Source organism: Camelus bactrianus, chromosome X (assembly GCF_048773025.1).
Source record: "Camelus bactrianus isolate YW-2024 breed Bactrian camel chromosome X, ASM4877302v1, whole genome shotgun sequence".
Lineage (NCBI taxonomy): Eukaryota > Metazoa > Chordata > Mammalia > Artiodactyla > Camelidae > Camelus > Camelus bactrianus.
The window spans coordinates 60,221,659-60,365,837 of record NC_133575.1 but is presented as its reverse complement, the minus strand read 5'-3'; the positions used below and the strand labels follow the sequence as shown (position 1 = coordinate 60,365,837).

Genomic DNA, 144,179 nt, shown 5'->3' with positions numbered 1-144,179 from the left:
AAACCTTGAAAACTTTATTCTAAGTAGAAGCTAAGCACAAAAGGCTACATATTACATGATTCCATTTATATAAAATATCCAGAAAAGGCAAATTCATAATACAGAAAGACGATTAGTGGTTGCCAAGAGTTGAGGGGAGATGACAATGGGGTGTGACAAAAAGGTCTTCTTTTGTGTTAATGACAATGTTCTGGAACTTCATAGTGGTAACGGTTGCATAACATTATAAATGAACTAAATTACACTAAAATTTTCACTGTAAAATGTTTAACTTTATGTTATGTGAGCATCACCTCAATTTTTAAAATGTAAGTTAAAAGAAAGTTGGCCAATACTTCAAGAAAATTGTGTTGTTTTAGCAGAAAAAATTCTAGATTTGCATTAGTATACTATTTTATGCTAAAATTTTTTTGGAAAATATTTTAAATAAAGCTATCAAATGTTAGCCAACTTTGACAAATAAAATTCCCTTTCCATTAATCTTCCACAATATTCTGTATCCATAAGCCATCTTTCCAGTACATCATATAAAGTAGCAAAAATGAACATTTTCATTAAGCATATATATCTGTATATATAAATGTATAATACATGCAGTATATATAGTGTAATAAATATTTATTTTTGTCCCTGTATTCACGATAGAGTTATATACATCCTAATATAACTAATAACTAATATAATGCTATATTATATAATATTGTGTAAGTTTGAGATGTACAACATATTGGTTTGATACATTTATGTACTGCAATATAATTGACTACCACATACTTAGCTGACACCTTTATTATGTCTCATAATTATCATCTCTTTTTTGTGTTGAGAACAGTTAAGATTTAGTCTCTTAGTAACTTTGTAGTTTATAATGCAGTATTGTTGACTATAATTACTGGGTGCATTAAATCTCCAGAACTCATTTATCTACTCATAATTTTGTACTCTTCTCCCCAATTCCTGCCTCCCAGTCCCTGGTAAGCACCACTGTACTCTGTTTTTACAAATTGTTCTTTTTTTAAAATCCACATATAAGTGATATCATGCAGTATTTGTTTTTCTGTGTCTGACTTAGTCTTACTTAACATAATGCTCTCAAGGTCCATCCATGTTGTCACAAGTGGCAGGATTTCCTTCTTTCACATGGCTGAATATATACCACATATTCTCTATCCACTGACAGACACTTAGGTTGTTTCTATATGTTGGCTATTATGAATAATGCTGCAATTTATGTGGGTGTACAGATATAGCTTTTTTTTAAAATTGAAGTATAGTCAGTTAGTGTATCAATTTCTGGTGTACAGCACAATGTCCCAGTCATGCATATACATACATATATTCATTTTCATATTCTTTTTACTTTTTTCCTTCTTTTTTTGAGGGGGGAGTTAGGTTTGTTTGTTTGTTTATTTTTAGAGGAAGTAATGGGGATTGAACTCAGGACCTTGTGCATGCTAATCATGTGCTCTACTACTTGAGCTATACCCTCCCCATTTCATATTCTTTTTCATTAAAGGTTATTACAAGATATTGAATATAGTTCCCTGTGCTATACAGAAGAAATTTGTTTTTTATCTATTTTTATATATAATGGCTAACATTTGCAAATCTCAAACTCCCAAATTTACCCCCTTTCCCCCAGTAACCATAGGATTGTTTACTATGTCTGCAAATCTGTTTCTGTTTTGTAGATGAGTTTATTAGTGTCCTCTTTTTTTTTCCTTTTTAGATCCCACATATGAATGATATCATGTGGAAATGAATTATTAATTAATTTAAACTTGAAATAGACAAGCAAGCTTAATGAGATTTTCTGTTGTCTTTTACCCAACAGAGACAAGACCTTTATGAACCATCAATCCATTTACAGAAATCACCAAATTGTCAAACCATTAAGTCAACAGAAGCTGGAACCAGAAATCAAGCAAGTACTCAAAAAGAATTAAAATCCAGTCCTTACCCTGCTACCAAGTGACAAGAGTCCAGAGCACAGGAGCTAGAGTGCAACGCACCATTGTGAATGAAAGGGATGTGGATGATATAAGTAAAATTTGAAATATTTTGAATACCTTGGATTTTGCCCTGAGCATGCTGGATCTTTCTTTCTCCTAACAATGACCCCAAGTCTGATGAGCTGAAAAGTGGCTTACAAGATTCAGACTTAATTCTGTTTAATTTATATGAAAAAGCTTTTCTCTGAAAAGTCTTTTGTCTCTCTTGTACTGAACTCTACTGAACAAAAAGTCTTAGTGGCAGTGGAGGATGACTTGGAAAAAATTGGGAAGCCTGGAGCATTACTTTGATAAGTATTTACCTTTCTAAGGGTATGAATCTCAGACTACGGAAGGATCACTAGGTTATGAAAGTCAGAGACATTTAGTTGGCTTTTGGAAGACATGTACATACCAAAAAGTTATGTGAGAACTCAGGATCCCTATCACTCCACCTCAAGAAGCTAAAGTTTTCTTTTCCTGTCCTTTTTGGATGGATGTAGATGGCTGTTTCTCTCCTGTATATAAAAGGAGAAAATACACTGTTCTCAGTCTCCTGCTCTATGGAGTGTCCAGCTACACTGGACTTCATCATGTCACTCCAGGGGCAGGATATGGGGAAAGAGAAGGCTACTCACTTATTATTTACTGTAAGATAATTAATAAGAAACCTGACTCACAACATTGTAAAATGATTATAAATCAATAAAAAATGTTAAAAATTTTCAAAAAAAAAAAGAAACTTGATTCTGCATCAGATTACCTCTTGTGTGTATTCATGAGAAAATTAACAAAGTTAAATAGCAAAAACCCAACAGTTATATCCATACTGATACATGCAACATGTATGAAACTCAAAAAACTGTTGTGAATGAAAAAAGCCAAACAAAAATGAATCTATTCTGTATGATTTAATTTATATAATCCTTAAAATGTGAATCATTCTATACTGACCAAAAACAATATAAGGGTTGTCAGCTGGCCTTGAGACAAGTTAAGGCCGTGGGACCCAAGGCCATGGCCAGAGCCTTGAGATAAGTTAAGGCTGTGGGACCCAAGGCCACAACTACAGAGCATATTTGTAGTATGCAGTAAATAATTGCTCCACGCATGTGTCAATTATATAAGATTTAGAACAAAGAAAATAGAAGTACGCATGTGCTAGAGATACTCTGTAAGCCTAATGAACAAAGAAACTCAGACTGCACATGTGCTGACAGGAAAACAGATAAAAGCAGGACAGGTGCATCATAGGTGCACACCTTCCTGTGGCAATAAAGTGTTGTTAACCCCATGGTGTCTCTGGCTGAAGTCTGTCCAGCAGTATGGCAACTCCTCATGCATTTTTTTGTTTGGGCCGCTCACCTCCTAGAACCCCACATCAGCCTCCCTTGGCTGACAAGGGTCAAATTTCATTCTTCTATATTTGGATATGCAGCTTTCCAAGTAGCATTTGTGAAAAGACTGTCCTTTCCCTGCTAAGTGGTCTTGGAACCTTTGTCAAAAATGAATCAATCATACATATAAGAGTTTATTTCTGGGCTTTGTGTCCTATTCCATTGATCTATATGTGTGCCCTTAATATCAGTACCAAACTGTTTTACCTCCTGTAGCTTTGTAGTAAGTTTTGAAGTTTGGAATCAAAAGTCCTCCAAATTTATTCATCTCTTTCAAGATTGTTTTGGCTAATATGGGTTTCTAGAGACTCCATAGGAATTTTAGGATGGGTTTTTCTATTTCTACCAAAAAAAGTCATTGAAATTCTGATAAGGATTGCATTGAATCTGTAGATCATTTTGTGTGGCATTCGCATCTTAATATTGTTTCCCAATCCATGAACACAAAATGTCTTTGCGTTTATTTAAGTCTTGTTTAATTTCTTTCAGCAAAACATTTTGTAGTTTTCAGTGCACAAGCCTCTTGCCTACTTGGCTAGATTCATTGCTGAGAATTTAATTTTAAAGTTAATTTAATTGATTTATTTTTACAGGTCCCACCCAGGTAAGAATGCACCAAATATATACGTATTTCTTTTTTACCTTTTCTTACAGCAAATGACAAAGAGTCAGTTTACCGGCTTTACTTTTTTAAACCTAAGCTTAGCATTGTACTTTTAAACAATTGTTAAAATGTAGTACGTTTCCAGCATTTATGCACAACTAGAAAACATACTCAATTTATATTAAAACAGAAATGTATCACCACTGATGCATTAATATTTTAACTACTAAATACTAAAAAATTTGAAATTATTTTTTGTGGAAGATTAATTCTGGCAATGTTGACTTCACAGAAGACTGACACTACTTGGCTAATGTTTCAAACACAATGGAAAAGGTCTGTCTTGGTATTAGTTCACAAAAGAGTCATGGCCACCTTAGATTACATTTAATAAAAAAAAGCAGAGTGCATATACAGATTTACAACAATTTTAAAGGCAAAAAATATGAAACTATTATGCAGTACCAACAATAAACTCAAAAGTCTATGACAAATAGGGCTTCAATGAACTGTTTATAAATACTTTAGGTACAGTTATATTGAAAGTTGAGTTCATTTTAAATCTTCAACAAATGTTCCTATTAATCCTCAAATGTTTATAGTTTAACATTTCTGTTAAATGCACGCAATTATTCATTATCAAGTATAGCAGCTGCTCCTTGCCATTTCATTGTTAAGGACTTTAACTAGTCATCTTTTTCAACTTCTACTCTTTCTTCACCATTCATGACAATTCTTTTTGTGGTGACTTTTCTGCTATTAACTATTTTAGTAGAAGTTAATATAGTTTTGAAGTTGCCCATCCCACTACCACCAAATGACATGGAAGAGAATGAAGTGAGGCCCCCATGACCTAGTGAACTGGAGAACATACATCTTGTATAAAAAGAAGGAGACCTTTCATCCAAAAGGTCAAAATCTACTAAGGGCAGAGAAAAACCACCCTGTGCCCTGATGCCTGTTCCCATGGAGCCCCTTTGCCCCTTTGATTCCAAAAAAAGTCCTCAAATGGGTCTTCAAAGAGGCTGAATGGAAACAGGTCTCTTCCACCAAAAAATTCCCTGAATACAGCATTTGGGTTATGGAATGTGAAGCCAAATTCAAATGGATTGTCAAAATGATTTCCACCTCTACCATTTAATTTTCTTTGGCATATTTATCATAGGTGTCCCCCTCTTTAGCATCTGATAACATCTCATATGCTTCAGCTACTTGTTTTAATTTTCTCTACTCTTCTTTATTCTCAAGATTTCGATCTGGTTTACATACCAGTGCCAGTTTCTGATATGCCTTTTAAATATCCTTGGCTGAGGAATGTCTCTGCATGCCTAGAACTTCATACTAATCCACCATGTTTTAGCAAGCTGTTGGAAGGATTCCAAGGACATGGAAGAAGGTGGCAGGAAGAAGCAGTAGTGGGGTGGTGGCCTGGCTCTCCCATTGGCTCTGGCACAGCTGTGCTGGTGATGGCAGTGGAGGTGGCAGCTCCTCATGCTTTCCTTTCTCTCCATGGATTTAATTTTTTAGATGTTATTATAAATGGAATTGCATCCCTAACTTCATTTTGGATTGTTTGTTCCTGGTGTACAGAAATACAACTGTTTTGTTTTGTTTTGTTTTGTCCCCTGTAACTATGAACTCAGTTCTAGTAACTTTCTTGTAGATTCTTTTGGATTTTCTAAAAATTGGATCATATAATCTGTGAATAGAGGTAACTTTAACCCTTCATTTTCAATTTGATGCCCTTTTTTCCCTTTGTCTAATTGGTATGATTAGTACTTCCATTAAAACATGAATGGAAAATGATGAAAGTGGGTATCTTTGCCTAGTTAGTGATCTTAGGGGGTAAAGTTTGCAGTTTTTCACCATTGAGTATGATGTTAACTGTGGGTTTTTAATAAATGTCCTTTATCGTGTTGAGAAATTTTCCCTCTAGTCCTAGTTTTCAGAGTCTTTATCATGAAAGGATGTTGGGTTTTGTCAAATGCCTTTCCTGCATCAATTGAGATGACCATGAGAGGTTTTGTGCCCTTTGCTCTATTAATGTTGATGTTAATGCATTGATTTTCTTATGTTGACCTACTTTTGTATTCCACTTGGTCATGGTGAATAATTAATTTAATATGCTACTGGATTTGGTTGGTAATATTTCGTTAAGGACTTTTGCATCTACATTCATAAGGGATATTGATCTATAATTTTCTTTCTTGTGATGTCTTTATTTGGCTTTGTATCAGAGTGATGCTGGCCTCATACAATGAGTTGAGAAATGTTCCCTTCTATTTAATATTTTTGAAAGAGTTTTGTTTCCTTTTTTGTATATGTATATTTTTATTGAAATACAGTCACTTAACAATGTGTCAATTTCTGGTGTACAGCACGATGCTTCAGTCATACATGAACATACATATATTCATTTTCATATTCTTTTTTCACCATAGGTTACTACAAGATATTGAATATAGTTCCCTGTGCTATACAGTATGAACTTGTTGTTTATCTATTTTATATATATATATATTAGTTAGAATCTGCAAATCTCAAACTCCCAATTTATCCCTTGCCACCTCCTTCCCCACTCCCAGTAACCATAAGTTTGTTTTCTATGTCTGTTACTCTGTTTCTGTCTTGTAAATAAGTTCATTTTTTTTAAGATTCCACATATACATGATATCATATGGTATTTTTCTGGTTTGATAAATTTCTTTTGTATTAGCTTGGTTTCTTTTTGGTTTTTGTGACTCTATTGTATGCTTTTGATTTGTGGTTATCTTGTTTTTCAAGTATGTTAACCCCTTACTATATCTTTTTCCTTTAGACTGGTAGTCATGTAGGCTCAAACAAATCCTAAAAAGAATGAAGGAAAGAAAAAAAAAAGAAAAAGAATAAAAAAAGAAAAGGGGAAAAAACCTATATTTTCTTGCTTCCCTCTCTGACCTTTTATGACTTTGATGTCTTTTTTTTTTCTTTTTTTTACATCTTCATGTTTATTCTCTTGCAACTCATTGTAGTTATCGCACTTCCGCTTATGGTTTTCTTGTTTCTATAGATTTCTGCTTCTTTTCTATTTAGAGTAGACCTTTCAATATTTCTTTTACCACAGATTTAGTATCGCTAAACTCTTTTACTTTTTGCTTGTCTGTGAAATTCTTTCTCTCCTCTTCTACTCTAAAAGATAGTCTTGCCAGATAAAGTATCCTAGGTTGCAGCTTTTTCTCATTGAAAATATCTTGCCAGTCCCTTCTGGCCTGCAGTGTTTGTGTAGAGAAATCAGCTGAAAGCCTTATGGGGGTTCCCTTGTAACTAACTCTTTGTTTTTCTCTTGCTGCCTTTAGAATCATTTCTTTATCTTTAAATTTGGCCCTCTTAATTATAATATGTCTGGATGTAGGTCTGTTAGGGTTCTTTTTGTTTGGGACCCTCTGTGCTTCCTGTACTTAGATATCTGTTTCCTTCTTTAGGTTTGGCAAGTTTTCAGTCATGATTTCTTAATATACCTTTTCAATCCCCTTTTCTTTTTCTTCTCCTTCTGGGACCCCTATTATGTGTAGGTTGGCATGCTTTATATTATCCCATTGGTCCCTTACATTGCTTGCATTGGTTTTTACTTGCTTTTCTGTCTACTGTTTTGATTGGGTGACTTCTGTTATCCTGTCTTCTAAGTTATTTATTCATTCCTCTGCATTATCTGGTCTGCTTTTGATTGCCTTTAGCTTGGCTATTATCTTAGTCATTGAGTTTTCTGTTTTTCATTGGGTCCTCTTTATAGTTTCTATTTCCTTTTTGTTGTATTCTCTGTTTATATGCACAGTTTCTCTTATTTCCTTCAGTGCTTTTATCACCCTCTTTTTGAAGTCATGATCTAGTAGGTTGTTAGGGTATATCTCATTGTTCATTCTTTTAGGGGACTTCTCTAGTTCTTTTAATTGGGAGTGGTTCCTCTGCTTCTTCATTTTACTTATATTTTCTGGCTCTATGAATTTAGGAATATCAGTTATCTACTGTGGTCTTGAAGGCCTGGTTTATTTTTTGTTTGTTTGTTTTTATTTAAAGTGGGAGTTTTCCTGTGTAGACTGTGTGCATCTAATAGTTTTCTTGCAAGGGCTGTTCTTATTATGGGTGGCTGCCACATCTTTCTTCCATGTGTGTTGGATATTATCCCTTTGATGGGGGGTGTGGTTGGTGCTGTGGTTATCAGAGCCTGCTCTGGTTGTTGTTGTTGAGCAGGGCCTCCTTTTTTGTTCTGTGGTTGTCACAGCCTTGACAGGGGCCTGGTCTGCTCTCTTGTTGCTGGAATAGGGGCTTCTAGACCCATTTCTGAGCTGTGGTGTGTAGTAGGCAGGGTTGGAGTGCTTCAGCTAGAAAGAAGAGTTGGCAAGAGATGTCCACTGAGAAGTGCTCTCTGTGGCATTGTCTGTCACTTGTTATGTGGGCTTAGGAAGTACTCTTTGTTAATGCTAAATTTGTCCTACCTCAGCTACAGGAATGTGTTGTCCCCCACTCTGGTGTCCCCCAGGTTCTGGACCCCAGGAACCACCAGTGCAGATCTGCCAATGTCAGGTAGTAGAGCCCGCTGTAATGAGCGTTCAGTCATACACCTCAGTCTGTAGTGCACCATAGGGTCAGTGCAGACTTCAGCCCCACTTCCATGTGCTGTACAGTATGGTTCATCGGCCTGTTGTAAATACATGTACTGACCCCTGCCATGCAACAGAACTCTGCTCACTGCCTGTCTGTCCCAGAGGCATGGGTCCACAAAGGGTCCAGAGAGAGCAAATCCACCCTCTCTGCTTGGGGCTGTAAACAAATCTCAGTCCCGCCTGTGATGCTGCAGGGCCACTGGGTATGGATTCAGCTTTCAGCCCTGCCTCCATGCAGCAGTGACGGCTATGACTGAGCCCCATCTCTCTTCTCACAAGAACACACCAACAATGGAGCCAAGCGGAGACAGAGGATATGGCCCGGCTACATCGTGCCCCTCCCCCACATGCATACCAGTACTGGTGCTTTTTATGGGGGTCCCAGCTGTTCTGTTCTGCACACATCCCCAGCCAGAGCTCACACTGCCCTCCAGTCCCCTGAAGCTGCCTCTGTGCAGTGGGCCCCAGCACTCTCCCCGGGCTTGTCATCTCCAGCAGCCAGTCACAGCTTGTCCCTGGCAGCATGCATCTAGGGCTGGGGAATCACAGGGACCATCCATGCCAGTTTATCTTAGTTCTGTCAAGCAGCTGCCACTTTCTTCTCCAAGCCTCGGAAGCGCCACTCCTGTCCCCACTGACCTCCCAGAAGAGAGGGGGTGTCTTAGCATTAGGGTGCCTTTCTTCCTTTGCTGCTCCCTCCCTGCAGGACTGATCCTGCACCAATTTTTTTTCTTTTTTTCTCTCACTGGATTTTGTGACAATCCTCCTGTATTTCGAAGCAAGTGACAATCTGCCAGGGTTCAGCAGGTGTTTTGTGCAATTCAGTGGGTTTATAGATGTAATTCTTGTATTTGTGAAAGGGGGCAAGTTGTGAGTCTCTCTACTCTGCCGCCTTGGCACCTTCTCCTAGACTGTTTTCTTATTTACCTTTCACATATAAGTGATATCATACAGTATTTGTCCTTCTCTATCTCACTTAGCATAATACCCTCAAAGTCCATATGTGTTGTTGCAAATGGCAAAATGTCATTCTTCTTTAAGTCTGAGTATTCCATTGTGTGTGTGTGTGTGTATGTATGTGTATGTGTGTGTATATATATATATGTATATCACATCTTCTTTATCCATTCATCCATTGATGGACACTTAGGTTGCTTTCATATTATGGCAATTATAAATAATGTTGCTATAAATATTGGTGTGCATATATCTTTCTGAGTTAGTGTTTTTGTTTTTTTTTTTTTGAACACATACCAAGGAGTGGAGTTACTGGAAAATATAGTAGCTCTTTTTTCAGTTTTTTGAGAAACCTCTGTACTATTTTCCACAGTGGCTACATGAACTTACATTCCCACCAACAGTATATGAGGTTTTCTTTTCTCCACATCCTTGCCAACATTTGTTATTTGTGTTCTTTATGGTGATAGCCATTCACAGATGTGAGGTGACATCCCATTGTGGCTTTGATCTGCATTTCCCTGATGATTAGAAGCATTGAGCATCTATTCAGTTGTTCTGCCCATTATAAAATTAGGTTGGTTCTTTTACGTTGAGTTGTATGAGCTGTTTATACATTTTGAATATTAACCCCTTATAGGTCATATCATTTGCAAGTATATTCTCCCACTCAGTAGGTTGTCTTTTCATTTTGTCAGTGGTTTCCTTTGCTGTGCAAAAGCTTTTAATTAGGTCCCACTTGTTTACTTTTGCTTTTATTTCCTTTGTTTTAGGAGACATATCCCCCCGAAATATTGCTACTATTTACATCAAAGAGTGTCCTATGTTTCCTTCTAGGTATTTTATTGTTTCCAGTCTCACTTTGTATAGACTATCAGAGAATGTTCTACTCTCATTCTTTTACATGCAGCTGTCCAGTTATCCCAGCACCACTTATCGAAGAAACTATCTTTTCTCCATTGCATATTCTTGCCTCTTTTGTCATAGATTAATTGACTGTAAGTGCATGGGTTTATTTTGGGGCTCTCTATTCTGTCCCATTGATCTATGTGTCTGTTTTAGTGCCAGTACCACACAGTTTTGAATACTGTAGCTTTGTAGTATAGTCTGAAGTCAAACAGCATTTTGAATCCATTGCTCCATTCTTCTGTCAGAAGATTGTCTTGGCTATTTGGGGTCTTTTGTGTTTCCATACAAATTTTTAAATTATTTGTTCTAGTTCTGTGAAAAAATGCCATTGGTATTTTGACAGGGATTGCACTGAATCTGTAGACTGTCTTGGGTAGTATGGTCATTTAAACAATATTAATTTTTCCAATCCAAGAACACAGTATATCTTTCCATCTGATTGTGTTGTCTTCAATTTCTTTCATCAGTGTCTTATAGTTTTCTGAGTACAAGCCTTTTACCTCCTTAGGTAGGTTTACTCCTAGGATTTTTTTTCTTTTTAATGCAATGGCAAATGAAATTGCTTCTTTGATTTCTCATTCTGATAGTTGTTGGTGTATAGAAGTGCAACAGATTTTGTATATTAGTTTTGTATTGTGCAACTTTACTGAATTCACTGATGAGCTCTAGGAGTTTTCTAGTGGCATCTTTAGGATTTTCTATGTATAGTATCATGTCATCTGCAAACAGTGACAGTTCTACTTCTTCCTTTTCAATTCAGATTCCTTTTAGAAAATTATGAAATGAAAAAGCTCATTGGTAAAGGCAAACATATAATAAAGGTAGGAAATCATCCATGCATAAAGGTAATTAGAATGTTAAAAGACAAAAGTAGTAAAATCATCTATATCCACAATAAGCAGTTAAGGGATACACAAAACAATTAGATGTAAAATATGATATATCAAAAACAGTCATTGTGAGGGGAGGAGTGTACAAAGGCACGATTTCAAAAGTGTATTTGAAATTAAGAGATCAGCAACTTAAAACAATTTTTTATATATATCTCATGGTAACCATAAACTAAAAATCTATAATAGATACACACACAAAAAAGAGAAAAACGAATCCAAACAGAACACTAAAGTAGTCATCAATCACAAGAGAACAAGAGAAGAAGGAAGGAACAGAATAGACCTACAAAAACAACTCCAAAACAATGAACAAAATGGCAATAAGAACATACATATCAATAACTACCTTAAATGTAAATGGACTAAATTCTGCAATCAAAACACACAGAGTGGCTGAGCAGATACTGGAAAACTCCCCCAAATCCTATATATATGCTGCCTACAAGAGACTCACATCAAATCTAAAGACACACACAGACTGAAAGTGAGTGGATGGAAAAAGGTATTCCATGCAAATGGAACTCAAAAGAAAACTGTAGTAGTAATATTTATATCAGACAAAATAGGCTTTAAAATAAAGGGTGTTAAAAGGGACAAATAAAGAGACTACATAATGATCAAGGGATCAATCCAAGAATAAGATATAACAACTGTAAATATATTCACACCCAACATAGAAGTGCTGAAATATATAAGGCAAATATTAACAGAAATAAAAGGAGAAATTGATAGTAACACAATAATAGTAGGGGACTTTAACATCCCAATTACATCAATGGACAGATTATCCAGATAGAAAATCAATAAGAAAACACTGGCCTTAAGTGACACATTAAACCAGTAGACGCATTATTTGGACACATTAGTCCAACACCAGTTGGACTTAATTGATATATAGAAAGCATTCCATATGAAAGCAGCAGAATACACATTCTTTTCAAGTACATATGGAACATTCTCCAGGATAGATCACATGTTTGACCACAAAACATGCCTTGATAAATTTAAGAAAATTGAAATCATATCAAGCATCCTTTTCAATCACAGCACTATAAGACTAGAAATCAACTGCAAGTAAAAAAAAAAAAAGACAGAGAAAACAAAAACACTTTGAGGTTAAACAATATGCTACTAAACCAATGGATCATTGAAGAGATAAAAGATAAAAAAAAAAATACCAGAAACAAGTGAAAATGAAAACAATGATCCAAAACCTGTGGGATGTGGCAAAAGCAGTTCTATGAGGGAAGTTTATAGAGATACAAGCTTACCTCAGTAAACAAGAAAAACCTCAAATAAACAAGCTAACCTTACACCTAAAGTAACTAGAGAAAGAAGAACAAACAAAACCCAAAGTTAGTAGAAGGGAAGAAATCATAAATATCAGAGCAGAAATAAATAAAACAGAGACTAAAAAAAAAAAAATAGAAAAGATCAATGAAACTAAAAGTTGGTTCTTTGAACAGATAAACAAAATTGATAAACCTTTAGCCAGACTCATTCAGAAAAAAAGGGGAGAGGTCCCAAATCAATAAAATCAGAAATGAAAAAGGAGAAGTTACAACTGACAGTACAGAAGTATAAAGGATCATAAGAGACTACTACAAACAACTACATGTCAATAAAATGGACAATGTAGAAAAAATGTACAAATTCTTAGAAATGTACAATCTCCCAAGACTGAACCAGGAAGAAATACAAAATATGAACAGACCAATTATCAGTAATGAAATTGAATTAGTAATTAACAAACTTCCAACAAACAAAAGTCCAGGACCAGATGGCTCCACAGGTGAATTCTACCAAATATTTAAAGTGTTATCACTTATCCTTCTCACATATTCCAAAAAACTGCAGAGGAAGGAATGCTTCTGAACTCATTCTAGGAGGCCAGAATCACCCTGATACCAAGACCAGACAGTTATCACAAAAAGGGTAATTACAGGCCAATGTCACTGATGTACATAGATGCAAAAAGTCTCAACAAATTTTAGTAACCTGAATCCAACAATGTATTAAAAGATCATGCACTGTGATCAAGTGGGATTTATCTGAGGCATGAAAGGATTTTTCAATATTCACAGAGTGATACACATTAACATATTGAAGAAGAAAAACCCTATAATCACCTCAATAGATGCAGAAAAAGCTTTTGACAAAACCCAACATCCATTTATGATAAAAAAAAAGAAAAAAAAAAACTCTCCAGAAAGTGGGCACAGAAAAAACATACCTGAACATAATAAAGGCCATAAATGACAAAACCATAGCTGACATCATATTCAACAATAAAAAGCTGAAATCATTTCCTCTAAGATCAAGAATAAGACAAGGATGGCCACTCTCACCACTTTTATTCAGTGTAGTATTGGGAGTCCTAGCCACAGCAATCAAACAAGAAAAAGAAATAAAAGGAATCCGAGTTACCATACATTTTAAGTTTAAAATTCTTATTTAGTTACTATTTATAATTTCTACCCTTTTATTGATATTCTCAATTTGGTGAGATATTTTATCATACTTTAGTTTGTTAGATAATAGTTTCCTTTAGCTCCTTGAATACATTTAAAATAATAGTCTTTGTCTAGAAATACATCATCTGTGCTTCCTCGAGCATGTTCATACTGATTTCTTTTTCTCATGTTATTTTCTTACTTTAAAAAAATATTTTGTATATCTTCCTTGAAAACTGGACTTTTTGAATATTAATGGCAGCTATAGAAATAAGATTCTCTTCTCTCACCATGATTTATTATTGCTGCCTATTGTAGTAACAGTTGATCATTTGATGACTTTGTTTTGCTATAAGAAAAAATTCTCAAATTTATTTTTAATGGTAGCCTTTTAACATAATCATTCTTAATAATGTTGTCCTTTCTTTATTACCAAATCACATGCAAGTGAATCTTTATATTTTTAGATCACTGTCCTTACACCTTTTTTTGGTGCATTATTGTATTTTCCCCAGTTCCCCTCCACAGTCTTTTGAATCTATCTGTTATTTCATAGATATTAATATGCATGTCTTTTTACAGTACAATTCTGTGCTTGCATTTCAGTCTACTTATATTTTTCTCAACCTTCCATGGCATTTGAGTGGATTTGCTAATATTCAATTTCCTTTTTTAAAGAATTAATAAAGATTCTACAGAAACTGACTCAAGTATGAGACCAGGTCCACAGAGCTCAGTAGTGCAGGTGGATGTCAAAGATGAAGAGATTTGCTGGAATGTGATTTAATTATTCTTCAGGAACCACTCAAAGCTGAGATGCTTAGAGAAAGGAAAAGACCAAATACCACTCTGTATAGTAACATGATTGTGTTACTTCAGCTTCCACAATCTTTCAATGAGTTTACAAATCACATTACTTATGCATGTGGTAAGCTGTTACTTACAACAAGTCTGCTATAAATGTCCAAACTTTTCAACTGGAACTGGACTGGAAAAACTATTAGAATAACCAGGTTACTCAATTTCCTAATGAAGCTATAATCCGCATACCATATTAAATAAATAATGAGATGCTTTTAAAATTTACACCAATCATGTTCTTCTTCCCCACCAATGAAATCTATTAGCCCACAGTGTGTTGAATTTAAAACAATAATATAAAGAACTACTAATAATATACTAGCAAAACTGAATAATTGCATAAATGTGTGTGAATGAGAAAGCAAAAAGAGACAGAGTAGTTATATGCCTAAATGCATAATTTAAATATTCCTTTTGATTTTACAAATTACTCTTTCTAGAGTTCTCATTATCAAATAAATAGTTGACCCTTGAACAACGTGGGGACTAGGGGCACCTGAACCCTCACGCAGCCAAATACTGGCACATAACTTTCAACTCCCTAAAAACCTAACTGCTAATAGCCAACTGTTGACCAGAAGCCTTACCGATAACATAAACAGTCAATTAACACATATTTTGTATGTCATATATATTATTTATTCCATATGTTATATGTACATATATATGTGTATTTTTACAATAAACTAAGCTAGAGAAAAGAAAATGTTATTATGAAAATCATAAGAGAAAATACATTTATAGTACTGTACTATATTGATACCATAAGTTTACATCATCTGTTTATAAGATGAATGGTTTTTCTGTCAGTACCTACATTAATACTGTCTTATATGATATAAAATCCTGTAGATGTTATACATATTACTAACACTAGACATCAAAAATGAAAAGATAATGTGAAAAAAATTCATATACTAAATATTAGCAGGAAGGAGATCATACACCAAGATCAAGTTGGATTCATCCCAAGATTACAAGGATGGTTGAACATAGGCAAATCAATCAATGTGACACAGAACATTAACAAAAAGAAGACTAAAGCTACATGACCATCTCAATAAATAAAGAAAAAACATTTGATAAAATTCAACATGTATTTGTGATTAAAAAAAAAAAAAAAAAAACCTCTTACCAAAGAGGCTACAGAGGGAACATACCTCAACATAATAAAAGCTACTTATAACAAATCCACAGCCAACACCATACTCAACAGTGAAAAACTGAAAGCCTTCCTGCTAAAATCTGGGACCAGACAAGGATATCCACTCCCACCACTTCTATTCCACATAGTATTGGAAGTCCTAGCCATAGCAATCAGATAAGAAAAATAAACAAAGGTATCTAAATTGGAAGGGAAGAGGTAAAACTGTCATTATTTGCAGATGACATAATACTCTACACAGAGACTTCTAAAGTCTCCACACAAAAACTACTAGAACTGATAAATGAATTCAGCAAGGTAGCAGGATACAATATTAACATTCAGAAATCTGTTACATTTCTTTACACTAAAAAGAAAATACTAAAAAGGGAAAGTAAAAAAAAACTTTTAAAATCACATAAAAATAATAAAATACTTAGGAATAGACTTGACCAAGGAAATGAAAGACTTATACACTGAGAGCTATAAAACATTGATAAAACAAATTCAAAATGATTCAAAGAAATTTAAAAATAATCCCATGCTCTTGGATTCAAAGAATTAATATTGTTAAAATGGCCATACTATCCAAAGCAATCTACAGCATCTACTCTCTTAACAACTTTCAAATAGACCATACAAAATATCAAGTATAGTCATCATGTTGTACATTACATCTCCAGTACTTATTTGTCTTATAACTGGAGGTTTATACCTACTGACCATGTTAATCAAATTTCCCCAACCTAACCCCCAATTTAGTGACTTATTAAAACTAATTCTGTTCTCTTTATTGTTTGTCTCTGTACTTTTTTTTTTTTTTTTGGCCTCTGAAGTCTCTATTCTGTCAGCTAATTATTGGGTGGAGATTTTCTTAAACATTTTAAGACAAAAAAATCTTTGTTTTTGACAGTGGGCTCTGTATGTGTTTGGGCACATCTCCGACACTGAAGTTAGGCAGTGCGCAATTTTGTCTTTGTCTTCATTTCCTGATGCTATAGAGTCCAAGGTCAACAGGAAGTGAGATTTAGGGTCTACTGAGAGTTTGTTTTTTTTTTTCCTGAGCGTGCACACAGCCCTGATAAGGCACAAGGCTTTTTAGATTCCGAGGAATTTGACAGAGCTTTTCAAAGCCCTTTCAGATATATAATTCCCTGCCTTTCCTCTCAAGCTCTTTTGTTACTGTATTATATCCCCCAACTGTTATCAATCGCTTCAGGCAGTGGCAATCTGACATTATTGTGCTCATTTTCAACAATGCTTCCTGAGAAACATCTTTATCACTAGATCAGTTCTGAGTTAGCTGAAATAAAGATAATATTTTTGAAAATCAGTTTCCCAGATGGCCACCAGACAGGTAAGCACAAATAATTAATTACATTTATTTAGAAATGAAGTCTGTTCTGCTCCTTCCAATCCCAAGCATGTGGCCTGTTATTTTTCCACTGGTACCATTTAGCCAAGGATTAGGGACTGGGACTGAGGTAAAATAAAATGGCACAAAGTTTGCTGTTCTTACTGAGAATCAGCTACACTTTTGGAATAAGCATTGCCCAGCTTGATTCAAGACTTTGGTTAATTTCCAGAGTTCAGAAAAATGTTTCTGACAGTTTTTGTCCATTTGTTCATTGATTTTATGGAGGACAATATTTTGAGTCCTTTACTCTGTCATTATTGCTGAAATCACTCTTATAATGGTTCAAAAATACATCCACAAATTCCCTAATATTCTACCTTTTAAGTGATGAAGTCTAATTACCATCCTGTCAACGTTGGTTGTATTGAGTGACTCAATTTTAATTAATAGAAAAATGTGGAAGTGATGGTACATGACTCAGAAGGACTATTTCACAAAGGGCACTGGGGGCTACTTCCTTGTACTCTCTCTTGGATTATTCACTCTGGGAAAAGGCAACTGCTACATGCCAAGGCCCACATAGAAGGAGTGAAGTATTCCTACCAAAAGCAATGTGACTGAGCAATCTTATAAGTGAATCCTACAACCCAGTCAAACTTTCAGATGATTTCAGTCTCAGCAGACTCCCTGGCTCCAATATTCTGAGAACTATTGTGCCAGAACTATTAGCTAAGCTATGTCTGAATTCCTAACCCCTACAAACTCTGAGGTAAATGTTTGTTGTTGTAAGTCATCATATTTGGGGGCAACTTGTTACACAACAGTAGATAGCCCATAAACCTACTTGCAAAGAAAGCAAAAATATTAAAAATTTTAAGAGCAATTCTGAAAATATCCTAGATGATAATATTTTCCAATGCTAATCAAAAAAGATATTTGTAGAAGAACAGGTCATAGACTACTCGGATGAATTCCATATATAGACATCTGCTGTATCTCTGAAATAATCTCTATAGTAAAAGAGACATTTATAAGTAGAGTGTCAATTTCTGTAGTGAGTTTGGGGATATCTAAGCTGACCTAGGAAAATTATGTGACCACAAGGTGGCAGTGACACACAATGAGCTTTATTTGGGTGATTACTTTATTAATAGATTTGTATCAAGGATGGGGTATGTGGAAGTTCCTCATAGCCCAAGATCTTCTGGAGGTCCAACACTCAGAAGGACAGGAGGCAAACGAACTTCCAGGAAAGAAAGGAATAGGAGAGGGAACTTACTGTTTAGGTGATATCACTCAGCCACAAGATGGGGACTCTGGTTCAGAAGGCTCTGAAGGGCATCAGTTTTATAGCACCAGGGTTTACTTTATCTGTGGTCAACAGATTTACAAGAGCAGCTTTACAAAGTATGAAAATCAGGCAAGCCCTAAAAGGCTAAAAAATATGCTTATAAGGGCTACACTTAAAGCAATTGTGTAAAATGTGTATATTTGTAAAAATTATAAAAATTTGTAAAATGTGTAAATATTTAAGTTAAGCACTGGTGGGCTCTTATGCTAACTATTCTGGCCTGTTGTGAAGAAGGAAAAACTGTAGGGCCAATATACTGGGTCCATCTTTGGCTCATTTATATAACAGCTTCCCCTGCCACTTAATATGAAGAGAATATCTGTAGGTAGGTTTAATTTTTAGAAAATGTCATTCAAAACAAAATAGCCTCTTCCCATTTTATGCCATGGAGATTCTTCATTTGGTTCTCTACAGGATAAATCAGGATTACATTCTGAACTTCAAAAAATATTTTTTGAAAGATAGGTCATTTATAGAGAACCCGCTAAGATTCACATTAAATCTTGTATTTGTTTTCTATTCCTGCCTTAAAATTACCATGGAGTCAATAGCTTGAAACAACACAAATTTATTACACCGTGTTTTCTGTTGGTCAAGGATCTGAGTCAGCTTGGCTGCATCCTCTGTTTAGGGTCTCATAAGACCACAATCAAGTTGTTTGCTGGGCTGGATTTGCATTCAGAGGAATAACTGGAAAAGAATATACTTCCAAGTTCACTCAGGTTGTTGGCTAGAATTCATGTTCTTGTGGCTACATAACCAAAGTTCCAGGCTTTTTGCTGGCTGCCAGCAGGAGACTATCCTCAGGTCCTAAATGATACACACAGTTTCTGTTCCTATGTGTCTCTCCAACATAACTGCTTACATTGTCAAATTAGCAATGAGTTTCTTCCTCCAGTCTGATAAGACAGTCTTACATAACATGACATAATCATAGAAGTGGTTTTCTGCCACATAGCATAACCTAATCAAGGGAGTGATATTCCATTACCTTTGCCATTGTTTAGAATTTGCTATTGGTTAGAAGTCATAGGTACCTTGTGGACACAAGGGGAGGGGAATAAACAAAGGTGTGAACACTAGTAGATAAGAAATCATTGGGAGTTACCTTATGGTTTGTCTACCACAAATCTATTTTTAAAAGCAACAGGACCAAGAAGTGTTGTTACTTAGAAACGATATTTCAGAGGCTTATAGGAAGATATCCAACCACCATGAATTCAATATGTGTATAAAATAGCTTATCCTTACTTGCTTTCCAATGTATTTATTAATGCCTACAATTTGTTCTTCAATAATTGGTCCATTTAATATTGTTATAGTAAAAAACAAAACATTAACTTTAGTTCTACTGGTCTACAAAAGTCTTGATGACAGACATCTGTGAATACGTTTGAAAATATATTATTTTTGGATGAAATTATCATGAATATGGCCCAACTTAAGAACTGATAAGTGGTTATAATGGTTCTCAAATAAATTTGCCAGAGTAAGGTATAACTTCTCTACTGGTATAATTTTCTAATTATAATTATATATAAATCTCATTTATAATTATAAAAATAATCTTTTAAGGTTAATTTTTGAAGACATGAAATAGAAATGAGAATTGTAAATCTGATACTTGAAAGTTGGTCTTTCAAAATTAATTTGAGCATTCTAAGTTCTGAGATTTAAACTTGAGAGTGATGTTCTTTACTACTTCACTTTACACATTCACATAAAGTAGTTGTATTAGTCAGGGTTCTCCAGAGAAACAGAACCAATAGGATTCAGTGAAAATATTTAAGAGGAGATTTATTATAGGAATTGGCTCATGTGGTTATGGAAGATGAGAAGTCCCAGAATCTGCTGTCTGCAAGCTGGAGAACCAGGAAAGCTGGTCATATAATTCAGCCTGACTCTAAAATCCTGGTAATGGGAGAACCAATGATGCAATTCCCAGTCCAAGACTGAAAAGTCTAGGGGAGAAGAGAGGTGCTGGTATAAATTCCAGAGTCTGAAGGCCTGAGAACCAGGAGCTCAGATGTCTGAGAGCAGTAAAGGGAATTTACTCTTCCTCTGCCTTTTTGTTCTATTCTGGTACTCAGTAGTTTAGAAGATGCCCTCCCAATTGGTGAGAGCAGTATTTTTTACTCAGTCTACAGATTCAAATACTAATAATCTCTTCTGGATACACTCTCACAGACACATCCAGAAATAATTCTCCACCAGCTATCTGGGCATCATTTAGCAAAGTCAAGCTGACACATGTGACTTGTTAAATTAACATTTGTCAAGTAGAGCCCCAGGATGTCAGATGGTGAGTCACAGTTCAACAAAAGGCTGCAAGGGTTCCCAGGCTAAGGCTAAATTGGTCAATTCAAACCAAAAAGAGTGGGGCTTTGATAAGCCTCTTGGGGTCTTATATAACAGGTGCACAAGGGGAAGGCTCTGGAAGAGAGTGTTTACCATAGGGGCAGTTGGGTGAGTTATGTCAGGACCTTACATTTACTTGTGCTTCTCTGCTGGTTGTTACCTAGGGCATACATTCTCGGGAGGAGTTAGTGTCAGGTCCAGGCCCCTGCAGGCCACATGACCCAAAAAAATGGTTGCCAAGGCAGCAGTATTATGGAGTAGTTCAGTTAAACTCTCAACGACATATAAAATTAACCCTCACAGAAGTCAACTACACAATATTACTTCTCACTTACCCTCCATTTAAAAAGTATGCCCATAATGGGAATGCGGAGGAATATAAAAAATTCTGGTAAACCAAATAGGAAAATACATAATAGGATATCATATATAAAGTTTAAAATATACAAAATCTGCATGATGTCAATTATCATAGAGTTCAATTAAATATATTTTATATTATATGATACCGTGCATTGAATCATTCAAAAAAACTAAGATCTCACAATTCTTACATTAATTTGACAAGTGGAAAACTGGTGTGCAGGAGAGCCTTAAGCTGAAAAATGGGTTCTATAAAAAGTTTACTTGTAATGCATTTTTTCTCATTTATTTTATCACTCAATTATACAAAAATATTTATTGAAAAAATTTATTGAAAAGGCAGATACTATACTAACTGCTGGGATCATGTTTGGAACACTGTTAATTCTACAGATCAATCTGAGGAGAACTGGCATCCTTACTATGGAGAGTGGTCAAATTCATGAACATAGTATGTCTCTCAATTAATTTAGGTCAATGACTTCTACCAAAATTTTGAAGTTGGAAGGTTATTTAACTACAGATTTTAATTATTTCAGAAATATGCGCCTATTCAAATTATCTCTTTTTGGAGAAATTATAGTAGTTAGTGTTTTAATATATTTTAATGTCTTTAGGATTTGTAGAAATGCCACCTCTTTTATTTCTGATATTGATAATTCTGTTATGTCTCTTTTTTTTTTCTCAGAGATTTTGGCAGGTATCTTATTAAGTTTACTGATTTTTTAAAAAGATTGCTTTCGCTAATTTTCCTTACTGTTTTCCTCTTTCCAATTTCATTGATTCTAACTCATATTTATTATTCATTCCTGCTGCTTGCTTTCAGTTTAATTTTTTTCTACCATTCCAAGGGGAAGTTACAATTGATTTAAAACATTTCTTTAATCCCAATATAAGCATTTAATACTAAAAATGTTTAAGTTCTGTGTTAGAAATTTCCCAGGTTTGATATGTTGTATGTCTGTTATATTCAGTTCAAAATATTCTAATTTCCACTACTATTTTTAATACCAATTAGCTTTTGGAAAGGCTGTTGCTTAATTTCCAAATAGTAGTGGGAGTATTAGATGTTTCTGTTATTGATTTCTAGTTTAATTCCATTACTGCCACAAATAATACTTTCTATAATTATGATCATATAATATTTGATTAATTTCGTTTGGCTGAAAAATATGGTGAATATTGCCGAATGTTTTAAGTGAACTTGCAATCTACTGTTGTTGGGTGGAGTGTTCCATGAATGTCATTTAAGTCTTTTATTAATAGTGTTCAGACTTCTATATCCATGATATTTTCTCAATACATGTTTTAATAAATGAAAGAGGCAATGAATTAATAATAATAATAATAATAATAATAATAATAATAATAATAATAATAATAATAATAATAAATGAACAATGAGAAAGGAAAGTTAAACTCTCCTAGAGTAATTGTGGAACTTTCTATTTCTCTATTCATTTTTTATTTCATGTATGTTGAGAATCTATAGTTAGTTGCATCCAAATTTAGAAATAATCCAGATAATTTTCTCTCTTCTGTAGTCTTGCCATTTTATATAGTTTATCATTTTTATTTCTGTTACTTGTAACATATCTTTGTTACTCTATTTAAACTGGGTGTTCTTCAAGGATGGTTCAACATAAGCAAATCAATCAATGTGATATACCACATCAACAAAAGAAAGAACAAAAATCACATGATCATGTCAATAGATGCAGAAAAAGAATTGATAAAATTCAATACCCATTTATGACAAAAACTCTAACCAAAGTGGGTATGGGGGAACATATCTCAACATAATAAAAGCTATCTATGACAAACCCACAGCAAGCATAATACTCAATGGTGAAAAGTTAAAAGCCTTCCTGCTAAAATCTGGAACAAGACAAGGATGCCCACTCTCATACTTTTATTCAATATAGTATTGGAAGTCTAGCCAGAGCAATCAGGCAAGAAAAACAAATAAAAGGGATCCAAATTGGAAGAGAAGAGATAAAATTGTCACTATATGTGGATAACATGACACTATATACATAGAAAGCCCTAAAGGCTCCACACAAAAACTACCAGAGCTGACAAAAGAATTCAGCAAAGTTGCAGGATACAAGATTAACATACAGAAATCAATGGCATTACGTTACACTAACAATGAAATACCAGAAAAGGAAAGTAAAGAAACAATCCATTTTAAACCTGCAACAAAAATGAAAAGTATTTGGGAATAAATCTGACCAAGGAGTTGAAAGACTTTTATGTGGAGAACTACAAAACACTGATTAAGAAAATTAAAGATGATTTAAAGAAATGGAAAGATAGCCCATGCTCTTGGATCGGAAGAATTAATATTGTCAAAATGTCTACATTACCCAAAACAATATGCAGATTTAATGCGATCCCTATCAAATTACCCAGGACATTATTCACAGAACTAGAACAAGTGATCCTAAAATTTAAATGAAATCACAAAAGACTCAAATTTCCAAAGCAGTACTGAAGAAAAAGAACAAAGCTGCAGGAATAATCCTCCCAGACTTCAGACAATACCATAGAGGTACAGTAGTCAAAACAGCATGGTACTGGCACAAAAACAGACCTATGGATCAATGGAACAGAATAGGGAGCCCAGAAATAAGCCCACATACCAATTAATCCAATTGACCCACAGGCCAATTAATCTTCAACAAAGGAGGCAAGAATATACAATGGAGAAAAGACAGTCTCTTCAGCAAGTTGTGTTGGGAAAGCTGGACAGCAGCATGTAAAGCAATGAAGTTAGAATACTTCCTCACACCATACATAAAAATAAACTCAAAATGGCTTAAAGACTTAAACATAAGACAAGTCACAATAAACCTCCTAGAAGAAAACATAGGCAAAACATTATCTGACATCAATCTTAGCAATGTTCTCCTAGGGCAGTCTACCCAGGCAATAGAACTAAAAGCAAAAATAAACAAATGGGATCTAATTAAACTCGTAAGCTTTTGTATAGCAAATAAACAAACAAACAAACAAACAAAACAAAAAGACAACCTGTGGAATGGGAAAAAATATTTGCAAAAGATGAGACTGACAAGGGCTTAATTTCCAGAATATATAAACAGCTTATACAACTTCATAACAAAAAAGCAAACAATCCAATCTAAAAATGGGCAGAAGACCTAAACAAGCAACTCTCCAGTCAAAACATACAAATGGCCAATAGGCAAATGAAAAAATGCTCAATATCACTAATTATCAGAGAAATGCAAATCAAAACTACAATGAGGTATAACCTTACACCAGTCAGAATGGCCATCATTCGAAACTCCACAAATGACAAATGTCAGAAAGGGTGTTGAAAAAAGGGAACCCTCCTACACTGTTGGTGGGAATGTAGTTTGGTGCAGCCATTATGGAAAAGAGTATGGAGATTCCTCAAAAAACTAAACATTGACTTACCATATGATCCAGCAATCCCACTCCTGTGCATATATCTGGAGAAACCTCTAATTCAAAAAGATACATGCACCCCAATGTTCATAGCAGCACTATTTACAAATAACCAAGACATGGAATCAACCTAAAGGTCCATCGACAGATGATTGGATAAAGAAGTTGTGAGATATATATATCTCACACATACATATATATACACACAATGGAATACTACTCAGCCATATAAAAGAATAAAATAATGCCATTTGCAGCAGCATGGATGGACATAGAGAGTCTCATCTAAGTGAAGTAAGCCAGAAAGAGAAAGAAAAATATCATATGATATCACTTATATGCAGAATCTAAAAAAAAAATGACACAAATGAACTTATTTACAAAACAGAAACAGACTTACAGACATAGAAAACAAACTTATGGTTACCAGGAGGGAAAGCAGGTGGAGGGCATAAATTGGGAGTTGAGGATTTGCAGATAGTAATTACTATGTATAAAATAAACAAGTTCTTACTGTATAGCACAGGGAACTATATTCAATGTCTTGTAGTAACCTATAGTGAAAATGAAAAAGAACATGAAAATGAATATATGTATGACTGAAATGTTATGCTGTACACCAGAAACTGACACATTATAAACCATTATTCAACTTAAAAAGTAAAATAAAATAAATGAAAGAAAAAATAAATCTTCAATATTTGTGTTGGTATTTCCAAGTCTTTTGCCTCTCTCTATATCAACTTCAAGAATCAGTTTCTTGATATCCACAAAATAAATGTTGAAATTTTGATTGGGATTGCATTTAATCTATAGATCAAGTTAGGAAGCACAGACAACTTGACAATATCTATTCCTTTATTTAGTTTTGATTTCATTCATCAGAGGTTTCTGTTTTCCCTCATAAAGACCTTGCACATATTTTGTTAGATTTATACTTAAGTATTTCATTTCTTGGGTGAGGACTGCTAATATGAAAGGTATTGTGTTTTTCATTTCAAGTCACACTTGTTGATTGCTGACAAATAGGAAATCATTTAACTTTTGAATAGTAATTTTGTTTCATACGACTTTTGCTATAGTCACTTAGTTCCAGGATATTTTTTGATACTTTAGGATTTTCTGCATAGATGATTACATCATTTCTGAAAAATGACAGTTAAAATTTTTCCTAACTAATCTGTATAACTATTATTTTCTTTTCTTGTAATATTGATTGAGTTAGGATTTCCAGTATAATGTTTCAAAGGAGTGGTGAGATGAGATACCCTTGTTTGTTTCTGATCTTAGCAGAAAATTGGCTAGTTAAGAATGATATTATTGCCTGTAGGTTTTTGGAATATGCTCTTATCAAGTTAAAGATGTTACTCTCTATTTCTAGTTTATCGAGTATTTTTTAAATCATGAATAGGTTTTGGATTTTGTTAAATGATTTTATTGCATCTATTGATATGATCATGACTTTTCTTAGCCTGTTGATGTGATGAATTATAGAAATGGATTTTGAATATTGAAACCACATTGCATACATGGGATAAATTCCTAAGGTCATGGTTTAAAATTTTTCTATACATAATTTTGTTGAGGATATTTGCATCTGTATTCATGACAGATATAAGTTTGTAGTGCTCAGTTAATGTCTTTGATTTTGATATATGTTAATCATGGTCTCATTGTATGAGTTAGGAAGTATTCCTATTGCTTCTATCTTCTGGAAGACATTGTAGAGTATTAGTATAATTTCTCCCTTAAGTGGCTGGTAGAGTCCTCCAGTGAATCCATGTGGGCCCATGGTTTCCCTTATGGACAGTTATTTATCAACCTAATTTCTTTTATACATAAGGGTATATTCAAATTGTCTATTTGTTAAGGAATTTCACATCTATATTAAAAGTGATATTAGTCTGTAGTTTATTTAACTTCCTTTGCCTTTGATATAATGGCAACACTGGACAATAAGTGGAGGAGTGCTTTTATTTTCTATTTTCTGGAAAAGATCACATACAAATTGGTGATAATTCTGAAAATATTTGCTTTGATTCTGCAGTAAAACAAAGTGGGCCTGGAGATTTCTTGCAGTAGTTTTAAAGTCATAAATGGTAACTAAGTTGGTATTGGACTATTCATTTTGCTTCTTTTTGTGAGTTATAGTAATTTGTGTTTTTTGAGGTACTGGTCATTTCACTTAATGTGTCTAACACAAGCATGGCAAGTTATTCATAATTTACACTTATTATACCTTTAAAGTCTTCATGACTTATTGTTATAGCTTGTTTCACTTGCATTATTGACTATTTGTGGCTTCACTTTTTTGCTAATCTTGACAGAGGTCTGTTAATTTCATTTATCTTTTCAATGAACCAGTTTTATGATTTGTTTCCCATATTGTTTTGTGCATCTAGTTTCATCGATTTCTCATCTTATATTTTTTTAATCTCTTCTTTCTTGTTTTAGATTTAATTTGCTATTCTTTCCCCAATTTCATAAGGTGTTTGATCTGTTTACTGATAAGAGGTTTTCATGTTTTCTGATGTGAGTATTCAGTGATATAAATTTTTCTCAGCACTGACTGAACTCTATCTTACATATTTAATATTTTTGTCATTCATTTTTATTTCTCCTGAGGTATTTTCCTTCTTTTTTGTACTTTTTTTATTGAGTAATAGTTTTTACAATGTTGTGTCAAATTCTAGTGTAGAGCACAATTTTTCAGTCATACATGAACATGTATATATTCATTGTCACATTTTTTTCGCTATGAGCTATGACAAGATCTTGTATATTTTTCCCTGTGCTATACAGTATAATCTTGTTTATCTAGTCTGCATTTTAAAATGCCAGTCTGTCCCTTCCCACCCCCCGCCCTCTCGACAACCACAATTTTGTATTCTATGTCTATGACTCTGTTTCTGTTTTGTATTTATGTTTGTTGTTTTTTTTTTTTAAAGATTCCTCATATAAGTGATCTCATATGGTATTTTTCTTTCTCTTTCTGGCTTACTTCACTTAGAATAACATTCTCCAGGAGCATCCATGTTGCTGCAAATGGCGTTATGTTGTCGGTTTTTGTGGCTGAGAAGTATTCCATCGTATAAATATATCACCTCTTCTTTATCCAGTCATCTGTTGATGGGCATTTAGGCTCTTTCCATGTCTTGGCTATTGTAAATAGTGCTGCTATGAACACTGGGGTGCAGGTGTCATTTTGAAGTAGGGTTCCTTCTGGATATATGCCCAGGAGCAGGATTCCTTGGTCACATGTTAAGTCTATTCCTAGTCTTTTGAGGAATCTCCGTACTGTCCTCCACAGTGGCTTTCCTTGCTTTCCTCTCCCATTCTTAATAATTTAGATGTCTTCTTTTACAATTTTGTGTTTATTCTTTTTGTAATTCATGGCAGTTATCTCCTTTCCAGTTATGAGTTTCTCATTTTTGTAGCATCCTGCTTCTTTTCTATTTAGAGTAGATCTGTCAGTATTTCTTTTAGCATGGGTTTAGTGTTGCTAAACTCTTTTAGTTTTTGCTTGTCTGTGAAGTTCTTTATCTCTTCTTCTATCCTAAAGGATAGCCTTGCTGGATAGAGTATCCTAGGCTGAATCTTTTTTTTTCATTCAGGACTTTGAATATATCTTGCCACTGCCTTCTGGCCTGTAGAGTTTGTGTAGAGAAATCAGCTGAGAGCCTTATGGGGGTTCCCTTGTAACTCACTCTTTGTCTCTTGCTGCCTTTAGGATCATTTCTTTATCCTTGACTCTGGCCATTTTGATTATGATATGTCTTGGTGTGGGTCTGTTTGAGTTCTTCCTGTTTGGGGCCCTCTGAGCCTCCTATACTTGGACATCTGATTCCTTATTGGGAAGTTTTCAGTCATGATTTCTTCAAATACCTTTTCAACCCCCTGTGTTCTTTCTTCCCCTTCTGGAACCCCTATTATGCATAGATTGGCACACTTTATATTATCCCATAGGTCCCTTATATTGTTTTCATTGTTTTTTATTTGTTTTCCTCTCAGCTGTTCTGATTGGGTGCTTTCTGTTGTCCTGTCTTCTAGGTCACTTATTCGTTCCTGTGCATTATCTAGCCTGCTTTGGACAGCCTTTAGGTCAGCTCTCATCTCAGCAAATGAGTTTACTAATTCTACCTGGTTCTTCTTTATAGCTTCTATCTCATTTTTGACATAGTTTATATCTCTAAACATGATTTCTTTTAGTTCCTTCAATACTTTGATCACTCCTTTTTTGAAATCTTGATCTAGTAGGACATCAATGTCTATTTCCTTGATCGTGCTTTCAGGGGATTTCTCTTGATCTTTTAATTGGGAGTGGTTCCTCTGCTTCTTCATCTTGCTCACATCTCTCTGGCACTGTGGCTTAAGCAGTATCAGTTATCTAGTTCTCCAGGAGATGGTGTGCTCTTAATGATTTTATTGAGAGGTCTTTGTGTCTTCACCCTGTTTTGTGAACTCAGCTTGCTGTTTCCAGAGACCTTCTTTTGGTGCCCTCGTCTGTGCTGCTCCCAGTGGCTGTTGGCTAGCAGATCACGCCCCCTCCCAACACTGGGTCAGGTGATGAGCTCTTACCTGGTGGGCAGGCGGGTCACTCCCCCTCCCGATGCCGCAGTCAGATGCTGTGCTTCAGGGTAAGGCAGGTGGGCAGATCGTGCCCCCTCCCAGCACCATGGTCAGGTGCTGCATTCCTGCCAGGAAGTGGGTGGCCACATGCCCTCTCCTGGCGCCAGTCGCTCTGCTGCTCTGTGCAGCTGCCCACTCTGCCTCCGGTCGGTGCTCTGAAGGCAGGCTCGGGGAAGACCACAGAACGGCCCCACCCCTGCTCCATGCCAAATCTCAGCTCCTTGTTTGTCTTGGTGGCACAAGTTTTCTGAGGTGCCAGGGCAGAAAGATCCTATCTGCCTCAGGCTGTAAACAAGTCTCAGTCCTGCCTAGGAGGTTGTGGAGCCCCCGGGTGTGGATTCAGGTCTTGGCCCTGCCCCTGCCCGGGTGCTGCGCACAGGAGGAGATGGAGGATCACCAGTAATGGCAGCACAGGTCTGAGGAGACAAAGGCTATGGCACCCCTCCCCCCCAGGGCACACCAGCTGTGTTGCTTCATTTTTGCAATTTATGGGGTACCGAGGTTGTTCTGCTCCATATCCCCTCCCAGCCACAGCATGCAGCACCCTGCAGTCCCCTGGGGCTGCCTCAGTGCAGCTGCCCCAGTCCTCCACCTGGCTTAGGCAGACTAGGCTGGTCCCAGCTGCTGGCTTGCATCTCGGGCTGGGTGTCATGGGGACCCTTTGTGCCCATTTACTCAGTTCTGTCAGTCAAGGGGTGTTCAGGCCAGACCTGAGCCTCGGAAGCCCTCCCTCCGTCCCACTGGCCTCTCGATTGGATAGGGGAGACCCAGCAAACGAGTGCCAGTCCTCCTTTGCCGCTCCCTCCCCGCAGAACCAGTCCCGCACTGTTTTGCTTTTCCTTCTTTCTTTTTTTCTTTTCTCCTACCAGATTTTTGGCGTCTTTGTCTTTCAAAGAGGGCGATGTTCTGTCAGAGTTTGGCAGGTGCTCTGGTTGGCTGAATAGGTCCATAGATGTGAGTTTCGGTGTACTTGTGGGAGAGGGTGAGCTACAATTGTCCTTCTATTCCACCATCTTGCTTCTTTCCTGGTATTTTCTTTCATTAATGGGTTATTTTAAAATGTTTTTTAGTTTTCAAGTGTTGAGAAATTTTCTTGTTACCTTTCAGGTATGTGTTTCTAACTTTGATACTATTGTGGTCAGAAAACACTTTGTATGATTGAAAGTCTTTTAAACATATTGAGGTTTGCTTTATGGCCCAAAATATAGTATCTTTTCTACATGGCCTATGAGCATCTGGAAAGAACATTTATATTGGTATTGTTTGGGTGGCCTATTTTTCCATCAGTCAATTCTGGGTAGTTTATAATTTTGATCAGGTCTATATCCTTACTAATTTTCTGTCTATCCACTGTTGAGAGAAGTGTTGTGTTTACCAACACCGTTTATTTCTGTATCCACTATTACTTTATGTATTTTAAAGCTGTTGTTTGATGCATAAAATTTAGGATTGTTACATATTCTTAATTGACTATTTTATCATGTTTTTTCTCTCCCTGCCCCTTGTAATTTCCTTTGTTGTGAAATTTACTTTAGGGAAATTCCTGATTTCTTCAGATTCATATTTGCATGGTTCACTTTTTCCATCTCTTTACTTTGAAACCATATATATCAGCATATTTGAATTGATTTACTGATATATAGCATATATATCAGCACCGTATCAGTCATGTACTTTTATCCTTTGCCATTCTTATAATTGTATGATTATAATTTATTACATGTATTATATATTATATATTTATTAGCATTGTTTTGTCTTATAATTGGACATTCACATTTATTGTAACTTTTGACATGGTAGGGTTAAATTTGAGATTTATATTGCTTTTTGCTCTTTCATTTACTTCTCTTACCTTATTTTTTACTTGAATGTGTTTTAGAGTATCATATTTATTTATCTAGTGCTTTTCAGTATATCTATAGAGATTTTTAGTTGCTCTTGGTAACATGCATAACATATCAAAATCTACTGATATTTACCTATTTTAGTGCAGTGTAAAGAACTTTTGTCCCTTTTCCCTCTCTTGTTTATAATAGTCTTAAATATTTTCACTACATGCATTGAGAATCATGTTACACAATGTTAAAGTCTTCACTTTCTATTGTTCTTTTATCCTTCCTGGTGTTCCAATATCTCTTATCGTTTCACTTCTCTTTAGAGAATCCTCTTGAACTATCCTTACAGGATGGGTCTGGTAGTACCAAATTATCCTGTGTTTAATTTATTTGAAAATGTGTGTATTTCTTCCTCATTCCTAAAGGATAACTTTGCCCACCACAAAAATATAGGTTGACAGTTGTTTCCTTTATGACTTGAAAAACGTAAAGTCATCTTTTTCTGCCCTCTACAGTTTCTGAGGACAAGTCTACTATAATTTGTGGGGGTTTTCCCCCATAATACTCCTTTTTTCCTCCCTCTGGCTTCTTTCATGCTTATCTTTTGATTTTAATGGTTTGAATATTGTGTGCCCCAGAATGGATTTCTTTAGGTTTCTACTAATTTGAGGAATCTTAAGCCATTATTTTGTCAAAGACATTTCGGATTTACCCTCTTTCTTACCTCTTTCCAAGACCCCAATGACAGGAATGAATAGTGGATCTTTAGTTATTGTCCCAAAGATCCTTGAGCCTTTAAATTTTTTTTTTAAATTTGTTTGCTCTCTGTTGTTCAGTCTGAATGATTTCAATTGTTCTATCTTTAAGTTCACTGAGTCTTTCTTTTCTCTTGTCATCTCCATTGTGCTGTTAAAACCATCCACTTAGTTATTTCACTTATATTTTTCAGTTCTGGGAAATTAAACACTTTTTCCTTCATAATTTCTTTCCTTGCTGAGACTTTCTCATATTTTATTTCAAATGTGTTTTTGCTTGTTAAAACATTCCTATGGGGGCTGCTTTACAATCCTCATCAAGCAGTTCCAACATCTGTGTCATCTCTATGCTGGCAGCTATTTATTGTCTTTTCTCATTAAAGCTGTAATTTTCCTGGTCCATGATGTGAATTTTTACACTGGACATCTTGGGCATATGAAACTCTGGAATCCATTTGAATCTTCTTTTTTACAGACCTCCTCTGAGACAACTCTGGTGAGGCACAGAGATTCTGCCATCTAAGTACCAGGTAAGGGTGAATTTATAGGTTCTCCCTTTGAAATGCTTTAAACTCCAGGAGGGAGGGGAAGCTTATTACGGCTGGTCATGTGTAGGTGTGAGGAAACAACACATTATATTAATGCTCCTCACCACATCCTCCACAGATACCAGGATGAGTGGTTGGGAAAGCCCTCGTTAGGGCTGGATGGTGGCCAAAGTATCAGCTTACCACATGGCCTCATCTGACACAATCCATGTAGAGAAGGAAAGGCTCTTCATTACTGCTTGATGTGGATATGAATGCAAGGTACCCACAAGGCCTGTATTTATGCCATGATGGGGGTAAGTGTTGCCACTTCACAGTAAAGGCTTTGCTGTCCAACAGGCTTTCTCTGAAACCACCCTGACATTGGTTGAGGGGGGATGAGAGGCTTATTATACCTTGGCAACACTGAAGCCTATGATGCCACTCACTTAGCATTTCCTGATGGGGTTGTGGCTGGAGCAGTGATTTTAACCTTTAGGTTCTGACAGAGTAGGGCAATACTTCTCAAAGTTGCCTCAGTTGATGGGTTGCCACTGGCTAGAGAACCCTTTCCCTAGGGCTTTCTTCTGTTTTGATTTTTGGTCTGTGGTCATACGCCTTTCTATCTGCCAGATAGTCCAGCACTTAACCTGAGCTATATTAGGCAAAAGAAAAGAAAAGAAAAAACAAAAACAAAAACAAAAAAAACAGGCAACTTAAAGTCATGTTTTTCCTTGGGTCCCATTGTCTCTTACTAATCTCCATTTCTGTTCATTCTTCCTATATTTCTTTTATATATAATGTCCAGGGGTTTTGGCAAATATGAAAGTGCATCTATTCTACTAATCTTGAGCCAAAAGCCCTAGACCATATAAAATTAATATATTTATTTGTTTGACTTTGTCTATCCTTTTATTATGTCTCTTTTTAAAATTCCACTTTTCCTTCCTCCCTCTATTCCTTTTGACTTGAATATTTTATAGTATTCTATTTTAATTTATTTAATAACTTTTTAGATCTTCATATATTTGAGGCTACTCTAAGTATTACAATGTACATAGGTGATGTTTTCCCATATACTAAACATTAATATATTACTACTTCAAACAAGATCCACAAATCTTAGACCTATATAGGTTCCATTACCACCTGCTTTGTCATGAACTATGAACTGTCCTGTGATTTTGTCATATATGGAAGCTACAAGTAAGCCTGTCAGTTTTATGAATTCTGGCAGAAGACATGAAAATCACGCATCAATGGCAAAATATTTTATTACTCATGACATGGCAAGCAGTACGAGCATCTTCATATTGATTTCATGAGTTCATACCAGTTCTTCATGCCTCCCACCTTATTCCAAAGCAGGCAATAAGAAATGGTCTACGTGGATTCTGCACATGAAATGGTTTTGAACCAGAGGCGAGGAAGCCCAAGTTTTGGAACACTGAATATTTTGGCTAATCTGTATATTAACTTTTCCAATAAGCCCAAAGGATTAATCCAGTTACCAAGGGTGTATTAGTTATAGCAGAGGTTCTGTCTGTACCTGCAAGTTAGAACTCTAGGGCAATTCCTTAATCTAAAACAAACCTGGACAATGATTGCATCCAGGGACTAGATCGAGGAACCTTAATGAATTAAGCACTCCATGGAGTCAGCTTTCATTGAAGCTTTGCTTCAGATTGTGGAGCAGAAGATAAAGTTTCCTGGAGAGGGAAAGCTGCAACACTTTAAAGTAAAGGTGAGATTACCCTGGGGCCAAGTTTTCTGTATTCTTAAAAAAATATTAATTTCATCTGACAAACAAGGCTTGTTGATCCTTTTGCCCAAAATGGATAATTTAAATGTTTTAAGAGATTGCAAACTGGCATTCCAACCTCTGTCCCAGAAGGAAACATTATTTATATAGTGCAAAACAAAAAATTTTTAAAAACTGCCATGTGCATAAGTTACCTGCCAACACTTACTCTACATTGTAACCATACTTTTATATCTAAATATATTGAAATTTCCCTTCAGGCAATGTTACAATTTTGTTTCCAAGAGTCATGCACATTTAAAAGGACTTAGGAGAAAAACAATTTTCATGTATGCCCAGATATTTACCATTACTTGCTCAAACTTGAAACCTTTGAAGTACCAACTTTCTCTCTGGTATCACTGCCTGAAGAATATCCATTATCATTTCTTTTTAAAGCATTTCTGTGATAAAAACTCTCTAGATTTTATTTCATTTGAGAATAACATTATCTTGAATCCATTCTAAAGGGACATTTTTGTTTGTTATAAAATTCTGGGTTAATAATTCTTTACCTTTAGCAATTTAAAGATGTCTTATTTTCTGTATTCTGTAGTATCTGATGAGAAATACATATTCAAATTACTGTTACCCTATGTAATATATTGCCTTTTAGTAAGAGCTTTCAAAATTTTTTCTTCATCGCTGGCTTTCATCAGTTCGATTACATTGAATACTGGTATGCATTTGGATTTATTCTCTTCAAGGTCATAATGCTTCTTGAACCTGTACATTTGTCTTTCACTAAATATTAGATTTATTTCTTCAAATGTTTTTTATGCCAATCTCTTTCTCCTACCCGTTTGTGACTACAATGACACAAATGTTCAAACTTTTGATACTGTCACACAGATCCTTGAAGCCCTAATAATTTTTCTCAAACTGTTTTCCAAGTTTGATTTTGTTTCTAATTATTTTTCAGGTTCACTGGGCCCCTGTCACCTTAAGTCTGTTATTGAACTCATCACTTTTATTTATTTATTTATTTATTTTTTTGGCCAGAAGGGAGCAACACTTAATTTTTTTTTTAACATTTTTTATTGATTTATAATCATTTTACAATGTTGTGTCAAATTCCAGTGTTCAGCACAATTTTTCAGTCATTCATGGACATATACACACTCATTGTCATATTTTTTTCTCTGTGAGTTATCATAACATTTTGTGTATATTTCCCTGTGCTTTACAGTGTAATCTTGTTTATGTATTCTACAATTTTGAAATCCCAGTCTATCCCTTCCCACCCTCCACCCCCGCTGGCAACCACAAGTCTGCATTCTCTGTCTATGAGTCTATTTCTGTCCTGTATTTACGCTTTGTTTTTGCTTGTTTGTTTTTGTCTTTGTTTTTTAGATTCCACATATGAGTGATCTCATATGGTATTTTTCTTTCTCTTTCTGGTTTACTTCACTTAGAATGACATTCTCCAGGAGCATCCATGTTGCTGCAAATGGCATTATGTTGTCGATTTTTATGGCTGAGTAGTATTCCATTGTATAAATTATACCACTTCTTTATCCAGTCACCTGTTGATGGACATTTAGGCTCTTTCCATGTTTTGGCTATTCTAAATAGTGCTGCTATGAACATTGGGGTGCAGATGTCATCCTGAAGTAGGGTTCCTTCTGGATACAAGCCCAGGAGTGAGATTCCTGGGTCATACGGTAAGTCTAATCCTAGTCTTTTGAGGAATCTCCACACTGTTTTCCATAGTGGCTGTACCAAACTGCATTCCCACCAGCAGTGTAGGAGGGTTCCCCTTTCTCCACAGCCTCTCCAGCATTTGTCATTTGTGGATTTTTGAATGAGGGCCATTCTGACTGGTGTGAGGTGATATCTCATTGTAGTTTTGATTTGCATTTCTCTGATAATTAGTGATATTGAGCATTTTTTCATGTGCTTTTTGATCATTTGTATGTCTTCCTTGGAGAATTGCTTGTTTAGGTCTTCTGCCCATTTTTGGATTGGGTTGTTTATTTTTTTCTTATTGAGTCGTATGAGCTGCTTATACATTCTGGAGATCAAGCCTTTGTCGGTTTCATTTGCAAAAATTTTTTCCCATTCCGTAGGTTGTCTTCTTGTTTTACTTCTGGTTTCCTTTGCCGTGCAGAAGCTTATAAGCTTCATTAGGTCCCATTTGTTTATTCTTGCTTTTATTTCTTCTAGGAGAAAATTTTTGAAATGTATGTCAGATAATGTTTTGCCTATGTTTTCCTCTAGGAGGTTTATTGTATCTTGTCTTATGTTTAAGTCTTTGATCCATTTTGAGTTGTTACTATATATAGAAAATCCTAAAAGGTCCACATAAAAACTACTAGAGCTGATTGAAGAATTCAGCAAGGTAGCAGATTACAAAATTAACGTTCAAAAATCAGTTGCATTTCTTTACACTAATGATGAGTCAACAGAAAAAGAAAGTAAAGAAAAAATCCCCTTTAAAATAGCACCCAAAGTAATAAAATATCTGGGAATAAATCTAATCAAGGAGGTGAAATAATTATACACAGAAAACTATAAACCACTGATGAAGGAAATTAAAGAAGATTTTAAAAAATGGAAAGATATCCCATGCTCTTGGATTGGAAGAATCAATATTGTTAAAATGGTCACACTGCCCAAGGCAATCTACAGATTTAATGCAATCCCTATCAAATTACCCAGGACATATTTCACAGAACTAGAACAAATCATAATAAAACTTATATGGAACCATCAAAGACCTAGAATTGCCAAAGCATTACTGAAGAGAAAGAAAGAGTCTGGAGGAATAACTCTCCCAGACTTCAGACAATATTATAGAGCTACAGTCAAGACAGCATGGTATTGGTACCAAAACAGACATATAGACCAATAGAACAGAATAGAGAGCCCAGAAATGAACTCATCACTTTTAAAAACCAATTTTAAACACTGTATTTTTCAGTTTAATAAATTCTACTTAGTTTTAAGTGTTTCTATTTTCTCAGCTGAGAACTTATATTTTTTATTCATTTTAAGAGTATTCACATTTATGTCATGGAGTATAGTACTAATGGCTGCTTTAAAGTGTTAGCATGATAATTCCAAGATTTGTAGCATCTGGTATCTGGCATCTATTCATTGTCACTTCTCTTTGAGTTAGTCATATTTTCCTGTTTCTTTGTATGTTGAATAATTTTGGATCATCATTTTGAACATAGCTAAAACACAAAAATCTGACTCTTTTAAAAATCCTCTGGACAACGTATGTGTGTATGCATTTTAAAAAAGACAATCAATTCAATTAGGTTCCGACCACAACCTTGTATTTCCCCTTTTATGAAGAATGGTTCCAATATCCAATTTTGTTTCAAAGTCTTTACTATGACAATTTTGGTCTGCCTCGCCTATGATTCTGAGTTTAGTCAGCAACATGGGTGGCGCTTCACATTATAGTTACATTATCAAAGATATTGCTATGTTTGTTTTGGACTATACCATGAATACTCAGGTTGGAGATGAGCTCAGAAATTGAAGTGGTTCACCTACAAAATAAGGAGGTCCCTTTCTCCAGCTCTCTCTTCTCTAAAATTACCCATCTCCAGTTCCAAGGGACCACTTTTCCTCACTCCAAATAGACTAGACCCATGTTTCTCCTGGATATTGTCACTTCTGCTGCCACAAAGCTCTGCACAAATGAGGTAACCTTAAAAAAGATGGTTTTTTCCTCCTGCAGACTTCACTGTGTGTGGCATCACTAGAATGCAACTCCTTAACTGTAGCTGCCCTCAAGGAAAGGCCAAAGGCGGGAAAGGGAGAGGGAGAGAATAACTATCATGAAAACTCTCCCCACATGCTCCAGCTTAAAGGTGCCCCATTTACCAGTCAACTGGCCAAAAAGATAGTGCTTCTCTTAGAGATTTGTTTATGCTCATTAACAGCTTTATACTAGTGATGCCCTCACATCTAGGCCAGAATTTACACATTTTTTCTAAGTTAGCATATTTGTTGGCATATAATTGTTCATAGTAGCCACTTACAATCCTTCGTATTTTGTGGTATCAGTTTTAATGTTTACTCTCATTTATTTTGAGTCCTCTTTTTCCTTTTCAAAAAACTTAGTTTCATTAATTTTTCTGTTGTCTTTTAAGTCTTTATTTATATCTATTTGTTATGAACTTCCTTTTGCAAACTCCAACACTAGTTGGTTCTTTTTCTAATTTCTTAAGTTGTAGTTATTTAATTTTTTTTTCTTAATGGAGGCATTTACTGCTATAAACTTTCACCCTAGAAATGCTTTTGCTGCATTCCACAAATTTTGGCATGTTATTTTTGTTTTCATTTGTCTCAAAATACATTCTGATTTCCTGAGTGTTTAGATTAATATTTTAACACTGAAAGTTTTCAGGAATTATTTCTTCATATATCATTTCTAATCACTTTTCCCCTATTTCCAGCACTGCCGAGACACATATGGCACAATGGCAGCCCGCATTTCTAAGAAACTGCTATTCTTCCTTCTTTTTTCTATATTCTTTGTATTGTATGTCTATCAATCTATGTTTCTTTTTTTTTTATTCTAACAGTTCATATATACTGTTGAAACACTCTAGTGTATTTTTGTTTATACTTTTCAACACAAGATTGTCATATAAATCTTTTCTATAATACCTTATTATTGATACTTTATTTGAAGAGATGTTGTCTTCATATGTATACCTCTTTAAGCATGGTTTCCTCTAGTTCTTTGAACATATAATGGCTGATTTGAAACACTGATAAACCAGATATATAGGCCCTTGAATGCAGGTTCTGTTACCAATGTCTTCTGCAAGATGGTCACTTTCTTTTTTGCATGTCTCAAGTTTTTATGCAGTTGAAAAATACACATTATAAATGATATATGGTAGCAGTACTGGCTAGTTAACCACAACACAACTCCAGGGATGGTAGTTATTCAATTTTTTAATGTATAGTGATTGGACTCTTTTAGTGAAGTCAATTTCTCCCACAATGTTAAACCTAAGGTATTACTCCTTAAAGGGCATAAACCTGGAAACATCCAGTTATCCTGGAATGACTAGTTTACAAGGACTCAACTTGTCTCTTTTCTTGAACTTATCGAGCTACTGGCTACACTAATTACAAGTTGATTTTTCTACGGTTTAGGATTTTTCTATGCTCTGGGGCATCCACTACTGAATAGCCTAATCCAATTAAATTCAGGTCTTTTGCAGTGGTAGTTTTTTATGTCAGTCTTTGTTCTGACTACAGGAATGTTCTTAATGCTTTGTGTGGTTCTCTATGGAAAGTTAGCTAGTCTACAGTTTAGCAGGTTGCTCTCATAAAGTACCAGCTATATATTTACTTATCACTGAAATATCTATCATTTTTGGGATAGCCTACAAGTTTGAATGTCCCCATATTCTTAAAGTTTCATTACAAAGGGCTTCAGGGCTCTGTTTTTATGTTCTGCCTGTCCTACTCAGAATCTGTCATTCAGATCCAAGGAGCTGGAGGGATAGTGATGACATTTCCTCAAAGTGACAACCCAGATTTGTAAGTATTAAACTGGGAGATAGCTTGTGTTCTTCTCAACTTGCCTCACCTATTATGAAACTTCAAAGGCACAAATGACCTGTAGTGAGGACAAGGGGCTCAGTATTCTGAGGATACCAGGCCTGAAGAAGAGCTTCTGTTTTAAGTGTCTGAATTGGGAGAGGAATAAATCTTCATCTTGTCAGCTGCAACTGCTTGGAAGTAAGGATCTACAAAACTAAGCTGGAGAGTAAGAAATTTTGGCATCATTCCATTCTGGACTTTAGACCTCAATTGTTAGCCAAAAGAGTAGGATGCCTGTATTCCTGACTCAAATGCTTGGAGTGAAGTCACTGCTGAATTGAAATGGGAAGAGTTGGTGGGTGGTGGTTTGAAAGGCATACAATTTTGGTTGTCAGTTTTAAAATTCTTATATATTTCCTCATTTACTATATGCCATTAGGAGAATTTCCAGAAGTGTGTATTTCAAACCTTTTCATAATTATTATATTTCTTATGGTCATCTATGATCAGTGATTTTAGATGTTACTATTATGACTTACTGAAAGCTCAGATGATGGTTAGCATTTTTTAGCAATAAAGTATTTTTTAATTAAGGCATGTAATTTTTTATTTTAGATGTAATACTACTACACACAATAGACTACAGTACAGTGTAAACTTAAATTTACATGCACTACTGAAAAAAAAAAAAACCTCATGTGATTCAAATTATTGTGATATTCAGTTTACTGTGATGGTGTGGAACTGAACCCACAATACTTCCAAGGTATCCCTGTACATCTTGAGGAAAATTCTGAGAAATTGGTATTGCATTTAAATGTAATTTTTCTTTCATTATATTATAAAATATGATATACAGAAGACAATGTGAATTATACATGTACTCAAAGAATAATTTAACAAGCTTAAAGGAAGAAAATATTAATCAGTATCATTAGAGTGGCATATGTAATTATATTTTTACCCAGATGAACCACTATCCTGACTTTTGTTTAATACATTCTTCTGCTTTGCTGAAAATAATGAGATATATGCATAATATGTAGTTGGAGTTCATTCTATTTTATTAATGTGTACTAATCCACAGAAAGGAAACACCACCACAATTAATATATCTATTCCATTGATAGTTGCATGTTTCCCAGTTTAGAGCTATTAAGAATAGTGATGCTACAGATATTAACACGTCTTAGATGAACATATATGCCTCTATCTTCATGGGCATATATACAATAGTGAAATTTCTAAGTTACAAAATATGTGCATATTCTTCCTTCAAATAAATCAAAGCAATATCTTCCTAGGTCAGCCAACCAAGGCAATAGGTATAAAATAAAAAATAAACAAATGGGGCCTAATCAAACTTAAAAGCTTTTGTACAGAAAAAAAAATAAGCAAAATGAAAAGACAACCTACAGAATGGGAGAAAATATTTGCAAATGATGTAACTGACAAGGGCTTAACTTCCAGAATATACAAATAGCTCATACAACTTAATAACAAAAAAACAAACAATGCAATCAACAAATGGGCAGAAGACCTAAACAGACACTTCTCAAATGAAGACATACAGATGGCCAACAGGCACGTGAAAAGATGCACAATACCAGTAATAGAGAAATGCAAATCAAAACTACAATGAGGTATCAACTCACACCAGTCAGAATGGCCATCACTAAAAAGTCCACAAACAGTAAATGCTGGAGAGGGTGTGGAAAAAAGGGAACCCTCCTACACTGTTGGTGGGAATGTAATTTGGTGCAGCCATTATGGAAAACAGTATGGAGGTTCCTTAAAAAACTAAAAGTATAGTTACCATATGATCCAGCAATCCCACTCCTGGACATACATCCAGAGAAAACTAATTCAAAAAGATGCATGCACCCCAATGTTCATAGCAGCACTATTTACAAAATAGCCAAGACATGGAAGCAACCTAAATGTCCATCAATAGATGACTGGATAAAGAAGTTGTAGTATACATATACAATGGAATAATACTCAGCCATAAAAAAGAATGGATTAATGTCATTTGCAGCAACATGGATGGATCAAGAGATTATCATGTTGAGTGAAGTAAGTCAGAGGAAGACAAATATCATATGATATCACTTATATGTGGAATCTAAAAAAAAATGACAAACAAATGAACTTATTTACAAAACAGAAACAGACACACAGACATAGAAAACAAACTGATGGTTACCAGGAGGGAAAGCAGGTGGGGGGTGGATAAATTGGGAGTTCAGGATTTGCAGGTACTAACTACTACATATAAAATAAATAAGGCCCTACTGTATAGCACAGGGAACTATATTCAATAGCTTGTTGTAACTTATGATGAAAAAGAATATATATGTGTAATTGAATCACTATGCTGTACACCAGAAACTAACACAATACAGTACATCAATTATAATTTAGTTTAAAAAAATATGCATGTTCAGCTTTATGATGTATCATGAAAAGGTTTTCCAACATGACTGTCCCCAGTTATACTTGCACCATCCCTGTATAAAAGATATTGGTTAGCAAAATATCAATATTTGGAACCCCAAATCCATTTCATTTGACACATTCTAGAGAGTATATATTAATACTGTTTGTAGTTTTTGCCATTCTTCTGTTGCCAAATGATCTTGAATACCTTCAGCTGTGATTTATGTGGGCATGTTCAAATCCTTGTCAATCTTCTATGGGATTAACTGCCAATTTCATGTTGATCCCAATGAGTTGTATATAAATTCTGAAAATCAGTATTTTGTGACAAGTTATATATAACTACTACATTTTAAGTGATGCCTTTAGACTGTCTTAGAAAAAAAAATGTAATAAATATGTTGCAATGCAAATAACATTGAATAAACAAGGCCAAGAGTCAGTAAGCTATACCCTGGGAGCTATATCTCCCACCACCTGCTTTTTGTAAGGTGATCAATTCCTTTATTTTTTTTTTTTTTAATGAGGTAGAACAACAGATAAAATCCACCATTTTAATAATTTTAAATAGTACAATTCAGGGGCTGTAAGTACATTCACAACTTTGTGCAATCATCACTATGGTCAAAATCTGCATTTTAATAACATAACAGAGAACCCAAGACTGATAAAGCAGTCATTCTCCACTCCCCATACCCTCCCTAGTCACTGACAACCACTAATCTGCTTTGCCTCCATGGATTTACTTCTTCTTCACATTTCATGTGTGGAATAAGGCCATTATGTGTCTGGTTTCTTTCACTTAGCACAATGAATAAGAGGAACATCTATGTCATACCGTGTACCTGTAATTCATTCCTATTTATGGATGAATAATATTATACCACTTTCTTCACCCATTCATTACCTCATGGATATCTGAGTAGATTCTACTCTGACCACAGCAAATCATGTGGCTATATATATTTCCATATAAAATTTTTATTTGAATGTTAGTATTACTTTAACTTAGGAATATACCTTGGTGTGGAATTGGTGGATCATACAAATTCTATATTTAAATTTTTGAGGAACCACCACCATACTGTTTTTCACAGTAGTCTCACCATTTGACATCCCTCATAACAACAACAAAAATTCCAACTTCTCCATATCCTTGCCAACATTTATTATTTTCTATTTTTTATTTTATATCCATAGTGTGAAGTGATATCTCATAGTTATTTTGAATTAAATTTCTCAAAAAATATTAAAATTCTTTTTACGTACTTCTGGTTACTGGTATATTAACTTTTGAGAAATAATCATGTTTTGGTGCATTTCTAAATTGTATTTTCCTTCTGTTTCTTAGTTGGAAGTGTTCTTTATATATTCTTCACACCAGTACCTTCTCAAATATATAATTTTGAAGTATTTTCTCCTATTCTGTGAGCTGTCTTTTCACTTTCCTAAGAGTGTCCTATGGTGCACATATTTTTTGTAAGGTAGATAAAGCCCAATTACAGGTATACCTCGGAAATAATGAGGGTATGGGTCCAGACCACCACAATAAAGTGAATATCACAATAAAGTGAGTCACATGAATTTTGTTTCCTAGTGAAGATAAAAGTTATATTTACACTACACTGTAGTCTATTAACTGTGCAATAGCATTATGCCTTTAAAAAACCAATGTATGTACCTTAACTAAAAAATACTATAAAATGCTAACCATCACCTGAAACTTCAGTGAGTAGTTATTTTTCTGTCTTGATATTAATGGCTGCTGACTGATGAGGGTAGTGGTTGCTAAAGGCTGGGGTGGCTGTGGCAATTTCTTAAAGTCAAACAGCAATGAAGTTTGTCATATCAATTGACTCTTCCTTTCATGAACAATTTCTCTGTAGCATGCAATGCCATTTGGCATCATTTTATCCACAGCAGAACTTCAAAATTGGAGTCAATCCTCTCAAACCCTGCCACTGCTTTATTAATGAAGTTTATGTAATATTCTTAATCCTTTCTTGTTATTTCAACAATATTCAAAGCATCTTTAACAGGAGTAGATTCCATCTCAAGAAACCACGTTCTTAGTTCATCAATAAGAAGCAACTCCTCATCCATTAAGGTTTTCTCATGAGATTGCAGGAATTCAGTCACAGATTCAGGCTCCACTCCTAACTCTACTTCTCTTTCTATTTTCACCACCTTTGGAGTTATCTCTTCCACTGAAGTCTTGAACCTCTCAAAGTCATCCATGAGGGTTGGAATCAACATCTCCCAAACTACTGTTATTGTTGATACTCTGACCTCTTTTCATGAATCACAAACATTCTTAATGTCATCTAGAATGATAAATCTATTCCAGAAGGTTTTCAACTTACTTTGCCCAACACATCAAAAGAATCACTACTTAGTATGGCAGGTACTGCCTTACAAAATGTATTTCTTAAATAATAAGAAATGAAAATCAAAATTTCTCCTTAACCCACCAGATGCTGAATGGATGATATGTTAGCAGGCATTAAAAACATTATGTCATTGTACATCTCCATCAGAGCTCTTAAGTGACCAGGTGCATTGTCAGTGAGCAGCAATATTTTGAAAGGAATATTTTTTTGCTGAGCAGTGGGTGTCAACAGTTGGCTGAAAATATTCAGTAAACCACACTGTAAACAGCTGTGTTCTCATCCAGGCTTTGTTGCTCCATTTGTGGAGCACAGGCAGAGTACAATTAGCAAAATTCTTAAAAACCCTAGGATTTTTATTTTATTTTATTTAATGTTTTTTATTGATTTATAATCATTTTACAATGTTGTGTCAAATTCCAGTGTAGAGCACAATTTTTCATTTATACATGAACATATATATATTCATTGTCAGTTTTTTCTCTGTGAGCTACCATAAGATCTTATATATATTTCCCTGTGCTATACAGTATAATCTTGTTTATCTATTCTACAATTTTGAAATCCCAGTCTAACCCTAGGATTTTTAGAATGATAAATGAGAATTGGCTTGAACTCAAAAGTTACCAGCTGCATTAGCATGACAAGAGAGTCAACCTGTCCTCTGAAGACAGGAATTGATTTCTCCCCTGTAGCTATGAATGTCCTAGATGCATCTTCTTCCAATAGAAGGCTGTTTTTTCTATATCAAAGATCTGTTGTTTAGTGTGGCCACATTCATTAATGATCTTAGCTAGCTCTTCTGATAACGTGCTGCAACTTATACATCGGCATTTACCGCTTCACTTTGTACTTCTATGTTATGGAGATGGCTTCTTTCCTTAAACCTCATGAACCAACTTCTGCTACCTTCAAACTTTTTTTCTGCAGCTTCCTCACCTCCCTTAGCCTTCACAGAATTGAAGAAGGCTAGGGCTTTGCTATGGATTAGGCTTTGGCTTAAGGAGATTTTTGAGGCTGGTTTGATCTTTTATGCAGACTGCTAAAACATTCTCAGTATCAGCAATAAGGCTATTTTGCTTTCTTATCATTTATGTGCTCACTGGAATAACACTTTTCATTTACATCAAGAACTTTTCCTTTGCATTCACAATTTGGATAAATGCCACAAAAGGCCTAGCTTTTGGCTTATGTAGGCTTTCAACATGCCTTCCTCACTAAGCTTCATCATTATTAGCTTTTTATTTAGAGAGAGATGTGCAAGTCTTCCTTTCACATGAACACTTAACATGCCACTTTAGGGATATTCACTGGCCTAGTAACATTACTGTTGTTTCTCAGGGAATACAGAGGCCTGAGGAGAGGGAGAGAGGAAAACGTCCAGTCAGTGGAGCAGTCGGAACACAAATGCGATGAAGTTCACTGTCTTCTATGGACATGGTATGTGCCTCCCTAAAACAATTACAATAGTAACATGAAAGATCACTGATCACACGTCACCATAACAAATATAATGATGAAAAATTCTGAAATATTTCAAGAATTACCAAAATATAGCAGAGACACAAAGTGAGCAAACGCTGTTAGAAAAATGTCAATACTTTTGCTGGATGCAAGGTTGCTACAAATCTTCAATTTGTAAAAAACACAATTATCTCCAAAGTACAATAAAACCAAGAGCAATAAAACAAGATATACTGTAATCTATTGAGCAATAAAACAAGATATACTGTAATCTGTTATTTCTTTTGATGATTTTACTTTCAGTGTCATATATAGGAATCAGTTGCCAAATTAAAGATCAGGAAGATTTTACTATACATTTTACTATTATGATTTTTACAGTATTAGCTTGTACATTTAGCTTTTGAAAGATTGAGTTAATTTCTGTAACAATTATGAGTTAAAAGTCCAATCACATTCTTTTGTAAGTTGATCTCCAGTTGTCAAAGAACCATCTGTTGAGACTCTTCTTTCATAACTGAATGGTCTTGGCAAAAATCTGGAAAATCAATTAGCCATAGATGTATTTCTGAACTATCATGTCTATTCCACTGGCCTATATGTCTATCTTTATACAAATACCACACTGTTCAGATTACTATAACTTTGTTGTAAGGTTTGAAAAAAGTGTGAACCATCCAAATTTATAGTATCCAAGATTGTTTAGGCTATTCAGGGTTCTCTGCAATTTCATACCTCTTTTAGGATCAGCTTTTCCTTTTCTGTTAAAAAAAAAAAAAAGGCAGTTGAGATTTGGATAAAAATCACATTAAATTCACATGCTGCTTTAAGAACTGATGGCATGCCAAAATATGCTTTCCAATAAATGAACACAGGATGTCTTTCCATTTGTTTAGTTTTCTTTAATTTCTTTCAGCAATGCTGTGTAGATTTCAATTTACAAGTTTTGTACCTATTAGAATAAATGTACCCTATGTATTTTATTATTTGATACTGTAAATGGAATTGTTTAATTGCCTTTATGCATTGTCCATTACTAGTATGCAGAAATACAACCAATTGTTGTGTATTTGACATATACTCTGAAACACTGCTGAGTTTCTTGTAAGGTCTAATAGCTTTTTGCATGTTATTCTTTAGGATTTTCTATGTATAAGATGATGTCATCTTGAGACTAGAGACAATTTTACTTCTTCCCTTCCAATACTGATGTATTTTACTCTTTCTTTCAGCAAATAGTTCTGGCTAGAACTTCTAGTACAAAGTTGAATACAAGAGGCATCCTAGTTTTATTTCTGGTCATAAGAAGACAGCAATCTCTCCCCTTTAACTATGTTACCTGTTTTTCATAAGTGCCTTTCATCACATTGAGGAAATTCCATTCTATTCCCAGTTCGCAGAGCTCTGTATATCACAAAATGTATGAATTATGTCTAATGCTTTCTTTCAAGTGAATGATCATGTGTTATTTTCTTTGTACAATTAATATGGTATATGACATTAATTTATGTACGTTGAATCACCTTTGCAATTCTGGAAAAAATCCCATGTTGCTCATCATGTATAATTCCTTTTAGTATGTTGCTACATTTGTTTTACAAGTACTTTATTAAGGTTTTGGCATTTATATTCATAAGGTATACTGACCTACATAGGATCTGACTTCGTATCTGTCTGACATTGGTTATCATGGAAATTTTGTCTCATAAAATGAGTTTAAAGATGTTCCCTCAATTGCATGTTCTGAGAGAGGTTGACATGTAGTATTAATTCTTCCTTAACGTCTGAAAGAATGAACCAGTGAAACCATCCAGTACTGAGCTTCACTTTATTGCCAATTTTTAAAAATTTCCTGAGGTGAAATTCATGTAACTTAAAAATAGTAAGTCTAAGGTGAACACTTTGGTGGCATTTAGCACATTCACATAATTTAGTAGCAAAATGTTTTCATCACTACAAAGTAAAACCCTATAGTCATTAAGCAGTTTCTCCATATTCCCTCTCTTCCTGACTCCTGGCATCAACGAATCAAAATTCTCTCTCAAAGGAATTTTATATATATAATCATACAACATATGACCTTTTGTGTCTGGTTTCATTTCCTTAGCATAATGCTTTGTGGGTTCATCCAAATTTAGCATGGATCAGTACTTTATGACTTTTACAGCTGAATAATATTCCATTGTAGGTATATACCAAAATTTCATTCTTTCTTTGGACATCTGCACTGCATCCCACAGCAGCTGAACCATTTTAAATACCGGCTATGTGGACAGGATTCAATTTATGTACATTCTTGCCAACACTTATTCTTTTAGATGTCTTTAAAATTACAAACACAAGTGGATGTAAAATTATCTTGTAGTTCTGCTTTTACTTCATCTATGTCAAATAATATGAAGCATCTTTTATGTGCTTTTTGTCCATTTTTACATTTGCCTTGAAGAAATGTCTTCTCAAGTTTTTGCTCATTTTTTAATTGGGTTTTCTACTTGTTGCTGACATGTAAGAGTATTTTTTTAAAAATACATAATATATTCATGATACTAAGCCCATATTAGGCACAAGCTTTGTATTTTCTCACCTTCTGCATGTTGCCTTTTTCCTCCTTGGTAATGTCCTATGATGCACAAAAGTACTGAATTTTAATAAAATTGAATGTATTTATTCTTTCTTTTTTTGGCTTATGCTTTAGATATCACATCTAGGATTCCACTGCCAAATCCAAGTTTATGAAGATTTATTCCTATGCTTTCTAATAAGTTATAGAGATTTAGTTCTTAACTGCTGATGCACAGTGAGTTAGTTTTGTATATGGTACATCTTCATTCCTCTGAGTGTGGAAATACATTTTTGTCCAAGCACCGTTTGTTGGTAGGGGTCCAGCTTCATTTCTCTGCACGTGGAAATACAGTTGTCCAACCATCATTTGTTTAAGGGACTGTTCATTCCTCTAAATAATCTTGGAAACCTTATCGACTGGGTGTAGATGTATAGTTAATTTCTGAAAACTCAGTATTATTCTGTTGGTCTATATGTATATACTTTGGCCAGTACTGTGTCATTTTTGATTAACGCAGTTATGCAGTAAGTTTTGAAATCAGAAGTCTCCTGACCTTGTTGTTTTTCAAGATTGATTTGGTAACTCAAAACCTTAGCAATTTCATATGAATTTGATGACTAGTTTTTCCATTTCAGCATAAAAGGCTGTTCAGATTTTGAAAGGAACTGCATTGAATTTGTCAATCACTATGAGCTGTACTGACATCTTAAGAACATTGTATTATAATATATTTACACAGAACACCTTTCAGTCTATTTACATGTTCCTTAATTTATTGCAGCAAAGTTCTGCAGTTTTCACTGAACAAACACTTCAACTCCCAGGTTAAATTTATTCCTGGGAATTTTATTCCATTAGATGCTACTGTATATAGATTTTTAAATTTCCTTTTCAGACTTTAGCTATAGAAATACAACTAATTTTCTGTGCTGATTGTTTACCTTTGCTGATTATGTTGTTATCACTAGAAACTTCTGGGGAATTCCTTTGACTACATAAACGTTCATATAGAAGTTTAGAAAGAGATTTAATCCTTACTTTCCAATTACTATGCCTACCATTCCTTTGACCTGCCTAGCTGCTGCAGTTACAATATCCATTACAATATATAATAGCAAAGGTGAAATCAGTCATGTTTGTCTTGTTGATGATCTTAGGAGAAAAGCATTCAGTCTTTTGACATTGATATTACCTATGTGTTTCACATAAATGCTATTTATCATGTTCAGCAAGTTCCTGTGTATTCCTAATTCACTGTTTTTTGTTTTTCTTTTCTGAAATAAAGTTTTGTTAGATTTTGTCAAACTCTCGCTCTGTTCTGAGAGGATTTTTCAAATGAGGGTTTATTTTCTTCATTATATTATTGTGCTGTATATTATCCATGTATTACTAGCAATAATTTCACTTATTTATGATGTATAATCCTGATAATATGCTGTTGGATTATTTTTTTGTGGAATTTTTGGGAAAACTTTAATAATCTATCTTCCAAGACATACTGGTAATGAATTAGCTCTTCTTCAGATGGTTTTATTTGGCTTTGGTGTAAGAGTAATGTTGAACATATTATTTTTGAAAGAATTTGAGTGGTTACTATCAACTCTTAATATTTGGAAGAGTGTACCAGTACAGGTATATGATGGAGGTCTTTGTTGACAAGTTTTATATTTTTTGTTACATGCTCAATATCTTTATTGCTATAAATCTTTTCAGATTTTCCAAAACTAACTGAATTTTTTATTTTATTGAAGTACAGTTGATTTACAATATTGTGTTAGTTTCAGGTGCACACCACAGTGATTCATTTATACATATATTTAATTTATTTATATATAATTTATATAATTACATATATTTATATATAATTTTTATTAATATATAATATATACTTATATATGATTAATTTATATATATATATATAATTTATATAATTACAAACATATGTAATTTTCCATGATAGGTTTTTACAAGATCTTGAATATAGTTCCCTGTGCTATACAGTAAAATGTTGTTTGTGGGGGAGTGTACAGCTCAGTGGTAGAGTGTGCACAAGGTCCTGGTTCAATCCCCAATACTTCCATTTAAAAAAAAAAAAAAACCTAATTACCTTCCCCTCCAAAAAAAACCATGTTGTTTACCTATTTTATGTATAGTAGTTTGCATCTGTTAATCTCATAGTTCTAATTTATGCCTCCCCACTCCCTTTTCACTTTGGCAACTGTAAGATTTTCTATGTCTGTGAGCCTGTTTCTGTTTTGTATATATATTAATTTGTATTATTTTTTAGATTCCACATGTTAAGTGATATCATACAGTATTTGTCTTTGTCTAACTTACTTCATTAAGTATATTTTCTAGGTCCATTCATGTTTCTGCAAACAGCAATATTTCGTTTTTTATGGCTAAGTATATATATCTATATATATCTATATCTATATCTATATCTATCTATCTATCTATCTATCTATCTATCTATCTATCTATCTATCTATATATATATATATATCTCACGTCTTCTTAGGTCAAGCATCTGTTGATGGGCACATGGGTTGTTTCCACTTATTGGCTATTATAAATAAGGTTGCTTTTGAACATTGGGTGCATGTATCTTTTGGAATTAGTTTTCTCTTTTCCAAATATGGACCCACAAGTGGGATTGCTGGATCAAATGATAGCTCTATTTTTACTTTTATAAGGAAACTCCATACTGTTTTCCATAGAGGCCACACCAATTTACATTCCCACCAGCAGTGCAGGAGGGTAACCTTTTCTTCGCACCCTCTCCAGCATTTACTATTTGTAGACTTTTTGATGACAGCCATTCTGACCTGTGTGAGGCGATACCTCACTGTGGTTTTGATTTGCATTTCTCTAATAATTAGCAATGTTAAGCATCTTTTCATGTGCCTGTTGGCCAACCATCCATATGTCTTCCTTGGAGAAAAGTCTACTTAGGGTTTCTGCTGATTCTGATTGGGCTGGTTGTTATTTTTAATATTCAACTGTATAAGCTGTTTGTATATTTTGGATATTAACCCTCTGTTGGTTGAGCTCTGCAAATATTTTCTCCCATTCAGTAGGCTGTCTTTTCATTTTGCCGATGGCTTCCTTTGCTGTGCAAAACTTTTAAGTTTGATTAAGTTCCATTTATTTATTTTTGCTTTTATTTCCTTTGCCTCAGGAGACTGGTCTAAGAAAATATGGCTACAATTTATGTCAGTGAATGTTTCGTCTATGTTCTCCTCTAGGAATTTTATGGTGTTGTGTCTTATATTTACATCTGTAAATCATTTTTAGTTTGTTTTTGTATATGGTGTGAGGAAGTGTTCTAATTTCAATGGCTTACACATGCACATATCCAACTTTGCCAACATCACTTATTTAAGACTGTCTTTTCTCCACTGTATATTCTGAGCTCCTTTGTCATAGATTAATTCACCACAGGTGTGAAGGTTTATTTCTCGGCTCTCTATTCTGTTCCATTGTTCTATATGTCTGATTTTGTGTCAAAACCACATTGTTCTGATTACTGAAGCTTTGTAGTATAGTCTGAAGTCTGGAAGGGTTAGGCCTCCAGTTCTTTATCCTCAGGATTGCTTTGGCAACTCTGAGTCTTCTGTGGTTCCATATAAATTTTAGAATTATTTGTTCTAGTTTGGTGGAAAATATCAGATATTTTGATAGGGACTGCATTAAGTCTGTAAATTGCTTTGGGTAGTATGTCTATTTTAACAATATTAATTTTTCCAAGTGAAGAAGTTGGAATATCCTCCCATTATCTTGAATCATCTTCAAATTCTTTCATAAATATTTTACAGTTTTCATATTATAGGCCTTTCACTTCCCTGGTTAAGCTTATTTCTAGGTTTTTTATTTCTTTTTTTTAAATGGGATTTTAAATGGGATTGTTTTTGTTACCTTCTCTGATATTTCATTGTTAGTGTAAAGAAATGCAACACATTTCTGTATATTAAACTTATATCCTGCTATCTTGCTGAATTCATTTATTGTAATAGTTTTTGCATGGGGACTTTCGGGTTCTCTATATAGAGTATCATATCATGTGTAGATAGTAAGTTTTACCTCTTCCCCTCTAACTTAGATACATTTTATTTCTTTTCTGATTGCTATAGCTTGAACTTTTAATACTATGTTGAACAGAACTGGTGAGAGTGGGCATCTTTGTTCCTGAATTTAGCATGAAGGCTTTCAGCTTTTCACCACTGAGTATTATGTTAGCTGTGAGTTTGTTTTCTTTATTATGTTGAGATATGTTCCCTCTATACACATTTTGATGAGAGTTTTTAACATGAATGGATGTTGAATCTTGTCCAATGCTTTTTCTGTGTCTTTTCCTTTTGTTGATGTGGTGTATCACACTGATTGATTTGTGTATTTCAACCATCCCTGCAACCAGGAATAAATCCAACTTGATTATGGTGTATGATCCTTTTTATTATGTATTGCTAGGATTGTTTCCTAATATTTTGTTGAGGATTTGTGCACCCATATTCATCAAATATATTGGCCTGTGGTTTCCTTTTCTGTATCTCTTTGTCTGGTTTTGGTATCAGAGTGATGGTATCTTCATAGAGTAACTTTGGGAGTGTTCCCTCCTCTTCAATTTTTTTGGAATAGTATTGAGAATGACAGGTATATGTTCTTTGTATATTTTGTAGAACTCCACAGTGAAGATGTCTGGTCCTGGACTTCTGTTTTCAGGGAGTTTTTTTTTTTTTTTTTTAATTACATATTCTATATCACTTCTAGTGCTCTGTTTGTTCCAATTACTTGTTTCTTCTTGACTCAGTTTTGGTAGGCTGTATATTCCTAAAAACTTACTAATTTCTCCTACGTTGTCCAATTTGTTGGCATATATCTGTTGACACTATTATGATTTTTATTTATATTTCTGTGGTATCAGTTTTTATTTCTCCTCTTTCATTTATTATTTTATTTGGGTCCTCTCCTTTTCCTTCTTGGTGGGCCTGACTAGAGGTTTGTCAATTCTATCTATCTTTTCAACCATCTTGTTTTATTGATATTTTCTATTTTTTAATCTCCATTTTTATTTATTTTCTCTCTGATCTATATTATATGCTTCCTTCAGCAGGGTTTTGTTTGTTCTTTTTCTAATTTTTTTAGGTGGTATAGGTTAGATTATTCATTTGAGACTTTCCGTTTCTTGAGGAAGGCCTGTATTCCTAGAAATTTCCTTCCTAGAACTCTTTTTGCTGCATTCTGTCAATTTTATAAGGCTGTGTTTTCATTTTCATTTGTCTCAAGTTATTTTCTGGTTTCTTTTTGGATTTCATTGTTTACTCATTGGCTTTTTAGTAGCATGTTGTTTAGCCTCTATGTGTTCATTCTCTTCCCTTTTTACCTTCTGTGGTTCATTTCAAGTTTCATACCATTGTAATCAGAAAATATGCTTGATATAACTGCTATACTCTTAAATTTGTTGAGGCTTGTTTTGTGACCTAGTATGTGATCGATTCCAGAGAACATTCTATGCACACTTGAAAAAAATTTGTTCTCTGTTTTTTGGATGTAATGTCCTGTAGATATCATTTAAGTCCAACTAGTCCATTGTGTCATTTATGATCTCTGTTGCCTTACTGATTTGCTCTCTGGATGATCTGTCCATTGATGTCAGAGTGTTAGAGTCTCCCACTATTATTGTATTCCTGTAATTTTCTCCATTTTTATCGGCTACTATTTGTTTTATATACTTAGGCACTCCTATATTGGGTGCACATATGTTGAAGAGTGTAAAACACTCTTCCTGTATCGATCCTTTTATCATTATATAATGTCCTTCTTTTTACTTTCCTCATCACCTTTGTTTTAAAGTCTATTTTGTCTGATATGAGTATTGCTATCCCCACTGTCTTGTTTCCATTTGCATGAGGTATCTTTTTCTATCCCCTTACTTTCAATCTATGTGTATATTTCACCCTGAAGTGAGTCTCTTATAGGCAGTACATTGTAGGTTCTTGTTTTTAATCCAATCAGCCTCTGTATGTCTTTTGATCAGAGCATTTATTCCACTGATATTTAAAATAATTATTTATAGGTATGTACTTATTGCCATTTTAAAGTTTTCCAGGTTTTTTTTTTTTAATAGTTCCTCTTTGCTCACTTCTTTTTGCTTTTCCTTTTGTGGTTTGATGGATTTCTTTCATTACAGTATGCTTGAGTTCCTTTCTTTTTGGTTTTTATAAATCTACTGTATGTTTTTGATACCCGGTTATCCTGGATTTCAAATATGTTGACCCATAACTGTATCTATTTGCTCCAAACTGATGTCATACAAATTCAAACACATCCCCAAATAGCTACATCTTTATACTCCCCCTTCCATATTTGTGATATTGATGTCCTATTTTACATATTCATTATCCATATGCTTATCCTTAGTGTTTATTGTAGTTATAGTCACTTTTACATTTTTAGTTTCTTAAATATACATACTAGCTTATTTAAGTGATCTTCAATCCTTTTATATATTTTCCTTTCCTATTATTATTTTCCCTTACCAGTAGATTCTTCCTTCTTTTCTATTTAGACAAGAGCTTCCAATATTTCTTTCAGGGTAGGTTTAGTATTGCTGAATTCTTTTAGCTTTTGCTTGCCTGAGAAATTCTTTATTTCTCTTTCTATTCTAAATAATAATCTTGCTGGGTAGATTATTCGAGATTGCAGGTTTTTATCTTTGAAGACTTTGAATATATCATGTCATTCCATTTTGGCCTGCAGCATTTCTACAGAAAAATCAGCTGATAGCCATATGTGGGTTCTCTTGTAACTGACTCTATTTTTCTCTTGCTGTTCCTAGAGTCCTCTCCTCATCTTCAACTTTTGCCATTTTAATTATAAGTCTTTGAAGGGTCTGTTTGTGTTCATTTTGTTTGGGACCCTCTGTGCTTCTTGCACATGGATATGTTTCCTTCTTTAGGTTTGGTAAGTTTTCAGACATAATTTTTTTCAAATACATTCATTTCCCTTTTCTCTCTCTTCTCCTTCTGGAACGCCTATCATGCATAGGTTGGCATACTTTACATTATCCCATAGATATCATATGTTGCTTTCAATTTTTTTTTTTTTCATTTGTCTGTCTGCTAATTAGGTGATTTCCATTATTCTATCTTCCAGATCACTTATTCGTTCTTTTGTGTCATTTAGTCTGCTATTCCTCCTTTTAGATTGGTTTTTATCCTGGCAATTGAATTGCCTAATTTTGATTGGTTCTTATGGAACTCTCAAAAAATATATCTTGATCTACTTCAGGTAACACACAGGTAGCTTACATTTCACATTTCATTTGTTATTCTTTCTCCTCCTGTATCTGGATAACATCAATTGTTCTATCATCAAGTTCACTCATTAGTGATTCTGCCTGCTCAAATCTGATATTGAATATACTATGTAGTGAATTTCCTATTCAGTTATTTTAATTTAAATCACCAGCATTTCTAGCTGATTCCTTTTTATAACTTTTTATTGATAATCTCATTTTGTTTGTCCATCATTATCTTGGTTTCCTTTAATTATTTGTCCATGGTTTCCTTTATCACTAAGCAAATTTAGTACAGCTCATTTCAAGTATTTGTGTAGTAAACCCTCTGGGATTCAATGGACATGACTGCTAAATTTTTTCTTTGAATGGGCCATACTTCCATCTTTCTTTGAATGATGACTATTGACTACTATTGTTTGGTAACAATGGAAATTACCTTGGAAATTCTCTCCAGGGTTTGTTGGTTTTGATTATTGAAGGCTACATTTGTCTGTTTAGTGACATTTCTAAACTATTACTGCAAATACAATTATTTGTTCTGTGCGGTCATTTAAGCTTGTTTTCATTGAATGTTTAGACCAAGACATCCTTGAAAATTAGGAGTAAAAAGAATACATAAAAACTAAATTTCTCCCAATCTTTGTGAATTGTTTCTGTGCAGGGGTATTCCTTGATGCTTACCAAGTTAAAATTCTGCATTATTTAGATTTTTTTCTTATTGGCTAACCAGAGGAATGAAGTTAACTTCTTAGATTTATAACAAACAAGTTTGAATTAATATTGATTTAGCTCCAGTATTATACAAAACAATGCTGCTGTTCAGCTGTGTCCCATACCCTTTGTTATATTATAAATTACAATATAAAAATGTGACAACAGTCATAATTCTTTTGATTTTTTCTTTTAAATCACATAAGGACTAATTATATAAAAAACAGTAAAATATTGCCTTTTATGTTTAACAATAGTTATTTTTTATTGTGGCATAGTTGATTTATAATATTATATAAGTTTCAGGTGTACAACATAGCAATTCACAATTTTTAAAGGTCATACTCCATGTATAGTTATTATGAAATACTGGCTGTATTCCCAGTGCTGAACATTATATCCTTGTAGCTTACTTATTTTATACATAGTAGTTTATTTCTCTTAGTTCCCTACACCTATCATGCTCCTCCTCACTTCCCTCTACCCACTGGTAATCACTAGTTTGTTCTATATATCAGTGAATCTGTTTCTTTTTTGTTATAATCACTAGTTTATTTTTTGGACTCCACATATAAGTGATATCATACAGTATTTGCCTTTCTTTCTCTGACTTATTTCACTAAACATATAAGCCTCCAAGTTCATCCATGTTGTTGTAAATGGCAAAATTTCATTCTTTTATAGCTGAGTAGTATTCCATTGTGTTCATTCACGTGTTGATGGACTCTGAGGTTGCTTCCATATCCTGGCTACTATAAATAATGCTATGAACACTGGGGTGCAAGTACCTCTTCTAATCATAGTTTTCATATTCTTGGGATATATATACCCAGGAGTGGATTTGCTGGAATATATGGTAGTTTAAAATGATTTGTTCTAACTTATTTAGTAACTTGTTATTTCTGTAATGAGACAGATTTTTGGTGTTCTCTACTCTCCCATACCCATTGACATTAATCTGCAGCTTGTTTTTGTAAATAAATTTTTATTAGGACATAGCCATATCAATTAATTTACATGTTTTCCCTGACAGTAGAGTTCAATAGTGTGACAGAGACCATATGGTCCACAAAGTTTAATAAGATATTTACTATATGGCACATTAAAGAAATATGTTGTTGGCCCCTGTATTAAGACATTATTGAAGAAGAATGAAAAAGCTGGAAGATTTAAACTACAAAATATAAACTATTATACGGCAATAAAAATTAGGACAGTGTGGTATAGAGGAAGAAAACAGCTGGGGATAACCACTTGTCCCAACATTATCTGTATTTTAAAATTTATGTAAGACAAAATGTATATATTCTGTGTTCCACTGTATTATTTTAAAAATGCATTGATTCACTTACATACCAACAAACATCAGGAAACAACAGTTCCATAACCAAAAAAATTACTTCTTTGTTCCCTCATTTCACACTTAACCTCAGGAAAACATCAATTTCTTCTGTTATGAATACTTTGCATTTACCAAATCATCTGTGTCAGAATTTTCAGTATGGATTCTTTCACATAAAAATATCCACTTGAGATTCATATATATTGTTAATTGTATCAATAGTTCACTATGCTTCATTGCTGATTAGTAGTATATTAAAGGGATGTAGTACATTTTATTGATCCAATACCTCGTTGGGGGTCATTCAAGTTCTTTCCAGCTTGCACTGACCCAAAAAAGCTGCTATGCTGTGATGGTACACAATGTTAATGAATAGTTCTATAAGAGAACACAGGTTATTATTTCAATTTGGATAAATACCTATGAGAGCAACTGCTTGGCTATACAACAGATGTATGTTTAATTTATATATATGTATATATAAAAATATACAAAAACCCTGGAAAACCTCTTTTACAAAGTACCTGTTCCATTTGACAAACAATGCATAAGCCTTCCATTTATTCTATATTTTTAGCAGCGCTTGGAAATGCTGAGGTTTTTTATTCAGTCATTCTAGTAGAGATTTATTGATATCACAGTGATTTATAATTGGCATTTCCTTATGACAAGTGATGCTAAGTATTTTTCCATTTGCTTATATATCACTTTATCTTTAATGAAAATATCTACTTCCATCTTTAGCACACTTATTTAATTGTGATATAATTCATATACAATAAAACTCAACTTTTTAACTCCTCACTTATCACTCCTAGCCTCTGAAAACTACTATTTTATGTCTTTATACATTTTCATATTGTAGACATTTCACATAAACAAATCATACAATAAGGGGCATTTTAGGTCTGGCTTCTGTCACTTACACATTTTCAAATTCAACCATGTTGTATGCTGTATGAGTACTTCATTCTTTTTATTATACTTTATTTCACTTTCTTGACAGTATCTCTTCAAGGACAAAAGTTGTTATTGTATTTTGTCTTTGACTGCTTGTGCTTTAGACGTAATATCAAATCCAATGTCATGAAGATGTGCAACTATGTTTGTAGAGTTTTGCAATTTTAGTTCTTAAATTTAGGTCTTTGATTCATATCGTATTCATCTTTGCAAAATGTGAAGTCGCTGGACCAACTTTATTCATTTGTATAGGGATATCCACTTGCCGCAGCATTATTTGTTGAAAAGATTATTTCTTACTGCACTGTTTTGACACCTTTGTCAGGAATGATTAATCATATGTATGTGAGTATATTTGTAGACTTTCCATGTCTATTCTTCCATATGCCTATATAATCTATATGTCTATCCTTATAAATTTACAATGAGGTTTTAATTATTTGATCCCCATACTAAGCTTTAAAATCAGGAAATGTGAGTTCTCCATTGCTGTACTTTTTTTTTCTCAAAATTACTTTGCCTATTCTGTATCCATATTTGCATGTAAATTTTAGACTCAGCTTGCCAACTTCTACAAAATGCCTGCTAGGTTATTGATAAATATTCCTCTAAATCTCTAGATCAATTTGGGGACTACTGTCAATTGTATTCATTTCCTACAGCTGCTTAGCAGCCAACAACTGGAAAGCTTAATACAAGAAAAATTAGTTCTTCCACAGTTCTGGAGACCAGAAGTCTGAAATCAAGTTGCCAGCTTATCATAAATGAAATTAACTATCTCACAGTTCTAGAGGATAGAAGTCTGAAATCAAAGTATTCATAGAATCATGTTTCCTCTGAAGATTCTAGGAGAGAATATCTAAGATTCTGTTGTGGCTATCAATCATTAGTGCTCCTGTTCTTGTAGTCACATCACATCAATCTCTGCCTTTATAATTACACACCATTTTTCCTGTGTATCTCTGTCTCTGTGTGCCCTTTCTTCTTCCCTTATAGGGACATGAATTATATTGGATTAAAAGCCCAATCTCTCCAATATAATCTCAGATTAACTTAACATCTGCAAAGCCCTTATTTCCAAGTAAGGACAAATTCATAGGAACCAGAGGTTAGGATGTTAACATCTTTTAGAGGTATATAATTCAACCAATGATACCATCTTAACATTACTAATTCTTCCAATCCATGAACATGAAGTATCTTTCAATTTATTCATTTCTTGAATTTCTTGAATGTGACTTTTCTGGTTTTCAGTATAAAAGTCTTACACTTCTTTTCTTCAGTTTATGCCTAAACATCTTATTCTTTTTGATGCTATTATAAATGAAATTTTATTTATTCAGATTGTTCATCGCTACTATAGAGAAATATAACTCATTTTTCTAAAATTTTCTTATATCTTGCAATCATTCTGAAATCATGCATTAGGTCTAATTATGTTGTATGAGTTACCTAGGATTTTCTATACACAAGATTATTTCATCTGTGAATACAGTTTATGTTCATTTCCAATCTAGATGCAATTCTCTTGCTTAATTGACCTGGATAAAATGTCTACTATAATGTCAAAGAGAAGTATTAAGAGTAGACATTCATGCCTTTTTCCTGAACTCTGGGGGAAAGTACTCAGTCATTAACTATGTTAGCTCCAAGTTATTCCTAGATACACATTATCTGGTTGGGAAAGTTACTTTCTATTCCTAGTTTGTGAAATGTTTTTAATATGAACAGGAATTGGATATTGCTAAATGCTTTAATCTCTCTGAAAGAGATTATAGAGTATTGACATAGTTCTTTCCTTAAATGTCTTTATAATTTACCAGTGAACCCATTTGGGCCTAGCACTTTGTTTTGGAAAGTTATTAAATATTGATTCAATTTCCTTCATAGATATAGGCCTAGTAAGATTGTCTATTTTTATTGTGTAAGTTTTAGCAAATTGTGTCTTTTAAGAAATTGGTCCATTTCATTTAGATTATCAAATGTGTGGGCATAGACTTGTTTACAGTATTCCTTTATTATCATTGCAATGTGCATAGAATCTGTAGTGATGTCCCACCTTTCATTTCTGTTATGAATAATTTGTGTCCTCCAATGGAATACTACTCTGCCATTAAAAAGAATAAAATAATGCCATTTGCAGCAACATGGTTGGACCTAGAGATCATCATTCTAAATGAAGGAAGTCAGAAAGAGAAAGAAAAATACATGGTATCACTCATATGTGGAATCTTAAAAAAAAGGGGGGGGAGGGACACTATGAATTCATCTAGAAAACATAAATAGACTCATAGACTTAGTAAACAATTTAATGGTTACTGGGGAAAGTGGGTGGGAAGGGATAATTTTGGGATTTTGAGATTTACAAATGTTAGCCACTATACATAAAAATAGATTTTAAAAAGTCTTCTGTATAGTACAGGGAACTATGTTCAATATCTTATAATAACCTCTAATGGAAAAAAATACATAAATGAATATATGCATGTATATGCATGACTGGGATACTGTGCTGTACACCAGAGACTAACACATTGTAACTGACTGTATTTCAATTTAAAAAAATAATATTTTAAAACATAATAATGATTTTGTGACCTCTTTTTTTTTTTCTTAGCCTGGCTAGAGACTTATAAATTTTATGGCTCTTTCGAAAGAATCAACTTTTGGAAGGGGAGGATATAGTTCAGTGGTATAGCGCATGCTTAGCATGCACAAGGTCCTGGATTCAATTCTCAGTACCTCCATTAAGAAATTAAAAATAAAATAAAAATAAAATAAATTTAGAAACATAATTACCTCCCTTCCCCCTCATAAAATCCTACATTAAAAAGAATCAAATTTTGGATTCATTTATTTTCTGTATTTCTTGTTTTCAATTCCATTAATTTCTGCTCTAATTGTTATTATTTCTCTTCTTCTGCTTACTTTGAAATAATTTGCTTTTTTCTAAGGTAGAAACTTAGATTATTGCTCTTAATTATTTCTTATTTTCTAAATATCACATTCAGTGCTGTAAATTTTCCTCTGAGCACTGCTTTCATTACATTCCACAAATTTTGATAAGTAGTGTTTTCATTTTCATTTAAAAATATTTTAAAATTTCTCTTGATGTAGCTTTTTAAAATACATGTTTTATTTAGAGGTGAGTTTTTAATCTCAACATATTTGAGATTTTCCAGATGTTTCTATTAATTGATTTCTAATATCACTCCATTATCATCTGAGAGCATATATTGTATGATTCTATCTTTTTAAATGTGTTTAGGTGTGTTTAATGACCCAAAATGTTTTCCATTTTGGTGACTGTTACATGTCAGCTTAAGAAAAATGTGTATTATTACTGTTGTTGAATGAAGTAGTCTACAGATGTTCACTAAATAGCCCAGCTGACTGATGGTGGTGTTGAGTTCAAGTTATGTCCTTACTGATTTTCTGCCTGTTGGATCTGTCTATTTCTGAAAGAGAAGTGTTGAAATCTCCAACTAATAGATGGATTCATCTATTTTTCTTTGTAATCTGAATAGGTTTTGCTTCAAATAGTTAGATCTTCTGTTGGTAAGCGCACACACGTTAAGGACTGTTATGTATTCTTGGAGAATCGACCCCTTTATTATTGTAATGCCCTTCTTTATCTCTGACAACTTCCACTGCTTTCAAATCTGCTTAATGTGAAATTAATAAAGCTATTCCTGATCTTTTTTCACTAGTGTTAACATGGTATATTTTTTCCATACATTCACTTTTATCTTTTTATTTAAAACACATTTTTTTCATAGGAAGTATATTGTTGGGTCTTGTTTTCTGACCTACTTTGAACACTCCCAAATTTGTGCAATTAAACCATTGATGTTCAAAGTGATTACTGATACAGTCCGATTAATATCTACCATATTTGCTCCTGTTTTCTATTTGTTGTACTTTTTTCTCTGTTCCTATTTTTATCTTCCAATTTTTTTCTGCCTTTTGTGGTTTTAATGGACCAATTTATATGATTCCATTTTCTCCTCTTATATCAGTTATACTTCTTTTGTAACTTCTTTTTAGTGCTTTCTACAGTTTGGAATACCTATTTAGAGTTAATCCAAGTCTGCTTTCAAATAACACTATACCACTTTCCAGTACTGTGAGTACCTTATAGTAACAAAATAACCCCAACTCCTCCCTCCCATATCTTGTATCACTTATATGTAAGTATACATAAGTACATACATATATGTATATGATATACCTAAGTATACATAATTGAATACATTATTATTTTTTTCACAAACTATTACCTGTTAGATAAATTAAGAATAAGAAAAGTTTTTATTCACCAACACTCATTCCTTCTTCAATGCTCTTCATTACTTTATGTAGATCTGAATTTCTAACCTTTACATTTTCCTTCTCTCTAAACGCTTCTTTTAACACTTCTCTCAAGGCAGGTCTACTGGCAAAAATACAGATCCAAGGAGCACTGGTGATTTTTCAATCTGTTCAGCTTTTTACTTATTTTTAGGATGGAGTTGGCAACCTCCAAGCTTCTTACATATGGATCTAGAAATCTCACTTCTTTTAAAGTCTACCAATGACTGGTCACTGAATATCAGTTATTCAGTTTATGTGCAAAAGCATGTTGCCTCATTGTCTTCGAGTGATAAACCCATATGACATCTTTCAAAATACACAATCAAAAAGGGAAAATGGCCAAAGAAAATAAAAGTGCATTAATAGAAGTGATAACACCGGATGGGAAATTTGAATTTAATGTAGATGTAGTTTATACATGGCTGACCATGGGAATGTTGACACTATCATCATTTGAGACCTCTAGATATGCACCTGTAGGAACTTCCCAGTATAAATAAGAACAGTGATTTTGCTGAAAAGGATGAAGATGTCCCACAGGGAGTGACACACCAACAAAAAAGTTTTTATTAAAGACACTTTGAGAAATATTTCATAACATTGAAAGCTTTAAGGATGAAATGTTGGAAGGAAATCTGTGGGAGCCCATGATTGGGTTAACAAATTGTACAGACCCCAGCCGCCTGTCACCTTTAAGAAGAACAAATGTGCTTAGTAACTGCTTTGCAAGCAGGCGCCTGTGCATCTGCACTCCTGTCTCCTTGCCGTAAAAAGCAGAAACAATGCCTTGCTTGCATAGTTGAGGTTTTAGATAGCACTCTGCTCGTTGCAAAGCAACGACCCAGGCCCTCAGCTATAAACGCTGGGAGTGCCTGCTGTTAGACAGTCTGTTACCCCCAAAACAAGGAACTGGCTGGTCCGAGTGCAGTGGTGTTTACAATTAATTGATCACAGCAAGGCACCGTCTCTGCTTTTTACGGCAAGGAGACAGGAGTGTGGATGCACAGGCACCTGCTTGCAAAGCAGTTACTAAGCACATTTGTTCTTCTTAAAGGTGACAGGCGGCTGGGGCCTGTTACAATTTGTTAACCCAATCATAGGCTCCCACAGAAATCTATATTTAGAAAGGAGTGTGACAATTCGGTGAAGTACAGAAAAGATGCTCACTCCTATAAATTATACAAGGAGAAGAAAATAAGCACTGTTAAAACTACTCTTGATAATTTTTATAATGAAATAAAAAAACTACTTTTAAATGTTTTCAATGTTTTATATTACAATATCATAAATAAATACCACCTTAACCATTCTTTCAATATGCTTTCAATTTCCTACACATTTGTAACTGACAGTAAGAATTTTTAGTATTTTGACAAAGAAACTTTTTAGGCAATGGAACAACTGTAATTTTTCCATTACTTAATGCTGGTTTCAGCTAGGAGATATTTTTACAGTCCCACAATACTCTGCAAAGCAAGAGTTGCCTATATTTCATAGGGTTTTCTGGGGGGGGGGCTAATGTAAATGGTAGTTAATTAAATTTCACTTTCCAAATATTCATGGCTAGAATATTGAAATACATGCCGTTCACTGTTTTTTCTTGCCTTGTGGCATTGGCTAGGACTTCCAGTGCAAAGTTGAATAGTAATGGTAAAATCTAACATACTTGCCTGATTCCTGTTCATAGAAGGGGAAATTATTCAGTCTTTAATGATCAATATTGATGTTATTATCAGTATTTATGAGATTCCATTTATCACATTAATGAGGTTGCCCTCTATTCCGAATTTGCTAAGCATTTTTTATAATGAATAGGTTTTAAATTATGTCAAATGCATATCTTTTTATACCTATTGAGAGGATATGTTTTTTTCTTTAGTTATATGATTGACTTCCAAATAGATTTTTCTGAACTCTTTCAGTTCTGAACTGGACCATTCTGAAATATACCCGGAGCATTCTGTTCTCCTTAAAAAAAGACATGCTCTCAAGGAAAACCATTTTATCACAGTCCAACAGATCTTAGGGAAGGGAAGTACCCAACCTCACTTCCCTACAGACTTTGACATGGAAGAAAATACCCAACTCCAGTTTCCTTGAGCCTTTGACAAGAGGAAGGTTAAGTACCCAAATCCAGTCCTTTCTAAGCTTCCTATCTCACCTAAAGTGGGAAAAAAGCAAGAATCACTTGGGAAGGTCACAGGCAAGAGACATAGGCTCTCCAAGAGACTGAGATTTAATCACAGGATTACAAATGCTGCTCTTCTCCTCACATACTATACCAACACATCGACAGAGCTCCTCCTTCCACTTTTCAGAGTTTTCCTTAGGTTTCCTTTTAAGATTTTTCCTGGGATTACAGTGTACTTAAGAGGGGAGGAACAAGGAGAAATGTGTCTATATCACACTGTCTGAAAGAGAAGTCCTGGTGCCTGTTTCTATAAATAAAATTGTATTGGAAAACAGTCATATTCATTCATTTATTTACTAAGATGATTTTGGGGCTATAGCAGCAGAGTTAAGTAGTGTGACAGAGACTGGGACTCAAAAAGCATAAAATATGTTCTATCTGGTCCTTATAGGAAAAGGCTTTCTGACCCATCTTAGAGGACATAATAATAAAACTCCAAAAATAATAGCAATAAAAAGATAAAATATTATAAATAAGCAGAATAAAAAAATGTTTAAAATATATATGAAGATAACCATAAATACATTTAAAATTTAAAAAGAACCTTAAATGAATAAAAAGACATCTCCTATTCTTGGATTAGGATGTCCCAAGATCTTCAAGACATCATTTATAGGTTTATAAATTTTACAAACATAATTTTGTAAATTTATAAATTTAATAGAATCCCCCCAAACTCCCAGTGAGTTTTACAGAGGTACATAAATTGATTCAGACATTCAAATGGAAAAATAAACCCACATAAATTTCTAGGAAAACACTGAAAAAAGAAAAAGCCCCATGAATGGACTAGCCTGACAAATTATTATAATATACTAAAAGCCTATATAATTAGGAGTGTGGTACTAGCCCTGAATAGACAGGTCAATGGAGAATAGAAAAGTCCAGAAACAGATGCAACTATATGTAAAAGCCTTCTACATCACAGTCCATTTGCAGTTAACAATGTATTGCTTCATAATGTCTTACAGTCTTATAAGCTTATAGTCCTCTATCCTTTATGTTACTGTTTTTATATATAATACATAGACCTCAAAAGACAATGTTATAATATTAATCTTTAATAAGGCATTTGTTTTATAAAGCTATTAAGAGAGAAAAGGCAAAAAAAGTCCTTGCATTTACCTAGATATTTATCAGTTTAATGCTCTTCATTCTAAGGATATAAGTTCTATGAAGTTTCATTTACTTCTGTCTTAGAACTTTCTTTATCATGTGGTGTAATATAGATCCACTAGGAACAAATAGTCTAAGTTTTCTTTTACTGAAAATGTCTTTATTCCGTCTTCATTTTTGAATATTTTCACTGGATATACATTCAGGGTTGACAGGTTTGTTTCCTTTTTTCCCCCCTCACAATTTAAAGGTGTTATTCCATGCAGTTTTGAATGAAATGGTTTCTGATGAGAAGTCAGAAAGCAACAGAATTATTGTGCCCATGTATATGTCATTTTCCTGTTGTTAAAGATTTACACTTTTTGTTTGGCTTCAAACACTGTAATTATGATGTGCCTAAGGTGGGCTTCTTTGCCTTTATCATGCTTCATATGTAACAGTCAGTATCTGCAAATTTTTACATTTAATCGAGTTTGAGAAATTTTCAGGCATTACTTTAAAAAAGAAAAGTTTTTCCCCATTTCTCTCTCTCTCATCTCTTCTGATATCCCAATTGTACATATGTTTGATTGATGTGATCTAACAGGGCTCTCTGGCTCTGTTGTTTTTCCCATTTGTTTTTTATTCTTTTCTTCACCTAGGATAATTTCTATTGATCTGGCTTCAAATTCACTTACTCTTTCCTCTGTTATGCCTATACATCATACAAAAGTTAAATCCTTTCAATGAACTTTTCACTTCAGAAATTATATTGCTCCTCTCAGAATTTCCATTTGTTTCCTCTTCAAGACTTAAGAACTCCTTGTTGAGAGTTCCCTTTTTTCTGCTGATATTTTCATGTATTGAAAATATGTTGTTTTACTTCATTGAGAATAGTTAAAATGCCCACTTTAAAATTATCAAATGATAGTTTACAATATTTGGTTCACCTTATGGTTGGAATTTGTTCTCTAGAGGATGTGTTACATTTTTTTGGTCCTTCTGAAGTCAATAATGAACACTGTAATCCATAGAAAAATTACTATAGAAATAATGTTGAAAAATAAGCTAAATAGTAAATGGGAAAACTAAAATGGATTTCTAAAAATATTCAACTGCTCCCAGAAAAGCAAGAAAGGAGAAACAAAGAAATTAATAATAGACAAAACAAATAGAAAGCTAAAAATAAAATGGCAGACCCCAGTTGAGGTATATCAATAATTATATTAAATGTTAGTGAAATAAATGCTCCACTTAAAAGGCAGAGACTGTTAAGAATAGATTGAAATACAAAGGAAAAATAAATACGAACTATAAGAGACGAACTTTACAAATAAAACACAAACAGCCTGAAAGTAAATGGGTGGGAAAAATGATATCACGATGAAACAATAAGCATAAGGAGACTAAAATAATTGTATTATTAATAGCAAATAAAACAGATTTTTAAACAAAACTTAATACTAGAAATCAGGAAGGACACATGCTGATAATAGGGTTGATTTAACAAGACACAATAATCATACATGTGTCTGCATCCAATAACAAGAGTATCAGAATACATGAGCTGAAGACTGACAAAATTAAAGGAAAAAACAGGCAATTCCACACTCATGGTTGATAATTTTAAACTACTCTTTCAGCAACTGATAGACCTAAAAAAAGAAATTTAGGAATGCATACAAGTATAAAAGATATGAACATTACCAATCACCTAGAGTCAATTGATATTCTTAGACACCACACCAAAAATAACATAATGTACATTATTTTCAATTGTACAAGGTAGGTTTACCAAGATGGACAATATTCTGAACCATAACACAGTTGAAGTATAAATAAAAAATTAAGATAGTAAAGAATATGTTTTTAACCATAATATAATTAAGCAAAACCTATAAGATGAGAAAAAAAACAACTATCTGCAAATTAAACATTCTTTTAAATAATCACTGACTCAATGAAAAAAATTACAAGATTAAATGTCATTTTGTACTGAACAATAAAAATATTTTTAAAATCTGTGGGATGCAGCTAAATAGACAAGTTTATGACTTTAAATGCCTACATTAGAAAAGAAGGAAAGTCTCAAATCAATGATCTAAGTTGGGTGGGTGGGGTCAATGACCTACAGCCCCTAGGCCTGTGTCATCTTTGTAAGTTATGTTTTATCAAAACACAGCCACATCCATTCACTTAAGAGTTATCTATGGCTGACTTTTTCCACAATGGAAGGACTGAGCAATTGTTAGAGATCATACAGTCCATAAAGTTAAAATATTACGTTGCCATTTAACAAAAATTTTGCCTACACCTGATCTAAACTTCCACCTTATGAAAGTAGAAAAGGTAGATAAGTTAAACTCAAAGCAAGTATAGGAAATTATAAAGATAAGAGCAGAAACCACTGAAATAAAAAATATAAAAATAATACAGAAAATAAATATAACAAAAAATCTCAAAACTGATAAACTAGATTAAAAAACCCACAAATTTCTACTGTCAGAAATTAAATAAGGAACATCACTACAGATTCTTCATATGTGCAAAAAATAATAAAGGAATATTATGAACTGTATGGAGTGGCTTCCAAGAAACAGTATTAAAAGGAAAAATCAAAATGCAATATGTTGAAGAACATATATATCACACTACCTATTGTGTAAGAAGAGAAAATACAAAAATGTATATCTATGTCAGAAAAATAAACCAAAAACCAATGAACTTGGTTATTCATAAGGGACAGGGAGGCAAATGAGGTAGAATGGATACAGGAGTGATACTTCTCTGAGTGTATATTTTTGTACACTTCTGATTTACTAAAGCACATTACTATCCTAAATATTCAAAAAATAAAATTATATCAATAAGATTGTGAAGGAAGGAAAACTAAAACTAAACAAATGAATCTAGTTACATTTTGAGTTTATACCATAACCATATGAAAAGGACAGAAAGGCAAATAGGATAGGAAAAAGGAAGAGGAAGGGGCAGGGAAACAGGCAAGGAAAGTGTAAGGAAAGAATGAAGGGAGGAAGGGAGGGAATAAGGGAGGGAGAAAGGACGGATTCAAGTATCTTATAAACACAGTATTTGACAGTATACCCTCCATCTTGTTGGATGCAGGTAGGTATCAGGGGCTGAAGAGCAGATAAAATGGAGACAACCCTTAACTATTTTTAGTAGGTTTCTTTATTGGTTTTGGGGTGAAGCAATTTTCAAAATACTTTACATGTATTATAAGATTGATATATTAATATATTATAAGATTATCTTTGATGCTGTTTGGACCTAGTTTTCTCACTGTGCATAGGAGAGACAATTACAGATGGGGAAAGCAAGAAAGAACACTGTAGGGATGGATTGGAACTGAAGGTACAGTATGACCCACACAAAAATAAAATCTCTATATGTTTCTGTGTGTATATATATTTGTGTAGCTGTGTATATATACACACGTACTTCCTAGCTGTGTACACTAGAAAAGGCCAAAAAGAAAAGACCTCAGGAGCAATGAGCAACCAAGTGCCCAGATCTTGGTTTGTAAATACTATTCCTCCACTAAAAGGAACCAAGGTTCCTAGAAAAAAACAGATAATTACAGAATGAGGCAGGATAGGTACAAGATGAGTCTTCTCATGACAAAAGTAAGGAAACTTTCAAATAAATGTTGTGGACATATCACAAGTACATAAGAAAGTTTTAAGGGGCTCCCACTGGCTATATCTAGAACATTTTGAGTACAAAAAATAATTTTAAAACATGATGACTTATAAACCACTGAAAAAAAGCTAAGAATTTGACTCTCTCATAATAATAAATAAATCAGAGGCAGGTCTTGTGCTTACAGTATTATGCTGAGGACTGACTGTTAAGTCTAGACTTGCAAAACAATCATGGTAAAGAATGGGCAAGGAAAAAGGCTAAATCCAGGGGGACAATTTGATAGCATATAAAATATTTTCGTAATCCCAAAATGTCTCACTACATTGTGATGGAATCATTGTGTATCTACACTGTAACAATTGAATATTCTGGTTACCATATTGGACTACAGTTTTGCAAGGCCACAGAAATGCTGCAGATTAATAAGGCTAAAAAGACATAACTAAGTGTAATATTTGTATCTAGGCTGGATCCAAGACTAGATGGGGTGAAAATGCTATAAAGAACATTGTTATGAAATATAAAGGATAGTTTAGACAAATGAGTTTGACAAATGTACTATGGTAATTAAAAAAAAAAAATCCCTATTCTTAGGAGGTATCCACTTAAGTATGTAGGGGTAAAGGGCCAAATGGTCCAGAAAAAAAAAAACAAACTATTTATACAGAGTGGAGAGGGAGGAGTACAGAAGATAAAACAAATAGCAAAAAATGTAAACAACAGATAAATCTTGATAAAAGAATTTTTATAAGTTTAAATTTTTTTCAAATGAAAAGTTTTAAAAAGAGGCATGATACCTAAAACATTAAAAAATAACTCTAACATAAATTGGAATCCAGAATGTTAAAAAAAAAAAAAACTGTCACAAATCAATTAACAAAATCAAAAGATAAAACAATTCAATAGATAACAGTAAATGATGTGAACAGAAACTTTAGAAAAGGAAACTAGAATCGTTAATATGCCTATGAAACGATCCTCAACATCACCAACAGTTAGTGAAAGACCTCCATACACAAAAATAAACTCAAAATGGCTTAAAGACTTAAAAATAAGATAAGACATGATAAACTTCTTAGAAGAAAACATAGGCAAAACATTATCTGACCTAAATCTCAGCAATGTTCTCCTAGGCCACTTTACCCAGACAATAGAAATAAGAGCAAATATAAACAAATGGGACCTAATTAAACTTATAAGCTTTTGCACGGCAAAGGAAACCATACGCAAAACAAAAAGACAACCTACAGAATGGGAGAAAATATTTGCAAATGATGTGACTGACAAAGGCTTAATTTCCAGAATATATAAACAGCTCATACAACTTAATAACAAAAAAACAAACGACCCAAACCAAAAATGGGCAAAAGACTTAAACAAGCAATTCTCCAATGAAGACATACAAATGGCCAATAGGCATATGAAAAAATGCTCAATATCACTAATTATCAGAGAAATGCAAATCAAAACTACAATGAGTTTTCACCTCATACCAGTCAGAATGGCCATCATTAAAAGTCCCTGAACAATAAATGCTGGAGAAGGTGTGGAGAAAGGGGAACCTTTCTATACTGCTGGTGGGAATGTAGTTTCGTGCAGCCATTATGGAAAATAATATGGAGATTCCTCAAAAAACTAAAAATCAAATTACCATATGATCCAGCAATCCTACTTCTGGGTATATATCCAGAGGGATCCTTAAATCAAAAAGATACACGCACCCCAATGTTCATTGCAGCCCTATATATACAATAGCCAAGACAAGGAAGCAACCTGAATGTCCATCAACAGATGACTGGATAAAGAAATTGTGGTATGTTCATACAATGGAATACTACTCAGCCATAAAAAAGAACAAAACAATGCCATTTGCAGCAACATGGATGGACATAGAGATATTCTAAGTGAAGCAAGCCAGAAAGAGAAAGAAAAATACCATACGATATTACACATATGTGGAATCTAAAAAGAAAAGAAAAAATACTATGAACTCATCTACAAAACAGAAATAGACTCACAGACATAGTAAACAATCTTATGGTTACCAGGGAAAGGGGGTGGGGAGAAATCTTGGAGTTTGAGATTTACAAACGTTAGCCACTACAAATAAAAATAGATTTTTTAAAAAAGTTTCTTCTATATAGCACAGGGAACTATGTTCAATATTTTGTAATAACTTTTAGAATATGAAATCAAATATATGTATGTATATGCATGACTGGGACATTGTTCTATACACTAGAAATTTACACATTGTAACTGACTGTATTTCAAAAAAAAGTTAGTGAAAGGCAAACTGAAGCACATCATTTCACATCCATCATATTGGCAAATTTCTTAAACAATAACAAAGTGCTGAAAAGTATAAGCAGCAAGGAAAAGGGATAAAGAAGAAAGCAAATGTTACTGAGAAACCAATATACTCACAATCTTCAGTTAAGAGTGTAAATTGAAACAATCACTCTGGAGAGTAACACATATTTCACTTGACATGTAACAATTTCACTTTAATAAAAACACTAAAGAAATTCTCATATGTGCACAAGAATTCCTCTGAAGATTTCACTGCAGCACTGTATTTAATAATAAGTAACTGGAAACAACCTAAAGTCCATCAACAGGATACTAAATCCATTGTGTTTTCACTAAATGGAATATGATTCAGTAATTGAAATGAATTTATCAATACAGATAAATCCAAGGGTAAGATACAACTAGTATAGCATCAACCAGAAAAGAAATTATAACTAACTACTATGGTGACACCACTCCATAGTTGCTGAATATCCTATGCTGCAAAAATAATGATGAGTGAAGAAACCAAGTTGTGGAATAAATAAACCATTACAGAACTTTAAAAAAGTTTAATAGCATGGAAAAACCATTAATATATAACTAAGCAGTAAAAGTATTTTAAAAAACACATGGTAATGATATACAACTTCAAAATAGGACTTACTTGTGGCATGTGACGAAGAGATACAAAGGGGGCTTCAACTGTACCTATGCTGTTTAATGTTTTTAAAAATCTGAAACAAACAGGGTAAAGTTTAAAATTTGTTAAAACAGGGTAGTGGTAATAAGGCTCAGTCTGTCACTCCCAGTATTTTCTGTTTGAAATATTTCATCTGAAAACTTTAGATGGCCTGCTATTTTCAAGAGAATAAAGTGCAAGTTACCAAGAAAGATTTCTGTACATTCTAGCCCCAAACTATTTTTCTGTCTCATCACCTATTGCTCTCCACCTCACATAATCCTTATGTTGCCAATAACAAACAATATATCATTCTAAATATGCCATAAACTTGCAAAAAAGAAACATGCTTTTGCTCTTACTTTTGCTCTACTTAGAATATCCTTTTCCCCAACCTGTATGAGAAAAAAATTATACTATAGTTGACCCCTGAACAACATGAGTCCACTTACACACAGACTTTTTAAAATGAACACATATAGTCCTACATGATCCATGGTTGGTTGAATCTACAGATGAGGAATAGCAGCTATGGCAGAACAAATATAGGACTTGAATATCTGTGGATTTTGGTATCTGCAGTGGGTCCTGGAACCAACCTCCCACAGTTATAGCTAAGGATGACTGTAATTCTTGAAAGCCAAATACAAATGTGATCATCTCTTTAAAATCACCTTTGAAAATTCCATTCAGAAAAAAGTCCTGTCTACGACCATACTCTGAATGCATCCAATCTCATCAGAAAGGGCCCTTCTCTGTGTTCTGTTCCCACAGCAGTCAATATATTTATTATTATAACATCACATTGTCATTTTGTTAATCACTGAAGCAAGGAGTTTACCATTGTTCTAGATCTTCCCAAAGAATAATATTTTGGCTTTATGTTTCTCTAGTATCTGCCTGTTTTCTAATCATTGATTTCTACTCTTTCTTACTTCCTTACTTTTACTTATTATGAGTTTATTTTGCTTTTTTTCTTCAAGCTTCCTAAGGTGGAGCTCAGGTTACTGCTATTTAGACTTTTCTTCCTTACTAATAAAACTATTTAATAAATAAAAGCTTGATCTTTTTCTAGCTTATATTTTTTGAGAACAAAGGCACTTTTCCTTTCCTTTTTTAAAGACATAATAATATTTTCTAAAAAAAAAAAAAAAAAGAATAAGGCTAACTTTTAAAAATCAAGCAGTACAAAAAAGTACAAGTTAATAAGCAATAAATTATTTAAAACATCATTAAAAAGCAAGTTTAACATTTAATGAACATCTTTGGACCTCTCTCTGCATATAATTTAGATAGAAAAATGTGAGAGGAGTGGCCAAAATGGTAGAGAAGGAAGACTCTGAGCTCACCTCCTCTCACAGGCACACCAAAATTACAACTATTTACACAGCAACTATGGATAAGAAAGATCTGAAGACTAGCAGAAAAGATCTACAACTAAAGATATAAAGAAGAAACCACAATGGGATGGGTAGGAGGGGAAGAGATGCCTATACAGTAAAGACCCATACACAAGGGGGAGAAGAAGGGGGCGAACCACAAATAGGAGAATAATTATAATTGCAAAGGTTCTCCCCAAGAAGTGAGGGGTCCAAGCCCTATATTAGGCTCCCCAGCCCTGGGGTCCTGCACTGGAAGGATGAGCCCCTAGAAATATTTGGCTTTGAAGATCAGAGGGGCTTACTTTCAGGAGAACCAGAGGGTAGAAAATAGAGATTCCACTCTTAAGGAGTGTACCCCAAATCTCTCACAATCTGAGACCCTGGTAAGAAGCAGTAATTTGAAAGAAGCCTGGATCAGATCCTCCTGCTGATCTTGGAGAGACTTTGGGAGAGGCAGGAGGCAACTGGAACTCACACTAGGGACACAGATGCTAGCAGCAATCATTTTGGGAACCTCATTTTACCAAAAGGACACTGGTGCTGGCAAGCACCATTATGGAATCCTCCCTCTTGCTTATTAGGAATGGGATCAGCCCCACCCACCAACCCGTGGGCATCAGTACTGGGATGCTTTAGGCCAAGCAGCTAACAGGGTAGGAACACAGGCCCATCCACCAGCAGACCAGCTACCTTAGGACCCCCTGAACACCCAGACACAGGCCACCCACCAGTGCACTGGCACTAGCCCAGGGACCCCTGGAGCCCTACAGTCAGCCATTGAGACCCTATCTGTCTACTAGTGGACAGACACCAACTCTGGGACCCCCAAGGCCCTGTAGCCTGAGACATCACGACCCAGCTCCGCCCACCAGCAGGCTGAAACGAACCCCAGAATAACCTAGGCCCTGACTCCACCCACCAATGGACAGACACCAGTCCCAGAACTACCGCAGCCCTGCAGCCACCACTGTAAAGACCTAGCACACCCACCTGGAGACCAGCACCAGCTCTAGGACCCCTTGGGCCCCAGCCCTGTCCATCACAGCTCCAGGATTCCCCAAGGCTCTACAGCCAGAAACCCCAACCCTCACTGTGCCTACCAGCAGACCAGTAACAGCTCTGAGACACAGTGGGCCCCTCAGCCAGCTGCTTTGGGATTCAGCCCATTCACCAGCCAACTGACACCAGGTTTGGGGCACCCCGGACCCTCCAATGGATGCATGGATAAAGAAGATGTGGAATGTATATATACAATGGAATATTACTTAACCATACATTGGAATATTACTTAACCATAAAAAAGAATGAAATCTTGACCTGGAAGGTATTATGCTAAGTGAAATCTGAAAAATAAAACAAATGAATAAACATAACATAAAAACATAAATATAGAGAATAAATGTTTGCCAGAAGGGAGGGAGTGGAAAGAGAGAAATAGGTGAGGGAGATTAAGAGGTGCAAACTTCTAGATGCAAAATAAATGAGTCACAGCTATGAAATATACAGTGTGGGAAATACAGTTAATAATTATATAATATCTTTGTATGGTGACAGATGATAAGTAGACTTACTGTGGTGATCATTTTGAAAGATATAGAAATACAGAATCAGTATGTTGTGTAACAGGAACTAACATCGTGTTGTAGGTCAATTATACTTCAAAAACTAACTCATAGAAAAAGATAAGATTTATGGTTATCAGAGGTGAGGATGGGGGAAGGGAAATTAGATGAAGGCAGTCAAAAGGTACAACTTCCAGTTATAAGATAAATAAGTACTACGATATAATATACAACATGATAAATATAGTTAACACTGCTGTTATATATGGAAGTTGTTAAGAGAGTAAATCCTAAGAGTTCTCATCACAAAATTTTTTTTCTATTTAATTTTGCATCTATATGAAATATGGATATTCATTAAACTCATGCAGTAATAATTTCAAGATGTATATATGTAAGTCTAATCATTATGCTGTATACCAAAACTTATACAGTGCTGCATGTCCATTATATTTCAACAAAACTGGAAGAAAAAGTACCCCGAAAAAATTAAAAAAAAAAAAAGGTGGATTAAAAACATAGTTACAAGTAATTTCATTAATCCAGGATTATATCACAAAGTGGCTGCTAGGGAGAGGTGACCTGATTGGAAAGGAGCACAAAGAAACTTTCATGGGTGATAGAAATGGAACACCTATGATGCTTTAGGGGTACAAAATTTGCCACCCTAAATGTGTCTCTTTGGCATGAGGATTAATATAGGCTGATTGTTTTTAAATAACAGAAGACTCGGAAGACTTTATCTATACCACCCTTTAAATTACCTAAAGAATTTAGACAAAGGGCCTGTTCCTACCACCAGAGATATCTGCAAATAATACGGGCTAGCTGTGGTGGGAGGAAACTTCGCAGGGCCTAGTAATCAGAGTCCTCTCAGTGTCAGGTTGTCTCTGCATTCACATACCGAACACTTGCTTTTCCATCTCCATGTGAATTGCCTTCCTCCCCTCTGAAGTCCCAAACCACTACCCCCAACATCATCTTTTGTCTTTAGATAAAGATGGTATTTAAAGAGAAGCTTCAGCTATTTTGGTGAGTTACTCAATCTTCCTGGGTCTGTCCCATGTATACATGTAATTAAACTTTTGCTTGATTTTCTCCTGGTAATCTTCTGTAAATCATGTCAATTTAATTCTTAGACCAGCCAGAAGAACCTATAAGCATAGAGGAAAATTTCTTCCTTCCCAACAATGCATTTTAATATATGTGAACTATACCTCAATGTTTTGAAATGGGATTATATGAACTTTTATTTTAAATGGTTCAATTTTATTTTACTTGATTTAAAGAGAAAAGAAAGAAAAATGACTGTGAAGGAACTGCTAAAGTTCAGATGTTATTTCACAAAAAAATATAACTATCAAAATAACATCCTAAAGTTTTTTGGATGGAAAATCATTAGAATGTAAAACATATATATTTTTACCACATGTTAATTTTAAAGTACTGATACCATACAATGAAGAATGAAATTAGAAGAATGAGGATAATTACTTCTACAACTCCTCACAAAGCTACACATTTCTGTGGTTTGTGTATTTCTACTGTCAGGGCTTACAACATATTTTGTTGTGTGACCTTAACTCCCTTAGATTTTCCTCTAGTTCAACACTTAACTATGCATTTGATGTTTACCACTAGGCCTGTTATCACAGTTAACTCTATAACTGCTGTTGACAAAAATTAATCAACAGTCATTCTATGAAAGAAATGGAAAATTTTATTCAAGCCAAATTGAGGATTATAACTGGGGAAAAGCCTCTCAGGAAGCTCTAAGGACTGTTCTGTCTGTTAAAGATCAAAGCAGAGTTAGATAGGTTTTTGAGACAGAGGGTTATACATTAAATGACATAGATAGTTTGCATAGCCCAGATCTGCAAGTACAAAGTGGTGGGTCATTGTGACCTCTTACAAGATTAAGAAGGAATGTTATCTTTTAAGGAGTTGTCTTGGTGCTAGGAGAATGTTGCTCTTTATGGTTGAGCAGGTATTTCTGCTGATGGGGAGGTTTGGTCGATGCATAATGCAGATACACATTTTACAGCAGAGGGAAGAGGAGGCCAAAGGGCAAAGAAAAATTTTAGGTTTAAATTTTCCTTGACTTGCCTTAAAATACGAATTTTTATTTCATCACTGTGTTCTTCATTTTTATTTACCTCTTGGTTGATTATATTTCACTGTTAAATAACTTTTCCAAGAAAGATTCACAGGTGCTAATTCCATGAGTGCTAATTCCATTTTATACTTGACTGTTTCTGCCTGATTCCTTAATACTTGAAAGACAACTTTTCTTTTTTGAGTGATATGGTGACAAATTTTAGATGAATTCCAATCACTACTTAGACTGCTATGAGAAACCTCCCCTCACCCAACTCAAAGTAGAAATGCTAGATAAAAGAGAACACATTGATTAAAAAACACATAAGAAAGATCAAAGAAAAGAAATTCCTCAGGTACCAGAAACAAAGACAGAACTCAAAAGCCACTGCTGTGACCTCTAGCCAAGAAACGTGGTCTCCAGAAAGTAGAGGAGCTTGGAGCAGGGCTTCCTGTGGGAGAGGTTCTACATATCCAAAAAAGAAAGTGACAATTCACAGTTCCACAACCAACATATAAAAGTACCCTTAACCCATCACTGCCAATACTAGTAAACTATTTATTATACCAATCTAGCAGATAAAAAAGGACACTGCACTAATAATGTAATTTGCATTTCCTTCAGTAGCTTTTCTATGCTTATTATTGATTTGGGTAGGCATTTCCATGGAATTATCTATTCATATCTTTTATCCATTTATCTACTATTTTTCTTACTTACTCCTTAAAATAGCAAAGATAGAAACCCTTTACCTTCTGTGTGCAATGCAAATTAGTTTTCTTTCAAATTCTGTTTGTGGTGTATTTTACCATAAAAGTTTTTATTTTAAAACTTGATGTACTTAAATTTATCTTTAAAAAGGGATCAAAACTTCTGCTTTAGTTGGAGGTTGTAATTTTCATAAGTGAAAAAAAAGTAAATTTTCAGAGATATTAAAAAATTTAAAGCCCTCACATTTTCATCAACTCTCTTACTTCATGCAACTCTTAACCTGCTCCGAACGAGTTTAACATCAACGATCATTTGGATCATAGTCTCAGTTTTCTCTAAGTTTTTTCTTTTTCTCCATGGCTTAATTTGCTAGAGACCAAGGGTCTTCTGGCCAGAGAAAGCAGGTATCTGACCAAAGAATATTACCATAGATGAAGGTCACTTATAATGACAAAAGGGTTAAGAAAGACATAACAATGTCGAAAATCTATGCAAGGCCTCAAAAATAAATTAAGGAAAAATTAATAGAACTTCAAGGAGAAACAGACTAATTGCAATTACACTGAAAGATTTCAATATATTTCTCTCCCTAGTTGATTTTAAAGAGTAAACAGAAAATCAGTAAAGACAGAGAAGGCTGAACAACTCAGTCAATTAACCTGACCTAGCTGTTGTTTATATAACACTTCAGCCAACAGCAGAACATACATTCTTTTTAAGCACACACTGAATGTTTATTAAGATAGATCATAATCAAAGCCATAAAACAATTTTAAGTAAACTTAAAAGAATTCTAATTATATAAAATAGGTTCTTTGTTTTTTGGGGGGTAATTAGGTTTATTTTTATTGTTATTCTTACTCTTATTATTAATAATTATTTAATGGAGGTACTGGAGATCAAACCCATTACCTTGTGTGTGCTAACTAAGCATGTGCTTTACCACTGAGCTATACCCTCCTCCCCTAAAGAATGTTCTTTGACTACAAGAGAATTAAAATAGATAAAAATCATGGAAAGATCTCTGGAATATCCCCCAAATATATGCAAACTAAACAGCACACTCATGGATCAAAGAAGTCAACATGGAAATTAGAAAGTGTTTTGAACATAATAAAAAGTAAAACAATGTATCAAAAATTTGTGGGATGTCACCAAAGAATTACATCTGAAAAAATAGCATACATAAAATCCCTATATGAAAAAGTCTCAACTCAGTGACCTGACATTAAGAAACTAGAAAAAGAGAAAATTAAAACTAAAGGTAAGCAGAAAAGAAATCAGACTAAAAAAATCAATGATAATTGATAACATAAAACAATAAAGAAAATCAATGAAACCAAAATGTAGATCTTTGAGAAGATTAATAAAATTGATATACCTCTAGCCAGGCTGATCAGAAAACAGAGCAGAAAGGGTACAGGCTCAGTAGTAGAATATGCACTTAGCATGTACAAAGTTCTGAGCTCAATCCCCTAGTACCTCTGTTTAAATAAATAAAGAAACCTAGTTACCTCAACCCACCAAAAAAGAAAGAAAGGAAGGAAGGAAGGAAGCAAGCAAGCAAGCAGGACAGCATTACCACAAATGAAAAAGGTAACATTACCAGATAATATCGATATAAAACAAATGATAAGTGAATTTTATGAACAACCTTATGTCAATAAACTCAATGACTGAGATGAAATGGACATATTCCTTAGAAGATGCACATTATCAGAGCTCACTCAAAAAAATATATATATAACCTAAATACTCCTATATCAACTAAATACACTACATTAAAGGTTAAAAATCTTCCCCAAAATAAAACATTAAGCCAAGATGAATTCACTGTGAATTCTACTAAACATATAAGGATGAAATAATACGGATTCTACAAACATTATTCCAGAAAACTGAAGAGGTATTACATTCCATCTCATTTTAATGAATTAGGCCACAATTTCCCTGATACTAAAACCTTGCAATGACATAAGAAAATTACAAACTAACCTCCCTCATGAAAGTAAATGCAACAATTAACAAAATTTTAGCAAATCTAACAATATATAGAGTAATATAAGCTTTGTCCCTGAAATGCAGGCCTGTTTCATAATTCAAAAATCAATGTAGTTCAATATACTTAATTCAAAAAGAAAAACCACATCATCATCTCAATGAACACAAAAATAGCACCTGACTAAATTCCAAGCTCATTCAAGACTTTAAAACTCAAAACACTAAGAATGAAAAGAAACTGATTTAACCTAATAAAGAAAATTTACAAAACAAAAACCTATAGCTACTATCATGCTTAATGGTAAAAGACTGAATGCTTTCTCCTGAAGGGAGTAAGACAAGGATGCTCATTCCTACTACATCTATTCAACACTGTACTGGAGTTCTAGGCAGTAAATAAGGGGGCAAATGCAAAGAAAAGGAGATCAGAAAGGAAGAAGTAAAATTGTCCTTATTTGCAGGTGAAATAATCCTATATGTAAAAGGTCCTAAAGAATCCATAATAAAACTACACAACTAACAAAGAAGTTTAGGAAACAACAAGATATAGGAGTTAGACCCCAAAATCAACTACATTTCTATACTACAATAAACCATCCAAAAATGAAAATAAGAGACTTCCATTCTGAATAGTATCAAAAAGAAAAAAACATTTAAGAATAAATTTAACAACAACAAAAAACATTTATACATTAAAAAAATAAAAAACACTGCTTGGAGAAACTGAAGATGTATAAGTGGAAAGAAATCTATGGAAACTTATGTTCATGGATTTGAATCATGCAATATTATTATGAAGACAATGCTCACCAAACTAATTTATAAAGTCAATGCAATCTGTATCAAAATCCCAGCAGGCCAAGTCGATCCTAAATGCAAAGGATGCAGAACCGCAGAATACCCAAAACAATTTTGAAAAACAACAAAGTAGTAGGTCTTTCATCACCAGATTTTAAAACTTACAGCAATCAAGACAGTGCAACACTGATGAAAAGATAAGATACAGAAAATAACTGATACACTGGACTTCATCAAAATTAAAAATTTTAGTGCCTCAGATAGAAAATGAAAAGATAAGACACATGGGGGAGAAAATATTTGAAAATCATATTTTTGATAAAGAACTTTGTGTCCAAACTCTATATAAAAACTCTAACAATGCAATGAGAAAAAAAAATAGAAATGGAGAAAAGATTTAAATGTTATTCCTTCAAATACATATGAATGAGCAATAAGCAAATGAAAAGATGCTCAACCTCACTAGAGTCAAAGGAAATGCAAAATAAAACCACAATGAAATACTACTTCACACAAACTAAAATGGCTATAATCAAAAAGACAGGCAATAACAAATGATGAAGAGGATGTGGAGAAATGTGAACTCTCATATATCGTAGGTAGGAATGTAAAACAGTACAGCCAATTTGGAAAACAGGCAGTTCCTTTAATAGCTAAATAAATATTTATGACCCAGCTATTCCACTCCAAAAAATCTACACAAAAGAAACAAAAACATACAAGAACATGTACATCAACATTCATAGCAGCATTTATTATAGCCAAAAGAAAAACAAAAAGGGGAAACAATTTAACTTTCTGTCAAGTGCTAAATGGAGAAACAAAAATACATTGTATCTATAGAACTGAATAATATTCAGCTCTGAAAAAAAGGAATAAAATACTGACATATGCTACCACGAGGATAAACCTCAAAAAGATTTTAGTAAGTAAAGGGCGTCAAACTCAATATAATTATTATATGTTTTCATTTATATGAAATACCCAGAAAAGGTTAATTTTTAGACAGAGATCAGTCGTAGCCTGGGAGTGGGGATGGGAAGAGGACTGACTATAAACAGGCTTGATGGAATTTTCGCAAATAGTGAAATGTAAAACTGGATTGTGGTGACATCTGTAAGCTATACAAATTTACTAAAAATAAGTGAATTGTGCACATACAATGAATAATTTTTATGGTATGATATAATACCTCAATAACATTTAAAAGGAACCAAATTAAAATTTTTTAACTAAAAAATACAGTATCTGCAATTAAAAAATTCACTTGCAACCTCAATAGTAGAATGGAGACAGGGAAAAAGAGTCACTGAATTTGAATTCGAAGACAGATCAATAGAAATTACCCAATCTGAGCAATAGAACAACCAAAAAAGGTTGAAATAAAACAGAGACTCAGGACCCACGGGACGATACAAAAATGTCTAGTATACAAGTCTCCAGAATGTCAGAATAAGAAAAACACTGTGCAGAAAAAATGTTTGTAGGAATATCAGCCAAAAACTTCCCAAATTTGATAAAAGATAAATTCATATATTCAACCACCACAGCAAACCTAAACAAGATAAACCAAAAGAAAAACATACCCAGAAATGTTACAGTCAAACTTTGAAAAAACAAAAATACAGAGAAAAGTTTGAAAGCAGCTATAAAAAACAACACATTTCATATGGGGAAACAATGATTCAAACAACTGCAAATTTCTCATAGAAAGCATGGAGGACATAGATGGTAGAAAAACACCTTTATTTAAAGTACTAAAAGAAATAAGATAATGGTTAGACAGTGGTTTCATTATCTAATACCTCTTTATCCAGTGAAAATGTCCTTCAGGAATGAAGGTGGAATGAACACATTCTTAGATGCAGGAAAATGAAGAGAATTCATCTCAAGCAGAGTTGAGATGAGATGATAGAGAGTTCTTTAGTCTGAACGTAAACAGTATCCAGAGGAAGGTAGGATGTTTACGAATGAAGGAAGAACAGTAAAACTGGTAAATGACTGAGTGAATATAAAACTATTTTTCTCCTCCTAAGTTCTTAAACTATGTATGACTCCATGAAAGAAATCATAACACGGTCTGGGGGACTTTCAAAATGTATAAATCTAAAACACATGGCAACTATTTAAAAAATCAATGGAGGAGGATAAAGAGATCTATATGAACATAAGGGTTCTGTGTTTTATCTCAAGTGGTAAAATATTAAATCTATACAAACTGTTTGGTGATGGCTAGGTATGTGTATCGTAATCCCTATGGGAACAACAATGACAAAACAAATTTAAGAGATGGAACCAAAAAGTTTAAAAGAACATTAAAATGGAATACAAAAAAAAAAATGCTCAAATAACACAAAAGAAAAAAAAATAAAAAACAGAAACAACATTAGCAAAGATGACAAAGCTCAGACATGTAGAAAGCTAGAAACAGGATCACTACATTCCTTGAGAGAAGAAAAAAGCTTGGCAACTGTAAATTAATGATTTTCTTTACCTTAGAAGTAAAGCCATTGCAGCAAAATAAGTATAAAGAAATTTAGAGAAAGCAAAGTGCCTACTGGGAAAGACAGAATCTAAGCAATTGATTACTGGAACAAATGTCAGAGAAAGTTGTATAAAAGCAGGTAGGAATATTAAACTAAAACTTATAATAAACTGCTAAAGGCCAAGTGTGGGCTACCGTGAGAATGAGGTTTCAAAAACGGGTCAGATTGTACTGGCCTGGCCTGCAGCCTTACCAACAGGTGGCCGTCGGGAAGATCATAGAGAAAGATTCCCTTTGTGCTCCCTGGGGGAGGGGAGCAGCAACTATGGTTGAAATCCTGCCCAGATGCATCTCTCCTCTCTCTCTCACCAAAAAAAAAAAAAAAAAAAAAAAAAAAAAAAAAAAAAGTTCTTAATCTAAAAGGAAGCTCACTAAAACCTGTGGCCTGAAACACTGGGTAGAGGAATACAGGGCGGACCAAAATTAATACCAGGCCTATCTCCCCTAAGAAACAAAAAGCTTAAGTGCACAATGTGGGGAAACCCAGTGGTGGAAACCAACTACATCTGGGTAAGGGGAGAAAAGAGTAAAGCTTTAGCCCTAGGGGAGGAACAGGAATACAAGTGAGGAATAGCATTAAATCTGATGGTGCAAGAAGACTTGTGAAGGCCATACTCTTAAGACCCAGAATCACAGTGCCAGCTTAAGACTGACTCATACAGAAAACAAAACGTATGGTTACCAGGGGGAAGAGGGGAGGGAGGGATAAATTGGGAGTTTGGGATTGGCAGATACAAACTACTATGTACAGAATAGATAAACAACAAGGTACTACTGTATAGCACAGGGAACTATATTCAATGGCTTGTGGTAGCTTGTAACAAAAAAGAATATGAAAAAGAATGTGTGTGTGTGTGTATAAAAATATAAATATATATAAATAAAACTGAATTACTATGCTGTATACCAGAAACTAATACAACACTGTAAATCAAATATACTTCAATTAAAAAAAAAAGCTAGTCTTAATCAGAACATTAGAGAATGGACCCCTCCATTCTACTCCCAACCACATGCTAGCAAGCATCATGGAGTAAAATTAGAGTAATACACAGCGGAAAACTGAAGGACACAGATCCTCTCTGGGAAGGAGTGCAAAGGGGGAAACCCAAAGCCAAGCAGGAACATGAAAACAAAGTACCACTACATAGTTCAAAGTCTCTGGTACACTGAGGGAAACTACAGTAACAAGCTTCAAAACCAGCCCAATTCTCACTACTTTGACATAAAATTACATATTAATAGCCTAGACAAAAGAAAGGTGTGTTTTTCTCAAAGAATAAAAAATAATTTACTTCAGTATCTACTATCTTATACCACGTGTCTGACTTTCAACAAAAATTATAATGTATACAAAAACAAAGGGAGAAAAACAGTCCAAGAAATGCAATCTTCAAAACCAGACTCAGATACGAGATGTGGTAACTAAGAATTTAAAATCACCAGGATAATGCATTTAAAACATAGACAACAGACACGGTCATACAGGTAATATTAGAAGATAGGTAGAAACTATAAGAAAGATTCAAATAAAACGGTAGAAATTTAAAAGTATAGAGGATTTTTAGGGCAGCGATTCTGTATAATACTTTAATCTTAGATATACTGCCATTATACATTTGTCCCAACCCACAGAGTGTACAACAGCAAGACTGAACCCTAATGTAAACTGTGGACTTTGGAAGATGTTTCAGTGTAGGTTCATCAGTTATAACAAAAGTACCACTTTGGTGGGGAATGTTGATAATGGAAGCAACTATGCATGTGGCAGGGGGGATATATGGGAAATCTCTGTACACTCCTTTCAATTTTGCTATGAACCTAACTGCACTAAAAAAAAAAAAAGGTCTGTTTTAAAAAATGACTTTAACTCAAATCCATGTAAAGAAATAAACAGGGCTAGATATTTTCTCCCATTCCGTAGGTTGTCTTTTAGTTTTGTTTATGGTTTCCTTCTGTGCAAAAATGTATATGTTTGATTAGGTTCCATTTGTTTGTTTTTGCTTTTATTTCTTTTGCCTTAGGAGACTAACCAGAGAAAACACTGCTAGACTTAAGTCAGAGAATATTCTGCCCATGTTAATGATGTGACCGACAAGGGACTAATTTCCAAAATATACAAATAGTTCATACAGCTCAAGAGCAAAAAATAAACACACAAAAACAAAAACCAAACGAAACAACTCAATCAAAAAATGGGCAGAAGATCTAAATAGATACTTCTCCAAAGAAGACATACAGATGGCCAACATGAAACATGAAACAGCCACATGAAAAGATGCTCAATATCACTATTAGAAAAATGTAAATCAAAACTACAATGAGGTATTATCTCACACCAGTCAGAATGGCCATCATTAAAATGTCTACAAATAATAAACGCTGAACAGGGTGTGGAGAAAAGGGAACCCTCCTACACTGTTGGTGGGAATGTAAATTGTGCATCCATTAGGAAAACAATATGGAGGTTCCTTAAAAAACTAAAAATAAACTTACCATATGATCCAGCAATCCCACTCTTGAGAATGTATCTGGAGAAAACTCTAATTCAAAAAGATACATGCACCCCAATATTCATAGCAGCACTATTTACAACAGCCAAGACATGTAAGAAACCAATGTGTCCAACAACAGATGAATGGATAAAGATGGGAAATACACACACACACACACACATACACACACACACACACACATATATATACAATGGAATATTACTCAGCCATAAAAAATAGTGAAATAATGCCATTTGTAGCAATATGTATGGACCTGGAGATTATCATACTAAGTAAAGTTAAGTCAGAGAAAGACAAATATCATATGATACCACTTACATATGGAATCTTAAAAAATGATACAAATGAACTTATTTATAAAACAAACAGACTCAGACGTAGAAAACAAACACGGTTACAAACGGGAAAGCAGGGAAGGGGGAGGGATTAATTAGGAGTTTGAGATTAGCAGATACACGCTACTATATATAAAATACATAAACATCAAGGTCCTACTGTACAGCATGGGGAACTCTTCTTTTGTAATAAACTATAATGGAAAAGAATCTTAAAAAGAATATGAATATATATAACTGAATCATTTGCTGTATACTAGAAACTAAAACAACATTGTAAATCAACTATATACTTCAATTTAAAAACTCTTCTCCAAAACAAACAAAAAGAAATAAACAGGGCCAGAAAAGCTTATTACATATGTAAATATAAATGACAGAAAATATTTTTTACTCTTCTCTTCTAAAATGATTTAAAAGAGAACTGCATAAAACATACAAGTATAAAACAACTGTAAAACAGTTGGGTAATAATATGTAAAGGCTTCATTTGCATGATAACAGCACAAAGGAGAGAGGATGCAAAAAAGCAATACTGGTATATTATAATCTAACTCTTTTCTTTTCTTTAGTAAAAGTAGATTTATTTAGAGAGATGTACACGGTTGGTGGGGGGGTAGTTACAGTAAAGGTTAAAGTAAAGGTAGATACACATGCCATAGACAGAGTACGGGACATCTCAGAAGGAAAGAGAGAGTGACCTAATCTGACAATTTTTAAATAAACTAAAAAAGTCACTAAAAATGAGGTTTCCTATTGCCAGCATTTGGTATTCACACATTTAAAAAAAATTTTTAATCATTCTAATATGGGTATTAAGATTTCTCATTTTTTTCACTGAATTTCTCTAATTGCAAATGAGCATTTTTTTCATTTGCTCATTTGCCATCTCTGTATTTTCTTTGGTGAGGTGTACAGATCTTCTGCCTAATTTCTAATTGGGTTGTTTGTTTTCTTATTGTTGAGTTTTAAGAGTTCTTTTTATATTTAAGTCCTTTATCAGATACGGGTTTTGCAAAATTTTTTCTAGTCAGTGGTTGTCTTTTCATTCTTTTGACAGTGCTTTTTCAGAGCATTTTTAATTTTAAAAAAGTCCTATTTATCAATTTCTTTTTTCATGGATTATGCTTTTGATGTTGTATCTAAAACTCATTGCCAAACCAGAGGTCACCTATCCTCCTATATTTTCTTTTAGAAGTCTTACAGCTTTCCATTTTCTGTTTAGGTCTCTGATTCACTTTCAGTTAATTTTTGTGAAAGGGTGAAGTTCTCTAAGTAAGTTCACTTTTTTACCTATGGACATAAAATTGTTCCAGCACCATTTGTTGGAAAGAATATCCTTTTACCATTGAGTAGTCTTTCTGCCTTTGTCAAAGATTAGTTTGCTATATATTTCTATGGGTTATTTCTGAGCTCTCTATTCTGTTCTGTTGATCTACGTGCCTGTACTTTTACCAGTAGCATGCTGCTTTCGTAACTGTAGTTTTATAGTAAGTCTTGAAACTGAGTGGTGTGAGTCCTCCTACATTGTGCTTCTTCTGTACTGTTACTTGTTATAGATAATTTGCCTTTCCATAAAAGGTTTAGAATCAACTTATCAATATCTACAAAATATTTTCGTGGAATTTTGATGGAAATTGCATTGAATCTATACCTCAAGGTGGGAAAATCTGACATTTTAACAATATTGAGTTTTCCAATCCATGAAAAGAAAGTATCCCTCCATTTATTTAGATCTTCTTTGATCTCTTTCCTTAGTGTTTTCTGATTTTCCATCAACAGATTCTGCACTTATTAGATTTATATCTAAGTATTTCATTTTTGTTTGGTGCAATTGAGGAAATAGTATTTTTTATTACAAATTCCAATTGTTCATTGCTGACATATAAGAAAATAATTGACTTTTATAATATTCACCATGTATCCTGCATCCTTCTCATCCTTACTTATTAGTTTTAGATTTGGGGGTTAGTTTTCTGACTGTTTTATAACTTTGATTTTAAAGAATTATATTACCATACAATATGCCTTTCTTTCACATAATTGGAGAAACTGTGCATCAGTTTGTCATCACAGATTAAGCCTTTTTTTAAAAAAGTAACAATGTTTCCAATACTGTATTATGAACATGACTATAACACTATAGGCCATAACATTTTTATAACAATCCATTCATTAGTGTATAGGCTATTGTATCAATTACATTAGGCTACCATAAAGCAATCATACTGCTGCTTTCCCATTATCAATGCATCAATCGTTATACCTGTAAATAAATATGATTTTTTTTCACATTATCTTTTCATTTTTGGCATCTAATGTTAGTAACACATGTAACATCTATAGTGTTTTGTATCATATAAAATAATACTGATGGAGGTACTGATAGACATTTCATCTCATAAACAGGCAGCATAAGCTTATGGTTTCGATAAATACAGTACAGTAGCATATATGTATTTTCCTTATGATTTTCTTAATAATGTTTTCTTTAGCCTACTTTATTATAAGAATACAGTATATAATATATGTAACATACGAAATGTGTGTTAATCAACTGTTTATGTTATTGATAGGCTTCTGGTTAAGTTCTTGGGGAGTCAAAAGTTAATATGTGGATTTTTGACTGCCTGAAGGATCAGCACCCCTAACCCTCACACTGTTCAAGGGTCAACTGTACCTGCAAATCATATAGCTGATAAGAGACAATTATCCAGAATATACCAAAAGCTGTTATAACTCAATAATGACAAGGCAAACAAACAATCCATTCAAAAATTGGCCCAAATATTTAAACAGACATTTCACCAAAAAGGATACATGAAAGGTTAATAAAAACATGGTAAAATTTGCTAATTCATCAGTCATTACGAAAATGAAAATTGAAACCACAATGAAATGCAATTTTACTCCAACAGAATGCAGTAACAAATGTAGACAAAAATGTAAAAATCATTAATCCTCCTACAATGCTGGTAGGAATGTAATATGTTACAGTTACTTTAAAAAAGAATTTGAATATTCCTTAAAATGTTAGACATAAATACCATATGATCCTACAATTCACATATAAGAGAAATGAAAACATATCCACATACATTTCCATGTGAATGTTAACAGAAGCATAATTTATAATAGCCAATAGAAACAACCCAAATTCTCATCAAATATTTAATGCAAAAACAAAAACTGGTATACTCATACAACTGAATATTATTTGAAAACAAAAATAAATGAAATACTAATACATATAATAATATGGATGAACTTCAAAATAATTAAAATACATAAAAGTATTACATAAAAGTAATCAAACACAAAAGACTACAGATTATATGATTCCAATTGTAGAAAAGGCACAGAAAAGGCAAATCTATAGAGACAAAAGTAGATTAGTGTTTGCCTGGGGTTAAGCGTGGGAGCAGAGATTAAATGTAAACTGGTATGAGGAATGTTACTGGAATGGTGAAAATGTTATAAAACTGGATTGTGGTAATGGTTGCAGAACTCATTAAGTTTATTAAAAATTATTTAATTATACACTTTAAATGAGCAAATTATATAGTATGTTAAGTTTTACTTGAAAAAAGTTATTTTTTAAAAATTGGAACAGTCTAAACAACATCAGAAAAAAAGACAGACATTGTCATATGTGATAAAACACAAGCAAACCCAACAACCTACTTACTCTAATTATCCTACCTAAAAAACCCAACCACCAACCTACTTACTGTGAAACGCACCCCCACACAAACTTTACATATACACAAAGTTTAAAAGTAAAAAGATAAAGAAAGACATAGAATGAAACACTAACCAAGGAAAAAAGTTGAGAATCTATACTAATTTGAAACAAACATCAGAACAAGAAAGATTATTAGAGAACAAAGAGGAACATTATGAAAAGATAAAGGGGTGATAACTCCCAAAAGATACAATAATCCCATATATATGCATCTAACAGAAGATTTTCAAAATACATGAGACAATAAATGATATGAAAGGACAAATAGGCAAATCCAAAATTACTTTGAAATTTCAACACTGCCTTTACAAAAATTAATAATACTGTCAAAAATCAGAAAAGATATGGAAGGCCTGAACAATACTATCAACCAACTTGATATAATTCTAGAACACTCCAAACAATAACAATAAAATACACATTCTTCTAAAATATACATCTGTAACACTGACCAAGACAGATCATGTTCTAGTCTACAAATTTCAATGAATTAATAAAATAATGATAATAATATAAAAGGCATTCTAAAGTACAAAATTAGACTAGAAATCAACAACAGAAAGATATCTGGAAAATCCTCAAATAATTGGAGATTAAATAACAAACATAACACATAAATCAAAGAGAAAGTGTCAAGGGAAATTAACTAAAGATAATGAAAATACAATATATCAAAATCTGTAGAATGCAGCTAAAGCAGTGCTAATAAGGAAATTTATAACACTAAAATAACTATATTGGAAAATAATAAAGACCTAAAATCAGTAACCAAAGCTTGTATTAAAGAAACTCGAGGAAAAAAAAGCAAATTAAATCTAAAGCAAGCAAAAGGAAGGAGATAATAAGCTCTAGAACAGATATCAAAACAAAAATACAAAAAAAAAAATCAATAAAGCCAAAATTTGGTTCTTTGAAAATACTGATTAGACAGTTGACCCCTGAACAACGCCAGTTTGAACTGCATGGTTCCACCTATACAAAGATAATTTTCAATAGTAAATACTACAATATTACATGATCTGCAGTTAGTTGAATCCACAGATACAGAGGACCTGTGGATATGGAGGGCCTGTCTATAAATAATATATGGATTTTCAACTATGCCTAGGTTTGGTGCTCCTAACCCCTGCGTTGTTCAAAGGACAATTGTAATTGATAAACTTGTAGCCAGGCTGACCAAAACAAACAACAGCAACAAAGAAAAAAAAAAAAAAAGCAAGAAAGAGTAAGAAGCTATAAATCATTGGTATCATAAATAATGCCAAAGACTTTAAGAGGAAAATGATTGAATACTACAAACAACTATATACAATGAACTTGCTAAATTACATGAAATGGAATAATTATTTGAAAGACACAGACTATCAAAACTTGCTCAAGAAAACCTGAATAGCACTATATCTCATAAATAAATTGGATTGGAAGTTGCTAACCTCCTAAAGGTGAAAACTTCAAGCCTAAATGGTTTCACGGGTGAATTGCACCAATCAAGAAAGAAATAATACCAATTCTACACAAATTCATTAAAAAGAAAGGGAGAGAACATATTCCAAATATGAAACCAGTATTACCCTGTTCACAAATCCAGAAAGAAACATTACCAGAAAATTACAAATCAGTATCTCTAATGAACATAATAGATATGAAAACTGTCACAAAATGTTAACAAATCAAATCCGGTAATATTAAAAAACTGTATCACAAGTAGGTTTCATCTAAGGAAAGCAAAATTAGTTCAACATTAAAAAAAATCAATGAAATTTCATATCAACAATTTAAAGAACCACCACCACACAGTCATTTCAATAGATTTAGAAAAAGAAATTTGAAAGATTCATACTTTCATGATAAAAACTCTCAGAAAACTATAAACAGAAAGGGAAGTGCTTAACCTAATAAAGGTCATCTATATAAGACCTACAGCTAGCAAATACTGGAAAGAAGAAAAGTATGCCCTCCTGCTCTACCCTACTCAACATCATATTGGAAGGCATACCAGTTCAAAAAAGCTAGGAAAACAACTATAGAGCACACATATTGGAAAGGAAGAAATTTTAAAAGCCTTTATTTGCAGAAAAAAATATTGTCCATCTAGAAAATCTCAAAAAATCTACCCCAAAAAAACCCTTTTAGAATTAAAAAGTGAGTTTAACAAGGTTGCAGAATATAAGGTCCATAAACGGAAGTCAGTCATGTTCCTATAAAGAGCTACAAATAACTGGAATTTGAAATAAAAAATAAAAATATAATTTATAATAGTATCAAAAATGAAGTTCTTATACATAAATCTAACAAAATATATGCAGGATCTGTATGCTAAAAACAATAAAATATTAATGAAATAATCAAAGGAAATCTAGATAAATAGGGAGAAATACCATGTCTATGAATCAGAAAATTCAGTAAGATATCAAATCTCCCCAGTCTCATCTACAGATTCGATGTCATCTCAATCAAAATCTTAGCAACCTCTATTTGTAGATTTTTTAAGATAGTTTTACAGATAACAGTAGGACAGTGAAACAAGAAGAGTCCTTCTCTGAGATACAGCACAAAGGAAAGACTTAACCTAAGGGTGACACAGTCATTTAGGAAAACCAGAGGCTACTACCCTAGCTAAGCAACCCTGCTCATTAAGTAGGGGGGTTATTCAGAAATGCAAGCCACTTCCTCTACCCTCAGCTCCAGATCAGCAGTGCAGAGGTGCTACCAAGAAGCAGAGGTAGACTGTAATAAAGAAAGTGCAGAGGTATCCCCAAGGGAACCAACTTCATTTGGCATACACCAGTGGGAAGTTCAATCCTAAAGTACTGCCAAAAACAACAGAAATTTTGGTGGTAAGCAGTAAGAGGAGATTGGTAAATACATGAGGGCAACAAACTAAAGGAACCAGTTAGAAGCTTACCAGAGAGAACCAGGAAAATAGACAGATAAGAAGAGCTCTCCTGTGGTCTGTACATATGCTCTCAGACTGCAGTGGAATTAAACTAAATCAATAATAAAAAGATAACTGAGAAATCACAAAATACTTGCATTTTAAATAACACACTTCTAACTAGTACATGGATCAAAGAAGAAATCTCAAGAGAATTTAAAATATATTTTGAGTTAAATGAAAATACAAATTATCAAAAGTTGCAGAACACAGTGAAAGCAATGCTTAGAGGGAAATTTATACACTGAATGCATATATTAGAAAATACTAAAAAGATCTAAAATCAAAAATCTAAGCTTTCACCTTAGGAAACTAGAAAAGAAGAACAAATTAAATCTAAATTAAGCTGAAAAAATAATAATAGCAGAAATCAAATTAAAAACAGCAAATCAATAGACAAAATCAGCAAAACCTAAAGCTGATTCTTTAAAAATACCAATAAAATCAATAAGCCTCCAGTAAGGGTAACTATGAATAAAAAAAGAAAAAAACACAAATTACTAATATCAGAAACAAATGAGGGGTCATCATTATAGATTCCATGAACATTAAAAGGATAATAAAGTAATACTGTGAGTAACTATGCCCACAAATTTGATAATCTAGATGAAATAGACCAATTCCTTGAAAGAAACAATCTGCCAAAACTCACACAAGGAGAAACAGACAATCTCACTAGGCCTGTACCTATCTATTAAAGAAATGGAATAAATAATCAATTACCTTCCAAACCAGGAAGCACCAAGCCCAGATGGGTTCACTGGTGAGTTTAACCAAATATTTACGATATTATACCAATTCTCCAAAATCTCTTCCAGAAGATAGAAGCAGAGGGAATACTTTCTCATTCTATGAGGTCAACATTACCCTAATACCAAAACCAAAGACATTACAAGAAAACTATACACCAATATCTCTCATTAATGTAGACACAAATCCTCAATAAATCAGTAATCTAAATCAACAATATAAGAAAAGAATTATACACCATGACAAAGTGGGGTTTATTCCAAGTATGCAAGGCTAGTTCAACATTAGAAAAATCAATGGATGTAAACCAATGCATCAACGGCTAAAGAAGAAAAATCACATGCTCATATCGATAGATGTAGAAGAAGCACCTGACAAAACCCATTCATGTAAACTAGGAATACAGGGGAACTTCCTCAACTTGATTAAAAAAAAGGCATCTACAAAAAACTAAACATTACTGTAAATAAACAGTAGGCAGCCATTCAGTATAAAATTGCAACTTGATCAGCTAGAGTCTCTGATACTGGGCACTGACTCATAAGGAGTAAACCTGGAGTTCCACCCCTACTGATGGGTAAGACTCAAAACTATTTCACTACAAAAACCTGATATGTAGTATGAAAAAGGTAGGCCCTGACTACTCATGCTTCCACCAAACTGGAGCCTTCCTCTAACATACACTATCAGTCTATATGACTAGACCTCATCCTGCTAGGACAGGAATCTTGTCCTGTACATCGATCCTTTTGTTCAGGTCCTGCTCCAATGTGAACCAACCACCAGGGGACCACAATGCTAGTATCTATCCGCTTGAATAATATAACTACTTAGAAATTTCCTGCCGAAATGCTCTACCTAACAATTTGGATTCCATCCCTCTGAAAGCCAGGCCAGATCAGGCACACATTTGCTCTGTTCCTTACTCCCCAGACATGAACTTCAGGACAGTGGTTTTCAAGACTTTAGAAGAATTTACACTCTTAAAACTATTAAGGACCCAAAGAGCTTTAGCTGATTTATTTACTATACTAGAAAATAAACGAAAAAAAACTTTTAAAATATTTATTCACTACTATTAATTTAATTATCAATTCAATAATTTGGTTAATTTAATTAATTAAAATATTTAATTCTTCATTTCAAAATATTGCATATATTACATGTTAACATAAATAGCAAATTTTTGTGGAAAATGACTATTTTCGAAACCAAACCACCTTAAGAATGAGTGGCATTGCTTTATATGTATTTAAATTTTTGCATATCTCCTTAATGTGTGGTGAAGAAGACAGCTGAAGCCTCATATCTCCTTCTGCATTCAAGCTACTATGAAATGTTTTGCTTGGGTTGAAATATATGAAAAAGTACTAACAGATATGTCATTTTTAAAAAGAAATATATTAATATCCTTTCAAATAATTATGGATATTCTTCATGGATACTATACCAAAACTCAACATGTGGTAGTTCCTCAAAGTTTAGTTGAAATGAAGGAATCTGAAAACATATCAACAAACTTTTCATACCCTATTATATCAAAACCCACTGGTCTGTCTTGCCCTTTAAATGGATATTTGACCCTTGCATGATTCTGGAACATCCTACAGAGGTCATCTGAGAAATACTGGTTCAGTGAGTAATGCAGATGATGTTGGCATATTTCATTAAACAGTATTTCTTAAAATCACCTTCATTAAAATCTCTCATGTCATTAGGAAAGTCTTCTAAGTACTGGAAAACTATAAAGTTCACACAGGTGGACTCAAGTTTATAAAAATTCTCAATTTTGTTTGAAAGGTCAAATTTTAAATGGGCAACAAATACTATCAGTTGTTTTCCTTGAAGGAATAAGCTCACTCCATTTATTTAGGAAAAAGTATATGCCTAATATCCAAATATAAAAACAATAGCTTTTCCATCAGTTATTCTTCTAAGTAAAATGCTTAAGTGAAAAAAGTGAGTAGCAGTTTGCAATGTGCTTCATGCATACCTCCCTTTTCATCACACAATATTAAGACATATATGTAAGGGTCTATATTTAATAAAATTAGTAACATTTACTGCTCAAAGACACTTTTTTTAAGAGAAACTGGCTTTAAAAAAAAACTATAAGTGCATGGTAAAGAACACAATGTCTACTGGTAGAGTTTGATGCCACTAACCTTGATTCATACTCAGGCAGAAGCAGATTTCTTTTATGATGCTCTGACACCATCAGTGCAGATGTCAACACAGCAATAGTAAATGTAATAATTTAGTACTATTATAAAAATATTTTCCACTTTGCAGATCCTTTGAAAAGCCCACACACTGAAAACTGTTTTATACTATTGGCTACCACCTCAGGTGATTCGTTCCCCTAGAACTATCTACTCCTACCCTATATGGCTTATTGCCCTTTCCCAACAGTACTACCAATGTCTAAACCAGTCTAAACAAGGACAACTTCACTATCCTTTAACCTACTGCCTTGCAGGAAACAAGGGATCAAAAGAGACAAACTACTTCATTTCCAAATCAATAAGGGTTTCCCACCCCTCCCAGGAACTTAAGCTGTATCTTCTGAACAGCTGGTTTCTCAATTAGCTGCAGGTTTTAGATCATTAGCAATTTTTTTTTTTTAGCTTTAGAAGGGAATCCTAAATGTATAACACACATTTCTACCTAACAAAACAGAAGTTATAACTATAACTTAACCTTTTCTGGATGCTCTCTACATTAAATTGCCCCAGATGACTCTATTTTATATACATTTGTCTCCTCACTTGCAGTCAGGCTATGAGCTAACACTTGTAATAATGATCAAGGTATCATGCTATCAACCCTCTTCTACCTTCTAAATATGACATTGACCTAGAAACCAGGTTTATTAGAATTATGTATTAAGGCCTTCGAGTGAGGGATACATTGAAATGCATTCAATGTGAGTTCTAGTGCACAGACACTGCTATAACTCTTTCACCTGTTCAAAATCCTTTTTATTCTACATCTCTTTTAACTGGCTAAACAGATCAGTTCCAGACATTAAGATGATAACTGTGCTTGTGTTTAAAATGAAAGTTTGTCTAGATAACTTGAAATTCACACAAAAAAGAGGTTGGACAAATCAACAATTCAAGACCAGTATTTTTAATAAACTTTTAAGATAATTGTAGAGTCACATGCAGTGTAAGAAACTATTTACCCACATTCCTTTGATCAATGAGTATCCACCAGAATACTGATATTGATAGTCAAGATGCAGAACACTTCTATTAACATAAAGATACTTCATGTGATCTTTCATAACCACATCCACCACCCTCCTATATCAACCCCCCCAGAAACTTAACAACCACTACTCTATCCCCCATTTCCATAATTTTGTCATTGTCAGAATATTATATAAATGGTATCATGCAGCACATAACCTTTTCAAATTGGATTTTTTTCACTCAGCATAATTCCCTGGGGGGTTCATCCATGTTGTTGCCTGTAACGACTTCACTCTTCTTTATCCTAAGTGGTATTACATGTGTTGAGAGTTTAGCTAAGCTACTCCGTGGGTTTGATGCCCCAGCATCCATTTTGTTTGGCCAAGAGGTCTGAGCACACCTTAAACTGACATTAGCCTTTCGTGCAAGCACATATCCTAGATAACAACCCTCGGAGTCACAAGTAAATTTAAGTCCTGATATAATTTCTCCAATGGCCCTTGTGATAAACAGTTTCCCCTGCCTCCCAGGGACTTTCCCTTGAGCACCCCTTAGATTAGACTCCTGAGCTTAACAAAACCCTGCTCTTTATGGTTTGAATTGACCAATCCAGTCTGAGCCCAGAAACCCCAGAGCACTCTACCTATAGATCCTAATGAAGGCACGCACCCAGGGTCCTGCTCCACTCTCTCTCCTTGCGCCCTGCCTTGACCTTGACCCCTCCATGTGGCCCCTCAAGACGTGCTGTGTACTTCACTTCAGAACTTGTGACTAATAAATTTCTCTATTTCAATTTCCCTCATGGTCTCTTGTCTAACCTTGGCTCACCATCCAACCCCCTAAGGGGCTCTACTTAACAAATGCTAAATTTAACAAAGTCACAACATGTAATCAATGTACCACAATTTATTTGGCCATCCAACTATTAAAAGACATCTGCGCATTCCTATATTGTTACTATTATGAATAAAGATGCTATGAACATTCACTTACAGGTTTTTATGTGAACGTAAGTTTTCATTTCTCTGGAATTTTTTTTTTTTTTTTTTTTTTTACACTCACGAGTGTAACTACTAGGTTATATGGCAGTTGCATGTTTGATTTAGTAAGAAATTGCCAACTTTTCCAGAATGGCTATACCATTTCACACTCCCATCAGCAATGTATGAGTAATCCAGATTCTCTGCATCCTAACCAGTACTTGGTGTTAGCACTATTTTTAATTTTACCATTCTAATAGGTAAACAGTTATATTTCCTTGCAGTTTTAATTTGCATTCAAAAATGACTAATGATTGAAAATCTTTTCTTTTTCTAATTTTCCACATCTTCTTTTATGAAATATCCCTCATGTATTTTGCCTATGTTCTAACTGGACTGGTTGCTTGGTTTTTCACTATTTGGTTTCCAGTTTTTTATGTATTCTAAATACTAGTTTTCCTGTATTCTGAATACTAGTAAATTGTGAGATACGTGGTTTACAAATAAATTCTGCCACTTTGTAACTTTTTTACATCCTCTTAACACAGACTTGGACACAGTAAGAGCTTTTAATTTTCTTTAATTCATCATTTTTTCCTTTTATGGGTCATGCTTTTGAGGTCAAGTATATGAACTTCTAGCCTAACCCAAGATTCTGAAGATTTTCTCCTGTTTTCTTCTAGAAGTTTTATAACTTTAAGTTTTGCATTTTACATTAAGTCTGTAATTGGTTTTCAGTTTAACACTCATATAAGGTGTGAAACTCAAGTCAGGTTCTTTTTTTTTTTTTTTTTTTTTTGCCTATGGATGTTCAATTGCTCAAGCACCGTTATTAAAAAGGCTCTCTTTCCCTATTGAACTGTCTTTCCACTTGTGTCAAAAATTAGTTGGGCATAATTGTGTTTGTCTCTTCCTCAGTTCTCAGATTCTTTGTATTGATCTATGTGTCTGTCCCTCCACCAATATAATACTGTCTTGATTATTATAGCTATATAGTAGGCATTAATAACAAAATCATTCCACCAATTTATTCTTTTTCAAATTTGTTTTAGCTATTCTAGGGCCTGTGCCTTTCATAAGCTTGTCTCTATCTATAAAAACATACTAAGTTTTAAATAGAATTCCATTAAATCTATATCACTCTAGGGACAAAAGACTTCTTTACTATGCTATCTAATTCATGAATATGGTAAATATCTTCAATTATTTAGGTCTTCCTTAATCTTATCAGCATTCAGTAATTTCCGGATACAGATCCTGTACATGTTTAGTTAAGATTATGTCTAAGTATTACATTTCCTTGGAGTAGTTGTAAATTATATTGTATTTCTAAATTTTGGTTTCTGTACATTCATTGATAACAGAGAAATGTGATTGATTTTTCTGTATTGATCTTGTAGCCTGTGACATTGCTGGAATTACTAAATCTAGGAGTTTTTAGGGGTTTTGTAGCTTCCTTGAGATTTTCTACATAAATGTTATCTGCAAATAGAAACAAGTTTCTTTCTTTTTTTCTTTCTTTCTTTCTTTTCTTTTCTTTCAGGATACTTTAATTTCATTTTCTTGCCTTACTACAGTGGCTTGAATTTATGGTACTCTGTTGAGTAAGGGAGGTGAAAGTGGACATCCTTTCCATTTTCTTGGCCCTAGAGGTAACTACTCAGTCTTTCATCATTACATATAATGTTAACTGTTGGTTTTTTATACATACTCTTTATCAAGTCAAGGACGTTATCCTATATTCCTCATTTTCCAAGAATTATCATCATGAATGGGTATTTGATTTTGTCATATGACTTCCTGGTATCAATTAATATAATCATATGATTTTACATCTTTAGCCTATTTATAAGATGTGTTATATTCATTGATTTTCAAATGCTTAACCAGCCCTGCATACTTGGGAAAATTCCACTTGGTCACAGTGTATAATTTTTTTCATATACTACCAGATTCAATTTGCTAATATTTTGTTGAAAGTTTTTTGGGCCTAAGATGATGAAAGACATTAGTCTGTAGTTTTGTGGGGGTTTTGTACTAATTTTGAATGGTTTTCATATCAGGGTAACACTAGTGTCAAAATGAGTTCTATTCTTTGAATGAGTTTACGTAAATGGTTTTAATTATTCTTTAAATAATAAGTAGCATACAACAGTGAAATCATCTGGGTCTTGAGATTTCTATTTTAGAATCTTTCAAATTATGCTTTCAATTTATTTAATAGCTATGGAACTATTCAAGTTGTTTGTTTCATCTTGGTTTAGATTTGGTAGTTTGTCAATTTTGAAGAATTGGTTTTCTAAGCTGATGAATTTACAAGTATACAGTTGTTGATATTATGCCCTTATTTTTTCAATAAGGCTGCAGGATCATTCCTAATAATGACTTGACTTTTCTACCTTTGTTATTCTTGCTAGAAGTTCACCAACTTTATCAAAATTTTTATTTCACTGATTTTCTCTATTGTTTTCCTATTCTCAGATTCATTAATTTCTTACCTAATTTTTCCCATCCTTTTGCTGGTTTTAGTTAAATTATGCTCTATTTTTCTAGTTTCTTGAGGTAGGAAGTAACAATTATGGAATTGAGCCTTTTTCTCTTTTCTAATGAAAGTATTTAGTGGTAAAAATTCCCCTCCATACAATGCTTTAGTACTGTGTCTCACATATTTGATAGTTGTGCTTACATTTTCTTTCAGATACATATATATATATGCACATATATATACTCACATATATAAAATTTTCCCCTTTAAGACTTTAATCTTTGACCCACGGATTATTTTAAAGAGTGCTGTTTAATGTACAAGTGGTTAGAGAGTTCCTTGTTCTTTTTCAGTTACTAACTTTTAGTTTGAGTCTATTGTAGTCAGAATATACTATGTATGATTAATTGTTTTAAATTTGTTAAGGTTTGTTTTATGGCTAAGGTATGGCCTAGCTTGGTTAATCTTCCAAATAGTATGGAAAATACTGTATACTCTAAAATAGTATATGATTATAACTCAACAACTAATAGAAATGAGCTATCAAGCCAGGAAAAGACATGGAGGAATCTCAGATGCATGTTGCTAAGTAAAACAAGTAAAGTAAAAAGGCTACACATAATGTATAATTCCAACTGTCTGACATGCTGGAAAAGGTACAACAATGGAGGTAGTTAAAATATCAGTGGTTGTCAGGAATTTGGCGGGAGGAAGAGAAGGAAGGATGGAAAGGCAGAGCATGAGAGATTTTTAGGGCAGTGTAACTATTCTTATGATACTGTAATGATGAATGCATGTCATTATACATTTGTCAAAAACAAATAAAATGTATAATACAAAGAGTGAACCCTAATGTAACCGATGAGCATTAATTAATAATACATCAATAGTGGCTCAATCGTGATAAATGTACCATGCTAATATAAGATAGCAATAGAAGAAACTAGTTTTATGGAGGGGGGAGGCAATAAAGGAATTATGGAACTTTCTGTACTTTCTCTTCAATTCTGCTGTAAACTTATCACTGCTCTAAAAAATAAACCCTATTAATTACAAAATAAGAATCAACAGAATGTGGTAATCCAATCATAAAGGACAGTCAAATGTGCTTATACATATTCAAGAAATCAAAATAATAATTAGTTCATTTGTGTCATTATTACCATTATTTTTTAGATTCCTCATATAAATGATGTCATATGAAATTTTTCTTTCTCTCTTATTTTGTAGTTGGCTTTATTCCTTTGATAACTATGTAAGTTTAAAAAGCTAAAGATCTAATTTGTTCTTAGAAACAATAATTAGTACATATATGTAAACTAAAAAAAAGTGCAGTATACTGTATATATGTATTTACATGCAATATAATGTGCATGTGCAGTCAAACTATAATAATTCTACTTAATAAAACTGAAAAAGGAGAAAAAAATCCTATTAATTTAAAAATTATAAAGTATATTCTTCAGTTGTTTGGTGGAGTGTTCTATAAATGCCAATTAGATCTTGTTGGTTCATGGTGCTGTTGAGTTGTTCTATGTAATTACTGATTTTATCTAATTGTTCTGCCAATTTTTGTGAGATTGCTGAGGTCTCCAACTGTAATTAGGGATTTGTCTATATCTCATTTCAGTTTCATCAGTTTTTGTTTCACATATTTTACAGTTCTATCGTTTGGTACATACACTTTGGGATTGCCATAAGTTCTAAGTGAATTTTACCATTATAAAATGTCCCTCTCTTTAGCAATTTTTTTTTCATCTGAAGCCTACTTTACCTGATATTAACAGAACAACTCTGCTTTCTTTTGATTAAGGTTCACATGGTATATCTCTGCCTACCCTTTTACCTTCAATCTACCTATATAATCATATTTGAAGTAAGTTCCTTATTCATACATATAATTGGGTCATGGTTATGTTATTCCACTCTGACAACCTCTTGTCTTTTAAACGGTGCACTTAAACCATTTAAATCTAGTGTAATTATTAATATACTACGGCTTAAGTCTGTTTTTTTAAATTTTCCTCTTTTCTCTTAGCTTTGTATTTCTATTTTCTTTTACCTGCCTCTCTGTGGGTTAAACTTTTTTTTTTTTAATTCTGATTTATTGCTTGTGTTCTTTAGTATGTTTCTTTACATAGCCTTTTAGTGGTTGCTCCATATTATATATACATTACTTATCACAGTCTATTACTGTCAACATTTTACTAGTTCAAGTCAAGTATAGAAACCATCCTTCCTTTATGCCCTTTCACCATTCCCCATTTATCCCATAATTGTCTTAAATATTTCCTTTAAATACATTTCAGACAGTGGGGAGGGTATAGCTTAGGGGTAGAGTGCCTGCCTAGCATGCACGAGGTCATGGGTTCAATCCCCTGTACCTCTATTAAACACATTTCAGGTACAACAAAAAAAACATGATCCTTTAAAGATAAAATTGATAAGTTTGACTTTATTAAAATTAAATAGTACTATTCTGTGAAAGACAATACAAAGAGGATGGAAAGACAAGCCAGACTGGGAGAAAATATTTGCAAAACACATATCAGATAAAGTACTTTTACCCAAAATATACAAAGAACTCTTAAAACTCAATGATAAGAAAACAAGAAACTCAGTCAAAAAACACAAAATATCTGAACAGTCACCTCACCAAAGAAGATACACAGATGGCAAATAAGGATATGAAAGGATGCTCAACATCCTATGTCATTGCAAGTTAAAACAATGAAATACCACTACACACCTATTAGAATGGATAATTTTATTTTTCTGAAAAATAGACGAATGCTAGCAGGGACACTGAGCAACAGCAACTCCCATTCATTGCTAGTAAGAATGCAAAATACAACAGTCTCTTTGAAAGACAGTTGGGCAGTTTATAACAAAACTAAACCTACTCACACATCCAGCAATCATGCTCCTTGGTATTAACCTAAACTTTCGTCTACACAACAACCTACACTTGAATGTTTAAAGTTTATAGCAGCTCTATTCATAAAGCTAAAAATAATACATCAATTGCCAAAAATTAGAAGCAACCAAGTTTTTTTTTTTTTTTTTTAATTCTTCCCCTTCAAGGCCCAGATCAAGTTCTGCCCTGTCTTGAGACACCTTGGTGGGCCGTGGCCTGCTTTCCTTCCTCATGGAGTGTGGACTGTGACTCCCTTTTCTCTGCCTCTTAGGCCAGGCATGGCCTTCAAGTCTCCCTCAATTTATCTCCAGAAACCCACACTGTGGGAGAAAACCTGTGGGTCTTCTGCAGTGGTCAGGACCCATGACCCTAAGATGTTCTTTAGCTGGTGAGTGGTAAATAAACTGTGGTATATCCAGACAATGGAATATTATTCCATGCTAAAAAGAAATGACCTATCAAGCTATGAAAAGACATGAAAGAGCCTTAAATACATACTGTTAAGTAAAAGAAGGCAGTTCGAAAAGGCCACATACTGTATAATTCTGAGTATGTGACATAGAAAAAGCAAAACTATAGAGACGGTAACAGGATCAATGGTTGTTAGGGATTTGGGGGGTGGGGGAGAGGGAGGGATGAATAGATGGAGCACAGGGGAAATTATTCTGTATGATACTGTACTGCTGGATACATAACTTCATACATTTGTCAAAACCCATACAGAATGAACCTTAATGTAAACTACGGAATCTATATTAATAGATGAATAATGGTTCATTAGATTTAACAAATGTACCACACTCATGCAAGATGGGCAAATTGTATGATTAGGGGGAGAGGATAGTATAATAGAGAGTTCCCACACTGTACTATCTGCTCAATCTTTCTGTAAGTCTAAAACTGTTATATAAAGTAAAATCAATGTAAAATGATTTTAGTTTTTAAAAAGAGAATTAAGTGTCTAGTGGGGAGAAGGGAGACAAGCTTTCTCCACAATTATCCACAGCAATATTTAAATGCCAGAGAAAAACGGAGCAAGTATAACAAAGTTCTGAGGTAAAGAAAGTATGAACTAAAATCATATGCCTAAATTGTTGTTTAAGTATTAAACACAAGAAAAAGTCATTATTCAACTTTAAATACTTAGAAGCAAAAGCATCTATGAGAATTTTGTGAAAGAAAAAGTCAAAAATTATTTTTATATGAACTAACAGCTACTAAAATTTATATAGAAAAAATTTATATGGAAATGGAAATAACATAGAAAAAATAGTTAAAGCAACTTTTCAAAAAAAAAAAAAGAAAGTTAAAGGACAAAAAGTACTTGACGTCAAGACTTAATAAAAAGCTACAGTAATCAGGAGCATGATACTAGTAAAAGGAAAAAAGAACACAGATTAATGGAACAAAATGTAACAGAACTAGAGCAACAAATACACAGACAAATTGTTTCTGACAAAGGAAGGTGTCAGGTCAATTCACTAAGAAAAGGGAAGTCTTTTCAAGCCACAATGCTAGAACAATTAAATATCCATATGTAAAAATACTGAGCACTGACCCCCTTACTTAATGCCAAATTCAAAAATTAACTTGAAATGGAGCGAAGACCTAATCATAAAACTTCTAGAAATAAACAGAATATTTTTCAAACTTTGGTGTTACATAAGCATTCCTTAGATAAAACACAAAAAGCACAAACCAGTAAAAAAAAAAAATTACGAAATGGATCTCATCAAAGAGACCTCTAATCTGTGAATGACATACTTTAAAAAACAAAACAAAAAGGCACACCAGAGAACAGGAGGAAATATTCACAATACATATATTTGACGAAGGACTTGCATCTGGAAAATATAAAGAAGCATTCTACCTTAATATTAAGACAAACAACCCAACCAAAAACAGACAAAAAATTAGGACATTTCACGAAAGAAGATACAGATGTCAAATAACACATGAAAAGATACTCAACATCATACTCACTAGGGAAACACAAATTAAAATGACAAGATACTATTAAACATCTATTACAATGGCTTTAAGAAAAAAATATGAAGTGCTGGTGAGGATGTAGAACATCTGGAAACTCATACATTTCAGGTGGGAATGTAATATGGTAAAGTTTTTTTGGAAAACTGTCAGTCTTATAAAGTTAGACATACTCTTACAATATAACCCAGAAATCCTACAGCATGACCCAGTATTCCTACTCCTAGGTATTTCCCCAAGATAAAAATAAAAATATATCTCTATACCAAAACCAATATGGAAATATTCACAGAGGCCAAAACTATAGAAACCAAAAAGTTCTTCAACCAGTGAATGAATAAACAACAACATCATGGTGCTGTCAATTTTAAATTATTTATAAATGATATCTAAATTGAAAAAAGAAGACAACTAACTAACTTGGAGAAAATATTTGCAATTTACCTCCACATAGGGCTACATCCCTTTAAACATAGAAATAATTTTTTTTAATTGCAGGAAAAAATTACCAAAAATCCAATAGATAAATGGGAAAAGAAGTAGCTACTAGCAAACAAACAAACAAACAAACAAACAAAACAAAAACCTATAAAAATGATACTTAAATATGAGAAAATGTTCAAACTCACTCAAAATTTTTAAAAGTGTAAATTTTAAAAACACCAAGATGTCATTCCTCACCAGATTGGCAATATTTTAAAAATATGAAAATTGGGAAATCTGAGTAAGATCAGTGGATTGTATCAACAATGTCAATGTCCTTGGTATATTTCCTCAAGTTTTGCAAAATGTTACCATTGGGGAGAACTGGGTAAACAATACATGGGCTCTCTCTGTATTATTTCTTATAACTATATGTGAACTTACGATTACCCCAAAATAATCACACTACTGTATGTGATAATGCAAAAACTGAAAAAAGTTTCATCAAGAGAGGCTCATTTAAAATGTGGTAAATACACATAAAGAAAAAGAAGCCATTGCAAATATGTGGATATATGTGCACCTAATGCATTATGTATGCATAGTATATGCACTTATGACCATGTTTTATTGTTAAACACAAAAAATATAAACAACATGTTTATACATTTGCTTAAAACAAATACGTACACATATGCACATATATGTATATATTATACATAAGAAAAACATTCAGTTGGTGAAGCTGTGATGACACAAGCACTCACACATGGCTGGTGCAAATGCAAACAGTACAATCAAATGTAAACTGTACAATCATTCTGGAGGGATATTTGGCAATACTTAAAACAGCAAAAGCAATTAGTAACTCTTATAAGAGAATCCATCCTGTAGATACATCTTCAAGAATACAAAACTTTATATACATAGATTTATTCATTGTAGCCTTGTTTGCAATTAGAAAACACTAGACTCTAAAGGCCCATACACAAGAGATTAGTTAAATAAACTACAGCCCATCCAAACAATGAAGCACAATGCAGCAGTTAAAAAAGAAAACCAAATTCCAAAAGAATAGCTATAGCATGCAACCTTTCATGCAAGCAGAAAATAGGATATACAAAAATACACATGTATCAATTTATTTGTGCAAAGGAAATATCAGAAGGATAAAGCAGAAACTACTTAAGGCTGGTTACCTACAGGAGGTGGTTGGGAATGGGGTAGTAAGGACCAGGAAATGGGAAAAGGGTATTAGAAATGAGGAAAGGAGTACAATTCTCTTTGTAAACCTTTTTATATAGGTCTAACACTGGGAACCATAGTACTGTTTCATATAACCAAAACATAAACACGTATTTCAACATAACCAGCAAGTAAACGGGCATTTCAAAATGGAAAGCAAAGAATAACAAACTTAACTGTAAACCAAATGGATAAATTGAACATAAAACAGATATGCTGTTTATAAAAACAGAACAGAAATCCTTTTTTTTAATTGAAGTGTAGTTGATTTACAATGTTAGTTTCAGGTGTACAGCTAAGTGATTCAGTTATATGTATATGTATTTTTTTTTCAGATTCTTTTCCATTATATGTTATTACAAGAAATTGAATATAGTTCCCTGTGCTATACAGTAGGTTCCTGTTGTTTATCTATTTTATATACAGTAATATATGTCTGTTAATCCCCAACTCCAAATTTATCCCTCCCTGCCCTTTCCCCTTTGATAATTATAATTTGTTTTCTATGTCTGAGTCTGTTTTTGGTTTGTAAATAAAATTTGTATCATTTTTTTCAGATTCCACATATAAGTGATACCACATTATATTTGTCTTTTTCTATCTGACTTAGTATGATAATCTCTAGGTCCATCCATGTTGTTGCAAATGGCAATATCTCATTCTTTCATGGCTGAGTAATATTCCATTGTACATATATACCGCATCTTCTTATCCAGCCATCTGTTGATGCGCATTTGGGTTGTTTCCATGTCTTGGCTATTGTAAATAGTGCTACTGTTGAACACTGGGGTGCATGTATCTTTTCAAATTATAGTTTCCTCTGGATATATGCCCAGGAGTGGGATTGCTGGATCACAGGGTAAGTCTATTTTCAGTTTCTAAGGAATCTGCATACTGTTTTCCAATGAACATACACACACACACCCGCCAAAAAATGGTATTTGCATAATCTCAAAGTATATCTCCACAAGATAAATATAAAGCTGAAAGAGAAAAGCGGTAACTTTACAGTGGAAAACCCTGGTACACTTTAACCAAGAGATCGAAAATTAACATCCATGTATTAAGAAAAACTGATATCATGTATATATGATGCAGAGGGAATGGCGCAACATTAGTTCTGTGGCATTATTGCCAAGATTGCCTAACATGGATTAAATCATGAAAAATGCCAACAAGATGACATATCTTATAAAGACTGCAAAACACTATTATAAACATGCTCAAACATTCACATTCTTGCAACAAATACTGAAATAGAAAATCTCGTCAATAAATATGAAATAAAGAAAAACAAGTGGAAAATTTAAAGTGAAAATACTAAATAACTAAAATTTAAAAATAAATGGAAAGATTCAACAGCACCATGGAGATGGCAAATAAACTTAAAGAGGTAAGTAGAAACTATCCAATACTAATTAAGAGAGAATCTACTGAACATAAATGTACAAAGGTTCAGAAACTATAAGACAACAACAGAAAGAAAAAAGGAAAAGTGGGGAACCAAAATATTTGAAAAATTTAGTGCCTGAAAACTTCTTAACTTTGGCCAATAGACACAGACCTACAGATTCCAGACACTAAGAAAACTTCAGAAAGGATAAACACAAAGAAATCCACAGCCAGATACATAATAAAATTGCAAAAAAACTGAATCCAAAGAAAATATAGCAGTAAGAGAAAAATGAAACATTACCACATAAAAAAATAATGATTCAAATAACTAACTTCCCATCAGAAATAACAGAAGACAAAGAAAGAAGCACACATGTTTAAATGGCTGAAAGAAAGGATTGTCAACCCAAAATAATCTATCCAGAAAAATTACTTGCAGAAATAAAAGAAAAATAAAGACATTCTCAGATGATGGAAAACTAAATGTATGTAGTCCATGAGGTCTTCCCTTTAAAAATTGCTAAAAGAAGTTCTTCATGTAGAAGGAAAATACTAGAAGGAAACCTGAATAATCAGGAATGAAACAACAGAAATATTTATTTGGATAATACAATAGGTTATCTCTCTCGAATTCTTTAAAACTGTTTGAGGGTTGAAAACAAAAGACATAAATATTTTGATAGATTTTTCAAAGTATGCCAATACAATATATGACAATTATAATATAAAAGAGAGTTAGGGGACCTGAAGGATGTTAATGTTTCTAAATTCCAAGTTACATGGAAAAATACAGTGAAAACTTAAGTCTGTATTGTATAATTGCCTAAAGCAAACACTAAAAGAGGTTATATAAAAGATATAGTCAAAAATAACAATACAATCAAAATGAAAACTAAAAAGTGTTCAAATAACCCAAAAGAAGGCAGAAAGGAAAGGAAAGGAAAGGAAAGGAAAGGAAAGGAAAGGAAAGGGGAACAAAAAAAGAACAAACAGAAAACAAAGTAGTAAACCTAAATCCAAACATAGCAATATTTACATTAAATGTTACTGGCCTAAGCACCAAAGCTCAAACACAGAAATTGTCAAAATAACCAAAAACAAAGACAAAAAACACCCTTAACAATGACACAACAATATCCTGTCTATAAGAAATAAACTTCAAATATATTGATATAGGCAGATTAAAAGTAAAGAAATAAGAAGATATACACCACGCAAATAACAACCCAACAACAGAGCTGGCTATATTCATTAAAGACAAAAACAGATTTCAGAGCAAAGAAACTCACCAGGCATACTTAAGAGGATATTATATAATGATAAAAGGGTCTATTCAACAAGGAGCCACAACAATGCTAAAAGTATTTAGCACCAAACAGAGCTTCATAATATGTGAAACAAAAACTGACAAAATAAGAAATAGACAAATTGACAAGTATACTTAAAGACTTCAATGCTTCTCTGTCAGTACTAGACAGAATTAACAGGAAGAAAATAAGCAAAGGCATAAGAAGAAGATCATCAACAAAGGAAATCTTTTCAGTGGTTATACAACACTCCATGCAACAACAAAATTCATACTCTTTGAAAATATATTTGGAACATTCACCTAAAGCAAAGTCTAACATACATTAAAAAATTTGAAAGTATACAAGGTATCTTCTCAAACCACAATATAATTCAACTAGAAATCAATGACAGAAAGACGACAGGAAACTCCCTAAAGAACTTAAATTTAAAAAACAATGATACTTTTCATTCTCAGAAGGTGAAATCTTTTTTTTAATTTTTCATACTTTATAACATTTTCAGTCTTTCCTCTTGTTTTAAAGTCCTCAAACCATTAATTCTGTCATCTGTTATTTCAGAGTCAGCTTCAAATGACAGATTTTTCTCCTCATGTTTTCCAGATCTTGACCAGCCTGACATTATTTTTTAAATCTGCTTTATTTACTTTTTAAAATAAAACTTTTGCTAACTTCCAAATCTTTTGCAACATATTGGGAGTTTAAAATTTCTGGCATAAGATACAGTCCAATTAAAAATGAGCAGAAAAGCCAAATAACATTATTCCAAAGAAGACATACAGACAGCCAACAGGTACATGAAAAGATGCTCAACAGCATTAATCATGGCAGAAATGCAAATCAAAATCACAATGAGATATCACTTCACACCTGTTAAAATGACTATTATCAAAAAGACAAGAAGTTAAGTGTTGGTGAGGATGTGGAGAATTGGGAACTCTTGTGTACTGCTGGTAGGAATGTAAACTGGTGCAGCCACTATGGAAAACAATATGGACGCTCCTCTAAACATTAAAAATAGAACTACCACATGATCCGGCAAGTTCACTTCTGGGTATTTATCCAAAGAAAACAAAAACACTAACTCAAAAAGATATAAGCACTCTCATGTTCACTGCTGCATTATTTACAATAGCCAAGACATAGAAACAACTTAAATATCCACCAATAGATTAATGGATAAAAAATAATGTTATTATATATATAAAAAATATATATATAGTGTATGTATCTATATGTATAATACACAAATACAATGAAATATTATTCGGCCATAAAAAAGAATGAAATCTGGCCATTTGTGACAACATGGATGGACCTTGAGGGTATTATGCTAAATGAAATACATCAGACAGAGAAAGACAAATACTGTATGATCTCTCTTATATGTGGAATCTTCAAAAAAAAAAAAAAATAGGTACAGAGAACAGATCAGTGGTTTCCAGGGGCAGGGGTGGAGGGTGGGAGAAATCAGAAAAGAACCTAAGAGACCTGTAGACAGCATCAAGCATACTAACACACAAAATGAGAGGGCCATAAGAAACAAAAGGAGAGAAAGGGACATCAAGAATATTTGAAGAAACAATGGCCAATCTACATAGCTTAAGAAATTCAATGAGCCTCAAACAGAATAAACTCAAAGAGATTCACACTGAGCTGTAGTATAGCCAAACTGTTGAAACCCAAGAAAAAGAGAGAATCTTTAAAAGCAAGAAAAGAGAAGTAACTCATCATCAGAAACCAAGGAGGCCAGAAGGCAGTGGAATGACATATTTTATGTATGGGGAAAAAAAACTGAATCAACAAATCTATTTCTGACAAAACTATCTTTCAAAAAGAAAGGAAAAAGACCAACAAGTTTATACTGCATAGCACAGGGAACTATATTCAATATCTTATAGTAACTTATGGTGAAAGAGAATATGAAAAATGAATATGTGTATGTTCCTATATGACTGAAGCATTGTGCTGTACACCAGAAATCAACACAACATTGTAAACTGACTATACTTCAATAAAAATATTTTTTAAAAAAGAAAAAGAAAGGAAAAAGACCAACTTATGGCATAACATTGCGGGGAGCTCAAGTGTCCTACTCCCCACACTGTTATGAAACTGATGAAAACCACTTAAAAAAAATCTAAAGCCTCTGGAAAGGGTTCTAAGGACAAACAACAAAAGAAGAAGCATCTATTCAAAAACATCTTTTAAAATTCACTAAGAAAGGTGTGGTATTTGACCAAAGACTACTCTCTCCCTCTCCCATACTAGCTCAAGGACAGGGAGACTCTACTCAAGACTCCTGAAGTCAAGAACACAGGGCTCCCTCTCCCCACCAAGTCCCATTTAGAGGGCTTTTTTCCCTGGGGGAACAGGGCATTGGAGTTTTTCATCCAGCCACCAGCTGCCTGATGCTAAGGCTGAGTCCTGGGCATGTGCATTTTAGAGGTAGGGGTTCCCTTTTGCCACCGAGCCTCCACTGTGGAAGGCAGACTTTAATTGGGTGTGGTACATGGAGAAGACTGGGGCCCTGAACACCCCTGCCCTGGGTTGTGAGCAGAGAGAGGCAAACTGAGAGGACCTCTGGTTGTACCCGCCCTTCCACTAAGCACTCAGCTGATAGAGCAGAATTACCACTCAGAGAGAAATTTGCCATTGGCCCTACCCCCATCTCTCAGAGACCAGACTCAGAACTTATGCTTAAGGGAAGAAGCAGAAATTAAAACAGATAGCTCCTATTCTCTTCCCAAAGGAACTGACTTCATTTGCAAGACCATGGAGAAAGTCAAGATTAGAGGAGTCCTGAAAAACAAAAAACAAAACAAAACAAAACAAAAAAACAGTGAGGTAGTAATGAAAGGCAGCTGGGAGACATTCAAAATATAGGCTAAACTGTGGGGTAGCTAGTTTGCGGAGAAAATTGGGGAATAAGGCAACTGGGAGGAGCCCTCCTGGGGTTGGAACAAATATCAATCACTAATCTCAGAAACTATTCCTTCAAAAGACCCACAATTTGCTTGGATTTGTTTTTAGAGTAGTTTATGCCCTGGGGCATTATGGAAAACAATTAAACAATCAGGTCACAGTAAGTGAAGCTTGGCTGCTGGGTGTGGTCAGAGAAAGTCAGGCCTAACAAAACCACTGTCATCCCAGGGTGATTGTGGATATATTCAAATTGCACCTCCCTAAGTAGCAACATCAGGGAACTAACCTTGTGGGAAAGGAGGCTACAATGAGATACCACTTTACACCCTCTAGGATGGCCAGAATTGGATAAAGTCAGATAATGACAAGTGTTCGTGAGAATGTAGACAAGTTAGAGCCCTCATACACTGCTGGTATGAGCGTAAAATGGTGCAGCCACTTTGGGAAAATTTGGCAGTATCTTAAACAATTAAACACAGAGTTACCATATGACCCGGCAATAATACTCGTAAGCGTACACCTAGAGAAATGAAAACATATGTCTACACAGAAATTTGTATATGAATGTTTGAGCAGAATAATTCTTAGTAGCCTAAAGGTGTAAATAACCCAAATGTCCATAGATGGATGAATGAATAAACAAAATGTAGTATATCCATACTGTGTATGGAACATTATTCAACCATAAATGGGATGAAGTACTGATACATGCTACAATATGGATGAGCTTTGAAGTATTATGCTAAGTGAAAGAAGTCAGTCACAAAAGACCATATATTATATGATTCTACTCATATAAAATGTTCAAAACTGGGAAATCTATAGAGATAAAAAGTAGGTTAGTGGTTGCCTAGGGCTGGGCAACTCTAGGGGTTTGGGTAGGTGTTTATGGCTAAAGCATATGGACTTCTTGGAGTAATGAAAATGTTCTAAATTGACTGTGGTGATGGCTGCACACATACTAAAAACTACTGAATTGTACACTTTAAATGTGTGAATTGTATGGTATGTGAATTACATTTCAATCTGTCAAAAGAGAACCAACTTAAAGGAGAAATTAAGCCATTCCCAGGTTAAAAAAAAAAAGCAGTGAGGGAGTTCACTGCTAAAAGACGTGCCCTAGAAGAATTACCAAAGGGAGTTCTTCAGGCTAAAATTGAAGGATAACAGACAGTAACTAAAATGTATATGAAGAAATAAAGAACATGGGTAAAGGTAACTACACAAGTAAGTATAAAAGCCAGTATTATTGTATTTTTGGTTTGTAACTCTTATTTTTTCCTATTGATTTAAAAAGAAATGGACAGGCTGATCCTAAAATTCATATGGAAGAGCAAGGGGCCTTGAATAGCCGAAACAATCTTGAAAAAGAATAAAGTTGGAGGACTGACACTTTCCAATTTTTTAAAAGTAATATAATCTAAAGTAATCAAAACAATGTGGTATTGGAATAAGGATAGACACACAGAGAAATGGAATAAATTTGAAAGGCCATACATCTATGGCCAATTATTTCAACAAAGGTGCCAAGATCATTCAGTGGGGAATGAAGTCTCTTCAACATACGGTGCTGGGACAACTGGCTATGCACATGTAAAAGAATGAAATTGGAACTCACATCATATACAAAAATCAACTCAAAATGGATCTATGACATAAACATAAGAGCTAACACTACAGAACACTTAGAAGAATACATAGGGATGAATCTTCATGACCTTGAATTTGGCAAAGAATTCTTAGATTTAACAGAAGGAAACAAAAGAGAAAAATAGATAAAGTGGACTTCAGACTTTAAAAATTGGTACACTGAAGGACATTACCAAGAAAGTATAAAAATATACAGAATGGGAAAAAAATTATAAATCATATATGATCAGTCTACAATTCAGAATATATAAAGAATTTACACTCAGCAACAAAAAGACAAATACCCAAATTTTAAAAATGGGCAAAGGACTTGAATAGAAATCTCTACAAAGAAAATCTACAAATAGCCAACAAGTACATGAAGATGCCCCAAATCATTAGTCATTAGGGAAATACAAATCTAAACCACAGTGACATACCACTTCAAATACACTAGGATGGTTGTAATTTTAAAATTAAAAAAAAAAAAAAACAGGCGACAACAAGTGTTGTCAAGGAAGAATGGTAATTCTGTTTTACTTACAGAAAAATTGCCAAACTGTTTTCCACAGTGGCTGCACCATTTTATATTACAGCTGCAATGAATTAGTTTCAATTTCTCTACTTCCTTGCCAGCACTTGTTTCCTGTTTTTTTCTTTAAGTTAGATTCTGCCCTCAATTTAGAAATTTCAATTGGCCCCTGTTACTATAACCCAGATAACATGCACTTAAAAAATTCATCTATTTTATTGACTTTTAAAAATTTCTCTTCAAAATGTATTAAAAAATTAATCCATGCTAGGAAAAGTTTATATGTCACAAAAGTTTAAGAAATGCATGGGAAAAAGAATCACTTTAAAATAATGGTTTCCTCTGGGGATGAGGGAAGAGAAATGTAAACAGGGATGGGTACAGAGAACTTCAACTATAATGGTAGTGTTTAATTTTTTTATGTTTGGTTCATGAGAACAGAGGTCCGTTGTATTATTCCTTCTATGTCTGAATATGTCTTAAGTATTTCATAACATATATAGAAAGCCCTCCAAAAAAGATAAAGAAAAGAAAGTTAACATTCCTTCATCACCCTCAGTACCACCACCAAAAACACTAGATCATACTAGACAGAGTATTCTGCAACTTACTTTCCTCACATAACAATCCATTATAGCATTCACTAGATCAAGAGTGTAAAAAGGTAAATCTGTTTACAGCTGCAAAATATTTCATAATACGAATGTCCCACAACTTTTTCAAACATCCTCCTATTGATATACAGGTTGTTTCACTTGTCATAAAAACAAAGTTGTTAAGGCATCCTTGTTCATGTGTTCTTATACACCAGTACTTTTATTTCTGTAGGATAGATTCTTATAAGTCAGACTATTAGGTTCCAATATTTAGTCAAGCGATATCTGTATTTTTTATTTCCCTACATATTGTCAGATTATTTTTTCAATAGGGTGCAGCAATTCATACTCTCTCCAGCAACGTATAAGTGAGATATGGGCAATTCTCGAGTGAAATTTCTTTTAACTCCATAAGCATGTAACAGATAAAATTAATTTTTGCTGTCTTCCCCATATTGTAAATGTGTTATGACATTACGTTTAACATAAATGTATTTTCACCAAGAGATCTGAACACGAGAAATTTAGCTTTTTTCTTACTGAGTAATCAAACTAACAATCCACAAATATTAACTACACACAAACACATATACACACACACACACACACACCCTTCTACCTCTGAGATGCTTCCAGAACACACAGTAAGTATTATAAAGCCCTCATTTGGGGTATATATAAAAGACACAGAAGAAAAAAAAAATTTTTTTTAATCTAGCCCACAAAGAATATGTTACAAACTGACCAGCTTATCAAAACTACGAAAAGTTTCCTTATTTCATAGGCGTCTTTTGCACACGAAAGGCACACGAAGGAATTAAGGACGGGTAGGCCCAACAGGTTAGGCAATTCCTGAAAGCGCTCCAGTGAGATAGAGTCTCATTTTAAAGCGGCGTGGTGTCAATAAAAACCCACTTAAACAAATAAAGAAAAGAGAGGAAAACGACCCAGAATCCCTCCTAGGAGCTAGTTTCTGTAACCACCTAGCCTCATCCGTGGCAGAAAGGTGATTAAGGAGAGAGAAATTATTCTCCGATATTTTGAAGAGAAGCGAGCGAGAAAAATGAAATGCAGGCCGGCTCCTCCCCCACTCAGGCAGGCCAGCGATGCCGAAGAGTGTAGCCTTGCTAATGGTCACTTTTCTAGCCGATGTGAGGCTCAGCACTCACCACAACACAAATATTGGAGTTCCTGGACTTTCCTTAGAAGATTCGTCCTTTGGCCGCCTTTCCACATCTCTTATGCCTGCAGTATTTGCACCCTATGCAAACGCCGCCATTTTAGGTCTCAGATAAACCCTCGGGGATAGGACGATAGAAACCTGGGCTGAGCGTCACAGCCAAATAGGCCCCTCGCCCAGCCGCCGTGCACTCCCCAAATGGCTCCCCCCGGCAACGTGACCCAGCCGCCCTACGGCCCCTCCCCCGTGTTCCTGACCAGTTGCACTTCCTTTTGCAGCCTTTGTCAGTTTCGTTGAGATTCCCTCGTTTTCTTTCCCTTCATTTCTTTTTTTTTCCATCCCAGATTTCTTTTGCCTTTGCCCCGACTCCTTTCTTTCCACGTTTCTAGATACCTCTCGTTCTGTTCAACTTTCATTTACCTCACACGTGCATGGCATTTTAAAGAAGCCAAACCTATCATTCCGTTATTTTACCAAATTATAAGGTGAGCTGAGGACTGACTTTTCCCTATTTTATAGGTGAGGAAACTAAGGCTCAGAAAGACGAACCAATTTTCCAAAAGCTGCAACAACTAGTAAGTGTTAGAGTGGACAAAACCTAATTCTTTTCACTCCGCTGAGCTCCGTGCTCCTGTAGATCACGGTCTACTTTAACCAAATAATTGAAAAAATGGGAAAACTGAAGACAGAGATGGGAAGGGTTTAGGCCTAAATTCATACAGTAAGTCAGTGACAAAACTGGATTCAAAACATGCTTCTTTGTTTAATTCTGTAACAAAGTGCCTTTAAAAAGCGGTTGGGATGCTATGCTCCAGCCCAGAAATCCGTCTTTAATTTTTAGGCTTAGCTCAAGTCCTGACTTCTCTAAGAAATCTCTGTATTTATCAAAACGTTGATCTTTTTTGGTCCCTCACCATGAGGGAAAATACACTAGCTGGACGCCAGCCCCAAAAACATTTTTAAAAACCGAGGCTGAAACTTGTTTGTGCAGCATTAGGTGTGAATGGTGTGGAAGGTTAGTGAAGGAAGATTTGTGCTGCACAGATAAAGAAAAGACAATTTAGAGGTCTTAATTCCTTTCCAAGGAAATAGTTTCTACATTCTAATGTTATCTATCTATAGCTTTCTAAGAACCCAACATACAACACCTCCTACTTTATTCATTTACATCATTACTTTTTCTTTCTTTACATTGATATTGTCACACTCAAATAGAAGGTAATAGTAGAGAATTCTATAAACATCTAGGCCTTAATGTGTGGCCATTCTTATGTAAAATACTGCATAGAGCCAGTCTGTGGTGTTAGTAATGTGTGAAGTGAGGTGAAAAGAGTTTAGCGTAAGCTTAAAGTGTGTCATTTCCTGGGGTTTAGACATGTCTGAGCGCAATTTGGAAACTGTTTGGTAGGGTAGACACTAGAAATCAATTGCAGGAGGAACTGCTGAACTCTTGAGAAAGAATTCACCCTAAGAAAGAAGGGAGTCCAGCAGACAACCTAGTGTAAATGGAGGATCAGTTCTGAGTATTACAAGGGATCTGTGACTTCAATCATCTTCTCCCATCAAGTAGCCTACCTCTTTATTGTACTACAAAATGTATTTATTTCAAGCTAAATACACAGCATCTCTCTGCAGTGATTTAATGATAAATAGAAAGGTGGGAAAAAATGAGTGAAACATATTACAGTTTTGCTTTGACGACTCTCAGAACATTTTCTGTCTGGAACAAATGACCATTTGAATTTTAAAGAAATACATATAAATAAAAATCAGCAGGAAGCACTAGTAGAACAATAGGCTTGTGAAGCTGCTAGTCAATTTTGGGGTGGGGGGACCTGATGCACTGGTTTTATTTAGTGGTATTTCAAATAGAAAGGTGTTGGACCCAGGGACCTAGGGGCAGAAAAGCTGTGTTAATTTGCAGCCAAATTTGAAATTTAATACCCGTGCTTCCACCCATTCACATTTTCCCCAGTCTATCTTGATTCCAACCCAAGAAAAATGCCTCCAGAAAACACCAGAGTTTGGTGGCCAGGCTATAATATTTGCTCTTTCAAGGCTGATCCTCTTAGCTTCTTGGGTTCTACTGGTGCAGTCAGCACCTGTTCTCTTCTCTATGAGAGCCCAATTTTCCTCTTTCATAGGTAATTATTCCAAAAGTAAGAAAAATGTCTCCTGCAAGGATATAAAATCCAAATAGACAAAAGAGTTGGGATTTCACCATCATCTAGCCGTATTTAGCAGGCACTTACTTACAAAGGGCTCTCAATTGGAGAGTTTACAAAGATAATTGCACAGACTTCTGGGACAATAATTTGTTACTTTATCATTCATAATCTAAGAGAAATAAATTAGTAATGAACCTATAAATGACAGTTAAAATAATTGATGTGTACAAAGTTAGACTCCACATTTGATTTGAATGCATTCATTTAAAACATGAGTTGAGAAAAAATACAACTTGATGTGGCAAATGGGAGAACATATGTAACAGAATGTATTCATTCATAAAGAACTTACACCTAAAGAATAGGGCTACACAAGAGAGTGGGAGAGAGCACAAATAGGAATGCAAAACAGTATTGGTGCTCAAGGAGATTGGATTCAAGTTGGGGAGGGGAAAATAAGAGGAGTTCTAAAGAATTATAAGCAGTATTTTTGTATCAGGCACTGTACTAGGTACAAGGTGGGAATAAAAGTGAGGCTTGGATGTGGGAAGAGAATATGGGGATGAATCTACCATGATTCTCAGCCTCAGGGAATTTACAGACTACTGGGGAAAAATAAAACATGAAGGTTGAATAATATTTTTTATTAGGGGACTCAAGGAGATAAAAAGTATTTAATACATACATTTCAACACCTGAAATGATTTATGAAGTCATACATTTTGCAAGGCTGTATTAAGTGATGTAGCAAATGGGAAGAACAACAACAAAAAGAAATCTATGAATATATTGCAAACCAATGAGGGCATATTAAAAGGGAGGTATACCATGAGACATGTAAAAGTTACACTATTTACAGTATGAGTGAAGTTGACCTTTCCTGAAGCTCTTTTTAAAGTTTTAAAATTTTTTAATTGAAGTATAGTTGACTTAAAATATTACATTAGTTTCAGATGTACAACATAGTAATTCAATATTTTTAGATTGTTCTCCATGTAGTTATTATAAAATATTGGCTATATTTCCTGTGCTATACATTACATCCTTATAACATATCTATTTTAAACCTAATAGTCTGTACCTCCTAATCCCTCTCACCCATTTTGCCCTCCCCCACCCCTCTCCCTTCTGGCAACCACCAGTCTATTCTCTGTATCTGTGAGTTTGTTTCTGTTTTATTATATTTGTTCATTTGTTTTCTTTTTTACATTCCATGTATAAGTGAAAACATACAGTATTTGTCTTTCTCTCTGACTTATTTCACTAAGCATAATACCCTCCAAGTTCACCCACGTTGTCACAAACAGCAAGATTTCATTTCTTTTTTATGGCTGAGTAATATTCCATTGTAAATATATACCACATCTTCTTTATCCATTCATCTGTTGATGGACATTTAGGTTGCTTCCACATCTTGGCTATTGTAAATAATGCTGCTATGAACATTGGGGTGCATATATCTATTTAAATTAGTGTTTTCATTTTCTTTGGATAAATAACCAGGAGTGGAATTGCTGGATCATATAGTAGTTCTATTTTTTATTTTTTGAGTAACCTCCATACTGTTTTCCATAGTGGCTGCATCAATTTACACACCCACTAACACTGTATTAGGGTTCCATTTTCTCCATATCCTTCTCCAACATTTATTTGTTGTCTTTTTGGCAGTAGCCATTCTGACTGGTGTGAGGTGATAGCCCATGGTGGTTTTGATTTGCATTTTGTTGATGGCTAATGATGCAGAACATCTTTCTATATGCTTATTGGTCATTTGTATATCTTCTTTGGAGAAATATGTATTCAAATACTTTGCCCATTTTTCAATTGGGTTATTGGTCTTTTACTGATGAGTTGTAAGAGTTTTATGTATGTTCTGGATATATGCTGTTATCAGATATGTGGTTTGCAAATATTTATTCTGATTCTATGGGTTTTTTCAATTTCTTGATATGTCCTCTAAAGCACAAATTTTTTTTCATTTTGATTAAGTACAATTTATGTGGGATTTTTTTCTTGTGTTTGTTGTTATTCCTTGGGCTTTTGATGTCATATCTGAGAAACTATTGTCTAACCTGAAGGTATAAAGATTTACATCTAAGTTTTCTGAGTTTATAGTTTTAGCACTTACACTTAGATCTTTGATCTATTTTGAATTAATTTTTTGTGTATTGTGGGAAATAGGGTTTCAACTTATTTCTTTTGCATGTGAATATCCAATTATCTCAGCACAATATGTTTTAAAGACCAGTCTTTCTTTGTTGAAAATTAGTTGACCATAAGTGTGAGGACTTATTTCTGAACTCTCAGTTCTATTCCATTGATATATATGTCTGTTATGTCAGTAACAAGTCTTAATTACTGTAGCTTTGAAGTAAGTTTTAGAATCAAGAAGTATGAAGGCTACAGATTTATTTATTTTTCTGGATTGTTTTAGTTATTTTGGTCCCTTGCAGTTCCTTATGTAGAGGGTTAGTTTGGTAATTTTTGGAATAATCAAGGTGGGGTTTTGATAGGGATTGTGTTGGATGTGTAGAAAATTGGGAGAAATATTGGCATCTCAATATATTAAGTCTGCCAATCCATGAACAGGGAATGGAGCTTTTCCCATATACATAAATTTTTTCAATGACATTTTGAACCTTTCTATGTACAAATTTTGTACTTTTTTGTTAAACTTACTCCTAAGTGTTTTTTATGCTATTTTAAGTGGAATTTTCTTAATTTCATTTTCAGATTGTTCATTGCGAATGTATAAAGCTACAACTGATTGTTGTATATTGGTTTTGTATTGTACAACCTTGTTATAGTGGTTTATTAGTTCTAGTTCTAGTAGTTTTTTATGGATTCCTTAGCATTTTCTATATACAAGATTATGTCATTTAAAAATAGATACAGTTTTACTTTTTTCTTAATTTGAATGCCTTTTATTTCTTTTTCTTGCCTAGTTTCCCTGGACCTCCACTACAAGGCTGAATAGAAGTGGTGAGAACAAACATCTTTGACTTGTTCCTGATCTAAGGAAGAAAGGGTTTTCATAGGTGCTGTATTAGCTTCCTGTTGCCACTATAAAAAAATTACTGCAAACTTAGTGACTGAAAATAACGCAGATTTATTCTCTTAACACTTCTGGAGGTCAGAAATCTGCAATCCATTTCTCTTAGTTAAAATCAAGGTGTCAGCAGGCCTGTGTTCCTTCTGGAGGCTGTAGAAGAGAATCTGTTTCCTTGCATTTTCTTGCTTCCAGAGGCTGCATGCCTCCCTTGGCTTATGGGCCTCTTCTTCCACCTTGAAATCTGGCAATGTAGCATCGTCTCTAATTTCTCACCTATGCTTCCTGCCTTTCATCTTCTTTCATCTTCTTTCGTTGACTCTGATTTCCTGCCTCCCTATTATAAGGAAACTTGTGACTATTGAGGGGGCTCACCTGAATAATCCAGCATAAACTCCCCATCTCAAGATCTTAATCACATCTGCAAGGTCTCTTACCATGTTTACAGTTCTGGGAATCAGGACAGGGGCCATTATTCAGCCTATCAAAGATGCCCTTTTTCAGTTTGGGTAAGTTCCCTTCTATTCCTAGTGTGTTAGGTTTTGGGTTTTGGAGGGTTTTTTTCATGATAGGGTTTTGATTTTGTCAAAGGTTTTTTTCTACATTTAAGATGATTATGTGGTTTTTGTGCTTTATGCTATTAATAGGGTGATTGATTTTCATATGTTGAACCAATTTAGCATTCCTGAAATAAATCCCACTTGGTCATGACATATAATCCTTATGATGTTTCCAGGTTCAGTTTGGTAGTATTTTGTTGGAGATTTTTGTGTCTATATTCTCAAGAGATATTGGTCTATAGTTTCCATTTCACATGTTTTTATCTGGTTTTTGTATCAGGGTAATTCTGGTCTCAAAGAATGAGTTAGAAATTGTTCCCTCCTCTCCTATTTTTTGGAAGAGTTTGCAAAGGACTGTTAATTCTTTAAACATTTGATAGAATTGACCAGTGAAGCCATGTGGGCCTGGGCTTCTCTAAATGGGCTTTTCTTTGATCACTGATTCTCTCTCTTCTCTTTTAAAGGTCTATTCAGATTTTCTGTTTCTTCTTGAGTCAGTTGTTGATAGTTTGTGTTTTCATTTTCCATGCTACTTAAAACTGTTTCAGATGAAATTTATACAGGACTTAAGTCATCAGAATATTTATGATCCAAGTCATTGGCTTTTTTTTTTTTTTTGTAAATGAGAAGCATTCATAGAAAGCAATTTTTCTCTGGTTCAAAATGAAAATTATGAGGGCACTTCATTTAATTTTTCATATACCACTTCAAATCTGAAATTAGGACATCTATAATTTTCTTAATTTCTATTTGATATGCATTTTCTCTACAATAATTGATGTTTCATCTAGTGATTTGTGCATTTACAATTTACTTATTTTTTCATTTATTTTCAAATTCAGGAAGAATATTCATATCTCTTGATAAAGTTTTACATTCATAAAACATACTTTCAAAGTTGGTTTCTTTCATTACCATTCAAAATATAGAACTATGTACATGTGAACACACACATTTTCATTTGCTTCATACTCTAATATGGCTTAGCACAGCCCTGCTGTTTTCAGCCTGTACTTAAAGTTTCAATATTTTGTTCATCATAGATCTATTGCACTAATTTTAATTTTAAAAATATTGCATTTACAACTTCAGGTTCACTAGAATGACTGTAATCAAAAAGGCAAGCGTTGGTAAGAATATGGAAAAACTGGAGCTCTCACATATTGCTGGTGAGGATGTACAATGAGGGATAGTTTGGGAGTTCCCCACAAAGGTAAACCTAGAGTTACCATATGACCTAACAGTTCCACCCCTAAGTATATGCCCGAGACAAAACATATGTCCACACAAAAACCTGTTCATAACTGTATTTTTCATAACAACCAAAAAGTAGAAACAACTGAAATGTCCATCAACTCATGAATGGATAAACAAAATATCGATAGAATGGTTGAATCTTGAAAACACCATACTAAATTAAAGAAGCCAGGGAGGGTGTAGCTCAAGTGGTAAAGTGCATGCTTAGCATGCATAAGGCCCTGGGTTCAATCCCCAGTACCTCCATTAAAGAAATAATTAAATAAACAAACTTAATTACCTACCCACCCAAGAAAAAGAAAGGGTGCCTAAGAGATCCTACATCATATAAAGCCCAGGGGCAATTACCCTGAGGCTAAATGAAAGAAGCCAATCACAAAAGACCACATATTGTATAATTTTACTTACATGAGGTGTCTGGAATAGATAAATCTATAGAGACAGAAAATAGTTTTGTTGTTGCCTAGGATTGGGAGGAGAGAGGTTGGAGTTAAGGGGAGTGGGGACTGACTCCTTAATGGGCACGAAGTTTCTTTTTGGAGTGATGAAAATGTTGTAAAAATAGATCATGGTGATGGTTGCACAACTCTGTAAATATACTAAAAACCATTGTATTGTGCACTTTGAATTTTAAATTTAAAATAAAGCTGTAAAAAAGCAAATGAATAATTACATTAAAATATTATTTATCTTTATTACTGAGTTTCTTAGGCTTTCTTAAATTTTGCATCCAAGGCAAGTGCTTTACCTCACGCTAATCCTGGCTCTGGGAATTAGTGATTCCCAAAGGCATCTTGAATAAAATCATGCATTGCCCACAAGCTACTGATCCCTTAAATTCTAACCGTTGGAGATTGTCCCTTTAGCCTAAGGTTTTCATCCCTATTAGAATGTTAATTCCCCAGGAGGAAGAGGAACAGAGAATATCCCAGTAAGTACTGTCTACTATTCACATCTTATAAGTGAAGTTATTGTCTTTGTTCCTCACCATATTGTTAATGGGAAAGTAAGAGACATTAGGGCTCTAAAACAAAGAGAGCCCTAGGGATGAGAGAAGTCCAGAAAAAAAGATTGAGGGCCATAGAAGCAAATTCTGCCTTTTAATATGAATTTCTTATGATCAACTCATCTAATATTTATTGAACACCTACTCTGTGTCAGGCTCTGGAGTAGGTACAGGAGTATAGCAGTGAAAAAACAGACATGTTCCATATTTTCAATGACTTCACAATCTTGTAGGTAAGATAGACCAGTAAAGACCTGATTTTGTATAGTGCCAGATACTGTGATAAAGGCATGAGATGGTTCACAGAGGAAGGAAAGTATTTGGGTTTGCACAGTACTTTACAGTCTACAAATCACCTCATCCATGACCTTACTGGATCTTCACAACAACCCTTTGAGTTTTTCAGAGCAGAGATTGATATTCTCACTTTACACATGAAAAAAAAATGACATTAAGCTGAATGGCAGTCAAGACTAGAATCCAGGTTTCATGGTCTTTTCACTTCATCCTGCAGTTCTTGCAGACAGGTCATGGTGCTAGAGCTATAATAGGTTCAACTGGATGAGTTTAATTTTCTATCTTCCTTTACACCCTCAAAATCTGCTCTCCTAGATATTCCCAAAGCCTTAGCCAACACTGGAAAAGGATGAGGAAGGCAGGAATGAGTAGGTCCTTAGCCGAAGGATATATACATACATTGTACTGGGATATACTAGAGTTCTCCTTCATGAATTCTTTGCCAGCTTCTTGGTTTTTGCCAAGTAGACTAATAAATGGCATTATTAATCATCTTTAAACAAAAACCTCAGTCTAGTCAAATGTGAACTGAAGTTATCTGCCTGTCACAGTCTGTAATTTCAGGGAAATCCAAAGCATATGTTTCTGATTTATTTGTATTTACCTCATAAAAAAAATGTTTTTAAAAAGCTATGGGCTGCTCCAATGCCTCTTTTGGCTTCTTAATAAGCCTTTTAAGTTATCTTTTGCTATTCTTAAAACTAGGTCATTCTGTGCCAAGGATGGCTATTTGTTTTTGATATGCCAGATTGCTGCACTATGACTCAAATAGGCTTTGCAATTTGAATTAGGTTCAAAAGCTTTGACCAAAGAGTGAAGAGCAAACTTCTAAATTTAGTCATAATAACCTCACTCAGATCTCAGGCTTCCCAATCATATCACCTTCACACTTTGAACTTAGATTCTAGGCATATTCTCAAGACTGAGGTTTTAAAACTCATCTCCAGATCCACTCTTCTCACCTTTACACTCTTCTACTCAAACAAACAATCAAACAAGCACAAGGGAGTTGCTCTTCCTTGGTGACCACACAAAAAGATATGGAGCTTCTAATGAGGTAGATAGGATTTGATCTAGAAAGAAAAGAAAATCTTAACTTTGCCTTAGACTAGAGAAACTTTGAGTGCAGTGGTTTAAAGATGGCTCTAATAATCCAAGACCGCAAATGCCTGGATACTAAAATAACTAAAGCTTTACAGATGAACTGATTTAGAGTAACTAGTAGGGCTAAGGAAACTGAGAGGCAAAAAGACTATAAAAAAGTTTCTGAGCACTTATAACAGTAATAACTAACACTTATGTAGTATGCCAGGTATTAGTTTAAGAGTCTTACATATATCTGCTCTTTGTGCAGCAATCCTGTGATATTGGTACTATTATTCCATTTTATATATGGAAAACAAGAGGCACTAAGAGATTAGGCAACTTGCCCCCGAATCACACAACTAGCAAGTGACAGAGATAGGATTTAAACACAGGCATCTAAGATCTAGATCCATGATATGCTATGCTTTTCTTTTTTAATTATTGAAGTATAGTCAGTTACAATGTGTCAATTTCTGGTGCACAGCATAATGTCCCAGTCATGCATATATATACATGTATTCCTTTTCATATTCTTTTTCATTAAAGGTTATTACATGATATTGAACATAGTTCCCTGTGCTATACAGAAGAAATTTTGTTTTTTATCTATTTTTATATATAGTAGTTAACCTTTGCAAATCTCAAACTCCCAAATTTATCCCTTCCCACCCCTTTTCCCCCATAACCATAAGATTGTTTACTATGTCTGCAAATCTGTTTCTGTTTTGTAGATGAGTTCTTTACTGTCCTTTTTTCTCTTTCTTTCTTTTTTTTTTTTCACTATTCCACATATGATTGATGATATGCTATGCTTTATATGGCTTTGCTAACAACCTGGTCCCTTCATCCTCCCAAATACCAGCTCTCAGGTGCCTGGAACTGAACAGATATATATATAGATACAGATATAGATATAGATATACATATACATATACATATACATATACATATATCTCCTTTTGGCTTAAGGCTTTATATTCTATTAAAATGAGTACAGTCTATTTCCAGAATGAATAGATTTTGTTTCAAAAACTTGCTTTTAAGTTCTTGGGAACTCAGAATGCATTTTTCCATTGAAACAACATTATATGTAATAGTTAAGGTCTCAGGCCAGACTGTAAAAATTGATTTAACTTTTGTAAAACTGAACCATAAAAATAATATAACTGATCTGAGCCTTAAGTATTAGAAGAAGAAGGTCCTGTTGTTCGTGGGATGGAGTATAGGGGGAGGAAAGGAAGACGGTTACCTTCCCTTTCTTGAGCAGAGAGTCAGTCCATTGACAAAATGTTCAAACAGGTAAGGTTTCTTTTTGTAGCCCCTTGCTTTATAGAGACCCTCCTACCAGACTCTTGAGTGCCAAAACCCTCAGGCTCAGGCTAAGAGATGGCATATGTACTTTTGGTACACAACAAAATAACACAAACAGAGTGGCTTAAAATAATAGCCATTTATTATCTCATAGTTCCTGTGGGTGAAGAGTCTGGTATAGCTTAACTGGATCCTCTGCTCATGGCTCACAAGGTTAAAATGAAGCTATTGCCCAGGGCTATGGTTCTCATCTGGGTCTTGGGGTCTTCTTCCAAGCTTACTCAAGTTGACAAAATTCAATGCCTTGCATGTGTAGGACTGAGGTCCCCATTTTCTTGCAAGCTGTCAACCAGGGGCCACTCTCAACTCCAAGAGGCTGCTCACATTCCTTTCTACTTCTCCTCCTCCTTTTTCAAACCAAAAACAACAAATTTCTCAATGCAACACATCCCACTAGTACTTCAATTTCCCGACTTCTTATTCTGCCACTAGTTGGAAAACACTTTCTACTTTTAAAGAACTCGTTGATTAGATCAGGCCCACCTAGAAAATCTCTTTATTTTATGGTCAAGTGATTTAAGACCTTAATTTCATCTGCAAAATCAATTCAAGCAGTACCTAGATTAGTGTTTGATTAAATAACTTGGAGAAGGGATGTGTACACCAGGAATCCAGGAATCTTAGGAGGCCATCTTAGACTTCTGCCTACCATACCACTGAAGTCTGCTAGGCCTTAAATAGTGAACTACCCTCTCTACCAGAACCCAAACTCCCAGTCCCGGAGGTCCTAATATTTACATGTCAGGGGGGAAAATAAGCTGATTAGTAGCCTGCAGACAATGGGCCTTTAGTTAGCATAGCAATAGTAATAAGTAAAGGTCTGGTAGCTACCCTAATTATCCTAGAGGTGTTGGTATACATAGAAAGTAGGTGTTTACAAATCTAAACACACTTCCAAATACTTTATTTTCAGACAGTATTACAAATTTATGAGAATAATTCAGGCCATTTGGTGAAAGGTATTTTGGGACAGAGGGCCATCATGTATCAGTTAAGACCTATTTGGGAACTTACTCCTACCCTCTTCATTTCCCCTAAGTTGTTCATATTTATCACAGCTTTGCCTCCTCCTCCCATAGATTTTTCTGTAAATTCACTTTATTTTCTTCTTAAAGGCTCAACTGCCAATGGCATCAGGGAGCTTGGAAAACAGGGAGAGAAATAAGGGAAAAGAAGGGCAGAGATGGCAGTAGGTGATTGCATGGAAGTTTCATCTGTGATTCAAGCATTTCTAAGTTAGAGACTGTACAAAATTTGATTTCAGAGGTTCCAGGAAGGCTCCTTGCCCTACAGTGACTTCACATAAAGGTTTACAAATGCCCAAGAATAGCAAGTCATTAGACCTCTCTTATCACCTTTAGTTAGGGCCTCGAGTGCAAGGCTTGAATTCCTCAAGGATGCTTGTCATTCCATGAAGAGGCTTTGATTTCATACAAAGGCAAGTGATCTCTCTCTCTCTCTCTTGCTCTCTCGCTCTCTCTTTCTCTCTGTCTCAGTCTCTCTTGCTCTCACTCTCACTCAAAGTTCAAACTCAAGTTTTCAGTTGTTTTTCACTTACTCTGAGTTTTCAAGTGAACAGTAGGACCTATTTCTGTCTCATACTTAATTTAACATATGGACACAAGCAAAATCAGGAATTCAACTCCTAAACCAACTACCAACTCCTCCTTCATATTTCTGGTGCTTTTCTTTACACCGCTAAGGACTCTGGAGTTATAAAGATATAAGATAACATTCTTGCCTTAAAGTAATGTAGAGTCCAGTAGAGGAGCCAGAATATATAAAAGCAAACAGTACAATTGAGGCTGTAAATACCAAACACCTGTCATTGCTTCCTGAATAAAGTCCAAGCTCTTTAGCCTATAAGTCAAACCACCCCTGTGTGCCTATGTCCACTCCAGTTTCATCTTTTTCTACTCTCTCTACTTTACCAAAACCAGTTTACACAGTATCCTGATATACCCATTCTGTGTATCTTATTTTGCCTAGGCTGCCTTTGCCCCCCACCCCTTATTCTTCACCACTCTAAATTTTACCTATCCTTCAAGACCTGAGTCTTGAAAACTTCTGTGACCACAGCAATCTTTTCCTTCTCCAAACTGTAGCATTTCACCCTTTGGAACACAACTGCTGAGTGTGGAGCCTGTTTTTTGTTTTTTGTTTTTAATTCATTTCAATCTTTTCTCCCCATCAAAACAGAAGGGAACTGGGTCTAAATTTTTAAGTCTTTTTATTTCCCATAACATAACCTGGTTCATTGCTTGGTTAAAACTTGGTTAATCTACTGATCAGAGTCAGGAGAGGGAGTGAGAATGGTGGGAAATGACTTTGTAAATGACACTGAGGCCTCTTAGAGAAGAATACACCCACTGCTCATGAAATACTCACTCTAGGTAGCTATTTTAGATAGAAGAACCACAACAGGATCAAATTTTTCTCTCAGAATAATAAGTCTGTCTCTATAGTAAATCTGGCCAGGCTGTCCTGAGGAGGTTATACCACCAACTTGAGGCCATGTCTTCTCTTGACCCTCCCCCCTCTACTTCCATCCTTTAGGAAAAACAAAGCTTAGATCTGAAAAAGCTTAGTTCTAGAAAGAATTAACTTTAAGAGAAACTTAAGACTTGTACTTCTATCATAGTAACTTTCAGAAATAGGTCCAGCCTGATGCTTGGAATAAAAGAGAGAAGACAGGGTCCCAGGGCTGTCCCCTTACCCTCTATTTCTCCTGCCTTTAAGTATTTCTAACAAAACCTTAAGCGCCATAATTACAGAGACTCTATCTTACTTATAGCTTTAATTTGTAGAGCAGGGCTTAGCACAGTGCCCTGCAAATATATATTCACATTCAGCAGAGGCTTATTGAAATGAAAAGTTAAACGTGGACACTTAGAAGTTATAGATAAATGGTACTCAGTATTGGGAATAGGACACAGTAGGTGTTCTGGCTAGTCAATCAGCCACCAACAATCATTGAGTACCTCATATAAGACTCTGTGGTTGTGGCTTAAAGGGATACAAAGATGAGTAATACATGATCCCTGCCCTCCAAAAATTCACAGACTCATTGTGAAGATAAAGCATTCTCACAAATAAAACAATTCCAGAAAAATATCAACTTAGTGTAGAAGAAAGAATCAGATAAGAAGTCAGGAATAGGACTGGGACCTTATTGGCTACTAATTTATTTGTGACCTTGAACAAATAACCTCTCTGAGTATGTTTCCTCCCCCTTGCTCCACCGAACTCTTAGAGTTATGTAGTAATTCAGATAAGTGAGAGGATTTACACATGTAGAAAAGTATACAATGCCAAACTAAAGTACCACATGGTTAGAATATCATATTGTTATTTTATTAAACAGGTGGGTTCAGACTACAGATGTGCCCTTTGACTGCCACTATTACCACAACAAGAAATCCAGGCAGGAATTCCCAGATGAAAGAGAGCAGTTTCCCTCACACCCCACCCCTTATTTACTAATTTTTTTAAAACTACTTTATTGAGTTATGATTGACATACAAAAAGCTGTACATATGTATGTGTATAACTTGATGAATTTGGAAATAAGTATATACCCATGAAGCCATAACCACAATCTGTGCCATAAATATATCCATCAACTCCAAAACTTTTCTCCTCTCTTCTTATTTCTTATTTTTTGTGTTATAAGAGCACATAACATAAGATCTACTATCTTAGCAAATACAATACAGAATTGTTAACTATGGGCACTATGTTGCACAGTAGATCTCTAGGACTTACCCGTCTTTCATAACTAAAACTTTGTACCCTTTGACTAATACTTCCCCATTTCCCTCCCCTAACCCTTGGACACCACCATTCTGCTGTCTCCTTCTATGAGTCTGACTGTTTTAGAGTCCTCATAAAGGTGGTGTCATGTAGTATTTATCTTTCTATATCTGGCTTCTTTCACTTAATATGTTGTTATCCAGGTTCATGAAACAGAGCAGTTCTTAATAAGCAAATCGCTCCCTGTCACCTTCATCTTCTTTCCTGACAACCTCTCTCCATACACACATATTTATATAGGATGAAATCAATTTTTACTGAAGGTCAAAGGTAGTCTTTAAAAGTTGTAAAAGGCAGTCACAAAAATATACCTAGAGGTATGTAGATGAGAATTCCCAATGTTGTCTCTCTACCATTTCCTATTTGGAGATAAAGAGATACTGAGGGCCTAGTCCTTGCCCTCAAATAACCATAGTTGCCCAAGCAACTATCTCTCAGGGAATAGAGAAGTAACATAAATGAGTTAAATCATCAGACAGAAGACAGCAAGGAGTTGTAAAGACTATGGGCAACTAGAGAATTCATGTTCCATATGATGACATTTCTATTTAAAAACTGAGGCAAAATGAACCTGAACACTAAACCTCAGAAGACCTGTCCACTTACTCAAAAAGTCACCCTAAAAAAGTATTTGGTTGTTCTTTTGTCTCTTTCTTGGCCAACTACCTCATCCTGAATATCCTGCCCAGCAAGTGACAGTATGTCTTTGAACCTCAGTTTCCTTAACTATCGAAATAAAGGACTTCTATTCTGACCCCTAAATGCCCTTCAACTGAGATGTTTTGTATTTAAACTTAGGATGAGGAAGATGGAGTATTGATAGTTCATTTTTTTTGTTGTTGTTACCCATTCCAGAATTCCCCCTGTCCCTGGTCCTAGGAATGGCCCAACTTAACTTTGGATTAACTCAGACTCAGGGGGTCAGCTTTCACTGGATAAAATTTTTTTCCTGACAGCTTTGCCATTAGTCAGAGAAGAGGGCTACCCTTGCAGGAGGAGACCAATTAATAGCTCCTCAGTCGGGATGCAAGAGGATGAAGGAAGTGACAGTTGAGGAAAGTGACAAGTGGCAGCAGCAAAGATCTCTGAGACATCTTTGGCCTTTGGCCCCCTTTGCTCTGCAGCCATGTGGCCTATATGAACCTCAGCCATGTCCTAGTTTTCAATCAACTTTCACTGGTGTCTATTCTAGAGTATCCCATCCTGGATAGCCCATCCAGCAGAAGCATCAAGATTGTGATGCTGGAGGAAAGCCAGGTAAGGATCGCTTTGTAAGTATATGTGTCTGGGATGGGGGAAAGAGAGCAATGGAATCCTAGAGTCACCTCTCCTCACCACACAGTGAACAACTGAGAGGTCTGGCTGATGGGGGGAAACTTAGGGAAAACAAAGGAATTTCACCAAAAAGGATGCCAGCATTCAGGTTGAAGAGAGTGGTGAGGTCCCAAAGCCCATGGGTATGCTATTTATATAGAAAACACAGAGAGGTAAGAGTTTGGGGATGAAAAGGAGAATTTAGGTAATTGCACACTGGCCCAGGGGTCAGTAGCTCTGGGAGATGGAGAAGCAGCCCCCACCCTCCAAACTCATTCAACAGGTGACTCAACTGCCTAAGGGAAAGAGAGCTGCAACTCAGTGATACTCTCCACCCCCACCCCCAGGTACCCTCTACCCATGGAGAGGAGATGTGTGGTTTTCCCTACTGCTTCTGTCACTTGCCTCCCTTTCTTTCTGCTCTCTCCTGGGGCTTGGCTAAGAATTTTGGAAGAAATTACCATTCTCCAAGGCTTGCTTGTCTTAGGAAGGAAAAAAGGTCTACCCAGGATCAAAAGTCAATCCCTCAACTCAAGAAACTGTCCCTCCTCCAAGGGTTCCTGAAGAAGGAAGTGAAGAGGAGGTTAGAGTAGCATAAGATGTTGTCTTTACCTTGTTGTATGGCTCTGGTGATGGGCTTCCTCACTCGCCATCTCCTTGGAGAGTATGAGGCCAACATTTCTAAGTATAGCTCCTGAGGCTCTTCTCATCACTACCCTCCTCAAAAAACAGGGAACGGATTCCTTGTGGAAAAATTAAAACGCCATTTAGTTCCTCCTCTACTCTCTCCCCACACCCCATACCAGAATCCTCCAATTTATTCCTCTTTTTTCTCTCCAACCTTTGTCTCTGTCCTTTAGATGAGGCCAAAGCATCAAAGGAGGTGAGGCATTCAAGCCTGAACCTTCCAAGGGAGGGGCAATCTCCCCAGATCTCTGTGGATTTTCATCTGCCAGAAAATCAATCCAACGATGAGAAATAAGAGGAGAAAGTCTAAATTGAGGAGCGAGTAAGGATGGGGCTAGGTAAAAGTAAACTTTTTTTGGTCAGAAAGGGCTGTCTAGGAAAGACACAGAAATATATATATATATATATATATATATATATATATATATATATATATATATATATATATATATATATATATATATATTATATACACATTTTCCCCTCTGTGTGTTTCTTCATCTGTTGCATGTGAATATGTATGTAATATGTATATATGTGTGTGTTTAAAAGATAGTGTATGTGGTTATGAGAGCAGAATTTAAACTTAGTTGCACATAGCATTACTTTCCTTGCTCTCTAGGAGTTATGCCAATCATTTTTCCAGGGAGTGATTAAATGGCTCCAAGAATTATTTTTCTCAGATTTTGTAGGTTGATGGTTGATGGCAAAAGCTGGCAAAAGATGTGCTAGCATTTTCAAGAGACAAGAGAGATGCTGTGCTAGAAGCCCCAAAGGCAGTAAGTGAGTGGTATGCTCACTGCAACCAAGCTCAGCCAGCCCTCTCCCTTAGGAGAACGTCCTCCCTTGGACCTTGGCTCTGGTCCTATTAAAGCATCAAGATTCACTGAATTTTCTGGGACAGATCCATGGGGAACCCAATTATCTAGATGCCATTTTGAGAAGTATCAATCTAGGCCTTACATCCCCAAGGGATAATGAGGTGTCCACCCCAAAACTGGACAAAAGGCAGAGTGTTGGTGATACTGGATAAGAAGGGAGAAGTAAGCCTTCAGAAAAATTAGAGAGCAGGTGAAGCTGAATCCTTGCACCTCACCTTTCCTGAAAGATGTATCCCTCTCAGACATTCTGTCTATCTCCAGGTTCAGGATACCCTCTTTATGTTTTTACATATAAGAGCTCATTTTAAAAATCAGTTTCCTCATTCGTTTACCTATATATGTCATAGTGGCTCTGGCTAAACTCATTTCCTTGTCAATGTCCCAAGTGCCCAAATACAACGAGTGAGAGGTGTTTCCCAGTGGCAACCTGGGAGAAGGACTCTGGCCTATATAACTCTTCCCATGGTTTGATGCATTAGAGATTTAATGGACTGACTCCTGGAAGAACAATTGATTCTGAAACTACAAAAAGTGTGATAGTGTGTTGAAAGCTGCATATATAGTCCCAGATACCTCAATATTAAGGCTAAGTACTGAGTAGGAAGGCAAGAGATTCTAGATGGGGAGCAAGATATATTTCCTGTTTGAAACCTCCTTGGCATTGCTTATCCCTTATGCCTGTCTCACAAAGTGTAAAAATAGTACATTTCATTTCATGAAAGACAAAGTAACCTCCAAGAGAGTTTCAGTATATTGTCCACAGACATACAAGATTGCAATTCTTACTGAGTCCCAATTCACATCATACTTCCCTCCAGGCTTACCTCCTAATTACTCATTAACAAAAAGAAAGAAAGGAAGAAAGGAAGGAAGGAAGGAAGGAAGGAAGGAAGGAAGGAAGGAAGAAAGAAAGAAAGAAAGAAAGAAAGAAAGAAAGAAAGAAAGAAAGAAAGAAAGAAAGAAAGAAAGAAAGAAAGAAAGAAAGAAAGGAAAAGAAAAGAAAAGAAAAGAAAAGAAAAGAAAAGAAAAAGGGAAAGGAAAGAAAAAGGGAAAGGAAAGAAAAAGGGAAAGGAAAGGAAAGGAAAGAAGGAAGGAAGAAAGGCTGAGATGCATGTCTGGGTGTTTGTCTCCTTATCCTTGATTTTTATTTCTCCAACTATTTCTTCACTTGGCTGGAGTGGATGGGTCATAATTTTCATCAAAAGACCTTAAATTGTTCCTTAGCCTTTAATGCTATACCTTGATTTTAACAAACAATGCTACTTGTAACTGAAACCTAGAGAAAGAATGGGGAGGAGAGAAGATAAAAGGAAAGGAGACAGAGTTTGGAATGTGCTTATCTTTCTTCTTAAATTGATCTTTTTCTGATGAAGAGAAAAATTGCTACTTAGGTCAGCTCCCACTTAGGGCTAGAGATTTGGGATCATGCAGTGGGAGAAAGTAAAGGATGAGAAAAGATAGGAAAGAAAAGAAGAGTGAGTGAAGATAAGAAGTAGATGAGTGTAGGTGCAAGTGTGGGGAGTGAGCAGGGTCCAAGTATCCAGGTAGAGTGACAGGAACAAGTGCTGAGGTGAGTGTCAAGGAGTGGGAGGGGAGGTGGGGAGCAAGGAGAGAGAAGTGTCGAAGGAGAAGCTCTAGGGTTTTAGTCCCACAGCAAGCAGTGTACATTTGAGCCACTGCAGTTTGTTCAAGTGTGTGTGTGTGTGTGTGTGCGTGCGTGTGTGTTTGTGTTTAACAGCTGGCATCCCAGAATTCAGAGGTGCTCACTGGCACAGTCAGAAATGAATATCTATTCAGATGTTTTCCCAAGAAGCAAAATAAGAGAAAATGAGTTAGATGGGCCTTTGCAGTTTTTGGATAGAGAGTTCCACTTGAGATTTCCAAAACAATGCACAGTTGATTACAGTATTAGTGGTGGGAAATATTCCATTAGTAAATGTAGCCATAAGGACTTTGCAGAGAAGGTATTCAGTGTTTGTTCAGAGCAACAACTACTTGTAATCTTCCTCAGCCAAGGAATGGAGGTGTGGAGTAAGCAAGAACATGAATATGGACCTGTCAGGCATATTTCTTCCTTAGAAAAATATGATAAGGATAAACTCAGCTTTGTCTTTTTTTCATTATTATTTTTATTGAAGTATAGTTGGTTTACAATGTTGTGTTAATTTCTGGTATACAGCATAGTGATTCAGTTATACATATGTATACATATTCCTTTTCACATTCTTTTTCATTATAGGCTATTACAAGGTATTGAATATAGTTCCCTGTGCTATCAGGTTTGTCTTATAAAAATTTTCTTACCCCTACTATTTTCACCCAGGATACCCCTACCTTCAGCTTTATTTTTCCAATTGAGGTATTTGGACATCTTTGCCTATAAGAGCTCCAGTCCAGAATTGTGCTGCTTCAGGGTTTCCCCCTACAAACCAAACTGTCTGGAGCCCAACCATATTTCATTCTTCTTTTCTCCCTCACCTTCCTTTATTTATGCAGGAGAGCAGTAAAGTAATCATCTTCCCTGAGCAAATCAATTGTTTCTCCTCATGGGCTGATGGCTTTGTTTGTGTCTACTCTGTCACTGACTGTAAAAGCTACCAACTCATGCACCCCCTCTTCCTGAATAGTCACTTGATTGACCTGAGCCTCAACATCCCCATGCTGCTGGTAGCCAACAAGAATGACCTGCTGTGGAAGTATCTTCTGTCATCAGAAAACATTGTGGAGTTTCCCACTGACTTGGGTAGCAGGCTCTCTGCCAGAGAGCATGTTAAATACCTTCCAGAAGCTATGTTAGGAAGTGGAACACAGGCATAGTCAGCACATGGATATAATTTTCTAGCCTGGTAACAGCTAAACATCTGTATGTATGTATACACGTGCATTTATGTAGGGTAGTGTTTGGCTCTTAAATTTTATATTTTCTCAAAAAAAGTGGATACCAGAAGAGTCATTAAATGACAAACACATTTATTTTTCAATAAATTACATTAGCTTTAGCAGCATTTTTTTAGTGAGACTGTCAGTTTGACTGAAATGCCATTTTTATGGAAACTCATACAATTTTTATTCCTGGTAAGAAATAAGAAGGGGAAGATGCTGAATAAGGTCTATTTCTTCATTAAGAGTCCCTACTCTGTGCCAGCCACTGAGACTGGAGCCTTATTCCTACATGAATAAGCCATAGCCCCTGTTCTCAAAGATACAGCACTATAAGCATCTTAAGAGTAGTAAAAAAAAAAAAAAAGTGGTAGAAGAGTTGAGAGAATGAGACAATCATCCATGATATGGTCATTAGAGAATTCTACAAGGAGGAAGTAAGACTTGAGTTGGACTTGATACTGAAATGACAGAGAACACATTTCATGTAAAAGCATAGAGGTAGGAAGGTGCAAAGTTTGGCTGAATTACAAAGTATAAATTATATATACATGTGTGTATGTGTGTGTGTGTGTGTGTGTGTGTGTGTGTGTGTGTGTATGTGTGTGATTGGCAACAAAGGTAGGAAGAGCATAGGCTAGAGACTCAGAGCCCCAAGTCCTTGTTTGGAGAAGTTATAAGGCTCCCAGGGTCATCACCATAAACCTTTGTCTAGCTCAAATAGGTGACAGAAACTGTGGTCCTTTGCACGAGCTGAGGGAGGGGACCATATAGGTGCAAGGAGAGAGTAAGGAAGCAGAGTATCAGTATACAAGAGGGCACCTGATCTGGGGTTAATAATCTCATTGGAGCCTAGAGCCCTGAGCACTAGGATGCGGGCAGGGGCTTAGAGACAAAAGAAACACAAACTTTCTCAGTACCACACAGAAATGGAAGAAGCAAAGAAGATAATCTAAGGGGAAATGGGAAAATCACTGTACTGGCATTACCAGAACTTGTTGTGTGACCTTGGGGAGGCCTTTGCTCCTGTCTTGGCTTCAGTTTTTCCATCTGTGAAAGGAAGGAGGAATTTGTTCATTAATCATTAGGATACCTTCCAGTTTTGACATTTTATGATTTATAATTCTATGATTACACGTGAGACCAGAATGGCCACTACCGCAATCCCAATGGTGAGGTAAGCAATAGGTCTGTGAAGAGTAGCAGGTATAAGACTAGGTTTTGTTCTTTGTTGTCAGATGAGTAGTCAGAAGCTTTTGGGAATGGCTCAAGCATTAAGGGGTATGGATACTAAGAACATAAGGGCTTTAGAACACTAGTAGCTCCCTGATCCTGCCAACACGGTGCCTAAAGGAAGGGCTCACATTTTTGTTCTCCTTTTATTTGAGCCAGAGTCCAGTATCTGACTTTGAAGTTTTATTCTGTTAGGTACTTGGAGGAGCCCAGAGTTGTAAAGGAGGCTGAGCCTGTCTACAATAGAAGTATAGGAGTAGTATGGAGCAGCCCAGAAATGCTCCCTGGTGCCTGAAATCCCTTTTGCAGGGACAAAGCCTTCCATTCCAGTATCATATAAGGCTAATGTCAGAAGACTATTTCCTAAATCTCTGTTTGAAGAGAGAGATGAGTGTAAGATGTTAGGGTCTGTGAGGTTCAAGGGGCAGGAAGCACCACAGAGAGGGCCAACAAGACCAAAAGTGAAAGTGTCTGTGTACTTAAGTCAAATATCAAGTTAACAGTATACCCTGGTCCTCTTTGTGATCAAATCAATCTCTCTACTGGTTCTATCAAGTCAGTTGAGAGTCTGACTTCAGCTTGATTCCCAGAGCCAGATGGACCTGGTATAACATCCTAGAACACAGAGTCAGCCCTATATATAGGAAGAATTGGCAGTCACATATACAACAACTATATTTGGAATTACACCTCAGTCAGGTTTTGCCAAAATGCAAACATTTTATCTGAGAGTGGTGGATAAACTTATTAACTCACGATGAGTCTATTTAAATTCTCTGACTTGACTAGAGGAAATGAAGCAGAAAGGGTAGGTACAATTTAATAGGGGAGTTGGGCTGAAGAAAGGTTTGAAAGGTTCTGGAACATGAGGCACTGGCCTGGTTGGATAGTATTCCGAAGTGCAAAATGGGATGAGAGAGGGGAAGGTTCTCTTCCAAATAAAAGGAAGCACTTATTTCTTTTTGCTATAGTTAATTCTATAGAATGTTTTCCCAGCTGGGCTTTGAGCAACCTGAGGTTCTAGTATGTTCATGGCTATTTCTACCAAGTGTCTAATCTATTTTCTCAAACTGATGCTACTGAATTAGGAGATAAGCTTCTGATATCCAGTCATGAATGACTTTCATGGACTAAGGAGCTTGTGCTTTATCTTGGAAATGCTATATCAGTTCCTAGAGGTGCTTATTATCTTCTCCTCTCTGTTAGATTTTAACTTTCTGGGCCCTCCTCATTCATCTATGATCTGAATGAAGGTAATAAGAGTAGAACTAGAAAGGAGAGAATAACCATGGAAGAAGTTAACAAACTCCTACCTGGTCTCTCCACTTCCAATTAGTCCATCTTAAAAAAATTGCTAGGTGGTTCTCCCCAAGCACAAACATCTGCTGAAAAAAAAAAAATCTGCAGTACTTTTCTAATGCCTTCAGAATAAAGTCCATCACCAATTTCTAATAAAAATTCTCAGGAAATGAGGAATAGAAGGAAATTTCCTCAACTTGATTTTTTAAAAAGGCATCTACAAAAACACCTATAGATAACATTATACTTAATGACAAATATTTCCTTAAGAGTGGGAAAAAGGAAAAGATGTCTGCTCTTACCACTCTTAGTTAACATCTTATTGAAAGTTCAAGCCACTGCAATAAGGCCAGAAGAAGAAATAAATGACATCCCAATTGGAAAGAAAGAAATAAAACTGTCCTTTTTTGCATAAGACATGATTGTCTATGAAAATCCCAAGGAATCTACAAAATAATTCATAGAATTAATGAACTCAACAATTCCACAGGCTACAGAATCAATACACAAATATCAATTGAATGTCTATATTCTGACAATGACTATGAAGAAACTGAATTTAAAACACAATAGCATTTACAAGCACTCCAAAGAAAATGAAATAATATTTAGGTATAGATTTAACTAAACATATATAGGATCATTGTGATGAAAACTACAGAATGCTGATAGAAAAAATCAAATAAGACCTAAATAATTGGAGACCTAAATAATTGGAGAGACCTACCATGTTCATGAATTGGAAAATTCAACTTAGTAAAGTGTCAATTTTCCCCAACAAGTATTTAGGTTTAATGAAATTCCTATTAGAATCACAGCATGTTTTGTAGACATAGATAAGCTTATTCTAAAATTTATATGGAAAGGCAGAGGTAAATTGCATGTTTCACAAAGGACTAGGCTACCTAAAACAACCTTGAAAAATAATAGATTACAAGTAATTATGCTATTTAATGTAAGTCTACTATATATCTAGAATAATCAAAACAGCATGGTATTGGCAGAGGGATAGACACACAGATCAATGGAAGAGAATAGAGAACCCAGAAATAGGTACACACAAATATGCCCAATTGGTTTTTATTGAAGTTGCAAAAACAACTCAATGGGGTAAGGATAACCATTTAAAAACATGCTAGTGGAACAACTAAACATGAATAGGCCAAAAAATGAACCTTTGCCTGAGTCTCATATCTTTTACAAAAATTAACTCAAAATGGATTACAGAGTTACTTGTAATGTGCAATACTATGTAACTTTTAGAAAAACATAAGGGAAAATCTTTGGCATCTAGGGTGAGGCAAAAAGTTAGTATATTTGATACCAAAAGTATGATCTATAAAAAATCTATTAAAAAATCTATAAAAACTATAAAACTAAAAAATGTTATGCCACATAAAATTTTAAAACTTTTGTTCTGCAAAAAGACCCTGTAGAGAAAACACACAACAGATCAGAAGAAAATATTTGCAAATTACATATCTCACAAAGGACTAGTATCTAGAATATATAAGTAACTCTCACAACTCAATAGTAAAACCACATAAATGAACAACAACAAAAAGAAACCCCAACCCAAACACCTAATTAGATAATAGACAAAATTCTTGAAGAGACATTTCACTGCAGTGGCTATACAGATGGCAAATAAGTTCATGTAAAGATGTTGAGCATCATTAGCCAGTTGTGAAATGTAAACTAAAACCGCAAAGAAATACCACTATATACCTACCAGCATACCTAAGATAAAAAATAGTGGCAACATCAAATGTTAATGAGGGGCCAGAGAAATGGAATCACTCATATATTGCAGTTGGAATGTAAAATGGTAATCCACTCTGGAAAAGTTTGGCATCTTCTTATAGACTAAACATGCAACTACCATATGGCCTAGCAAATGAATTCATGGGCATTTATCCCAGAGAAATAAGAACTCATGGTCATACACAAAACCCTGTACCCAAATGTTCATAACATCTTTATCCATAATAGCCAAAAGTTGTAAACAATTCTGATATATTTCAGCAGATGAATGGCTAAACAAACTGTGATACATCCATAACATGGAACACTACTCAGTAATAAAAAATACTGAACTATCAATACATATGACAACTTGGATGAATTTCCACTGAATTATGCTGAATGAAAAGAGCCAATTCCCAAAAGTTACATGCTGTATGACTCCATTTACATAACATACTTTTTTAAATTGAAGTATAGTTGACTTACAATATATTAATTTCAGGTGCACAACACCATGATTCGATATTATCATACACTATGCACCATATAAAGTTATCACAATATTATTGACTGTATTCCCTGTGCTGTACATTATATCCCTGTGACATATTTATTTTTATAACTTGTAGTTCCTACCTCTTCATCCCCTTCACCCATTTCACCCATTTCACCCATCCTCCCACCCCTATATAACATTCTTGAAATGACAAAATTATAGAGATGTAGAACAGATTAGTGGTTAACAGGGCTCATGGTGTGTATGTAGGGGTGGGGTGGGGGATAGGGAGGTGGCTGTGGATAGAAAAGGACAACAGGAGCTATCCTTCAGGTGTTGAAAATATTTTGTATTTTGACTATGTCAATGTCAGTTTCTAGTTGTGATAGTATACCATAGTTTTGCAAGATGTTACCATTTAGTGAAACTGGGTAAATGGTACATGGTCTGTCTCTGTATTAGTTCCCATAACTGAATGTCAATCAATTTATAATGATCTCAAAATTAAAATTTTGGTATGAAAAAGTCATTTAACTGTTGTGTCCACTCAATTCTGAGCAGAACAGGTACTCTTGAAATTAAGGACGGGTTTAATGAATGATGCTAAAGATCAGTGAAAAGGAGAAGTAAGTAAGCTACCAAGGAAAGGTGCACAAGGCTTGAACAATGTGTACCTGTCTTTGAGGCTTCCAAATGGTCTTGGTTTTGCTTCTTTTGAAAATGGGAAAGGACCTTTGCATGAGAGAGTATACCTTTGTCGCCATTTGGTTAATGAGCAAATACTCTTTGGTGTACAAGATTTAACCAGAGCTTCATTGGAAGAGTTGTTTAGGTTTGCCTACTGGGTTTAGACTAGGGCTAGCTTTCAGGGACCTGGAGTATCCTGTGATCAGGAGGCTAATGCTAAAATTGTGTGTTTATTTAAAGACAGGATTTGAAATGGGCACGGGATTTGAATGGGCATCTGGAGTCCTATTAGGCAGAAGACAGGAGCCCCAGTAGACAGGGAAAGAAGACCCTAGAGTGGGTCAAGTTCCCTACTCACTACCTTTGTGATACTACATCTTTCTGATGCACTTTTCCCTACATAAAGTGTTTTTAAGTCCACTGAAAGCCAAGTATTTCATGGTTTGATGAACGTATCTGGAATTCTTAAATCCTGAAGTAATGACATGAAAACAAGGGTGAGAAGTCAATATTCATAGTTCTGACTTTGCCTCAGCCTTCAATTCTCTTCACAATTGTATATCCTGTCTCTGCTTCTTCTTGATTCTGGAGTGAAAAGGATGCTAGGGACAGGTAGCTTTTGGGCAGGCTTGACTTTCAAACATTGATAAGATGCTTAATTTTGTGCCCACTTTCTTTCTCTCTTAGTGCCTTGATCTTAGGGCCCTAGAATTCCAAAACTATGCTAATATACAGTTGCTTGACTCTGTCTACCTAGACACAAATACACACACACACACACACACACACACACACCAGTGTAGATATCTGGGTGTTTTTTAAAAAATATAATGCATCCATATTTTATTTTACTTTACTTTACTTTACTTTACTTTACTTTACTTTACTTTACTTTATTTTATCCAGCTCTACTAAGGCATAATTGACAAATAAAATTGTATAT

At 34.4% G+C, this 144,179-nt stretch overlaps 1 long non-coding RNA gene and 1 pseudogene across 1 annotated transcript; both read right to left on the bottom strand.

Moving 5' to 3' along the window:
- Nucleotides 1-4,621: 4,621 nt before the first annotated feature.
- Nucleotides 4,622-5,345, bottom strand: LOC105078923 (dnaJ homolog subfamily B member 6-like; annotated as a pseudogene).
- A 35,479-nt stretch (nucleotides 5,346-40,824) lies between these two features.
- LOC123612011 (uncharacterized) lies at nucleotides 40,825-117,595 on the bottom strand. The gene is made up of 4 exons (XR_006719151.2): nucleotides 117,396-117,595; nucleotides 73,214-73,283; nucleotides 46,809-46,834; nucleotides 40,825-46,611 (listed from the first exon to the last, which is right to left on the bottom strand). It is a non-coding gene; the product is annotated as an uncharacterized LOC123612011 (long non-coding RNA).
- Between the last annotated feature and the right edge of the window lie 26,584 nt (nucleotides 117,596-144,179).